At 46.4% G+C, this 144,179-nt stretch overlaps 3 protein-coding genes and 1 long non-coding RNA gene across 4 annotated transcripts; 1 reads left to right on the forward strand and 3 right to left on the reverse strand.

Annotated features, from left to right (window-relative positions):
• Positions 1-10,905: 10,905 nt before the first annotated feature.
• Positions 10,906-12,137, forward strand: HAND1 (heart and neural crest derivatives expressed 1; the record flags this gene model as incomplete). Its single annotated transcript, XM_082771420.1, has 2 exons — positions 10,906-11,592; positions 12,036-12,137. The coding sequence occupies exons 1-2, from the start codon at positions 11,089-11,091 to the stop codon at positions 12,135-12,137; spliced, it is 606 nt and encodes a 201-aa protein (XP_082627546.1). The 5' UTR covers positions 10,906-11,088.
• A 6,223-nt stretch (positions 12,138-18,360) lies between these two features.
• On the reverse strand, positions 18,361-21,295 carry LOC309883611. Its single transcript, XR_014318487.1, has 3 exons — positions 20,900-21,295; positions 20,646-20,740; positions 18,361-18,678 (listed from the first exon to the last, which is right to left on the reverse strand). It is a non-coding gene; the product is annotated as an uncharacterized lncRNA (long non-coding RNA).
• A 3,692-nt stretch (positions 21,296-24,987) lies between these two features.
• Positions 24,988-32,451, reverse strand: SAP30L (SAP30 like). Its single transcript, XM_082771667.1, has 4 exons — positions 31,969-32,451; positions 30,112-30,234; positions 28,596-28,694; positions 24,988-26,575 (listed from the first exon to the last, which is right to left on the reverse strand). The coding sequence occupies exons 1-4, from the start codon at positions 32,152-32,154 to the stop codon at positions 26,447-26,449; spliced, it is 537 nt and encodes a 178-aa protein (XP_082627793.1). The 5' UTR covers positions 32,155-32,451; the 3' UTR covers positions 24,988-26,446.
• A 3,252-nt stretch (positions 32,452-35,703) lies between these two features.
• GALNT10 (polypeptide N-acetylgalactosaminyltransferase 10) lies at positions 35,704-81,265 on the reverse strand. The gene is made up of 11 exons (XM_082771552.1): positions 81,076-81,265; positions 80,046-80,184; positions 76,452-76,618; positions 58,283-58,468; positions 56,192-56,375; positions 55,181-55,298; positions 47,797-47,904; positions 45,453-45,674; positions 44,676-44,792; positions 42,456-42,605; positions 35,704-41,729 (listed from the first exon to the last, which is right to left on the reverse strand). Exons 2-11 carry the CDS (start codon positions 80,153-80,155, stop codon positions 41,562-41,564), a joined length of 1,530 nt encoding a protein of 509 aa, XP_082627678.1. The 5' UTR covers positions 80,156-80,184; positions 81,076-81,265; the 3' UTR covers positions 35,704-41,561.
• Positions 81,266-144,179: the final 62,914 nt, after the last annotated feature.

The raw sequence follows: 144,179 nt of genomic DNA on the forward strand, positions 1-144,179 counted from the left end.
ATGTGCTTCTCCGGCCGAGGTCTCCATGCGCTCCGTGCACATCTGGCTACCGCCCGCCTCTTCCAGACCTTTCTTCTCTCCGCGGGTTATCTAAAGGGGAAGGAAGCCTGAAAGCTGACTCTGTCCTCCAGGGCCATGTTCATTCCTCGGTGTTCCCGAGGGAGGATTTGGCAGTAAGGAGCGTCGTGGAAAGGAATGTCCCCTGATGGACAGGGCTTAATGGGACACCTCGGCACGCACCGCCCGGCAGAGAGGCCAGGGGCACAAACCCCAACCCCGTCCCCGGTGGCATCCCCACACCCTGCCAGCCCCAGCAGCCTCCCTGGCCTGTTTTGGCCAGTGTGGAGAGGGGATGCTTGGGGTGGGAGGATGCAGGAGGATGTTTGAGGATGAGGGAGGATGCAGGAGGATGGGGGAGGACGCAGGAGGATGCCCGTGCTCACGCTCAGGGCAGACGCTCTCCTACCAGACACCTCTGCACAAGCATCGGTACCTCTGGATGCACGGGCTCTGCAGACTCCAAACGCGGAGAAATGTTTGACAGAGCAGCATACGTATTCCAAACATCGTTTGATTCATGTTTTAAAGTCCCACTTGCAAGCATACTTCCACAGCTTGGACATCAATCACTGCAAATATGTTCTTATAAACAAAGCAATACAGACTGACTGTCTCTTCCACCCCTACCATATGCAGGTCACCGGGCAGCACCCCGAGGAGAGGCTTTTTCCAGCGCATCTGAGCCTGCCCCTGGCAGCAGCCACCACAGGTAGCTTGGGAAAAAGCAACGGGAAACCTATTACTGGTGCCATGCTGTTACCTAAGGGCCTGGTAGTCCAAAACAAGGCAGCTGAGTCCTCCACTGCTGCCACGAGGATGACATGGTGCCGATGGGTGGCTGTCCTCCCAGTGCCCAGCTGTCCCTTCAGCTCCTCACCTCCATCACTCAGATCCCCCAAATACACACCAGGCAGGGATGGGAATGCTGTAGAAAGGACAGAGCATTTCCCAGCACCCAGGGTTTCCCCGTTCGGCTGCATGTTTGTATGCTTATTGAGGGCAGGAGCATCATTTCATTTCATTCTTCAGCCCTTGAGGTCTGATGGTTGCATCTAATGCCTGGTCACTAAGAAATTCCTCCTGCAGACCTGTGGATTTTGAAGCCTTTACAAACCAAACTCTGCTTAGGGCACTCTGTGAAGCGCAGAATCCCGCCGGTAGGCAACTCTCCCCCTCCTCAGCCTTCTGTTTAGGAAAAATAAATAGGAAAGAATCCAGCAGCGGCGCTTTCCTCCTGCTGCGCGAGATGGATCGGCGCTCACAACCGCAGAAAAAACCTTCCCAACGTGATCCAGCCCAGCACTTTGTCCTGAAATGCTCTGCTACGTATAAATAAATGGCTCCTCTGGAGCAGGGTGACACATTCCAGCTCCAGACAGTGACACTGACGGATGGAATCAGCCTGGAAGTTTAACGGGAACATGGCGCTGGTGGAGCCGGCAAAGGGAAATTTATGGGGGATTTGACAGAGGAAGAGGAAAAACACTGGCGTTTGCTGCTCAGGGCGAGGAGGACGGGCCAGGACCCAGCTCAGCGAGGTGTGGTTTGTCATGGCAGCTCGGGAGCGGGTCTGGCGGCTGTCCCTCTGTCCCCAGGGCAGCAAAGGGGTCCGGTGCTGATTGTTGGTCATGAAACAACATCCAGGAAACCAGCCGGTGCCCCAGCTCTCCATTTCTGACACATATATTTGGGATTTTCCTCCCCCGGCCTCACACCACAGCTCTGCAGGCCCTGCAGCATCTCTGGCTGCATCTCGCCTGAGTCAGCCCGCAGCGGCTGCGATGGCCCCAGATAGCAGCAAGGGGCTCGGCCAGAGGGCTGCAGGGGGGCGATTAGCGAGGAGACAGCTCCTGTCTGCTCCCACAGGGGGCCGGGGGAGGCTCGGCCAGCTGGGGGCTGATCTGCTCCGGGGCATTTCCCCATGGGGCGGCGGTGACAGAGGCGTGCGGCCAGCCCTGTCCTGCCAGGCGCCAGGGCAGGAGGGGGGGAAAAAATGTCATTGCTGCTCTAGGGAGACTGACTGGGCTCATTATCAGCACAGGAGGAACTTGGGCAGAGGGGCAAATAGAAGTTTCTTTGACTGGTGAGGTGTTTTTTCCTCAGCACGGCACGCTCAGCTGCACCGCTCATAAGCCTCCTGCTGCTCCAGGCCCAGAGCGACCGCTCTCCCCCAAATCCTAGTTGGATTTAACGCCAGTGACTGTGGGCCTGGTGCAGCCCATTGGGGCCTTATTCTGTGTCCAGCAGTTTTGCTCCCAGCCACTGCTCCGGCCTCCATTTCTGTGCCTATTTGTACCCCTACAAATACATCGGGGCAGCGCGAGCTCACCGGGAAGCTGTGGGGAAGTTACCTTCATTCGGTGGGGATGTGTGTGAGAGAGGGGGAGAAATGGCTTCCTCGTCCCACATGCTGAATAATAACATCCATATGAAGAAAGCCAAGGACCGAGCAGGGGAAAGGGACCGGCAGAGGCCTTTATCTGGCATAATCAGAGAAAGATCAGCTGCGGCACGCGAGGGAAACCCGCCGCACACAGGAGACCCAGCCCATCTAAGGTTTCGGCTCTGGTTAATGACACTGTAAATTAGGCCTGTCATCTTCAGAAATGATATTTCTTTCGGTTTCGGCTCGAGAAAACAACAACAACCCTCCAAAAGGGAGATGTGGCAGCAGCAAGGCCTGGCCCCCACCTCCTCCCGGGCGAGGGGACATGAGGAGCAGCACCCTTATAGCTGGACAGGTTCGCCCCCATCCGTGCTGATGGTGTTTGCCAGAGGGCAGGGCAGGGAGCTCAGCCATCAGGCTGGGTTTTGGGGAGCCAGCTGCATGACAAACATAGCCAAAGACCCCATAGAGAGGCATTTATGCCCAAATTGGGGTCTGATGGCACTCACTGGGAGGGCGGCCCTCCAGCTAACTGAGCTCTTGTCCCTCTGTATTTTAATATATATTAATATATATTAATATATTAAAATATATATTAAAATATATATTAATATATATTAATATATTAAAATATATTTTAATATATATTAATATAAATATATTCCTACAATATATATATATATATAATATATGTATATGATATTGTTGATGTTTTAATTGCAGCCTTAGGAATTACCGGGATTTTTTGGGAGTGGATCATCTAAAAACAAGGATTTTACGAAGGGGTCTTGACGGCACCTCCTTGGAAAAGGCTGCTTGTTCGCCCACGAATCAGGCCCCAAACGCAGCTGAACCCAGAGCCAGGCTTCTGCTGCCCTCTGCCAGCGCTGGCAGCAGCAAGGGAGAAGGCAAAACGCCGCCAGTGCCCCTCTCCTCGCCTGGATTCTGTAAAAACATCCCCGGCGAGACAGAGGGCGGGTTTCGGGGCATTTATAGCGTAAAACAAACCTCTTTCTTTCGCCCAAACAAGATGCTTCCTGCAGAAATGGCTTTTATTTATTTTATTTTTTCTTTTACTGGTTTCTCAAAGGGGAGGACTGGTTTGCATGAAGCTGCCCCAAATGTTTCCAAGCAAAGTTTAACAGAAAACTGGAGTTTCGATTAAAGACATTTTAATGGGGATGGCTTGTTTTCCCTTCACGTTCACTTTCTGGGAAACAAGGAGCCAGGAGCAGAAATATCTTCAGCTCAAAGCAAAGTATTTTGTTTCATTTTTGAGAAGTGTGGGGTGGGGAACATCAGCATTTTTACAGAAGTGTTTTCCTCCCAATAAGCTAGATTTTAAGCTTTTTTTTTTTTTTTTTTCCAGAGCACGTTAGGAGGGCTCAGACACCAACATACAATAAATGTACTCATTATTCTCCACAGCTCTGGATTTACTTTTCCATTCCCAGCACATCCCCAGCTGGGACACCCCAAAAGCCATGCATGGGGTGCTGGGGTGGCTGCCCACTGCAGATAACAGCATCACGTTCACCACCTCCTTGGGCACTGTGTGGGGCCAGCATGTCTGCAATGCTTCTCCCATGGGGTATTTTGGGAGCACATTCCGACGGGATGGGGATGAACCAGGCAGTTGGGACAGCCCCTCCTGCCACCCCCCTCCTTATCGTGCAGGTTTGCACCTATAAAAGCCGGGATGGCGAGGCAGAGGCTTGGGTACAACCAGTGATCAACACAAATTTTCTGTGCTGAAATGTTTTAACCAAAGATACGGTTGCTTTGCAGATCTCCAGATTTTTACTTCTCCCCATTTTATTTTATTTTTTTTTTAAATCATAAACCCAAACTCAAAGAAACAACAAAACTGACTGACCCCCAGCTCCTTCGCCATCTCCTCCCCCCAAGCTTTTCATCCTAAAAAGGAAAATATTTGCAGCCCTGGTCTGATCCCGGCTGCGCTCCTGCTTCTGCCATCTCCCGCTTATGAAATGGGAAAGGAGGGTGGAAAAAAGCACTAAAATTATTTAAAACCCCCAGCCCCCAAATAATTTTCAGTTGTGAAAAAGTCTTAGCAGATGCTTGTTAATTTTTAAAATCATCACAAATGGCAGAGAATGAACCTGGTCTTGAAAAACCAGCCTGCACCACTTGCTGCAGCCTTACAGCAGCCTGGTGGCTGTACAAATCTGGGGACAGCGGGGTCCCCGTGCTCCCCGACCCCCAGCTCCATCCCAGCCCCTCTTTACCCCTTTTCCCTAGATCTCGCCCCCCCAAACCTCGAGTTTCCTTCAGGTTTTCATCTTTGCTCAGCTTCATTTCCTGCCTCCGGCTTTGGAACCTCCTGACCACTTTAATAAATTTGTGGCATCTGCCTTTTCTCTGCTTAACGCAGGGTGCTTCGTCTGCATTTTTTCCCCCACCACATTTGAAGAGGCGCACGAGCCGCTCACACTCACGGGATAGCAGCAGGGGAACGGGTCCGTTTGGGCTGATAAAGCCAATTCTTGTTACACTTCTTGTGAACCTGCACCAGGAGCTGTAGGGATAAACCAGGCTCCAAGAAGGGTTTATATCAGGAGGCATAACACTAGTGCTGGTCTAATGTGGGGGCACTGGTTCCCATCCATCAGTATCCCCAGCAACTGGATCATTTGGGGCAGGCGGCTGCAGCTGAGCCGCACAGCCGTGGCAAATCTGCAGATTTTGGTAGGGAGCAGGGCTTGGGGTGTCTCGGAGAGGCTGGGCTGCCTGTAGGAAAGCAGCCCCTCTGCCCCCAGACAGCGGAGAAGCTATTCCTGCACCAGGGAGAGAGGAGCATCCACACTAATAATGCCCCCAAACAGAGATTGTTCTTATTGCTGTGTAGTGCTGGGAAGGCTTAGCCCAGATCATGGCACCAGGAGCTCTGCAAAGGGACCTGGAATTGCTCCAGACCACTTCTAGTCCAAATGTAGTAGAAAACCACGGTGGCTAGGCATGGAGAGGAGGGTGGGAAGCCCCAGTCCTCAGAAATGCTCTGAGCCTAGGGGACCGTGGGCAAGGCACCTGGCACCACCAGGAGGGCAGACGGAAGGGGAGAAGCTCCCCACACCGCAGCCCCTCGCCTTTTTCCACGCACATGCGGGCGAGGCAACCCAAACCTGCGCTCCCGTCAGGACGAAGGGAAAGTTGGAGGCACCGGCCCGGCTCTCACCCACCCGGATCCAGCAGCTTGTCTCCAGCCATGCCCCAAACCAGATGCTGGAGACGAAGACGCCAGGAGCTGCCTTAATAAGCGATTATGCAATCCTTCTCGCATGGAGGAAATGTCTTTCCCAATCCCCAGCCATTAGCAGTTGGCTTATGCCCTGGAGCATGACATTTTAGAGCCCTTGTAAATTTGCTTCAGGAGTGGAAAGAGTACGGAGGAGGGGCGGGCGCTGGTTTTTGTCAGGGACCTGCACCAGCCCGTGGCTCCTCGCCGCCTCTCCCTGCAGCCGGGGAGATGCCACCAAACCCACAGGCGGCCCCAAACCCACTGCAGGGCACCTCCTGCAGCTGCCCTGAGGGGCTCAGTGAGGTCTCAGCAGGGAATTTGGGTGGGAGGCTGAGGATTTAGGGCAGCAGCACGGCTCCTGCTTCATTGCTCAGGTTCCTTCTGGATGAGGATAGGCCACTTGGAGCTGACCAGAGTGGCTCTCCTTGCGCACAGGGTATCTGTACCACAACCTGGCGCTCACAGATCCTTTCTTCCATATTTTTCAACTGTGTGCCCATATCAGGTAATGGAAAATAAAGAGAAAATCCCCTCTGTGGCAGGTAGAGGCCCCTTCCACTGATTTCATTAGGCATCAGCTCAGGGAACGGCACTGGCTGAAGCGAGACTCGGGGCACCCTTGCCAGCTCAGAGCAGAGATTTGGGGATGGGTTATAGCAGGGAGAGCCGAGGCTGCCACGAAATCCCCCTCCCGCCTATTGTTTGCGTCCAAACGCAACTGCAAATTGACACGGGACGTCTTTGGGGATCGGCCCTGCTCCGTCAGCACAATGAGCCGTTGTTGATACGGCCGCAGCAATTTTCCAGGTTAATTTATGGCCGCCACACCCCATTAGCGGCAATAAATGTGGAGCCCGGTTTTGCCGAAATTGTGAGTTACGATTTTTCAAATAAATACATTTTCCTATAAACCAGCGCTCTGTTTAGCTTGACTGTTCCTCACAGACACATCCATCTACATAAAATACACAGGAGAGGAAGCTGAGCTGTGACTTTGCTCTGATGACATAAAAACTTCTGTAAACACGATGTCATTTGCAGTACGCACGAGGAGAGAGGAAAAAAATAAACACCGAGCGCCTGGCGCATCCCTTCAGGAGCACATGGAAAATTTAATAATCTTTTTTCCATAAAGCTTTGTTTTCCTTTTGATTTATCCAGACAAGGCAGGGGCTGCTTGGCCATAAATAGATTGTATTTCTCGAGAGGCAATGGTTGCAGTCATCCTTTATGTGGCGGGGAGGGCAGGCGCGGGAGACGTGTATACAGAGGAGATGCCAGGGATAGCTGCTGGGAACAGGGGGGCTCGGGCTCGGCACGCCACGGCCACCGCAACGGGATGTGCCTGGGGGTGAGGAGCCATGGGGTTTGTCCCCAGATTCCCCCCCCTTTCCTTTGGCAGGGCTTTGGCAAGCAGCAGCCTGTCCCCGCGCTCGCTTAATAGTTTGGGAAGGAAAGGAAAACCCTTTTGGAGTCCTCTCCAGAAGTCTAGGGAGGCCGAGAGCTCTGTGCTGCTGTCACCTTGCTGCAGCAAGCACTCAGGGACAGAATTTGGGGTTGGGAAGGCAGCGGGACGAGGAGGGGCTGTGGCTGTGCCTGTTCAGCTTTGGGAGAGCCGTGCTGTGCCCCAGGTCCTTCGCCCTGCGTTTCCAAAAGCCCAGCTGCGTGGGCACATCCCGGCGGCCTCACCGGTGCCGTGACAGCAGCAGCGGGGCCACAAGCAGCAGGTTTGGAGCCAGGGCAGGGACAGGCAGCAGCTCTGCAAGGGCTGTGCGGTGCTCTGCTGTGATGCTGCAGCACCTCGCCTGGGTGCAAGCAGCCCCCGTGCCTCCAGCACTCATCTGTGCACCCGGGCAGGGTTTCAAAGCTGCAGCGCTTGGAGCCAGCCCCGCTCCACCCCATAAACCCTCCCCAGAACCACGGCCCGCCCTGCCTCAGTTTCCCCAGGCCTTCTGCAGCCGTTCCCTGAGGCCCGGAGGAGCAGCCAGGCTGGGAGGTGCTGAGTGATTATTATTGCATTATTCCAGGCCGGTGCTATAAATACCCGGGGGCACCTTCAGACACAACCCAGCTGCCCCGGGCTCAGCCCCGCTCCTGCAGGGGGGGCTCGGAGGCACGGCTGGGTGCGGAGCTACCCGGGGGCACGGCCTGCCCGGGGTGGGGGGCACAACCCCATGGGGAGGGGGGCATTGGGGCCGGATCCTTCCCGGCGGCGCCCCTGCAGGGAGACGCTAGCGGGGAAGACAAGGGGAATATTTTACGGGGCCGCAATGTAAACAGAGCTGGAGCAGAGCCCCTTTTTATGGAGTCCCTGTCCTGCCAGGGCATCTGCCAAGGCCCTGATTTACGCTCCTATTTAGATAAGGGAGCAGGGGAGGGGGGAGCAGAGCTGGCGTCAAAGTCACAGGACACCCTGCGCTGCCGCGCGCCGGGCACTGATAAGGAGGTGGCCGAGGGTTTGGGGCCGAATCCGCAGCCCCGCACGGGGCAGGTGATGGGAGCTGAGCGGGGCGGCTCCCGGGGTGCCGGGGGCTGCAGAGACCCTCGATAACCTCCCCCCGTGGCCATGTGTGGCACCGGCCCCCTCGCCCCTGGCCGGCTGCGAGGGCAGGAAGCCTTTCCCCGGGAAGGATTTGAAGGAAAACAGGTGGAGAGAAACCCGGCTCCTCCGCGATGCGAGCCGTAAATCGCCCGATCCGAAACGCTCGGCGTTTCCCCCCAATCACGAGCGGGGAGACGTGAAATTAAAGAAACTCACCAAAAGCTTGAGACGTGCTAAATTTGGACGCCATGACAAAGGCAGTCTGGTTTGATTTAGAAGGTGTCGGAGTGAAAAGGGCTCCGGTTTTATTATTTTATTAAAACGCGAAAAGATTAGAACGATTTTCCAAAGGAAAAGCACCACGCTGGTCCCACTATTTGCTCAGCTGAGCCCCTCCAAAAAGCACAGGGTGCGGGGACCTCTTTTTTGAGGGGGGATAAAGCAAGATAACGCCCCGGCTGGGGCTGGGCTCACTTCCCTCTGGTGTTGCTGGGCCGAGGCGATGCTGTAACGCCTGGCTCCGGCAGGATGAGGTTGTCAGCAGGCTGTGCAGTGCCGGGCTCTGGTGATGGGAGGTTTTTGGGCAGCCCCCAGCCCGGTGGTTTGCTGAATCAGGGCTTTTTGGGGCTGGGGAGGGGCTCGGTGAGGAGGGTGGTGATTGCCAGGGGGACCCGGGCACCGTAGGCGATGCTGTGCCCGCACCCTGCAGCTCTCCCAGGCAGGCACCAGCACCCCACGGCCCCACGCAGGGCTCGGGGATCCCACCCAGACCCCGGTTTGGGAGGGAATGGGGCAGTGTGGGGGGGACACGATGACTTATCCAAGGCCCGACTCCAACGGTGGGGTAATCACTAGCAAATGTTTGCAGGGCGCTTGTATAAAGTGGGAGGAGAAGCGGGGGGGGCTTTGCATCATCTAAGAAAAAAGCAGGGGGGTGAAGCGGGGCTGAGCCAGTTTGCTCCCCCCCAGCCGCTGGGGCCCGGCAGCAGCAGAGACCCCCTCGCACCCTGCCCCGGCTGACCGGGGTGGGGGCTGGCCCCCGGCCTCCTGCCTTTGCAACTCGCCTTGTAAGAGCTAACGATGGAAAATCCGAGGCATTTAAGTGGCTCCCGAATCCGCCCGGGAACCGTGATTGAGAGAAGTCAAATAAAATTTGTCATCTTTAAAATGCAGGAGGACGTTAATGGTGTGTTAGCCCGGATGATTAATACAAGCGCCTGCAAACAACCCTCCAACGTTTCCACCCTCCGCTGCAAGATGAATCGCTGCAAAGCGCCGCTAATCGCTAACATACCTCGGGCCCAAAGCCCCTTCCTGCCCCGCCGTGCCGCGATCGCCACCGCAGTGCCCAGGCTGTCCTCACTGGGACAAACTGGGGAAGGAGCAGGGGTCAGTCCCAGCATCACCTGGCCGGGCTGGGACCTGGGTGCTGTCACCCCAGCAGCCGTCACCCGTGGGTGCAGGGGAGAGCGGGATAACGACCCCAGCAGGGCTCAGGTTTGGGGCTGCAGCGGTTCAGGTTCCCAGCCCCAGTGGGACCCCCTGGGACAGGGTAACGCAGGGCACATCCCCTGAACCCACTGCCCTGTTGTGTTGCATACGTTTGCATGCAGAGTATAATTTTTATGCATTTATATGTGTGCAGTGTCTGGATGGCTGCACACATGTGTGTACGTGCAAGGCCTGCACAGTGCACGTGCACAGATCATGTGTGTGCGTGCAGCCCGGGGGGGTTTGCAGCACCCTGAGCGTGGGTGCGTGCCCGTGAGCTGTGCCCGCAGCCCGTGCCCGTGCCGGTTGTGCTGTGCACAGCCCAGCGAGGCGTGCAGCACCTCCCGCTTGAGACGTGGGGGTCTTTGTGTGAGCAGCACGTGCGCGTCGGACCCGTGTGTGTGCGGCGTGCAGTCGTGCAACGCAGCGGTGTGCTGCACACGCGTGTGCAACGTGCCCCGAGCGATGGGAGCCCACCCCATGCGCCCAGCCTACGGACACCCAAAGGACACCCCGCGGTGCCTTCACCCCACTCCCCGACGTACTCCAAGCACCCTTGGCCCTCCGGGTGCTGCCGTGCCCTCGCCACACTGCATCACGCTCCCGTGGGGTCTCCCCCGTGTGGGTCTGGGTCCCTGTCCCGGGACTGCGGCCCCCAGGGGCTCTCCTGCTCCGGCCGTCGGGGATGCGGCACCCGCGGCTCCCCTGCTGCCACCCCTCGCCCCCCGACGGGCGCTGCGCTCCGGGAAAGGGGGCTCGGGCACCCCCGCAACCGGCAGCAAAAAAGCGAAGGGGATCGAGCGGCGACGGGGCAGGGGCTGGGGTCCCCCCTCGGGTCACTCCTCGTCCCCTTCTCCCCGCGGGCAGGGACCAAGCGGGAGGAGAAAGCGAGCGGCGGAGGTGCGAGCCCAAAGAAACCGAGCCGGGAGCGCGGCGCACGCCCCCCTCCGCCGCCCCGCTCCCCCCGGGGCCCCTGAGCATCCTCCCCTGCCCATTGGCTCCGCGGCGGGGGGGGGAGCCCCGGGGGCCCCCCGGCCCTATATAAAGGCAAAGCTGGGGAGGCTCCAGAAGGGGTTAAAAAAAAAAAAAAAAAAAAAAAAAAAAAGGAAAAAAAAAAAGGAGCCAACAACGAAACAACCCAAACCCCAAAGCCAGCCGCCGCCGCCGCAGCCCCACGGAGGAGCGTCCCGTCGTCGTCGTCGACCTCGTCCTCGTCCCCATCCTCGTCCCCATCCCTGTCCCTGTCCCCGTCCCCCTCCCCGCCGCCCCCAGCCGGGCAGCGCTCCCCGGGCGGCCCCCGCGGCCATGGTGCGGTGCTGAGCGCGGCCCCCGGGGCCAGCGGGGCGGACCATGAACCTGGTGGGGGGCTACCAGCACCACCACCACCACCACCACCACCACATGCTGCACGACCCCTTCCTCTTCGGGCCGGCGGCGCGGTGCCACCAGGAGCGCACCTATTTCCCCGGCTGGGTGCTCAGCCCGGCCGAGGTGGCCCCCGAGCTCCCCGGGCAGAGCCCTAATTACGGCCCCGCCGAGTACGGCCCGGCCGGCCAGGGGAGGCTGGAGGCTCTCAGCGGTCGCCTGGGTCGAAGGAAAGGGGTCGGGGGACCCAAAAAGGAGAGGAGGAGGACGGAGAGCATCAACAGCGCCTTCGCCGAGCTCCGCGAGTGCATCCCCAACGTGCCCGCCGACACCAAGCTCTCCAAAATCAAGACGCTGCGCCTGGCCACCAGCTACATCGCCTACCTGATGGAGGTGCTGGCCAAGGACAGCCAGCCCGGGGACCCCGAGGGCTTCAAAGCCGAGCTGAAGAAGGCCGACGGCCGGGACAACAAGAGGAAAAGGGAGACGGTAAGCGGGGGGCCCGGGCCCCTTCCCCTGCGCTGCCCGGCCCCGCTGCCCAGCGCCCCGCCGGGGCTGGGGGAACACCCAGCCGGAGATTTTGCTTTTTTTTTTTTTTTTTTTTTCCCCTTTTTTCCCCTAGGAAAAAAAAAAAAAAGAATAAAAAAGCGGGGGCTCTCGGCGGAGGAAAAGCCGCCCCGACGGCTCCGGGGCTGCGCTCCCGGCTCCCGGGCGCGTTCCCCGAGGGATTTGGGGCGGGCGGGCGGGGGGCGCTTCGTCCTGCCCCTGTCCCGGCTGCTGCCCGGGGGGAGCCGCGGGTGTCCCCGCTGCAGAAAAAAGCCAAAAAATCAAAAAAAAAGAAAAAAAAAGAAAAAAAAAAAAAGAGAGAAAACAAATCCCCGCTCCGCTCCTCACCGCTCTTTTCTCCCCGTCTCCCCTCCCTCCCGCAGCAGCCCGAGGTCTACTCCTCGCAGCCCTTGGGCCACGGCGAGAAGAAGCTGAAGGGCCGCACGGGGTGGCCCCAGCAGGTCTGGGCTCTGGAACTGAACCCCTGAGCCCCGCTCCATGACCGACCCCTGCCCGGCCCGGCCCGGAGCGCGGCGGCTCCCCCGGGGAACGGGCAGCGGGGCCCCGCCGGGACGCGAGCGAGGGCCGGATCCTGCCCGCCCCGTCGGCGGCCGGGTTTAATCCACCCTTCCTTCGCACCCGCCGCCTTCCTTCTTGCCTTCCTTCCTTCATTCTTCCCTTCCCGAGCCGGGCCGGGCCGGGCCGGTGTCACTCGGTCGCTGCTGTAAAGCCCCGAGCCGCGTGGCTGCGTTGAAACTACCTAGAGGTGCATTTGGGACCGCTCCTGGGCCGGGTTTTCTACCTCAGCTCCGCACGACCACTTCCCGAGGGACCGGGCGCGCCGCAGCACGTATTTAAAAAACTGACTGCTTCGAAACCAGCCGCAAAAGCGAACGAATAAAAACCTAAACTTCATGCAAAGGCCTCCTCTCCTTCCCCGCCGTGCGAAGAGCCGCGGCTCTGCGGCCGAGGTGGTGCTGGAAGGGGCAGGGGAAGGAAGGGGCAGGGGGCTGCAGGGCTCTGGGTACTGTGGGGGCTCCCAGCCGGGCCCCCCGCCTCCATCCCGTGTTGCTGAGGGGTTTTGTGGGGTTGAGGCTGGGTCTTCTGTCGGTGCGCTGCCGCGGGGTCGAGCCGTGCTAAGGGATTGTCTCCGCTACGGCTCAGCCGGGATCCTCCGCACGTCTCCTTCGGGGCTGTTTTTGTGCTGTTTGTGTGGGAACGCTTTGTGTCAAGGCTGCAATGTCCGCAGGGTGAGCGCAGCCATGGGGATGGAGCCGGACCCTGGGAGGGCTCGGCTCTCTGCCCATGTCCTGAAGGGCGGCCGGGGGCAGTGGGTCTCTCGCTGCCTCCTGCTCGCCCCAGGAGCTGGCCGGGTCCCCACCACGGACCCATCCCCGGCCTGCCCCTGCCCTGCAGCCCCTTCCCTGCTGAGCCAGCCCGACCCGCATTCATCCTGGGGAAGGACGGCAGGATGAGGCCTCCCTGCGGGCTGGACGGAGCCCGTTTCATTGCAGCACAGGCACCAACTCCCCGGCCCAATGCAGGACCCTGCTCCCACTGGAAAACCCAGACCCTGCTCCCCCTGCGTGGCTCCGGCACCAGCAGCGCTGTGGCAGCGTGACTGATCCCTGCAGGCGCTGCCTCGGATGTGTTTTGGAAGCTGCAGTGTCCCCTCCTCGCTGTCCCAGCGCGACGGACGCAGCCAGCCGCGGACACGCCGATGCTCACGCAGCCCCAAATCATCCCCGTGCAGCTCTTTTGCTTCTCAGGCATAAATCTTTAATAATCGTTAATAATTAAAGCTGAATCCTCGTTCCTTTATTCCGTGCGGCGGCTTTGTTACCGAGGACTTGCTGCCACGATGTGCGCACAGGGGCTCAGGGCCGGATCCTGCATCCCCAGCCTGGCCCCGCTGCCGTTCCTGGAGATGCCGGGATCAACCCGAACGCTCGTCAGGCTGCGCAGGGCAGAGAACACTAGGATGGGGAAGAGCCAGAAATTAATTGTATGGCTAATACGAGCTGGGAGCGTTCACTTTTCTATTTGAAAACACCTATTTTTTTTGTGACTAATGGCATATTAATAACGATGTGATGTCCATAAGCCAGGACCGTGCCCGTCGGGGTGTGTGCACATCCCCCAAACGGCACGGCTAAAGCTCACCGAGCACCCTGGCTGTGTGCAGCCTCCCCTTGCTCCCGAGCCTCCCCGGCCCCACTTTGTGGCTGTTTCCTCATCTCCTCCACCGAGGCGGAGAGGAAAGCTGCCTCTCGGAGCGGAGCAACCCGCCTGCGGGGGGATTTTTTTTCATTCGGGCCGTAAAAAGTTTAGCGCGGCTCTGACTCCACGAGCGAAGCTAGAACGGGGCCTTTCCAAAAACAAACACATCTGAGGGAGAACGAAAAAAAGAACATTTACAGCAGATCAGCCCCAAATATCCTATTTTATGGCTAAGTTTCACAATCCCTTAAAGGGCTGGCTTTCTACGGGAACGCTCCCAAACCATCTCCATAATGCTGCAATCCAGCGTGCCATAAACGCGCCCAGCCCAGCCCCTGTTTACACGTGCCAGCCCGCATCCCCCTGCCCACATGGCACCACTCGGGGCTGTCCCGTGGCACTGGGTGGGACAAAGGGTTAACGGGGTGCTGGGACTTGCTCTGCTGTGGAGGGTAGGGGACGTGCACAGGAGCCGTGTCCTCAGTCCCAGCCCCACGGGATCTGTTGGGAACATCACTTGCAGCCCGGGGACCCTGCGCTGCCCTACCAAAAGCCTCCGGTGTTTTTTCTTGTGTGGGTTTCCAGCTCTACTCCTGGGACGGGGACAGGCAGCAGAGCGGGCGGTGCTCTGCCCGCAGCGGGGGGATCGCTGCTGCTCTCACCCCGTCTCTGGTGAGCTGTACCTGCCGGCAGCACACTTCTGGGAAATGTCTTGCCCGTGCAAGCTTCCCTCGCTCCTTTGTGATTTTCCAAGCGCAAATGCTCCGTTTCCACTTCCGCAGAGGGTTTCCCTGCCCAGCAAGGGGATTTTCCTGTGAGGTTAGATCAAACGGTGTTTGACAGTGGGTGAAAACGAGCGCTAAACTTTTCCTGTCCCCTTGTGCCACGTTCCTGCCCCAAAGGCAGGCTTTGAATGGGGTGTATTTGCAAGCAGCCCAGTGCCTGGGGATCACCGAGCTGGGGAAAAGCAGACTGGGGGATGCCCCAGAGCAGCCTCGTTTGCTCCCACAGCAAACCCCACCAGCGGGGAGAGAAGCCCCGGCAGCCTCGGAGAGGCAGCAGCCGGTCACTCCCAGCCCCCTTTCCCTCAGCATCCCCTCTTTTTTCCCCCAGAAACATTTCCTGAGTGGCACAAGAACCTCTCACCCACTGGCTCCACGGTTTTGGCCACCTGACAGCAAAGCTCAGTGGCCAGGATCCGCACACCCACGGCTCGACCCTGCCGTGAACTTGATGCCGCGGGGAAGCGGCAGCCTCCCGGGTTGCCCGGGCAGAAGCACACGCTCGCACGGCCGCGGGGCAGCATCCTACGTGCTGCATCCCCTCCGCTGGAATCCAGCCACTGGGGATGGCGGAGGGGACCCCACTGCCCCCTGGCTCCCCACCCAGCCAAAGGGGCAGGAGCTGGGGGCAGCGGGGCCGCTGCACGCTTCCCACCCCACGCTCTGCACCGCCCGAGTTTGGTGCGTGGAGATTTGGCTCCTCGTGTTCTTTCGCATACTTCTGCCTTCCTGCCGAGCCGAGACCCTGCTTGTTGTTGTTGTAGGTATTTATGGGCCTGTTTATCTGATCTCCGGGGAGCCCGGCCTTATCTCAGAAGCAGCGAGGGAAGGGTTACGCTGGACAGCTCGGTAGACAGTATGGAGCCAAATAAAATACCAATCTGACAAAAAAAAAAAAAAAAAAAAAAAAAAAAGGGAAAGAAACACGCAGCCACTGCTCACCCAGGAGTGAGAGGGGAGCTGGAGCAAAACAGCAAGGGCTGGGGGTGTCGGTGCCCCTGCACGGCTGGGGGCAGGGAGGGAAGGGAAGGGAAGGGAAGGCAGAGGGAGAGGCACTGGGGCTGACTGGGCAGGGGCTGTGGGCTGGGACCCAGCTCGGCGCCTGCTGGCACCCGAAACAACGGCAGAGCCGGTCCCCAGCCCCAGCAGGGACTCGCTCAAGGTCGCCCCGAAGGTCACGGCCAGGGCCAGGGCGGCTGCAGTGTCACAGAGCCAGGCCCCGTGTGGTGACACAGGGCAGGGATGGGGGCAGCTGGGCTGGGGGTGTCCCCCAAACCTCTGCATCCCCTGGCTGGGGCCAGCGGGAGCCCCATTTCTGCTCTGCCTGATGTAAAAAGGGGCACAGCACGGCCAGCACAGGCAGGATGGGGCTGGGTGGATGTCCTCGTGCAGGAGGGGACCCCATGCCAAGGGGGGTGTCCCCGCTCCCCAGCCTGCACCCCACTAATTGCCAGCTCTTAAGGAAGCGCCCGACAGTTTTGGGCACTTAGGGTAGCCCCAGCCCCTCTTGGGAAGGGTAATTGGGCCATAATTTGTTTTCGGTGTCAAGATGGCGTCAAAGATAAGACAAAAATCTCCAGGTTTGGGGGCTAAAGAGACAGGAGAAATCCTGACCCGGGGCCGACCTCAGAGGAATGGCCACAAGCCCCAGTGAGTAACATGGCAGGTGAAAGATTTACAGCCAGGGGAGCTTTTTGATCCTCTCCTAACACTCGGAGCCTCTGAGCCCAGTTGCTGGCTCCCAAGTCAGACTGTCTCCTGCCAGTACCACTCAGGTGAAGGTTTGCTGTCCAGCGGAGGGCCCCTCAGTTGCAAAGTTCAGGGCGTTTTTCCTCAAATCTCCATGCCCGGTTCATCACGTGGTTCTGAGACCCACCCAAAGGGAAGATGCATTTCCAACCCGTAGCTGTAGAAAGAGCCTCCAGGCTTGGGAAGACTGCAGCCACGAGGGCAGATAAAGGCTCCCACATTTTTGTTTTTAATTATTTTTAAATAAATTTGGCTTTGTACACTTATGGCTGCCCCTACTTTGATCCACTAGCACTGCCATCTGCCCAGGCTGTATTTCTCCATGCAGCTGCTTGGGCTGGAAGAAAAGTGAGAACAACGTGCCCTTGGACACAAGGTTGTTCCCAAGAACAACGCTTACAAAATGGGCGCACTCACCCCCAGCACCTTGCCCCTACCTCTCCAACACCGACCTTAATTTCTCTGCTCCATGAAGGCCCCTTGTTCAGTGTGGGGTGTTGGGAGAAGCATTCACTCCTCTCACAAGACCTGTGCTTGGAGAGGATTTGGCACACGTGCTTACCATGGCTTTCTCTGCAGAAAGACCATTCCTTGTCCTGCTCAGTGGTGGAGCAACCCTGTCAGCAAGCACCTTCTCCTGCAGTGACCCTGCGTGGCCATTTTCCTGCTGCTCCTCTCCCAGAGCATCTCAGCACGGCCCTCAGGTGAAGCTGGATGACACGTGCCACACAGCAGCTCACTCGTGTCCCACGCAGCAGCTGGGTTTAGGCTCCAGGATGGAATCTGGTGGGAGCCGGGGCTGTCTCACGGAGGATCAGTGCTGGAGCCCCCGCAGGGAGTGTGGCTTGGTGGGAAGGTGTTCACTGGGTGGGTGGCAGGGCAGGTGGTTATCCAGGTGGCTAAAGCTGAGGGAGCACAAAGCAAGAGGGACCGACGAGGCGGGGAAAGTCCCTGCTTGCAGTGCTTCCTTTTTGCCTGCTTGTTCTTCCTTCCACATGAGGAATTCAGGTCCTGACCACCCTGAAAGACTTTACAGTAACCAGAGAACCAGGGGAATTTATGGCGTCACCAGTGGCTGAAAGCTGAGGAATTGAGAGGAAAAAGGATTTTTTTTTTTTTTTCTTAGACTACAGCTACCCTGACAAAAATCCTCATGGCCCATAACTGACTTGCAGGAGCAGCTAGGGGAACACAGGGGTCAGAGCAGCCTGGTTTAGGTGCCTCAGCTGGGAGCTCCTTCCCAAAACAAGAAGCTGGGAGGAGTTACGAACCTAAGCTAGTGCACAAGGTTTGTATTAACCTTAAAATTCCTTCACCTGCTCAACCTTTCCCATTCAGTTCCTACTACTTTGGTCCCAAGTCTGTTGGAGGGAGTGGAGGGCAGGCTTTGCTCTGAAGGATCACCAGCTTGACACACACCCATGCCTTGGCTGCTGCATTCAACAACCCACGCTGCAAAACAGCCAGGAACCAAGCCAGCTTTTTAGGGTTGAAAACAAGCAATTCCATGCACTTTTAGGCTCCTATTTGTAGGAAGATGGCGTAAAGAGGTGGGAAAGTCCTTGCAGAGACACCTTTACTGGCCTCCTTTGGGGAACGCCACTTGGATCAGATGAACAGCAGGGAGGAATGGGGAAAACAGGGTCATGGAAAAGAGAAAAGGGAGGATGAGAAGTGGCCGGGTGAAGGACAGTGGCTCCCCCAGCACTGTACTTTGTTCTAGCCTATAAGAAATGGTCAGTGAAGGGCCTTTAACATGTTTTTAATCCCTGGGGAAATGGAGACACAGAGAGCTGAGGTGACTCAAGGCCAGCAGCAGAACACCAAGCACTCCTAAATCCCAGCTTTTTACAGGAGGGTCAGGGCTCATGCTCAGTAAACCAATGGAAATTCCAAGAAAAACAAACTGGTTCTGTTGAGAAGGTGGGTTTGAAACAATGAAAACATCAACCTAGGGGGCACAGGGATCCTTCCAGGGCAAACCAGACAGGGAAGAGCTGAACGGCCCCGTTTCGGCACAGTGGGATCCTGGCTGCCCCCTGTGGCTGGGAAGGTGCTGGGCTGTTCCCCTCCACCTATGTGCGGAGGGGCTGGACGTGCTGCCTGCTGTTCTCAGGCTCCTTGGTGATCCCCACCTGTGGCAGGAGCAGCAGAGCCATCCACCTACCTGATGCTTCTCTCCTCCCCAGTCTCAGCCACTGCTTTTCTGTACACTGGCAGTTCTGCTTCCACCTCGGTGCTCTCTGCTGAGGATGCCGCAGCGATCACAGAGCACTTCCTGCAACACGCAAAGGAAGCAGATCTTGGAAAACGTTCCAAAAACAATTAAGTAAAAGCACATTAGGGGGCTTTGAGGTACTTAGGGAAGAAGCCAACAGTGCTTGCAAGGATAAGAGATGTGAAATTGGCTCCAACTCCTGGCAAAGTGAGATTGAGTGCTGGCAGAACTGTGCAGTCATCCCTTATTGGGTACAAGGGAAATAAATTAAAAGAAGGAAAAAAAATAAAAAAGCTCTGAGGTTCTCCTCTCCACACTCAGCCTGCTCAACCACATCTCTAAAACATAAAACCATTAAATCCACATTCACATTTTTCCCCAGTCCTCTGCGCTGCCCTTTTCTGCTGAGGAGCAGAGAACCGAAGCCTGGTTTCCATCAACATTGCGAGGAGGCCGTACGAAGGCTCACGCAGAGAATCGGACATGTTCAATTTCAATCTCCACCAGGGAGAAAAAAAAAAACAACACCAAACAAGCCATTTTTATGATCTCCACATCCCACTACAGCGTAATCCCTCTTCCGGTATCTGACAAGTACGGGCAGCTCCTCCACAGGAGACAACCTTGGGACAGGAAAATGTCCCTGGTCCCCCCAGGCAGTTGCACAGCCCCAGGCTGGGAGGTGCAGGCAGCGAGCACCCAGCACCCAGCTTGCTGAGCTAACACTGCCCTCGCACGGCAGCCGGGAGTGCAGAGGGGGGCGTGCGGGTTCGGATTTGATCAAATCAATCTGCTGCTGGTGCAGTTTCTCAGCGTAAATGCGTTAAAAAGAGACTGAGCGGATTCCTCTCCGGGCTCGAGCATGAAATCTTCTGTGGGTTGCTTGGCGGGGAGCCAGAATGAGATTAAGCGACATTATCTGTCTGTCTATACAAATCACAGATTCACCAGCCGTTTGTTTCTATCACTGCAGTTTCCAGTGTACTCTCTCTTGCTGAAGATGGCACCTGCGTAACTGCTGCTTGGTTGTTCTCCTTCAGCCCTTCTGCCTCTCCTCCCTGCACAAGACACCTCACGGTGCTGGCAGAAGAACCCACGCTCACCTGTTTGGGAATATAAATGACACAGCTTTTCCCTTTCCACTGGGGTATGCTGCCCTTGTCCTCACCTGAAGACCATTCCCTGCTACCTCCTAGAAAAGCCTGACAACATGCAAGTGATGCCCTGAGAAGCGACCTGCCCTTGCTCCTTGTGCTGTGGTGCCTGCCTGTGCCACCTCTGGTCTTCTTCAGCTGTGAGCTCCCTGGGACAGGGACAACACTTGCAGCACGCTGCCTCACACAAAAAAGCTCCCAGTTCTTTGCTAAGGCCTCCAGATATATCCAAAAAAAAAAAAAGACAGTGATGACACTGGGATGTTCCTGGTGTGCCAGCTCAGTCTCTCCCAGCTCTCCGATACATCGAGGTCTGTCTTTAACCAAGAGATTAGACTCGGGAATAATTACTGATCGCTGTTTCTCACAGCAGAGTGAGAAAGATCATCACAATATGACTCAGTTCTCTAAGGTCGCTTCCCAAGAATTCTCACTTCCTCCCTGCCAAAAGCTAACACCCTGGACGTAGGGCAGGGGGGGACCAAACGCCTGCCGCAGGCACCACTCCAGTACGACCAGACACGTTCCGCATGGCTGGAAGCCACCAGCAGCAAACAGAAGAGCAGCAGCACAAGCTGCCACCCTCCTCCCCGCGGGCATTTCGCTGAAAACAAACAATGAGGAGCACGCAGGTCAGCTGGCTGCAGGACAGCACCAAGGAATAGGGATACAGGAGGCGGTGTGCGATTGTTTCAGGGAGAATTATCTGTGCAAATCTTTACTGCACATGAACAGTGTGATTTAACTTGACAATGATATATTCAGGTCATGTATTTTGAACATAAAACTCTCAACATCCTCTGTGAGAGTCCAAGTGTCTGAAAAGCTACGCTACAACCTCTTTCCTGGCTAAAAATCAAGGCTAAAACATACCTCAGACACTGCCAGCAGAGACTTAGGAAATGCCATGACAGAGTTCAGGAGAACAAGTACCGAATCCCCAATTTCTGGCATCCCTCACTTCCTTGCTGCAGGAAAAAAAAAATTAGACATCTTTGGTGTACAAAAATGATGTTCGGGATGAAAAACTACAGGAAAATGAAACAAAGCACTACACAGAAAAGGATCTCTCAATGGATTTAACACTGGGATGCTGTGTGTCAGCATTGCTCAGGAGTAGCACCCACCTTATCAGCCGGGCACGCCGCTGTGACTGGATGACGGGAGCTGGAAGTCATGCATGAAACGCAGCCAAGGGTGTACTCGAGAAGGAAACAGAAGCTCAAGGCTGAACTTTGCATAAAGAAGATTCATTAGGAAACACAATCAAATGAGACATCGCACTTGACTGACTGTTCATGACAGGGAGGGGGAAAAAAAAAAAACCTGTCATGGAAAAGCCCCAAATTCCCTGCACTGTAAGGTCCCCCAACTCTCCAGCTAACTCCAGCTTGCTCCTGAGGCTTTTTGTTGCACTCCAGAGACTCTGTGATTTCTCCTGCAGCAACCCACACAGTTTTGTCACAAAATAGCCGATGACCTGAGTTTTCTACTTCAGGCTTGGCATATCCTAGTCAGCAGGTGCCATTCTTCCTTCCACGTCTGCAATATTTTCAGCCCTAGGAAGGTGGGTGGGAAATGATGGTGAATCAGACAAGCCCGGCACAAAACATCCATGCAAAGCAAAACTCCATTGGCTCTGGAGCCGAAAATGCTAAGGGCAGAAAGGCAAATGCAGCAGGGAACATAGGCCTTGTTGCTAGATAGATCATTTATTAAAGTGAAATTCAGCATTTGATCTTTGTCAGACAGTACAGAGTTAAAGTCTCATACACAGTGGAAGCAGGACATTTCCTACACCTCAGAGAAGTGAGTTCTACAGTCTCGCTATAAGTTACTAAGTCGCTTTAACAATACACAGCTATCTTACAGTTAAAAATACAAGGTGTCCAAAACATTTGGCATAAGATCAGCACAACACATGGAGGCCAGAAACAGAAGAGGGAACACAGTTTTTCTCTCCCAGTAAGCCCATTAAGAGACTCCAAGCCGTTCTGCGAGTTACCTGTGATTTACCTCCCCTGCACCGTGGCCGTGGAGCAGAGAGCTGTGCCTAGGACAGGAGCACACCCAGCCCCGTCGGGGTGCAGCGGGAGATCCCCGAGCCTGCTGAAGCACAGCCTCTGAGGGCCTGCGGAGCTGCTCGCGAGGGAAGTTCAAGTTTAAGGCAGGAGCCCCCCTTCTCTCCCCACTCTTTCTTCAACCACTAATTCATTTCAAACAGATGTGTTCGCAGGCAAGTCAAAAACGCAAGAGCGGGGATAGCTGTGAGAAGTGCGAGGAGTACCTCCCGTTGTAACAGTTCATTTGCACTTTGAGAGGGGAAAATGAGCCCTCCGCAGCTCGGTAAGCTAGAGATGGCTCACGGGCATCAGTGACAAGAGGAGTGAGGCATCAAAAACATTCCTTCACCTTTGGGACTCTCCAGTCAGCGCTGCGGGCAGTGCAAGGGCTCCTTTCGGAAGGGAGACCACCTCGTGTTACCCACTCTGTTAAAGTGTGGAGGCAAAGTGACGCTAGTGCTCTGGGGAAGCGGAACGATCTGCCAGCATAAACAAACAGTCCCCCAGCAGACCGCTCCTCTCCCCTCCAACTGCAGTTACTGCTGAAGATCTCCCATTGGTATTTACATTTGGCTCAACCAAAAGACGTAAAGTGCACAGCTCCCCCCTTCTTCCCCTCTCATAAAACATCCATTACGAGAGTCGACACAGAACAAGCCTTCCCCGTGTTGCTAGCAGTGGAAGGGTGTTTTGCTCAGTCTTTCTGTGGGCCGCACGTGTGTCCTGTTTCTTCGTCTCTTCGCCACTGTGACCCACTTCAAAAAATGCACTTATTGCAGATTATTTCTGCTCTTCATTCCAAAGCCTCTCCGAAGCCAGCTTGCACTTTAGACTAACTTTAAATGTCAGACTTAACGCATTTAGGTCAAGTTTTGCATGCCACAGTATCTACTGCTTTACAGCCAGATTTCTAAGGAAAACTGGGATACCACAGTACTGGGGACAAGCCGCACAAACCTGCCCCTTCTGCTTTTCTCAGTCTGAGCATCTAAAGTGCCTGTCAAAAGAAACGTTAGCTTTTGATGCAATTGTTTAGTTCAGGTTGATATATGATATTCATGATGCAGTTTTTTTTGTAAAAAATGCATTCTAACACAGCCTCCTTGGATATATTTGCATTTTTCAGCCATCAGATTGCTGCTTACTCCTGTCTTCACATGCTTTAAACTCCCTCGAGTTGAGCTCAAGCCAATAACTACCAACAATGATTTCTTCTTCTTCCCTTAAAGTGAGCAGAGGGTCAGCATAGAGGATGAAATTAACTCTCTGAGATGTTTCTGCATTATTTGGATTTCCTACTAATGGCTTTGGATCTGGTCAGAGGTCTAATGAAGTTGATACAACTCTTCAGTGAGAATTGAATTAGTCTATGTAATTGAGTTTGGCTATGTAATGGCTTGAGGGCTTCAAAGACGATTCTCTGCCCCGGGGTGAATGTCACCTATGCAGGCTTGGAAGATGGAAGCTTCCACTATTATAAACGGAAGATGACGTGGTCATCCCCCATGCCCCAAGGCTTGAGCTCCATGGTTCAAAGCTAGACAGAATTTAAGGCCCATCTGTGAAAAGCAAAATGCAAAAAGGAAAAAAAAAATCCAACAACTTGTCACACCAGCCAAAGCAATTTGGGTCTTCCACCTTTCCAACGAGTTCCATCTAAAAGTGCTGAGAAAATGTCCTACCTCATGGCTTCACAAGTGTGAGGTTCAAACACATTTACTTGAAGTTTTTTTTTTTTTTTTTAAAAAAAGTTGGAAAGTCTGTTTTTAATTGGCATGCAGCATAAGGAATCAAATACACAGAACGGTATTATACAGAATGACAATTGCATTGTTGCGTTTTCTGGTTATTAGACACTAAATGCTTTTCAAGAATCACAGGCACCCTGAACATGGATATTGCTACTGAATTGACATGTGATTTCAGTTTATAGCGTGGCAGCCAGAAAGTGGCTAACCCTTCCAGCGAGACATCAGCTTTCTTTTGCTCAAGGCGTTTTTGATCTGGCTAAGTTGAGAACAAGGTAATAAGGCATTTGCAAGGGTTTATAAGGCTATGGGGTCTGACAGCCAAAGACTCTTCTGTTTCTTTGGTATCCTGCCCCGAAGCTTTCCACCTTATAAACAACTGCTAATGGCTGGTAAACATCTCTTCATCATCACACTTTGCTAAGAATTTTTCCCCAAAAGTATAATTGCTTTAAGAGAGAAACCAAGAATCACAATTTACATCCATTGATTATTTCCAGAAAAAAAAAAAAGTTTCCTGGATACCACCTCTGCACAAAGCATTCCAGTGAATACACCTGAACAGATGGAACCTGCCACCGTATTTCCTTGAAAAGAATCATTTTGCTGCTGGCTGCTAAAACACCCCCAACAGATTTATTTACTTTTAGACATAAAATCAAATGACAACAACAACAAAAAATAAACAAATACAACAACAAAAAAGAAACCCCCAAACTACATTTTTTACAGTTTTGGTCTAGAAGTTACGATGAGGCACAACTCTCAACTCAGAAACTCGTTTTCCCTTGGTAATATCCCCTGATTACATGAGCACTTGGAATATTAACATGCAGTCAGAGAACGGACCACTTTACCTATCTGTCTTGAATGAGAGAAGCCAGATCATGTTGACTGATGTGGGAATTGCTCCACCCTTTCAGTAAGGAAAGGACCAGGATAATTGGGAAAATTTTAAACATTCATGAAATACCAATGCAAGACATCCTCTCCTCATTCCGCAAGCCTCTCTCATGTCCAATGTTCTTAAAATCCATATGGAAACAAACAAGGAAATGCTGAAACCATCACACTCTCCAAAACTTCACAAATGGGGCATGTACCATAACAGATTATTGTGCCTATGACACAGGACTTTAAACACATTGAAGTTCATTTAACTTGATAGAATATTAGCACACAATTCAAAGCTGACGTGAACAGCTTGCTTTAAATTGACGTGATTTTTAAAGAGACCCTGGGAGAGCTTCAGCAAGAGCTTCACTGCGTGAACCCTTCATGCCTTACAAAACACGTGATGCAGTACGAAGCTGGGATTGTGACCTGTGTGTTCTGTTCTTCAACAAAGCTTCATCCAGTTTGGGAATATTAAAACCGGCCACTGGCAAAATGCTAGCCAATGTGTTTTTTTTTTTTTTTTTTTTTTTTTTTTTACTGCAGTTCATTGCTTAAGGCTTGTTGAGAATACACTCTCTACGTGGAGTCTTGGCATCTTTTGACAGAGCAGAGACATTGGTTAGGACAGCATGGAAACAGAGCGGTGCTTTAAATCGTGAGATCCCCTTGAGTAGAATTTGAGGTCACAGGAGAACAGACAGTCACGAGCAACACTTTCATAAGCTCCCTTTGCCAAAATAACTACTGTGTTAGTTGTTAGGACACCTCGGCCTTAAATAACAGGATCAGAGATATTTCTTCCTACAGTGCCCTGTTAGCGAGCATCAGCATGCCACCCTCTGCTTCAGAGAACTCTCAGAAAGCACACATAATGCTCATAAAAGGCAAGTGCTTCGATACTCAGGATGTTTTGTTTGCTTGTAAAGGCAGATGAAATGCATCATGCTCCAGCCAGTTTGCTACCCTGCTTATGGCACTACACCCGTTAGCTTGTCTTTACACTGCCAAGCCTCTTAATCCACACAGCAGTTTTGTGACACCTGCTGAAGCCTAGCTTCAGTGTGAAATTCCCATCACCTGTGACTGATAGCTGACGTGGCACAGAGATTAAGAGACAGATGTTGAACCCATTCTTTCACCTATCATCACCCAGCCTTGAATACAAGGGAAACACATACAAGTGAATTAAATGAGCATTTCTACCAACGCAATCAAACCCAGCAAATAAGCTGTATTTGCCTTGATACCACATTCTGAGGAACTGCAAAAGTTCTTAAATGCTTACAGACAATTAAGTAGTGAGTTCTTAAATAAAAGAACTTAGAAAAACAGCGATTGTAGAAAGTTGTTTGGCTTCCATGTCGGGTGAAACAAGGTGAAAAAAATAAAATTTCAGACTCGTCAAGTCACTGGAGTACATTTGGTGAGCTGGAGCATTTGTATAAGTTTGAGACTTGAAGCACTGACTCAAGGCAAGACAGAGCACGTGTAGGTGGGGAGCAAGCTTCAGACAAACTTCTGACCCACGCACCTCGATAATGAATTTCATCTCTGCTGCTATTCCAGTCCTGTGCCAAGACAAACTGCATGGTGTTTTGTGATGCAGTCTAAATTCAGTGAAAAAAATCCATCTGTGATCTAAATTACATTGAGATGCAGATTTCCAGAAATGTTTTAAAACACTGAGTTGGCAGACTCTGCAGTCCTACAAGTTTACTTCGTTTCCTCATTATCCTCATTTCTTGATTCCAATGTGACTTTTAAACGAGGGGAAGAGAAGTCTTCAGAAACATGCTGTGCACATGTTTTCATATATTCCTGATAAGAATGTCTATACTTTCCTGTCATCCAGACTTACTGCGTTTTAAAAAAAATTTACAATATACTTCAACAGTTTTTATATACCTAAAATGCACAATACCATCTGTTCCTTCAAGATCCCTCTTATTCCGAGTCTTGTTAATCTTCATTCTAGTTGCTTGCTACTTTCTGATTTCTGGTCCAGCCTGCTCTTGTTGTTCTTTACCATATAGATGAAATACGCAAGCGTCTCTTTCTCATTCACAGGAATATTCCTGAAGTGACGACTGACAGTCTAGAAGGAGAACATGCAGAAAGACAAAAATTCGGAAATTAAAAAGTGGAAATATCCAGAACTATGGGTTTTCTGTGTTTTCCTAAAATTATTTTATGGCCACTGAGCATAATATGCTTTTAGGCAAACATGCACCAATTCAAAGTGTCAGTCCTCATTTACCTCTCTCTCTCTGTCTCTCTCTCTTTACAGCTGCAATACGCATATGAACAGAGCACAGTCTTGCTATGTCAGCACTATTTGCAGCCAACCTACAAGCAGAATTTGGAAGCCAGAATGTCCTCCTGCCAAAGCAGCATATTCTCTCCTCAGTGGCATTTTATGCCGAGATTATTTGGAAGAGTAAGCTTTCCCTGCATCATGGTATTTTAAGGAGAGTGTCAGAAATACTGAAACACTTTGCTTTGTGAACCAGATGTAGCAAAGATTTTGAGTCAAAAGAAAAATAAGCTTTTACTTAAGCTTTTACTGAAAGGTACACCAGAGGATTTGCAATGGGAAGATTAGAGTTCAGTTAAGGCTACTCCTCTCTAAACTGAGCATAAGCCCTGAACCATTAGCTGCTTTTTCCTCAGAAAGTGAATAAAAAAAAACACTGGAGCTGGATGAGGTCTGCCTCTAATAGGGAATAAGCTCTTATTGGTACCCAATACAGCTCCAAAGCTGAATTTTATTCCTCAGCCTGCATCAAGTCACTCCAAGAAGATTTATGGAAGTTTGAGTTTTCCTTACGGTGGGGTAGCAGCAGGAGTCTAAGAGCCTCAGGCAGCAGTGATTCAAGCATGGGAGCTGGACGAGGATCCAGCGTAGGGTCAAAGCTGCTCAGACTTCACAGGAAATCTGGGAAGTGTGTGACAACTTTAAGTTAGGCTCCCTTTAAGGTTATTTTCTGCTTGCACAGTAGTTTTATTTATTATTTTTTCCTCCTGAGCATATGAATGGTAAATTGCTCAAGTATGTAGCCTTTCATGGCAGGAGGTAACTGGCAGACAGTTAGTTGTAACATGATAAATCAGCTCTACTAATGTGGACACACAACCACCCTACTTCATTTACCTTGCTCCTACGTGCATTACACTACACATTCTCTATATTCTGTACACTCATTCCCTAGCTGACTTGGAAAGAACTAGAAAGTGTTTTACTGTCTTTTTTGGTCTGACAGTTGTTGTTCTTTAAAGCAGCAGCAAAACTATTCAGTTCTGGGCAGACAGTTGTGACAACCTCAGCTTACAAAAACAACCTCATCATTCTTAACTGCTACAGTTCCTCCAAGTTTAGAAAAGACTTTTCTTAGAGAAAACCTTCAGATCAAGTGAGGAGAGAGAGCGCAGAGCAGATGCACACCAAGCACAACTAGCCTGAATAACAGAGTTGCACAGTTATTTCTTAAGTATGGTGTGAAAAAAAAACAACAACAAAAAACAAAAAACAACAACACAGGAAAAGACCTTAAGAAAAAAAAAAAAAAAAAAAAAAAAACTTTTACATGTTGACTTACTAGAGAATCATAAGATAATCTGGACAAGGGAGGGAAATAAGCAATCTGAAGTCATGGTCAGATTTTGCCTTAAATAATAAGCAATTCCAACCAGTTCAAGTGGCTGTGAGGAAAGAGAAAATAATAGGGGCACTTCAGGTGACTATTAATGGGTATGCTTGAGTTCCAGCAGAACAGAGATTTTCAGATAACATCCAAGCCACTCAAAGCTAGGTTCTCTTTCTCTTTCCTAAAGGTATTAGAATGGGGACTATGAACAAGGAGGGAAAGGAAGCAGAGAAAAGCAAGTTACTAAAACATGCTTTCAATAGCCAGCTTCCATGTTTTCCATGACCATCTCCAGTGAAAGAAAGCACGCAGCTTTCTGTTGGCACCATCTCCTGAGAACTACTGCAGAGCACATGGGACGTGCTAACAATAGCCACCACAGGTATTGGTGTCCAGAAAGTGGGCACCTCAGTATAGGAGCGAAAAAGATTTTTAATGATGAAGATAATAGTACCACTTGCCATCACTTACTTCTGCTAGCTGAGCCTTGTTGAGTCCAGGCCTTGTCTGCAGCTTATAATGTCTCTTGTAACGTCGCAGAGTATTCACTTGGAGCTGGAACAAATCAACCTGGAAGTGATACAGAGAACAGGGGATAAGCACTACCTTTAGCATCTATTAAGCATAAATGCGGAATAATCTAAAAAGAGCTATTTCCTCTTCAGCAGAAAAAGTTCCTTGCTCACATTTAGAACCACATGACCTTGCCTTATGGACAAATCTAAATCTATTTTGTACTTGTTAATGTTAAAGGACCAAAATAGCCTCAGGGAAATACAAAATTTTGTTCTGGTTCACATGCTGTCAACAGAATTGCTGGCCAATTTCTGCTCTCAATTACACCTCTGCAACCTCTGAGCAAAGGGGAATCTTTTGTTCCCACAAGGTTTAAAAAACTCACATACAAAATATCAATTTAGCAGGCATCGAACAAAGGGCTTGTGACATAAAACAGAGTACAGAGAAGAAATGAAATTCAAGTATTTCAATGGGAAGTGCAGAGTTTAAAAGCAGGGGGCAGGGGGAGGCTACAGGAAGATGAAGATCATGTGGGAAATGCCACATTTCAAAGACAAAAGGAAGCTCTGCCAGAAACCAAGAAGAAAACATCATGAAGACTGACACACTGCAGAGATCCATATTTTGTTATGTGACGTGCATCCCTCCGTTTGTAACCACCAAACAGCTTGCACGCCCTGTAGCACTAACGTTCTTAGGTGCCAGCTGGGCCTCCACCAGCCCTTCTGGTTAACTGATGTAAACTCTGTATTGTAAAGTTTCAGCAGAGATCCATACGGAACGGAAGCACAAACAGCTACAACAAAGGGTCACATATCCTTGAAAACAAAACAAACATTACTACTTTTTCAAAACCTCCACGCAGGAGGTGCGGGGACACAGTTTTGCTGGCAAAACATTTCTTATTTTAATTCAGAAGAACGCCTTTTCCCAGCACGGGTGGCATTTCCAGCAGAGGGCTCTGCTGACATGGCCACAACTCAGCTGCTCTGTGAACATTACCTTTGCACAACTTTTTACGATGTCAACAGTACCAGAATCATCATCAAAACAAACACTGCACGCAACGGGACAGAGAAGAGACGATTCTAGCGTTTTGAAATCCAAAAAGGAATATGCCAGTTTCCTTAAAATAAAAAGCCTTACAAATGCGGTCTGTAATTTGAAGGTAATTTTAAATAGCGTTAAAAATAGTACATGCAAAGGCCTGCAGAAGCCTAGTAGCCCTGAGGATCACATTCCCAAACATAGAGAGACTGACTGGATCAAAGATTTCATACAGGGATGAAGAAGAAAATGAGGATACGACACAATCAATAAGAGTCTTCCTCAAAAATCAGAGCAACTCCACAGTAGTTTCAGTGGAGCTGCAAATTAAATTATTTTCTGATACACAAAAACATCCAAGTGAAACTTCACCATGCTCAAAACTGGTAAAGCATCCTACGACGACTCGGTGCCTACTAACCTCTGGGACATCGGTGTCATGCTCAGGAGAGTCACCTCCATCATCACTTGTCTTCCTTTTTCTTTTGTTTCGGACGCTTTGAATAAAATTCTTGTGAAAATCACATATATACAGATGTCTCACCTACGGATCAGAAGTGGCAAAAAAAAAAGCAATCAAAACAGGTAGTGTAAAAACAGTACTCAACAGCAGCCCTTAGACACCAGAACCACAGCGTGCGTTCTTACTACCTCATGACCGAGGGTAAGAGGCTGACATTAAGAAATTCCTAATCTGAAACCCCAGGCCTGGTATCATACGCTTGTGTTAAAGATAACTTACATTACAAATACCAAAGAGCTCCAGTTGAACCTGAATCTCAGAGATAACATATTTCTTTTTTATGGTTGTAGTCATATAACAGAAAGACACAGTGAATGGCCTGCAGGAAATGCATTTTCTTTAGGAGTAGCCAGGTAACTAACAAGTAAAATATTATTCTGCTCCACCCTGGTGAACTTTCTGGTTTGAATAGCACATCAGATTATTAACACAAGGGTTTCAAAACCTAGGCAAAACAAAACTTGGCTAATTACATCAATTAAAACAGACGAAGTAAGAGCAAAAGCATCTCCCTTCCACAGCTTATCTTACCCCTGAACTGACGTTTTAACAGATATTGTAACACTAAAATTAGTATACATACAAATGATCAAAATTATTTGAAGCCAATAAGGCAAGAATATCTCCAGGTAACACAAGCACCCTACATTCAGAATCCCTTTCTGCAGCATACTTGATACTTTCCCTTCATTTTGAGCTCATTAGGCTGATTTTCTCTTTTTATTTATAAAGCCTTTCATCTAACAACAAAGAGTTTTTTCCTAGAATGAAACAACTATGCCACTAAGCAATTCTGCTGGGGACTACGACCAGGAAAAACCTAATTCTATTCCTAAAAACCACGAGGTTTCAAATTTAGTCACCCTCTTCCCATGACATTTTGTATTTTGGCTGTATAAAAGTGACCTGACCACCTGGAGACGCTGCCACATGGCCGGCCTCAGAACTTCACCTTCTTTGTTTTTAATGCTTTTAACCTTTAAAGATCAGATAAGAAAGGCAAGCAGAGCAGACTTCCGGAAACAGAGTCGCTTCTGAGAAATTCCTCCTGCAGTCTTCACGAGCTGCTGTGCTATACCTGCTCTCTACCCGGCAAACAACCCGCTTCTATCTTGAGCTGTCAGCTGTCACTTCGTGGAATTAAGCGGCCAGCAGCAAACTGGGCTGCTCAGTGCCGAACAGCAAATAACCATGTGGGTGCTGTATTTGTAAGGCAGCACGCTGCACGTTGCTGCGCATTGTGGCCGTGATGCAGCGGTTTATATTTTAGTAATCTGCTCCGCTGTGACTTTAATTAGTAAGAAGGGATGTTAGCTACACTTATATAGAGATAGCGAGCCGTATCGCTGGTTTCGCCTAGCAGCACAAGCACGTTCCAGTACGAAACTGAAATTAAAGCAGCGCGGCAACCCCCGGAGCAAAGCCGGCTTGCTGCCTGGCTCCCTGAGAACAGCACCCACTGCGCAGAGCCTTCCCTCTCAGCCACGGCTTTCGGGGCTGCCGCAGTGAGCCTCAGGAGCCCCTCCGTGCCACCAGGCACCGCTGCCTCTGCACCCAGGCGTGAAACCCTGTGCCTTAGCGCATAAGCACCAGAGGCAGCAAGTTTGAGAAGCAAAGCACCGCAGTTCCTGCCACAAACCATCCCCACAGCTCCTGAGGCTCGCAGGACCGCGGGGAGGGGGGTTGGAGGGCAGAGCCCAACTCGCCGTGCGGAGAAGCAACTTTAGGGCCGGGCGCGGCCGGCGGCGCACTCACGCTTTTATCGATGTCCAGCTTGAGCTTCTTCTGCGAGATGCTCTTCTGGATCCTCTTGCTGAAGGACGCGTTGCCGGCGGGGCGCACGCAGCGGTCCCCGTCGTCGATGAGGCAGCAGCTCTGGCCGTAGAAAGGGGCTGCGGGAGGCCCATCCCGGCTGTCCTCCTCGGTGCTGAAACCATTCATCGCCCGCCCGCCCGACCCTCGCCCGGGCCGCCGGGGGGTGAGAACCGCCTCAGCCCCTCAAACCGCCGCCGCCTCAGCCGCCCCTCGGCCCCCGGGGGGGACCCCGCCGCCCGCCCGCCGCGCACCGCGGGGGCCCCCTCCCGGGGGGGAGCCCCCTCAGCAGCCCGCAGGAGGCCGCTCCGCCGCCCCTCGGCTCGGAGGAGGCCGGAGCCGGGCCCCGAAGCGCCGCCACCGCCGCCGACCCCGCGGGGGAGCCGGGACCCCGCGCGCGCCGCCCGCTCCTCTCCTCACACACAAAACCGCCTCCCCGGCGGCGGAAGTCCCGCCCTCGCCGCCCTCCAAGCCCGTCGCCGATTGGCCGCGCGAGGTTCGAGGGGCGGAACCCGCCGCCGCCGCTCCGCGAGGCGATTGGAGGAAGGAGCCGCCCGTCTGCCTGCACCGCCCGGCCCCGCGCTCGCACGGCTGCCGGAAGCTCGGGGCGGGAGGGGAGGGGAGGGGGGCGCGCGGCGTTGCCAGGGCAACGCGGTTCGCTCCCCCCCCCCCCTCCGCGGCCTCCCCTCAGGCGAGGCCCGGCCCCGCGCTGCCCCCCTCGGGGCGCTGCCCCCCGGTCCCGGCCCTTCCCCCGAGGAAACCGGGGGACCCCCGCGGCCCCCATCGCCCCCCGGCCCGGCCCCGCAGGCCCCGGGGCTTCCCCCGCCGACCGAAGCTGAGGCGGCGCCGCTGTAACGTTTAAAAAAATAAATGTGGTCAAAAATAAAAAAAAAAGTGGTCAAAATAAAAAGCAAGCATCCAAATGTGTGCGTTTCTTTCCCCTGTCTTCGTAAATAAGTCCCCGGGACACGCTCCTGCCTGGTCCTGCTGCCATCAGCACCTGAGGTGTAAAAAAAAATTATACTTATTTTTCTAATTAGGAGGCGGACAGTGAAAAGATTGAAACTGGAAAAGTGCTTCCCGATGCAAGGTAACTTGAAAGTTTGCATTTCTTTCCTCTCTGGACAAAATAAAAAATAAAAGGACTGCCCTGTGGAAACAAGGCATCACTTCTGGAGGTGCCGTCAGCTGTGGGACACCAGACAGCAGATACTGGCGAGGGGAAAAGCACTGCCTCTATCTGAATAAAAGGCTTTGTGCATAAACAGAAGGTGCTAGAGAATAAAATATTTCTGTAAAGTTTGAAATCATAAGCTCAGTGTGCTTTAGTACCGAAGGAACCGTGCTGCACGTACCCCCATGAAATACCTCTGAAGGGAAGAGGCCGCTCGCAGCCCTGTGGGAGCAGAGGGCCCCAGCAGCACCCACAGGGGTGTCCTACACCTAAATAGCCGTGTTCCAGGCAGCTCCTGCAATACCATGTGTGTCAATAAATCTTGAGGGCAGGGCCCAGTCTCCAGACACTTCCTCAACAGTTCTGACTCGTCTTAGTTTTTATTGCTGGTGTGCTCAGGCGATGAATAATTTGTTTGTGCTGCAGAACTACAGCGTGATCTTACAGGGACAACGCTCCCAGAAGCTGGCCACACCAAGGGGAAGGTGGTGGAAACACACAACTCACCTGCAGACCAACAAGCAGATAGTGAGGGGCAAAGAGATCACTGAAATAGTCTTGGATTGTCAGGCAGGACTGCCTTGACATTTGGGAAGCTCAAAGCACAAACCGCAGGGGCAGATGATAACAGAAGCAAGCAACTAGATAAAAGGGAGCGTGTTTGTGTCAGGCAGGGCTTCCTCCTGTCCCCGTGACAAGGAGATGCTGCAGGTGCTCCCCTGACTGCTCCACGGGAAGCTGGGAGCAACTGGAGGAACAAGCACCAACAGTGCCTGAACAGGTCGGTACTTACCATCAGGCTGTATTTCTGCCTGCAATCTTATCCCATGCAAATGAAACCATTCTTTTAAAATTGTTTTGCAACACCTACTGAGAGGAGAAAAAAACAAAACAACCAGAAAAATAAAAACAAACTTGCTCTTGTCACTCTCTGTTTGCTGTTTCAATGCTAACTACCTCCAGCTCAGGCTAACACAATGACATGTTTTTTTTTAGTCTTCCAAAAAAAAAAAAAAAAAAAAAAAAAGTAAATGGAGGTCTTCGTATAATTGCAGTTTATTTCAGCATATTAATCCTCATGGGAACCTCAAGATTTCACAGTCTGGTAGTCCTGAAGTAGCTTGCTGTAAAATAAACTGCTTCACAGAGACATTCTTTATTAGGTATCTATCACTAACCTGATCTAATAATTCTTTGTGGGAACTGCAATGAAGTGAGAAACAATGTTTCATAAACCCATCAGCACTGAGGCAGTTTTAGTGCCTTTGAAGCAGTAATAGCCTGCCCATCCAAGTCAGCCCCCTAATCAAATTAGGGAAACCTGCGCAGGCTTTTAAATCTTAGTTGGAGCAGCACTACCTCCTACAGATAAGTCTGCAATGTAGCTGTCATCTGGAACCTACTGTTTTAACAGCATCCATTCAAGGTTCTTGAGACAGAAATGCTACTCTCCAAAAGGTATGTGCTGCAGAAGATGCCCTGGAAAGAAGCTTTTTTTTTCTTTTTTTCTTACACCCCCTCCAGTCTTGGACTAAAAGACTGCTCCCACTGCCCAAAGAACAGAGCACAAAAAGGGCAGTGAGCTGTTGAAAGACCTCCCCTGAAAACCAAGGTGTAGGATGGATCTACCAGCAGTTGTACACAAGTTAGGCACACTGAAAAAGGAAACTGAGGGCTCCATCTTCCCCTAGGCTAGGCAATTGATGTGCAGCACTGTGCTCCCACAAGCTGCAGGAAAAGGTCTTCAGAAAAGATGCGCGTACAGGCTTGGGTGTTTTTAAAATTCCATTCTCATGGCCATTTATCATGGCAACAAACACACAAGCTGCCTTTCAGGAAAGCTTTCTGTCACTTTGAACATGTGGCTGATGACAGGCTGGGAAGGAAGTGTCCCAGGTATGGTAGCTGCTGCCCAGGTGTCAGCCCCCAGTGACTCCAGGATGGCACAGAGCACCCCCTTACACAAACTTAGCTCTTTCCACAGTTCCTCCAGCACAGTCCACATCTCCCTAGATTTCTCCTCAGGTATCCTCCTTCCCTTGTGGCTGCTGCTTTGTGTTAAACTTGGCTGAGGTGAGGTGCTGCTCCTTGGATGAGCTGCTGTTTTGGGGTGCAGTGGGGTGTTCCCCTTGGCTTCAGAGCTGCCTGGAAGCAGCTGAGGGGCAGACGGGAACTCACAGCTTCTGCCCCAAAGGCACCCCAGCTGCCTGAATCTGGTAAGTATGCCCAGCAGTGTTCAGGCATGAAAGCAGTAAACCCTGCAAATTTATAACCCAATACAAAGGGCAGCTGGGAGGGATGTTTCCCAGTGGGGCTGGAGGAAAGCAGTGCGTAACGTGGCCGGAATCCTACAGCAGAGAAATGTCAGACCAGGGTAACTAAGCTTCTTCTCATAAGAAGCAGAGAGAAGGGAAATCAATCACCAGAGCAAAACAGGCAGGAACAGTCATTTCTGCATACACAGTTTCAGAAAACACATTAAAAATTTATTTTAAATATATTATAAAAGGAAGTCCATTCAACTTTAAAAACACTAGGCATTCTATCAATGATTCCCAGTTTATGAAAGCTACTACATTAAAGTGCTACAAGTCCTTTACCACCCCCAGATATTAGGCTGTTGGTCCTAATATGCACAGAAATAAATATACACTGATTCAAGAGGCACCATCCAGTTTTACAGATAAAATGCATGCAATACAAGAAATAGACAAACTTAGACCTTATCACCAAGATTGTGGAGAATGCATTTTAAAACAAATTCCCTTCACCACCCTACAGGCTAAAGCTATTTGTTACTGTTATAACAAGGGCTAATGTTTTAGACTAATTAGCTTGATCATTTTTTTAGCAGGATTTTATTGTGGTTGAAGTTCACATTTGCTTGCTCACTAATTGGGATTAGAACTTTTTTTTTTTTTTTCCTAGAGTTGAACTAGTAGCTGTGAGACCACACAGATCCAGTATCTTTAAATAAAACTCCCAAATCCCTCACATCTGCTGGAATCATTGAAGCCTTTTGGGTAATACAGAAGCATCAAGAAAGCTCAAATGCAGTGATTAAAGCTGAGGCAGAGTTAAAAAACAGACAGGAATTTTTATTAGGATTTCCATAATCTATTGTTGCCTAGTTTCATACACATATCTCCAAGTTAAAGTGTGGCACTATAAAGGAGCAATCGAAGCAGAAGGTGAGTTTATTTCAGTCACACCTCAAACTTATTAAGGAAGTCAATCTGACTGGTTAATGAAGAATGTGAAATGAATTGACAACTGAGCACTGAACGCTGATGGAAATTTTGGATCTCAGCTTTCCCGTTCTCCACCCATCGCATCTCTCCCCTCCATTTGAACCAGGTAAAGACTTGAAACTTCTTTTAAAAATATGGACTCAATAATAAGGTGGCAAGTAAAGCACTTAAAGCTAAATCTTACACAGGTTGGGAAATTGCAGCACACAGACTCGCCTTGCTCAGGATCAAGCAATAAGCCACTGGGAAATGGAAAAGGACCTCCTGTTCCTGCCCCCCAATCCGCCTCCCCTGTTACTACATATCCTGTGAAAGGCCTTTAAACCCTACCTCCACAGACTCTGATAATAACCTAAAGCTATTCACCATTTTGTCAACAACTTGCCAATGATTTAAGAAGCTTGCCATGCTAAATAACTGTTAAATGGAAAGCCAGCTTGCTGCTTCTCAGGTAAGGACTGACTTAGGCACCATCAGGCTTTATCACAAGTAGATACACGGTAGGTGAGTGGGAACATGAACTGCAGCAGGTGGGAATGGATGGCACACTTGAATCCCCAGCTAGCAAAGCCAGACTGTTTCAGACATAACTACCAGCACTCTTTTGACTGCAAGCAAGCACGACGGGCTGACTGCTAGGGGCTGTTCTCTCCAGTCAAAACCATTCAAGTGTCTGTCCATATCCTGAAAGACAATTTAAGATATAGGCTTCTCCCTTTTAACCCAGCAGTTATGCAATTGCCCAGTATGACTTTTAGGATATATCCCTCATCTCCCCTCAGCGATGTGAGCCAGCAGAACTACTCTAATGATCCGCACCGTGTTCCTGCAGCACTGCTGGCTGGTGCTGCCATTGTGCCTTTCAGCACATTGATGTCTGAGGGCAGCAGGGAAGAGCAAAGTTTGCTGACTGGAACTTTCCACTAAAGGAAAGCAAAGCCCCGAGCACACACATTACAATAAAACAAACCAGGAAGAAAGATAAGGGGAGAAATTGCTTTCTTGCTACTTCTGTATTAAAGATTTGAACACACCCTTTAAAGGTTTCTCAGTGACGGAAGGTGTCGACCGTCTGTAAGACGCTTCTGCCAGAGATTTGATGTGTCCTTGGGACTATTTGTGATTTCTGATTTGGCTACTTAGAACACAAAAAGCAGGACCTTGCATGCCAGTGAAATGTGTCAGCCTTCGCCATGAGGTGAAACATCCAGCAGCTAACTGAAACATGCTCTGGTCTAGCTTTAGTCATCACAGCGTACCAAAAGGAAGCTGCCACTCTTTCCAACTCTTCCTATGAGGAGAGACACCATCTGTCCTACCGCCCCCAAGTCATTAATGACATCAGTTTAACAGAGGAAACTCAGGAGCTTCTGAATTACTGTCATCCACACAAATTTTGCACTTGGAGTTAAACATTTTAAAAAAAGCACACACACACAAACACTGCACGAGTCAAGCTTTCTCATACATCCTTAACCCCCCCAACCCTTTCCCCTCTTCTCTCTTGTCCAGCAAGGCACTAGGAAATGGTTCAAGTTTAAGCATTTGCTGTACATTTACATTTTAAAAGGCACATCTTTATTTTAATGATGCTGTATTCCCCCATTCGGTAAGGGTCACACTTTCTTCTATTATGCTGTGGAAAGGAAAGTTAAATGCCCAGGCATGAAAAAGGGCACCTTGCACATATGAGGTCCCCAAACCTATTACTGTCTGTAGACCTTAGAGATTAGCACCTGTATAAACCAAGAAATTCAAGAGCAAATCAAAGTATTATTATGCGACATAACACACATCCAGGGATCCCACTCTCGTCTGGGACTCTGATATTTAAAAGCAGCAGAATTTATGCAGCCATGGAGTGAGGGTTTGTTTGAATATTTCTGGGGGAAAATGGAAAGCATTTATTTTGCATTAGATAATCACTGGTATTTAATCTCCAGTCTTGACTTGCATGCAGATATGAATATTTGCTTACGTATTCATGCTTTAGCAATTTTGCTTACAAATAACCAAAGGTAATTGGAATAATTAACCAGTTTGCCCAGCAAAGGCTCGATTAAAAGATGTAGACTGTGAAATACAGCTTCTATTTCTCAATCAGCGAATGGTTGGCTATATTAAGTCTTCTCATTAGTCAGCAAAGCCTCTAGGGTATTGAAACTTTTAATTGATGTAAATAAATTAACAGCTCAAAGCACAGTGAGCCAGTCAGAAGTGTACAGAATTTGTGGGGTACTTACAAATTCAGATGGCAAGCCTTGAGAAAACAGATGAGATCAACCACACTGTGAAGGACCCAGTGGGACCAGTCACCCCACAGCTCCAGTTTCCTCGTACTGGTGGTTGGTTGTCAAGCAGGAAACGCCTCAACAATCCCTAACCTTTTGGTGCATACTACTAAGAGCTGTCCTTTCTCACCAAATTAAGATCACTCTGTGGTAAAAGACCTGCTTGTTACTATAGTTCTCTCTGAAGCAAGCATCCAGCAAGCTAACCAGCTAGGACTCGAAGCTCTCTTTGCAAGGTGAGCCCAAGTACAAAGCAAGCCATGCATTTTAGAAACAGAAACTAATCCTCTTGTTAGAAAACTAAGCCACAGAAAGCTGCAAGCTGCAATCAGAATGCCCTATGTCCATGTATATCACTTGCTGATTGTGTTCCAATTATATATATATAAAAAAATTGCACTGCTCATGGACAAACAGCTTCTTGTTCCACAGGTACTAAAACATTCATAAAGACACCTAGTCAGGCCATGTAGCGATCCACAGTCAACATTACTAGGCTAACGAGAGCATTAATAACTTAAGGAGAGCAAGTTGGACACAAAGCACTGGGAAGTGGTGCTCTCTCCCATAGAAATGAAAAGGGATCCTAATGACAGACAGATCGTAGGTACTGAGAACAAACAACACTGACACTGGTCTCAATTCCATTGCAATACTGCTGCAGAACTGTCACAGGGAAAGCCTAGAGCCTTTTCCCTTTCTTCACTCCCAAAACGTTAGACACTAATACATTTGGCAACCCCAGTCCCAGCTGCAATGCAATGCCCATTTCCCCCTGCTCTGTAACAGCATGAACCAGGTGAATTGGCAGCACAGGTCAGATACAGCTTCATCTGGGAGGATACAAAGGTGGAAATGATTTTGACCTCACAGTCAATACATCAGACTCGAGCACTAGAGATGCAGGTAGCCGTGCCCTAGCCTGCTCCCAGTTTACAGACAGCACTGCGAGGCCTCAAAGACATCTAAAACACAGGTAGTGGCCCTACAGCTGGCAACAGGAGAAAGGGCTTCTTGTGGAGCTCTGCAAAGGTGGGAGCCAGCCTGACCAATTCTTGACACTAGGCAAAAATCCTGATTTCACAGAAAAGAAATGTCAGAGCAGAGCTTCCCTGCCCCAACGAGGAGGGCAGGTCCATTAACCGTGTTTATCTAGAGTCCCAACGGGGTACACTGCTCTTGCCCTGAGCGATTCAGCCTTTCACTCCTGGAGGCGACTGTACACAACCTCTTGCTGCAACATTACTGAAAGGACGATTGGACAAACTGTGGAGCTGGATGATTATTGGAAAAGGCCTAGTTGCATTGATTTAGGAAGCATCTTTACAAAAGGTTAACTGCACCATCATTCACAGCTTTTGCTAGAAAATGTCACTGCTGCCTTCAATATAAGTTAACTGAATTATTAAATGTTTTCACAACAACTTCGTTTTAAACCAGTGTTTTGTTCCATTTTTTTAAACACTCACTTTTAGATAGACTTGAAACCGATGGTCCTCTGTTCATCCTTCAGTGTCAGCACCTTCTTTTTCCAGCTTCTGGGATGAGATAATTCTCTTTCAGTGTCTGGTCGATCCCACAGCCCAACCACAAGGGTAATACCTTGTGCTGCAACCTGACTACACAAGGACAGGGTACCAGTGAAACCAGCCCCTTGATCCCACACCTCTGCTTAAGCACACAGATCTCCTGTCACAGTGAGCTGTACAGAAAGGGAGAGAGAGATTAAGAGCATGCTCCCCCAAACCTACACCACCACTGACCACAGGACTCATCACTGGAATAAATTACATACAGACTGATGAATAAGTGGATACAAAACAATGGCTAATCCCAGCCTTGACTCAATTATCCTGAATTAATCCGCTCACACCACCTAATTAAGTTAGCCTCTAAAGGAAAAAATAAAGTTGCCTTCGTGTTTAATTCTGAGAAACTCTGGAGGTGTCCATGCTAAAAAGATGTGGTATAAGAGGTGAATTTGATATCCAAAGGCTCCTAATAAAACCCTTAACCTGTAAGAACTGTGCTCACTTAAAAACTCTCTACTAATCTTTCACCTTGAGGATTCAACAGTGAATGACAAACTGACTGTAAAGTGAATGGAGCAGAAACCCAGATTCCTCATCGCTAATAACCATGGTGATAACCCCAACACTTGGCTGCATTTCCTCTAGAGCTCATTCCTTTATCACAGCTATCATTGGGAAAGTAATAACAGCCAACCTGTTTGAAATATATTTTGGTTTAAGGCAAAAAAAAAAAATCATTTCGTTTTACATTTTGATGTCTTTTTTTTTTTTTTTTTAATGTCTATGACATCAGAGGATTAAATTTTGTGTTCAAGATTTTACTTAGATGGATTTTGGAAGATAAAGCACCTAAGCGGGAATGCTTCAGCAGGTTGCATAGCAGCTACATAAAGTACGGTACTTTGAGGGTCCTGAAGAAAAAAAAATCATTTAATGCCAGACCTAGATGGGAAATAAAACAAAAACAAAAACAAAAAAAAAAAAAAAAAAAAAAAAGCAGTTGGAATCAACATTCAGACTCCTCTAAAAACAGAGTTTCTATTCCAGTCTCAGCACAGAAATGGCTCCGGCAAAGCCTTGAGAATTCCACCATGCCCAGAAGAGAAGGATGCAGCATCTTCACAATAAAGACTGGCCTGCTAGTTTACCTTCTCCTGAGATTCTCCCTTTTACCTTCATTAACTGTTAAAAAAAAGTATCCTTAAAAAAATTTTTCGTAACCCTCCCCAGTAAAAACTATAATTGTAAAATATATATATATATGTATATATATATACAGTCAGTCTTTTTAAAGATCAAGGTTTCTGTTAAATTTTTCCAAGACGGTTGAGTTTGTATGTTCAAATATCCACTGCTGTGTTGGAGACGAGGGGTTGCAGCTGTTCATAAAGATCTTTCGATCACTCTCACTGCAGTCCATACAGCTGCTGCTTACTGGGTGGTACAGGGTCTTGTCCTGGAGAAGAGAAATTTCAGGTGAGGGCACTAAGCAGAGAAGCAGAGCTGTTTTAAAACTGACTGAAAGAAGTCTTAAAAACTAAGGCAAGCCGTTTTGTCACTTGAATGTATCTGAAGAAGTTCCAAGCTTAACTGGTGGGTAGGTAGCACTCCCATTTCCACCCCCTCCCTTGCTGCAGTACTGAACCCAATCCTCCCACCTGCACTAGGAAGGTCCAAAGCTATTGCTGAGAGCAGGTGCTCCAGCACCAGGCTCTCTTCCTGCTGCAGCACTGTGCGTGCAGATTGCAAGGGCTAGGACAGGGCATTTCATCAAGAATGTGCTTACCTGTTTGCAACAAAAGCATTGCTTAGCAGGAGGATGAATAAACCCTTATCTACTTTTGGCGTGACCTCCTAGTGCTCAGAAGAAGCCAGTAAACGCAGCACACTCCTTTGCAAACTGGTTTTGCAAGGGTGTTGCATCACCTCCCCGCCAGCCCTGGACAGGACTGCACGGACAATGCCCTTTTGCTTAGCAAGCCCTGGAGAAGCTGCGCTCACCGTTCCTAACCCATGAAGCAGGGCAGTCAGCTCTTTCTGATCAAGGGTAATTAATGGCACAGTGACTGAGAGATGAATAAAACACGGGTGGTGACATCTGAAGGAAACTCAGGTGCCTACAGGCAACTTGCCACCTTAATGAACGCACACGCGTGTGCACGCGCGCACAGCACACACTCACTCTTCTGTATCTCCAGAGCTGGTTCCCCTTCATCCCATGGCAGTCGTAGAGGGTCACAGGGCTGCTGTGGGAAATGGCATCAAAACAAAATTTCTTGGTATGCTGAGGGTCCCCGGGACGGATGTCTTCTCTCCAGCTGAAGGTGAATACCTGCTAGGACAAAACAGACCCTCAGGACGGCAGGTACTGGGCACAGCGCTTCCACCAGCACTACGACATCGCCTTCTTTGCCCACAGAGCGGGGACTGCTTCAAGGAAAGGACAAAACTATCCTGGAGAAAAACTGCTTCCCCCTCTGGGGACAGGGACTGCTGACTAGGGGGATCCGTAAGAGCTGCCCCGCGGCCTGCCGCGCAGCATGCTCAATGAGGCTGTGCTGCTGCACACAGCCATGCTAGTTAGCTTGGGTACTAATAGCAGCCTTGAATGTCTCTGCAATGCAGACATACATCATGGATTAAGTGAGCAGCTGACCAATTACAGCACTTCGCAGCTAGCAAAAAAAAAAAAAAAAAAAAAAAAAAGGGAGAGCTACAGGAGCTCTGAGTTAACACCAGCAGTAAATATCCAAGTCTGCACAGGCAGCCTGCAGTCACCTTGAGAACAGTTTGCCCCGTGCCTTCTGGTACCAGACATCAGGAGGTCCACAGCCTCCCACCCCAGCTCACAGGAGCTTTGGAAGGGTAAATGCTAGGGCAGTGCTTCCTGGTGCTCTCTTCTACTGACCCTGCACTGACTCAGTCCTTCCAGACCTCTTTTTGCTGGGGTGAAGTGAAAGGAGGGATACCAAGGAAAAGAAAAGGTTTTAGCTCTAGTGACTAAGCATAACCTATCAAATGCCTGGCAAAATCATGGCTTTAATGAAAGCTGCTGGATGCCAGCACATCTTTAATCTATAGTGTTGGAACATGGGGGAACTGTCGGTGGATGTACCATGCTCGGCTCCCCTGGCACTTGCTTTCAGCCACAGCTTGAAATAGGAGCACGGTCTAGCTGCATCTTACGATGATCACGGCTTTGCTTATCACATATGCTTTAAGCATTGTAAAGCTGAATCTCACAAGAGATAACAGACATGTTTAAATGCAGGTGCTGCTGTGAAGCTTCTGCTTCCTACTCTGACAGAACAGTGTCTCTGGCAAGGGTGCAAGCAACCCCTGTGACTGGCACCAGCCAAGGTGGAGCTGCAGGGCTGCTGGGCAGCATGTCCTCCCTCAGTCCCCATGGGGAAGGGGCTCTTCTGGGGGCTCCTTTTGGACCCAGGTGAGGGAATGGCTCTCTCTTCAGAGAGAGGATTTTGTGGGACAGTAAGAAAGACCAGTAATGCGCAGTGCTACTACTTGAAGCAGTGTGGCCAAAACCTTTGGCACAAAGAAGCTGCTTTGCTCCTGTCTCCCTTTAAGCCTCTCTTGTGAGAGAAATTACCATAATCGTTTAGGTTCAAGGCAACACAAAAACCCCAAACGCATTCTCCTCCTCAATGTAAGCCAACACTAATTGTTTAAGATCCTCTTGACACAACAGAGGCTTAGTTTTGGATCGTGCCCGAGTAAATTGGTTTCTAGTTTTCATGCATCAAAATTGATATGCAGCAACACGTTATCTCCTAGTACTGAAGCCATTCCCACGAAGAGTTACGCATGGCTCTGTAATAGAGGCATTGTTTTCTTGATCTTTTCTCAGCTCAGCTACTACACTTTAGACAAACTAATATTTCCCTCCCTTCTGCTACAATAAAGCTGTCGTTTCTGGCACCTTATATGTCGAGAGGGTGAATCTATAGCCCGACTGGTTTCATCTCTCTCCAGCAACGGCTGGGTGTTTATAATGTATTTGCCTCCTGTCAGGAGGATGATAGTGAGTGGTTATTGAATGCTCCTGCAGCTTTATTAATATGCATGATGCTCCTCTATCACTTCTTTCAGCACAACCTTTGAAGTTAATATTCACTTTGTTACATATTACAGCTGCCTTGTTACCGGTTTCTTTTATTATTTTGGCATATTGTTTTCTTGTGCTTTCTTTTGTTTACTCCGAGAACTTCAAAGCGGAGGTAAAAGCCCTGCACAGTCTGCCAGGCTCCAGACCCTGCCACAAGCAAAAATGCCACATCGGGCTACCAAGCCCATCAAGTGAAATCAGCATTTGAGTCTTGGGGTGCACAGCACCCTCTGCTCACCTGACAGAGTTCTGCAAACGCCTTGCTTCTCAAACCGTTACCTGCACGTTGTTCCATGCTGCCTCTCCTCTGTCCTTCACGCAGCTTTCCAGCCTCAGTGGGGATCCCAGGGCTCCATGCTTGGTATCCACACACAGCCCAGTTCCTACATTGCGAATCTGAAACAGCAAATTAGTCGCTGAATCTCCTGCTCTTATCAAGTGACAGCCAAAAGAAAAGAAGACTTAAACTGCCTCAAATAGTGGCAGTATTTGTATGGAAACAGTTTTACGATTCCTCGTTTAACTATATATCTGAGCTGGCAGATAGCAGCTAGAAGAAAGCACAGGAGCTCAAAATGGGACCCACTGCCAGCTGTAAAATAACCTGCAGGACACAGCAAAAACCATTTGCTATACAACTGCAGAGCCTGCTGTGCTGTGTACAACAATCCAATACTTCACTCCTGAGATGCCTCTTCCCCCAGAACACAGCGGACTTTCAAACCAGGGATGACTTTCCTGGCTTTCAGATGGGAAAACCAACGAGCAGAGCAGCTCAGAACAGTTGTGTAGCCCTTTGGAAATACAAGATTTCTACTATTGCTCAGCTGCCTCCTATTCCTAGTTCTCCCCGTTGGCGTGTTTTGCCTTTTACTAAATACATAACATGCAGACCGAGCCAAGACTCCTTTTCTATTTATTTTTCTATTTCTGCACTAATAGAAACTGTTGTCTCACTGCTTTCATTGAGCAGGCCAACACAACGTTATGGGAATGCTGGTCTTTGAAATGCTTTGAGCCTGTTTGCCCACTGCCGACTTCAGACCCCAAACTTGCCTCTCCCCAGGCAGCTGCTGGAGGCTCCACCGGTGGGTAAAACTTGGGCAAGTCCCACGCCACCTCGCTCATGAACCATTTGAAGCTCTTGCAGTTCAGGTTGTTGCGGAGCTCCTTCTGAGCCGTGACGTCCCCTGCAGAAAGGTGCCGGTACTCGGGCCTGCGCTGGTAGATGTACTCTGCGTACTCATCCATCCACACCTCGGCCACCCGCTTCAGGTTCTGTGGGGGCAACAGCCATGTGGGAAAACCAAGGGGAAAAAAAAAACAGATGAGAGATCTCTGTACAAACCATCAACATTAGCATTCAGAACAGCTCCCCTGTTTTTGCTCAGGAAGGATTTTCATTCACATCCACTCTTTCTCTCCAGCTTTAGGAGAGAGATTATTTTTATTATTCTCTAGTTCCAGGGGACTTTTAGAAAGATATTTTCAGCTGAGGTCAAAACAGAATCCTGGCACTTGGCCATTATATCTAGTTCCTTGTGGCTAAGAAAAACAACATTAATCAAAAGTTGGTTTTCTATTTTATTTTTCAGAATAAAAAAAAAAAAGCAACTCAGAGAATGATGCTGGTAAATACCACTGGCCATTCAAAGGTCCCTGACAAAAAGCTTCTTTCTTATATCTTTCCTATTGTATTTTATATTCACCTAGGAATGGGATTTGTACTACTCCCTTCTGGAAAGCTTCAGTTCACAATATTCTTACCACTCTTTTTTGGTTTCCTTGTGTAAAAAGCTGTTTAAGAGAAACTCTGAGATACGGTAGGAATACACAACTTTCAGGGTATGACCACTGAGAACAGAAGCAAAGGGTTTACTCCCTGGCAGCAGAATACTTCACATTGATCTGCACAGCAGTCTCACAAAACCAAATATCCCCCCCAGATCATGCCTGTCACATCAGTGTTAACTCCAGCTTTGTACTGGCTCTGCAGTGAGACTTCTTTTCTTCTGGGAAAAATACAGATAACTGCACATGCTGAATTCGTGTATCACTGTAATGCTACACCCTAAAACACCACCCTAATCGACTGAGCAAATCCATCCCAGCAATGAACACACACTACCCTCCAGAGTCAGCCCTGCTGCTTGCCATCAGGCACCCAGCAGACTGTCGGACCTTGTAGTGCTCTCTGGCAGCACCAGGGATGCTCCTGGTGCCACACAGAAACGTGACGTGTTCAGTCACGACTTCAGCGACCCAACAGCACTGATCACCTCGCTTGGAGGCAGTCAGTCCAGCAGTGGTCACCCACTGCCAAAATAAATTCGGGTGTTAAGAACGAGCAGCGTGCCGACCCTGCCCCAAGCGCGGCCTACACAAAACAAGAGCACGCATTCACCTCAAGGTGACTTTTATAATCTTAGATGACAAGAAACAGCCTTCCCTGCACCTGTCCACCATTTCCTTCCAGCACTGTGGGGGTACGCAAGAGACAAATACTGAATCAGAAGAAATATAGCTCCTTCCTGAAGAGATGGCACAGACAGGAGAGCGCTCTGTCCCTCTGACAGGTCATTGCTGGGCTGGGTAATAAAGTCAAATCTGTAACTAGGACAATGCTATTACACTGAGAAACATTTTAACACCGTGCAAGCTGTAAGACTGCACGACAGCAGGGTACCTTCTTGTGGTTTATAGTTTTGCAGCCTTCCTGCTCCTATGATTTTTCTTCTCCCCACCAGAGGGCAATGCAATCCCTTCTCAATTTGAGAAATTAATTGGACAAAGCTACTGCACAATAAGCAAAGGCTCTTTCCTCTTTGGGGTACATTAGATTAAAAAATAAGATGGCACAGAACTTCCATTGCAGAGAATTACAGCTTGCTCATTCAGTGGTCTGTGATGCTTGAAACCGAGAGGTCTTTCAATCACCGAAACACAATCAGCACGCTGAAGCCTGCTGCTCTTGGAGAGCACAACTAAAATGACTGAATTATTATACAAATAAAACTGTACCTTGTTTTTTTATTGGTGATTCCATACCAAGTGCCTGATTGCAAAGCTCCTTCTCAACACCTAGCAATAGCTGGTATTTTGAGCACGGAGCTGTCTGTACGTGTCTGTAGCTCCCCTAGACTCTCTTCCCTTTGTGCTAGACATCCTCCTCTGCAACAACTGCTCCGTTTGACCCCCGTATGAGTACAATTTGTGTACTACAAGCCTCAATTTTCCTCCCATTGTGGGGTAACAGAAGACAATAGCACAGCCACATTGCGAATGGACATCTTTTGTAGCTTGAGATGGAGAAAGTAGAAGAGCTTTTGCTTTGCAAAACCTTCCAAGAGGCTGCTGTCTGATCACATGCAGGGTGAGGGGGAACATCGCTGCCACTTACTCTTGCCAGGCTGACTCCTGTTGGAACCTTGTAAGGAACATATTTCCTGTAGATATGGCCAACTCTAGAGCAAGGGATGTCCTCCATACGACCCCCACACATCCATACCTGTGAAACAGCAGAGATGGATTCACTCTTGGTTATATGGAGAAAAAGAGAAGAAAGACTTTCAAGTTATGAAAAAGCTTAACCCAGATTTTTTTTTTTAACTTTAAAGTACACACTCTCTGAAATATCCTCCCTCCTTGCTTTAGTCTCAAATCCTATAACTACGTGATTAGAACCATGCAAGCCCTGATTTAGTGCAAGTACTATCAAGCCCAATGGCTAAACAGTTTAATTTTGCATTTCTTAGAGGAAAGAACAGAAAATAATCCAGAGAACAGCACACTTTCAATTGACATATGTTATTACAGCAATAGCGATCATAATAATTAAACTGGACTGCCATATAAGATCCTGGGTTTAGACTGTTTATAAAGGAGGCCATATATATAGTACAGGTCAGGTCTTATGCAAAATGCTCCGGGGAATTCATGAGCCCGCTCCAGTGCCAGAAAGCAGTAAAGACCTGCTACTTTTCCTGGTGGTTATCACTGCAAAGTCTGGGATATCACTCTTATGGTTTTATTGCTGACAGGCACTCATTGCTCTTGCAACCTTACAATTAAGCATAAATCCCTTCCTGGTAAAAACATAGTTTGCCTTAAAAAAAAAGTCTTCAGAAAGTCAGTGAAACACACCGCTAGTTAAAGATGACTACCTTGAGGCTTGATTAATGTCTGGATTACACCCAGATGTTTCCTTCCCCATCTGGGAAGACTTCACTTTCTGCAACAACTTTCTGTTATTCCTTATTTATAGCCTGGGTGTAGTCATTTTGCCCAAACAAGTGAAACCAAAGGAGACATTTCTGCAGCAGCTCATCTGCTCCATTAGGTTTAAGAAATATATCGATACGTGCTTCCCAGAGATACCTAATCAATAGTGAAAAGTACTCTTCGCTATTCAAGCTAAATGCTTTTCTAAATTCTTGAAGCATGACATTGAATGGCCTTCGTTTTGTCCCTAGATCTTGTGTTAATGCCCCCAAGGCAGCAGTATTAAAGAAGGCCTGCTGGTGCTGCAAGCTGATGCAGAGCTCTTGAGCTCTCCATTCACTGTGGCTAATTTGAGCCACCACAGTTCACCGTACGATGAGCTTAGTCAACAGCTTCACACATAGCAGGCAATTCTATTAATATTCCACGGTGACAATATTAAATACTTAGCTCGGCAGAGAAATATTTGGCCAAGGCTGCTGCATAATTATTAGCTCTGACACTAAAGTCCTCTGGAGTTTCAGCTCTGTCTACTGGCCCTAATAATTACAGTCATTTGCTGACTGTGTATAACTTAATGGAGGTTGGTTGCTCTCAGTTAGTGGAATATTTTTCACAGACAACTTCTAAAGTTCAAGGTACTTAATTACATGCCGTTACGGCGAGAGAGAGACAAGAAGAAAGTTGACAAACACTCCTACAGAATTTCATTCCTTTTGTCCCTGCTGTGTCTTAAGAGTCTGGTGCAGAAGAGATGAATATAAAAAAAGGAACTTGCACTCGGCTTCTGTGAAGTTTCTTGTTGAATTAGAAATGTTTCCTATTCTCTGTCTGCTGTGCTTTTTTACTACAGAGAGCCACGATGTGATTTCACCACTAGGAAATTAACAGGTAGACCGAGAAAAGAATAGTTTGAGATGTTTTTTTTTGTTTGTTTGTTTGTTTCTACGATAGAGGGTTTGTACAAAGCTGTAAGAGCTGCAACAGATCTGTCCAGAACCTGGGAACTATAAAAAAAAAAACCTGCAGGAACAGCTGAAAAGCCTAGAGCTCAGATGCACAGGCAGAAACACCCCTCACCAACCTGTATATCACATCGTACGCTGCACTAGCACCAAGTAAGCCCTGTTGGTTCACAACCAGCTGTGTTTTAGGGTAAAGCAATCCTGAACGAAAACACCAGCTTGTTAGCCCTGCTGCCTGCCCAAACGTTGTATGGCACACTGGGATGAAGGGGTACGGGAGGCTAGACAGAGCGATGAGATGTGGGGCCAAGAGCTCCTTGCTGGTACAAAAAGACTCCAGGCACACAGGAAGACACTACATAAACCCATGTAATGACATGATAAGAAAAGCCACTCGACTGACTTACTGCATAAGTAAAATCTACGATCAGTTTTACATGCTCCTTTCCTAATCATGCCTTACAATATTTACTCCCCAGTGATGCTGCAACACCGCTGTGTGGAGCCAGCAGAAGGCTTCTTAATTCCTGCTAGCAGACCTCCGCGACCCTTTCCAGGTACTTTGCCAACTCAGTGCTTTTTTAATATTGTCTCATGCTGCAAGTGACAGTGTGGCACTTGCAGTACAAATCTAATTTTAAAAGCACGCTTTCCATTCATTCATTGCTGCTTTGATTTATTTTATTAGCGAGCTTCTTTGTGCGGTGACAGAACTCATTACAACCTCCATAAAGACAATTACCAGCCCTTATCTATAAAACTGGAAGAAAGGAGAGAGGGGAAGAGTGTGACGTGTATCAGTAAAACACAGCTAACAAAAGCATTAGAAAGTTAAAGGTCAGGGGAATCACATTCGAGGGCCTGTCAAGGAATAACTGCTAGCGAAGCAAACCCGAAATAGCTGCGCGTTAGCTGAGAGAACACTTCCACTCGGCTGGCAATATTTGGTTGTTTTTAAACAAGGCCACAGTTCACAGGCATGACACATCAGAACTTACACTGCTAAAAATACAGCGCTGCCAAACAGCTGAAACGGCGCTGCTCTGGGGGGAGCTCCTGGTGCCTCTGCTCTAACACTGCCTGCCACTTACTGCATCCTCCTTAAGCCAGGGAGCCAGTTGCTTTTCTTTTTTCCTTTCTTTTTTTTTTTTTTTTTTTTTTTTTGGTTGCTGTTTTATAGAAGGGTGAGCTGGTGCCTAACCTCACTAGCTGACATGACAGCAAACATCAGAGCCTGAACTTGATGCACTTAATTCCAAACAACAATTTACTGGAACGCTGCAAGAACAAGAATTAAAGCTGGTCCGGCAGGCTGGGCTTTACAAAATGATCTAATCAGATCTCATTAGGAGAGAGCAGGAAATCTCTCTTCCTCCCCAGGCACAATTTCACCAATCTACATTTTGAGATAGGAACCTAGCAGCTGACAGATCTGCTGGAATTAACCGAAAACCCGGCTATAGTGAGGTCAGTGGAAATACTGCAGCAGATTTCTCTATGGCTACAATCTCTCCCTGATCATTAAAGCATATACAGGAAAAGTGAATAACACAGGTGGTATTATTTCAGTCTTCTCAGTGGCCTGGAGAGCCATAACTCCATATTCATAAAGTGACTCAAGAGCCTTTGACTTAGCTATGAAAGCAGAAGATAACACGGCACCTATTCTCTACATGGGAATGTTATTCTGATCCAATTCCCGTTCTGCCATTTCAGAAAACAATAACACGTAAGACAGCTAAACCTCTCCTCTCAAACACACAATACAATACCACGATTGGTGTGTGAACACAAATTATCCGGGTGTACAAGGTTTATGGTTTCCAGAGACTGCAGCACGGTGAGCCAATGCTTCCCAAGACAGGAAGAAAAAAAACACAAAAGCACACACACACAAAAGAGTGAGTCAAGCCTTGAAAAGAAAGCTGCTTCTGCGAGGCACAACAAATATAAAGCGCATGGGGTGGATCAATGGAGAGAAGCTGGCTGGGTGTCTGAGCATACACTGAAAGGTGGGAAGAAAAGGACACAGAGCAGAAGCCAAGGGGGTTCTCTGCGTAACGAAGTAAGTGAGAGGATGAAAGCAAGGGCAAACAGTAATTCAGGAAAATTGTAATTCTTTGCATTGTAAGCATCAGCTGCCATTACAGCTGGGACTCACGGCTCTATAAAAGATTGAGGTGACTAAAGAGGCGTTGGGATCTGTGTGTTTGCACAATACACACCAGCACGGCTCCTCCTTATTGTCTGGAGCATTTTCCAATAATTGCATTTCACAGGGGGACAGGGGTGTGTGCATGCCCATTTTCCTGCTGGTGCTTGGTGGAAGGCTACTCTGAAATCTGACCTAAGCAGTTAGGGTGAACAGAGAGCAAAAATTCTAGTTGACAGTCTGAAACTGATCTCTGCATCAATGGGATAGGAAGGGAAAAAGAAGCCACCCTTCACTGCAGCTGAGTGCCTTAGAGTTAAGCAGGATGTGCTGCTCAAAAAAAGAAAAAGCAAAATGCCAGGCCTGTTTCAGTGTGGGCAAACGTGAGCTGCTGGGAAGCAGCACCAGTATGTGCCTGGAATAAGCAGCAAAGGCCCCAGTCAGCACTAACTTCAGTGACACAACCAGAAATGTTGTCAGAAGTGACCACTGAACAGAGAAACTAGAGCTGTAGAGTTAGGGGCAGCAGAAAGGAAATGTAGCCAGTGCTGCACAGAAACACTTGTGCATGCTTTTTTATCTTTTCTTCAAAATCCAAGAGTGCACTCAAAGGTTAGTATTTGTTAATCCACTGAGATGAAGGAAAATGGTTCTCATACCACACAGACCTGCAGAGCACTTTGCCTGGAGCATCCTGCATGTAAGGCTTACAAGAGGATGCGGCTCATTTGAATAGGTGTAATGCCAGCAACTAAAATTCAAGACTGAAATCTTCCGTTTCACCTGAACATGACCTGACACAGGAAGACCTTTAGAAGAATTGGTTTAATACACCGAGCTATTCTGCATATACACAAGTCAAAAGAGCACACACTTTTGTCCTAAATGGATAGACTGACTGTCATTTCTAATCTACAAATTCCTGTTTTAAGGGATTGAGATTGCTAGCCAGTATTTAGGGTTAGGACCCAAGTTAGGAAGTTTGTTTCTAATTTAACATTTGCCTAAATTATTTTTGTCCCCACTGTATGCTGTGTTTTCTAGTGAAGCTTTGTGTACACGTTTCATCCAAGAAACAAGGCTTTTATTAATGGAATTTGATCCATCCCCTGGTTAAATGTTTCCTGAGGTGCTAAAGACTGATGGTTTCTCTGCTGGCTTGCTCTCAGCCTGAACGTTCTTTCAATGCATGCAGCAGAGCTAGCTGATGGCAGAAATACATAGGATCTCAGAACAGAAAGGCATGAGACTCCTAAATAAGCTTGTTTATTTGCAGTCTCTCAGGCACAGAGTTCTGGATTTTAAAATAAAGGGAAAAAACTGTAAAGTACAGTCCATACATGGCCGAAAAAAAAGAATGTGTTTGAGGGGAAAAAAAATATCTCCTCCTGGTGAGGCTTGAGAAAGCCAGAGCTGATGCAGTGGTTGAAAGACCATCAGTATAAACCAGTACCTGCACCCACAACTCTCAGCCATAGGAATGAACTCTTTGTTAAAGCTGAGCTGTAAATTTGGCACGCTTAGAATCTGCATCTGCATTAAATAATAAATAATGTGAAAGTAGGTACCCCATGTCTATACCCAGTGCTTTAAATTATTTGACAGTGCCCCTTTAATTACAAAATCTCAGTCTGCTTCCAAAGGTAAGAACATAGCTCTAAGCTCTCCAGGAAACGTCATAGCTTCATAAATTCTATGAACAAACCTTCTATTCTTGCAATTCCAGCAGAATTATTAAATCTATCAGCCACAGATGAATGTATCAAATTTATCTCAATTTCTGAAAATATACCAAGCCTCCTTCAGTTAAAACTTCATTTTTTTCTGTTGCACAATGAAAGAAAAAAAGGGGTTCTTTGCAGAGATTAATTAAAGCAAACTTATCCCTCCATAAATTACCATCTCTGGCCTGAAATAAAACACTGCGTGCTTCAGAGAGGATAAGCAAACAGATGAATGAAGCAGTCTTATTTCCTGCAGATCAAGCAGTGTGACTGTCTGCTGGGGCACTAGAGACAAAGGGCTTGCCCAGCCACTGTCATCACTCTTGGAAACCAGCACTTTCGAAAAGGGCCAAGGAAAAGAGGCTGAATGCTGCCACTACCCCTCCTGCAGAGAATGACACCGTTACACAATTTTGTTACATGCAACACAAAGAACAAATGGCTCTACCTGTAATGGCATCCCCAAAGAGCGAGTCCCTCCCTCCCTCCCTGCTGCTGTTACAGAGGAGAAGGGATCTCCACCATGGCTTTATTATTTTTTTTGTGATTTTTTTGTGACTGAAAAAAAAAAATGTTTGCTGTATGGTGGTACGTTGTACATATGCATGGTAACACGGCTTGCTGAATATAGTTTGATATGCCTTGAATTGCCCAGAGGCATTGAGATCTCAGAATCTGTTTTGTTAGACATCATCTGTGACTTTGTCAGGGGAGACAGATGAGAAATTTCGGTTGCTGAAGCTAAACTGTGCACTATACGAGCATTGCTGCTGACTTCTGGGCCTGTGCTGAGGCCAAGTGCTTAGTTCAGTGGCACCGAGACACCTATGAGATATATTCATATACCCATATATTCCATATCCACCATATATTCAATCTCTGAAAGAGAAACCATGCTGTGGCCCAGAGTTAAATGTTGAAATCTTTACTTAATCCTCCACAGGTTATGGGAAGGATTCCCACCACTGAAGAGAAGCAATGTGGGGCAACTCAGTGGGTTTCCTAGAGTATATTTCAGAGTGCCATATTCTGTGATAACACAGCTACCTGTGTTACCTGTGATAACACAGGTCTTTATGGGTCGCAGTGACTTGTTACTATTAGTATGCGCTTTTGGCTAACTCTTACTTTAAAGCCCTCGAACTGAGCAGCTTGATCACGCAGTAAGTAACAGAGCTGTCCCCATGCCAGGTAGATAATGATGTGAAGTCACTGCCAGCAGCAGCGCTATTATTCCGATTGTTGATGATTTCTTTCAGGGTAATTAATAGGCTTGGTTCCTCGCAGCCAGGACTCAGATGGATTGAGCACAGACAGTAAGTTACTCTCATCGCTGGGAAACTCAAGTTCAGGCCCAAGGTACTCAACCAGGCGAGCAATGAGATGCCTGGATTCCTTTCACTGAAGGAGAATATTTCATCTTCTTGCTAGGGTGAGTGCAAAAAGCCTAACAGTTACAGATAGCTCCACGCAAGCTGACTTACCCTTGCTGGGAAGAGCACATGCATCTGCAGCTGTGAGCACAGAACGGGGGCACCCCAGCTAACGCTCCAAAACTGACCCTCATCATCGCTGATTCTTCTGCACACTATCTTACTACTCCCAGCTCTTTCACCTTTAGTCACACGCAAAAGCAAGGACAAGATAGATCATTCACATTCTGTGTCTCAGAACAATTCTTACTTTTAAAAACAAAAGTAATTTCCAGAGAAAATAGCTCACCTTAAAGGATATTTCATATTGCTCTCCTCCCCATATCTCCAGACCTGCATCATACCCTCCCAGCTCCCAGAACCACTTTCTATCGACTGCAAACAGTCCTCCAGCCATTACAGGAGACCTTAAGGAAAAACCAGACTCCATATTACAAACATATTCAAGGATACAGATCTCTAGCTAAACATTTAAAAAACAAAAGCAAGATTTCACAAACATTCTTTTCACCACACAGAGTTCACAGTGCATTTGCTGCCCTGCAGGAACAAGCAATTGTTTTTGCATTATCTAGTAATTTCCCACTTGCAAATGAGGAGGACCAGACCAGGCTCATTTCAGAAGCAATAAATGCCTCTCCTCCAAAGAGGCAAGAGAGTTCACCATTAAGTGACAGAACATAACCTCTTCCAGAGGGACCCATATCCTGCACATTAGTGCTCTTTGTCTCAGTAGTATGATCAAGTCATTGAGCTTGACCTCCAAGGGTGTTTTTTTGTCGTTGTTTTTTATGCTGCAGAAGTAGAAAGGACAGCAGAACTGTCTCAATGTTGGCAAGCACAGCAACAGCAGAACATAACTTGATCACAGATTTACTTCTGCAATGCACTGCAATCATCAAAATTGCTGTAATTATTCTGCTAGGTTTTCTTCTCCCCCCACCTGGGAATGACATATAAGCTGCCACTGGCTTGTTGTTTTTGGCAGAGCATTAGGGATACTAAGTTATGTTTGAAAGATCTCAGTAATAAATGACCACATTAAATGTTACACATTACAGTTTTAAATGAAATGTTAACTTCTGCGGGAATTAAGGTGGCAAAAAATAGCAATGAAAAGGAGAGCGTTCACAGCTACTACACAATACAGTTCTTTTAAATCAACAAAGCAAACAGCTGCCAAAAACCAAGTAGCTTACAATCAGCTTCTGGCTTCTAATACACGGAGGTGTAAACTAACCCCGTAGCAGGGTTTTATTTTGTTAGCCAGCTCTTAGCACGCTGCGTTTCAGTAACTTACTCAAAGGGATCACTGGGATCGAGTTTCTGTAACTCAGGAGGAATAGGGATCCTCTTGTAATACATCTCCCAGTCAAATGCACCTCGCATTGCGTCTCCAGCCTGAGTTTCATATCCAAAGTGGTCATGATCAATAACATCGATCATTGGACAAACGATAGTCTTGCGGTTTCGGGCAATGCGATCTGAAGATTGGAGAAACACATTAGAAGACCTGCACCAGTTGGTTCTTTTGACCATCAAATTACTGAAAAGAGCACCAAAATACCAAGTCATCCGAGAGCAATATAGCTTTCTCCCCTTTCATTCTCTTTTGAGCAGATGCTCCAATTTTATCAATTTATCTGGTGTTTCTGAGATAGCTGGGATATCAGAGCTAAAACTATTGACATCAAATCACCAGGCACTCTTGCTCTGAGGCAGAATAGAAAAAGACAGTCATGCCACCACAGATACCCAAACCACCAGGTTTAAAAAAAAATGACAATCTTGTACGTACTTAGTTAGCAGCCTTGTTTTAATGAGTGACCGGGATGTGAACCCTTTCTGCACGGATTCAAAACAAGGGCAATAACCCATTGTACCACCTCGCTTTAATTGCTATGCCAGGATCTGGCAGGAAGCGATCCAGACTAATGGCATAACTACTCTCAGCAGGCTCAAGAAACGCAAGTTCACCTCCTCCTCTCAGCTTTTTCTTCCAATCAAATAATACAAAACAGGATTAATTCCTGAATAAACATCTGGAACTTCTTAAATACTTTATTACTGAGAAGGTCTCTTGTTGGAAGTTAACTTTCAGAGCTGAGGCGACAAACGATGTCTCAGCTTCCAATGCACGTCTAACAGAAATCCTTTCTATGCTTCAAAATTAAAGCTCGCTGTACATGTTCTCATTTAAATGGCATTTGAGCTAATTCTGCCCTCCCTCCCTAGAGCTCAAGAAGCAGCAAATGTTTTACGTTATTACCAGATACAAACTGTTGTGAAAGCAACAGCATTACCATCCAGCAATTCTGCTGACAAATCTGACTTCTTTCTCAAACCTCCACTTGATTGCTGCTGCCAGCGTATTCCACAAAGCCACACCTCAGAGAGCACTTGGACACATCACTTGCAATGAGGTTGTAAAGGAGTTTGGTTTTCTTTAGGAGGAAGTTTCTACTTTCATACAGCATCATATCTGGCAGCCAAAGCAAACTGGATACTGCAAGATGCCCACTCTAAATAACGTGGGAAGAGCAGTACGTACAACTGGAAAACCTACCAAATCTACAGCAGGGCACAGATCACAGAGAACACACCCCTCCAAAACAAGCACAAAATCCAGATAGCATCATTCCACTCAGCTGAGCACTGCAAAAACAAACAAAAAAGGCAGCTCGCTACTTAAAACAGAAATTTCCTCAAGAAGCACCTGGGTAGAGGTGTGGCTGGCCAGAGGCACGGAGACACCAGGAACAGAAGGCACTGTCCTTTCAATTTGTCATCCTTGAAACAAACTAACATAAAACTGATGCCTCCTTAAGGATGGAGCACTGCCTTGGAAAGGACTACACATTTCCACAAATACATACCAGCAGCTGTTATTCACAAGAAGTGTTTTCCACAGGCTAGCAGACTACGAAGCTGAATATAGTTATACAGGAGAAAAAAACCTGGAAGCTACTTAAAATCTGTACATAAAGGTCTTTTCTGAATCATAAAGCAATTCCTCTCTGCAAGCTGCAGAATGACCATGCTATTGTTTACTCTTCTAGCAAGCTGTAAATTATTTAAGATTTTGTTTAGTGAGGAAATAGAAAAATATGATCTTTACTCTTTAATTAAACTAAGCATATGATAGGATTTTTGAACAGTCTAGCGCAGAAAAAAAATCTTGTAATACAGGCAACAAGTTGCCAACAATTCGCTCATCTTTCTTTTTTTTTTTCCTCTTCCTTTTTAAGATATTTTGTGTTTTTGTCCATTTACTCACAGTGTGAGGAGACAGCAGCAGGTAGAAATAAAAACATCAACATAGATAGGCGTTGCCAGCTCTTTACCAGTTCAGTCTGCAGCCAGGTACAACACCCAGCACCACCATGCTTACCTAACAGGGGTGGCAGCCAGTTGACGTTGGCCTCACAGTGGGAATCCAAGAAGGTGATGACATCCCCTATTGCCATGGAGGCCCCCAGCATCCGAGTTCTTATCAGCCCTTCTCTTTTTTTGGTTCGGAGGATTCTCACGTTTGGGAACTGGGCCATATAATCTTCCAGGCGTTTCTTCAGGTGTTCTGTATGAAAACGAGGAAGTAAAACACTTGAACAGGTAATTTCGTCAAAATGTAGTTCCTTCTTTACCAGAAAATGATGCCTCTGGTAGGTAGGTCCAGAACATTTAACTAATGCAGTAACAAGAAAAAAGAAATAATAATAATTCTGTTTGAACCCAAAGTTTAAATGTAACTTTTTAAACAAGACTTCTGAAGATGTTCTCAAACTTCAGGAGTAATTTAAAAAAAAAAAAAAAAAAAGGAAGGACCAGGAGAAGATGGAGGAGTACAAGACAAAAAAGGAAAAAAAAAACAGAGAAAAGGGAAAAGAAGAAAGTCAACTAGCAGACCTCTGGGAGAACTTCATATGAACAGGCTGCAGGGATTTCTGCATTTTACAGAAAAAATAACATAGCTTTGAAGAGACATGGAAGAATTTACTTTTGGAATTAAACTGCACTCGGTGCATTTAAGTTGTGTTTGGTTTCTTCTAAACACAAAACAGGACCATCCGCTCATGCTTAGATAAAAAAAGAGCAAAAAGCCAGATGTCCCTCCAAGCCAGCAAGGCAGGCATAGCCTCTGTATATATTTGGATGGCTACATAAAATGCTTATCAGAGGAGATATTTGCATTTAAATACGGGAATATTCATGCTACTGAATATGGACTGAAGCCACATTTGAAATAGCACAAACATTTGCAGTCACTATGATTAACAAGAATTCAGATAGAAACGCCACAGAAAAAGATTACTGAGAGATCAAAACAATGGATAGCTTGTTTAGATGTGGAAATAAAAGCTTGGTCTACACAGAGAGTGAGGGGCATACAGCTGTCTTTACATCAAAGAGCAAAGCACCAAAGAAAATCCCAAAAATGGGCTAAGAGCTGATGCTAGCCTAATCACTAATGGGTGGATCTTCGGCATCTGAAGTTCTGACTTGACAGCAAACCCCATTCACAGTGTGACAGGGACTGTTCATTAATGCTTCGTACTATGTGCTGCCATCAGCCAAAGATCAAGGAGACAAGCCTCTCTAAGCAAAAGCCAGCCAGTCAAATCTAAGCAATTAGCTAATCTTAAAATCTCATACACTAAAAACTGCAATGGAAGCGATCATTCAAAGCCAAATAACCTTGCAGTTTATATGCCTTGACCTCAGGGAACCAAGCAGGAGCTTGCATAGGTGCAGTGAGTGGTCCTATAACACACACCACCCCTGCACCAACAGGCTGTGTAGTGGAGTCCTCCTCGACTCCAAAACAGGCACAAAAGGTAGGGGCTGAAAAGGCAGACACTGTAAAAGCACCCCTGAATAGGGTACTAGGGAAGTCCAGCACTGGAATAGCTTTGTGAAAAGAGGAGCAGGGTAAATAAATAAGTTATGAGCTCTCCTGCATGGTGCTGACCCAGCAATTATGCTTTAGCGTTTTAGCTGCTGGAAGAAAAAGCAGGTGAAATCCTAAGTTCTGCACCTCCCCTTTCAAGCAATTATACCTACCTTCATTGAAAGATAACCCAAATTGACTTCTTTTCTTTGGAGGTATTACTAGCAAGCTCTTTACCTTTTTCAAAGCTTTATTTAACATTCCCCAGGATTTTATTCTCACAAATGCATTTTACTCTTTGGCCTAACAAGTCTAATTGTCCCACAATATCCACAGAGGTTTGCCTGCTCAATAAAGCCTTTAGTACTTTTTGCTGTCTAGCACGCTTTTTCGTCATCCTTTTCAAGTCCTTTACGAATAGATCTTCACAAGCAACCAGAAATTTGGTCCACTCAATTACAGATTTTTCAAATAAGAGGCTTCTGTAGAGACTAGGTTCATTATTAGTACATCTGCCTTCCTCATGAGGTAGCGTATACACTTAAAAAGAAGAAAAAAATAAAGAAAAAAGAGAGGGGAGAAAAAAAAAGGCGACCGCCACCGTTGTCTAACATCACAGATCATCCTTTGCCATTGTTAGGTTATCACAGAAAAGAAAAATAGTCCTCACTTCAAGCAAAAACTATAAGGTATGGCCTAATAATTCTACCAAAGACAAGTTAAGTAAAAGAGTAGCTGCCAGTGCTCATTATAATAAAAGGAGGGAACTGTCACACAAAAGATTTGTGTCTGATCTGATTCCCCTACCAGTAACTCCAGATACGGTAGCATTTGCAAGATTAGATCCTGCAATATTTATTTAAACCAGAGATATAAAACATGGGAAAGTCCAAAAAAATCCATGGCTCCAAAACAATAGAAAATATTCATGTCTCCTGTGACTCTGTTTCAACAGAAATGAGAATATGAGACTGTGAAAAATCCCAGAGGTTTGTCTTCCACCTGTGTGTGGCTAATTTTATATTTTGGCATCATCTACCTTTCTGAGCTGCCCTGGTTTGTTTTGCAATTTCTTCTGCGATGACACCTCCAGGCAGCCTAGCAGTTTGTTGTTCCATAGGAAAAAAACACTGTACCAAAGCATTTCATGTTTGTAGCAAGAGGCCTGCTCTACACTGCATTGACAAGAAATGCGTCACAGACTAGAAGTCGTCTTATATCTCTGACGGATGGAAGAGGCAAGGACAAGCTGCAGGTACTTCATCTGCACATGCCTATTCTCACTGATGCAGTGCCCACACGTATCTAGTGCAGTCCTCATTGCTAGGAGAGATGATGCTCAGACAAGCTGCTCCCAATAGCTGTAGAAAAATCCATGCATGATCATTGCATTTTATAAGTTTAAGACTCACATATTATGAACGGCAAGCTAAAAGACTTTATTAACATATTTACTTCCTTTTACTGAAGAGTCACAGACTTTGAAGCAACCTCACTAAAAAAAATACAAAACGCAGGGAAATGCACGTTTCAAAGAGAAGTTTTTCTTCTTTCCTTAACCCTGCTCTATTCCTGCTCCAGCCTGGCCTTCAGGAGCCCAGATGGAAGATGTCTGATGTTTGTAAAAGAATGAAACAAATATTGTCACAATTAAGTCAATTTTTACTTTTAAAAGAAAATTTCCAAAAACAAACAAGAGGCATTAACTGCTACAAAATTTTATGAGGCTTTAAAAAATATATTATAGCGTCTTGTCACACTGAGTAATTTTTATTACAAGGACAATTTTCTTTAATGAAAGTTGTTAGGTGAGCTGGATGGATTCCAATGGCTGTGCTTACTCTGGGCAAAGTAATATAGCCCAAACATATAAACGAGAGTAAGATTATCTCTAGATTAAAAACTAGGCTGGTAGCTTGCTAACAGACTTTGCTATAAACTTGATATACAGTGTATACATTAACAGTGCCAGCCAAGAATTTCTAAAAACTACCACCAGTCAGGAAATAGTTTTCTTTATTTTGAACTGTACATAAAAATCTGTGCAAAGGAAGAATAGAAGCTTCAGCAGGCCTGCTTAAGGTAAGCAGTCCCAAAGCCTTTTTCCCTGGGACACGTTCCTGTGGTCTTCCTACTGCACTTCTTCCTTCTGGCCTCACCACCCGAGCAGAGCGACCCCCAGACACCATTAGGCTGGTGACCACCTGCAGCATGGCAAGGACTTTCCAAGGCTGGGAATTTTTACATCCAGCTGAGCTTTCACCCCAGCTACTGCACATTTCCCTACTGAACAGGCACGTAGGAAACATTACCACTTCAAAACCAAACATACGTAGAAGCTGGATGCAGACAGAGGAGCCCAAGGATTATCTTCTTTAAAGCTTAGAGAGGCAAATAAATGAGAAACGGGGCAACTTAGACATGGATCCACAGCACAGACCAGCTTAAATGGTACTGCAGTCCCAGGATCCATAAGACACAACTGCTCAGGCAAAGCAGAAGTTACCTGAGCCCATCCTCTCCCTGCCAGTCTCCATGCAGCTGTGGCTGGATCTTCCCCAGTGGAAGGTTCCCTCCCCATCTCTTCTGCCTCCCAGTGGCTCACCAACGTTTTCAGAGAGGCAGGTGCAAAGCCACCGGCAGCTTTATAGCTTATTTTGAATTGATTTGGCTTGGACCAAAGGTATTTTCCCTCAGCTATCAGTGAATAAGATTCAGCAGTTGTCAAGTTTTTAACGTGTCCTTAAACACTGTTTTCCCTGTATACTTTAACTTAAACAGCTATTCCGCTCAAGAGCTGCCATGGGACACAAAGGAACCGTATTCCCCTGAGCTTACACAGTGTGGTTTTGCAGACAGCAGCAAGCTACTGTATTGCCACAGCTAACAGATGAAGCCTCGTCTGTTTTGTGCCCTTTCCCCTCCCACAAATCACACACCAAGAGCTGCAGCACCTGCTTAGAAGCAATCGCATATGGGGACACAGCTACAAAACCCACTGCTACGTGCGGCTCTGCATCCATCCCTCCCCAGGCAAGCTGGGCGCACACAGCAGGCTGCTGCCAGCAGACCGAGAGCTCTGACAAGAAGTGCTCACATCAGGCCTTCTGAGCAGCCCAGAGCTTGGTTTTGCTTTGGTTTTGCTTTTAAGTAGGGGCCCTGCAGGAAGCAGAGCTGATCGGTCTGGTCATTCTCATCCTGAGACACAAACGTAGGTGTTGCTTTGAGGAAGACACTGGGCTGTTATAGGGCAGACCCATGGTCAGCAGCAGTTTGGGACTCTCCAGAGCCTGACTGATCGAAAGGCCTTCACCTCCAGCTGCAGGGATTGACAGGCAACTGCGAAGTGCTCATCTGCTTTCTGTGCTTGGAAGGGTTTGAGTCAACCATTCTGAATCACACGGCCATTGCTCGGGTTTTTGAGTTGTGAAGGTTATTAACTGGTCACAGGGCTGAAAAGACAGCAGAGTGTTTTGGTCCCATTCCACGAAACCTTTATTTTCACAGATGCCTGAACTCACAGTAGCTGCAGAAAAAAAATAACACTTCATTTTCACTCAGGAAGAGGTGTCCTCTGCAGAGGAGGGCAGGATAAAGCTTCTAGGCCTCAACACAGAGCTTGTATGACAATGGCATGGCTGGCATAAAGACTTTTTGCACATGTCCCTGTAAGATCTCTGCGATATTTGGAAGGGAATGGGGTACCAACATTTGTGATCTGGGCACAGAAACAAATTCATTCATTGTAAGTACCAGTCAGGGCTTGAAAATACGACAAAGATTTATGCCCAGAGAAAGGACAGGGGAAGTGCTTCCCTCCTTAATTCTGCTAGTGCAGTGCTTCATGGTTCATGTGTTACTTCAGACCTATCAGTTCAGCTTCTGCATTTTACACTGTACAGCACATCTGCGACACCAGTGCCCTTGCTCTTATGAGCACTATCGACCTCATCAGACTGAGCAGCGCTGCAGAAACCAGGAACCTTCCCAGACACCTTCCTGCATTATTCAGATGCCACAGAAGTTCCCTCTGCCCTACCTCCTGCTGAGATACTTCAATTATGAAGAAAGGAAAGCTGCTACACTCTGAAAATCCAGAGAACTTTCTCCTTCCTGCTATAGGGCACATGGCACAGGAGAATTGAAGGACCTGCAGGATCTCCTTGCAGCCACACAGGGCTAGTTTTTCTTTCCCCCAGGTTATTTTGGCTACTCTCTAAGCACCAAAAGCAACTGTTTGCCCAGCCTTTGTTTACTGGTTATCCCAGCCTCCCACATGCAGACACGCTCATTTAAGATTACAAACGAGCCCATTCATCTTTACTTAGATACTTGGGCCTAACGTGCTGTTTAACAATTTAAGAATGAATTATACTTCTTTCTGAATCTATCACAATGTGCAAGCCAGGCCTCCCTGAAATAGAAAGCTCTACATCATTGAAATTAACTTCTCCCCCTGTTTTGGTACAGATGAGTAATCCTTTTAAACAGCAAAACGTGCTGTTACGCAAACAGGCAGCACTTACACTAGTTTTAATTTTCCTTCAGTGTTTTCACCCTCTGATCAGTGAAGTTTCAGAGGATAATAAACTGATTTAATAAATTACTGAGAACACCAGTCCCTATAATAGCAACTGATTAAGCTGATCACAGCCTTCCAAGCAGAATCTTCTTACAAAGGAAGAAGAAAAGGCCTGGGAAGGGAGAATATCAATAGCTGTTGCTTCCCTGATTATAATTCTGTGGTAGACTGTCTAAAAATGACATTTAACTTTGCAGACCTGTGCTCTGCCAGCTCTCTGTCCTGCTTAACTGGCAGTAGGGACAGGGCCCAGTTTCCACAGCACACCCTGCATCAGTGTTGGGTCTCAGCCCTGGGGAAGCTGAACTACCCCATTTGAGAATACATATAATAATCAGAGACAATAAATTAGGTTTCTGGAAATCTTTGAGTCAAACTGGCTTTGTTCTCTTCCTAGATGTCCACTGACAGAAATGTTAACTGCACGTTCAATAAAACGCACAAAAATAGAAGACCTAAGAAATATGGCAGACTGCAAGTTGCTGGGGGCAAAGGCCACATGTGCAAACCTGTGCTGCGTGCTTTCAGAAGCCCAAGTTGTTTAGACTTCAGCTGTCTTACACGTATCAATAACTTCCTGAATTTGCAAAGGGAACTTTCTAATAGTTTCCTCCACCCTAGAGCTGACATCCAAACCCTGCTCAGCTATGTTTTCAGGAGATAATGGGAGTGAACAGAGATAAAGGATTAACCATGAAATGAGAAAATTCACTTACTGGCATAACATATAAATACACCTAGACCCCAGGGAAAGTTTAGTATAGGCTGCATTTCCCAACGAGGGAAATACATAAGGAATGATTATCTTAGCTATGGCATAACCTTTTATTCTTTCAGGAAAGTTTAATTTGTAAAGGAGTCTGCTCCAACTGTTTCTTCCTGAGGGAATCCAGAAAAAAAAAATCATTTACTCATCCTTCCTTCATGCTGTAAGGTTTAAACACCTTTTGTTTGTTAAGAGCATCGGTTCTTACATCTTCCATACTGACTCCCTGGTTCATCTACAATATTAGTTTCTCTTTCTGCGCCTGTCTTTCCTAGGATGAAACAGTCATTCTCATTAGTTTACTCTTCTCCCTTCCAATTTCATTAAATATGTATCAAGATTAAAGCACCCACTTCGTTTTTTTCCTCCTCTGTTGACTGTATTTGATCTAAAGAGGTGATTTTGTGACTCAGTTATTTCCCTGTTAATTGCTTTTGATACCAGAGAATATTTTGCTGGCATACTACATAGCTACAGTTTTTCAGCTACATAGCCTTCGCAGCAGCTGAAACAGAAGCAAACTCCTTGCAGCACACTTAATATTCAGCACAAGTTAGATGTAGCCATGGTGACTAGCAGGAAGGGCATTACTGTCCCAAATACTGCCTTTAAAGTGGGGAATCTGTGCCCTCATCTTAAGGCCAAATCGGTGTTTTTGATTATCTAGCTGCTTAACCATGGGGATGTCTGTACTCCTGCTCAATGCTAATATATTTTAACTAAATTGAAAAATACTGCATGGGCAGATGAAAACACTGAAAATTGTTAAGACAAGCCATTGCACCAATGGCATCACCACTGACAGCAATCAGAGGCTCATGTGTGCACCACACACTGGTTCAGGATCCTGAAAGTTTATGCTTCATTTTCCCTACTGGAATTAAAAATCACAAGACCAGATTGATCTTTAACTGCATTTAATCTACATTATCAATTGCTTTTTGAGCACTACAGAGACAAGTGAGGGTGTAAAAGTGTTTCAGAAGTTTACTCACAGGACATAACCAACTCAACACAATTCCTCTGCAATCAGCAGCCTTCAAAACAGAACAAATGCACAGGGAATGAATGAGTCAGAGGAAGCTGCTGTGCTAGAGGGATGAGCTGCTTCTACTTCTGGTTAGTGTATCAGTATACTTGCACTGCAGATAGTGATGTATTAGGTAAGATATCATGACTAAAACCTATGACTGAGACCCAACAACCCCCAAATTGCCATCAATTGGAGAGATGCAGGCAGATAAAGCGTTAAGACATTTCATGCTGAAACATTTTGGAACATATCAAAGCTGGGAGATTAAAGCCTTAAAAGTTACTGATTTTTGCTGGGGAAAAGCACAAAAAAAAAAAAAAGAAAAAGAAAAAGAAAAACAACCACAAACAAGCCAGTCCACAGAGGTTCGGCTTTACATGAATACTGCTGATAAAGGCAAAGAGAATTTCTTGGCCTGAAAGTATTTGGTCTGTGCAAAACAACAACAAAGGATTCCAGAAAGTGCAAGAATTAACAGAAAAATCTATTCTGGACTTTTCTGTTAGAGAATATGCCATTAGGTCCAAGATGACCCATTTGAAAGTTGCTTTGATTTGGTAGGAACACAACCCTTTGGAGTCCAAAAGCTTTGATCTCAAGTGTCTAAGGTGAGGAAGAATAATTATGAAGGCTAAAATTAATAGCACAGACCTACAAAAATTTTGCTTTGGGGTTGCAGCCAAACAGAGTATTAGAAAACTGACAATCCGTCATTCTTACAATGATACTCATATATTAGCAACCATGAATGATGAAACATTTGCATTATAGTAAGTTAGAACAAAAAATAAAATATTTGTCAAACAAAAAGTTACCAATACAGCTGCAGGAAAAAAAAAAAAAGACTTATAGTAACAAACTCCGTAAAATAAACTTCCTAAATGCCAAACTTAACACTTCACTCATTTCTTCCAGACCTCTTTGCCATCAGTTCCCAATGCTCTTGTTTATTTTATTGGCAAGAGATGCAACTATTAAAGTAAGTTGCTGACATCTGCCAGAAAGGTCAGTAAATCTATTAAGTCCCGAAGCACAAATCCAGGACTGTTCACAGCTGTGCTGATACCACAACTAAAAGATCTAACGGAAAACAATATTGTTCTCACCTCACACATTCATTTTAGCTCGATTACACAGAGGAGAGGGTAGTGCTGATACCTGAAGATGTGCTGCTTTGACATCTTCAGCCTTGGCTTCCACTGTCCAACACAGCAAACTACCATGTTTGGACATGGACACTACTGGAGACGTCACACACTTAGCTTATTGCTAACAGGCAACATCAGTTTTCATGATATTTATGAATAGATGCTATCTTGAAAGAATGAGTGTCCCACTTCTTTATTGAGAAAATATCACTGCAATTAAATCTGTGCAGAAAATGTTTTAGATTATCACTTGTATTTCTAAATTGCATTATCTTTCAATTTTCTGAAACTGAAGAAGTGTTCACCTATATCAAAATCCCTATGTTAGAACAGCTACTTGGTCAATACCACTGAAAACTTTCACTTAAATAGCAGAAAGTGTGATTACCAATAGCAGACATCACATACGAGCTCTAGCAAAGGGTGTTCAAATCACATTTCTAATTAGCTTCTATGGAGAAGCAGCTGTAAAGCATTAAAATGCTGATTTGCACTGCAGCTGACAGGTATCTAGATATTTTTGACTTTTAGTAGGTGAGGACACATACTTCAAGGTGAGGAGAAGAAAATTAAATCTGTTTTCCTGCAGCTTGCACTAATAGCTAGCTACATGCATTGGGTATCATAATAGCAAGCGATGCAGTTAGATTTATTTAATGAGCTGTAATGGAAAGCCTGCTCCTCAATTATTTTCTCTAAACTTTAGTTTGCCAGACATCCTTCACTACAAAATAATTAGCTCAGAAAGAGGTCAGAGTAAACTGGACCCTTTTAATCTACCTCATCTCCTTTCCAGAAGGATCCTTCAGCAGTAGCAACTGATCTTAAAGTAATAAATACAGAAGATGAAAAGTAAACCAGCGAGTTAATTTAGGCTGTCACAAAAAAAAAGCTCAAGTAAACAACTAAAATGGGCTCTCAGGTCCTTTAAAACACTAGAGAATATACTTTTAATACTCTCCAGGCATTGCTTAATGAACAATGCAGTTTTTAGATATCCCTTTATGAAGGTACACTCAGGTACAGAAACAGTGTTTGAAGACATTAAAAAATGAATACTCAAAAAGGAAAAAATTAGAAAATTGAATCCCAGCCACATTTCGCTGTGCATCCAAAGCGAATTTTATCACTTGCTTGTCTGAAATATCTCACATCCACAAGACATGGCCAGAGGTAGAGAACAAATTACTTGTTTTCATTAACTGAAATTGGACAACTGCACCCGGCTTTATGCTCCTCTCTCCTTGGTGCTCACTATAGAATAGAATATTGCGTAGTCCACCAATTCACTACAACAATACAAACGCTCTGCTGTAATCCCTAATCCACACAGGAGTTTTGGTAGTAAACATCACATCTAGACTGTAGGTCACAACCATATAAGTGACTTTGGAGCCTGAACCGTATTTCACTTGTAATTTCATGCCACTACTTGAGTGAGTGATATTCACCAAAGTCAAGTCATCATGGAAAAATTGCAAAAGTATTGGCTTCCATCAGAAGCATTTTAACATTGGAAGTCTTACACCTTGATTGCAGTCTGAGAATTACTTAACTCCTTACACTGTGACTTCATGCACCTGGTAGCATTAAACCACACGGCAGAGGACCATGTTGAAACCAGACATCATCCAGAAGCTGAATTTTAATGAAATACAAATATCAGAGTACGTTTTGTGATAATTTTATTCTAATGAGAGTGAAAAGTATGTTTTTCTCAGACTTGCAAATGTGTACGCCTAGCAGGACCAACCTGCTGCCGCTTACCCAAGGGGAGATGTCACTGATAGTTATTTCAAAGCTGTTATGAAAATCTAAATAAACCTGAGATGATTTTCAATGAATGTTAAGGGCAAAAAGAACCACCTCTTCATCCTGTAACTTAATTTACAAAAATAATCCTTTTATAAGTTGTTTGAGACAGTTTTCACGGCTTCTAAACCAGAATTTGAAAGAAACATTTAAGAAAAGGTTGTAGAAAAACAGTTGCCTAAGAAAAGCTTGTTGTTCCCTCCCTCCCCTCAAATACTTCAAGGTTAAAAGCTTTAAAATAATCATATTCAAAATTCAGTACGAAAAACTGTCACCACTTTGTCCTAAGCACAGTCACTCTATTCAGAGATGTACTAACCAGATGCACTTTAGTGCATTTAAGAAGAAAAAAATGACTTTTACAGTGCTTGTGCCTAAAGATGAAAAGATAATCTCTTTAGCTGCATAAATCCTTTACTGTTCCATTTAAAGATCAAAACGAATTCAGGTTTTAAACCCTTTTCTATTTCAGATACTAAAAGCAAGATTTCTTTCAATTAAAGCCTGGCAGATGTGGTTAATGGAACAGAGTTGTATTTGCTACATACCTGATGCTGCACCAAATTACACATTAATCATCCCTTGCCTTTTCTTTTCAATATGCTGTGCTTTGTGGCATGCCCTTCAGACCAAATTATGCTACATGTGGTTAAGCCGAGTAGCCTTACCTACATTTGTTTTTCCATTCAGATTATCCCATATGGTTACCTTCCGAATTACTTGTACTGCAATATAAATATTAAAAAGTCATGGGGACTTATCTTTAAAAGGGAAGAAGGGGATTTGGCTGCAGCTACCTTTGACACTAACTGAAGAGATAAGCTCCAAGACTCCCACCAGGAAACTTTCAAACAAGCTACAGAATGGTGGAGACAGCACGAACAGGGAAAAGTGACCAACCCTACAGGATGAGAGGATGAATGAAATGGAAAAAAAGTTGGTCAAAGGCAACTTTATCAGAGGTGAAGACAGATGACATTACTCAGGGAAAACATTTCTTGGACTCCTTTATTAAAAGGTCTAAAAGACTATTGCTGTCTTTCAAAGATAAGTGGTGGCTGCAGGTTGCATTCTAGGCTCCCAACATTTAGGTGTCTTCCAACCATAAAACAGCCGCTCTAATTCTTATTGCACAAAGTCCTGCTGAAAAAAACAGCTAAGCAAAGAGCCTGTAAAAACAGCAAAAGACATTAAAAATGAATGAACAAAAACATTTTCAGAACTGCTACATTTTCACAAAATACAGCTCAGGGGAACAGAGTAGTGGTGGAAGAAAGACAAAAGTTTTAACCTGGAACCACCCTAATGATCCCCCAAGGAAAAATAAAATCCCATGCACCCTGCTTATAACATTTTTCTCCTCAAAATCAAATATATTTGAGTGTGCATGTCACAATATGAAAGACTTTTTTTTTTTTTAATCTCTGAGCCAGAAGGTTGATTTTGCAATTGCATTGTCATATTGTATTAAATATATTAAATTCATTCAAAATTGTTACTGCCTTTCAGTCACAGGTGTGGATTTTGACCGGCTACTGTAAAGAGGACGTTAAGTCTTTATGTATTGCCTCTGTACATACATACCACGCCATGAGGCTGACAGCCCAGCTGAGCTAACACTTCCAGAACAACCCTGATTCTCCGAGACTGCAGCATTTTCAGTGCTGCCACGTTCAGCTTCAGCACTGTATCACCACAGAGCTTTGCACGTAACATATGTTTCAGAGATGACTGATGCTGCGGTTCTCATTCTTCAACAAGGGACAACACTTGTACTAAAACACTGTCATTTACACAAAAGGAGTCTTAAAACTGAGTAAGAACGGGCTGTCAGGCAATATGCAAATAACCGAATGGTAAAACGTGATGCATATGAAATTCAAGCACTTAGCCACAGTCACTGATTTCTGTCAAGCTAGACCATAGAATAAGAAATACCTACCCAAAGTACTTCTGAACCGCCTGTGTGAAGGTTTTCTTCTGCACGTAGCTAACCCCAAGTACATGGCAAGATGTTTCTTTCAAATGACATTCAACAATAAGTACAGCCTTCTAGTACAAGGTTTACAATGCCTTGAATAATTTAAAATTTTCAATTACTGCTAAGGGTGAAAAGGTAAAAATATGACTTTTTCATTTAAAGGAAGGTCAGAAAATACATGATATCAGTTTGTTCCAGATAATCATACTAACACAAACAATTTCTTCAATTTTTTTGAGCTATGTCTTGCCTAGACTGTTGCCTTTTGGTGACTCAACAAGGCAACTAGGGCATTGGAGCATACAATGTGCTTGTGCAGCCCATTTTATTAGGTCTATGCTTCCAGTACGTTTGGATTCTCTCATTTTGGAGTTTTTCTTACCTATATAAGGCTTTCAATGCTGCCTCTCGTAACATCCTTATGGACAAACCAATTGAAATATTTGCTAGGTAAGTGGACAGTGGATTGAAAGCTGGCTGAGCTTTCAGGCCCTAAGGGTTGTAATCAGCAGCTAGGGGGCTGGACAGTCACTAGTTGTGTACCCTAGGGGTTGATATCAGGGCTAATACCATTGAACATCTTTATCTGAGACCTTGATGATGGAACTCTGCCCTGTTCTTTTAACTCAAGGCTGAACATTGATGTAGCAAGAGACAAGGGCAGCTTTACACTTGCTCATGCAAGCTACAAGAATTAGATGGAGACCAGCAATCCATTTTGCACAACACACGCTTGAGATGAACAGCTTGACTTCTCCCAACCATAGATTCAGATTGTTCACCTAGAAACAGAAGCAGCCCCCGAAGCGCCACAAACTGCCTGTCTGCTATTCACTGCCTGCTGGCAATAATAAAACACCAGAGTCGATACGAAAACCTGCAGTGTTACAGACTGACCTGCATTTCAACTTCTCTTCCCCTCCTCATTTCTATGATATAATGGAACTCGCTTACCGCTCAACAGCATTGTAATTAAATAATCAAAAAGCAAACAAGTTTCACATCTGACAGTCCCCAGGAGAAACTTGATATACATGAAAAAAGCATTTTAGTTTACTTAGGGCCATTCTGGTAACAACAAGCTCTGAGGGATATAATTAGTACCCTGCAAGTCAGCATATGAAAAGGCTTAATTTAACTGAGATCAGAAGTAAAGAATAGCCATATAAATGAAAAGCGAAGCCACAAATCCACGTAGGACTGCCACAACTAAGCATTTTTATGATCAGGAATTCTGAAGTTATAATTTACACGTATAGCATTCTGATTTCTGCTTATCCAGAGGGTGTTATTTTGGACCACCATGATATAGCTGAGAGTCTTTAGCACGGGTCTTCAGCAGTTCTCCCTGGGATGCAGGAAAAGACAATGTCAGGCAGCTCATTTTTACTCTCCAAAAATAGCTACTGAATTGGTTTCTCCCTCTAATATAACCTATACTCTTCTGCATATTAAAACGTTCCTATTGCTTTTAAATACTCACGGTCAGAAAAAGAGAATCCTTGTATCACCAACATCCCCACAAACTTTGGGGGGAAAAAAAGCATAAGTTATCATAGCAGCCCTATTGGGAATGCTGGAAAGCAGCTTCTTTCCATTGGAACATGCTGGAAAGCAGCTTCTTTTAAACCAAACTAGATTATGAAGACTGCCTAACAAGGGTATCCCCACAGACAAAGAAAGCCCAGTGTTAGGAAAGGCAGCTGTTGGAGGCAACAGCATGCCCTGCAGCTCAGGCAAACTGGATGCTACTGCTGTACGGCATTAGACCGGTCCCACAGTTAGCTGGGCTTTCCCAGAGCAATGTGGTTGATATGGAATCCAGCACTAACTTTGAAATAGGGCTTGATTTTGATCATTTGCTTTATATTCCAGACATCCAATAAAATTCCAGACAGCAAGTTGTTCCAGCACATTCAGATTTTTCACATACAAAGCAAAGGAAACATTTTAAAAGCACGACTTGTAAAGCTTTTGCTCCTTGCTGTTACGATTTGTTGTCATTGGGACAGCCTTTTTTGGCTGAAAAATATTTATTGTTAAAGGTCACAGAATTGTGTCTCAAACAAATTAAGAAATAAATGGCTGTTGACACTTCCAGAAGATGATTCATCTGTCCAAGAGTTCCAATAATGAAAGCAACCCAGCTGCCTCTCAGGTATGCTGGAGAGCACAGCAGCCGCCAGCTAACCCAGAAATCTGTCTTCACTCTCCTGTCACTTTGTTAGCTGACTTCTCAACTTCTTCATAACCACAGCAAGAATTTCTTACTCTCAAGCTTGAAAACAGATGAAAAACTCAGGAAAGTCAGAAAACCACTGATGTGTGCAGCATACTTACTATGTGATGTGTCTCCACATACTTACTGGTGTGTCTCCATACTCACTATTTCTATTATTAAGCCCTCTTTATGTGAAGTAGAGATTCTCCGTGTATGAGAATTGACCAGGGAGACAAAAAAGGCTGATGGATTGACACTAATCACCACCTACAGAAACTAGTGCAATAGCAGAACAATTTAGCAACACTAACAAGAGAACCCCAAGGGCAGCTGGGCAAATTCCAGTGCCTTTAACCCTAAACGCAGGTCAGTTCACAAGACGTGCTAGCAAGAGGAATACAGCCTCCTTGCTGGAGATAGCCCGGTTTCTGAAGGTTAGTCTATTTTAATGAGCTATTAAAGTGCTAGAGGTCTGTTTAGACAACCCTCAAGTGAAAGGCCACCAGGAGGCACAGCAGAGTGTATCTGATATTTTATCTTGTCTGGGTAATCTCTCGATAAAAAAAATAATAGGGTTTTATTGAGCGATTATTCTTCTCATCTTTTGCTATTCACAGGAGTTTACGATGACTGTTTACTGATCTCTTTGGGAAAGAAGCTGACATTTACTGTTCTTACTCTGCTTCTCTGATCTCAAACAGGCCCTCCAGCTATCACCATGTTCAGCAATGGTTCTATAATTTCAGAAGAAAGATTGTTACAAATCTGTGGGACTAGTGTTTGAAACAGAAGCATAGCATTGCACTTGGCAGACAACACAGAAGACTAATCATTTATGATTTTCAAAGAAAATCTCTCCTCACTATTAACTGCTCACCAGTTCTGTGGAACAGAGGTGGTGATGATCATCAGCTCAGGACAGGAGATAAATAACCAGAGCAGTGATCTAAGAGCCCATATCCAAGAATGTGGACTTCTCAAGTGTACATGTGAAGTAAAAGTTTCCCTCCTTCACACAACTCAGTTTGAGGTGTTACATGATCAGTTTTCAGATCTTGGTTTAAAGCAAGACTTTTTTTTTTTTTTAAATGCAACAAATTAGAACCAGAAATTTCTAACCAACAGTGTTTTGAGTCAAGATTATGTATTTAGGACTTAGTGCTCCTGCCTCCTGAAGACTAAGGATCTATTTAAACTCCAGGAGGCATGTGGAAGCCAGCTCCAGCGTGGTTAGGGAAGAACACTGACTGCTGGAGGAGAAGCAGCCAGCAGGAAACGCCACGGTGCAGACACAGAACTGACAGCAGGGAAGGAAATATGCTTCATCCTAACCAGTAATTGTCTCAACACGCATAGATCAACTGAGCTAGCAGGAAAACATTGATTTCAAAAAAAAGGTTTTCATTAGCACACTGTGCCTGTGTCTCGTTCTCTTCCCTTGGCAATTCAGCTCCCTGTCCAACACCAGCAGTCTTCTGTGTCCATCTGTAAATGGTTGCTGCACGCAAATCGATCTCAGCTACTTCCTGCAACCTTAGTATGGAAGGTGGATGACTGACTAGAAGAGCTTGCATCTCGTCAGATGCAGGTGGAACAGAGCACGAGGGACAGAAGACATGTGCATGGACTGAGGAGGAGTAGAGATGGGAGAGCCACAGAAGTGCTGTCACCTGGTCAGAAGGACACATCTAGAGAACAAGGAAAACGATCCATGGAAGACCAGATTTCATTACTTCTACTTCTCCCATAAGAAACTCGTTTGTACAATCCAGCTGTGGTTACTGCATGTCTAATTTGCTTCTAGACTGCGTAGCAATAAGGAGACCTTGTTGGGAGGGTATTTTATCTCCCAGCTTAGTCTGAAAATCCTCTAAAGAAATACTTCATAAAAGTGATTGATTTGTTCCAACCAGCATGCCTTGCTTGCAAACTAATTAGAGACATACCTTAGAACAAATACCATAGCTACTGGATAGTGCTTATTTTAAAGTCAATAAAGGTCAGAACACTAAATACTCACAAGCTCATTTTAGGAGTTTCCTATGTGCCAGAATTTTGAAGATGCCTCCTTTAGTATCCATACAGAGAGCTTTATCCTCAGTTGTATAATCTCAGTGGCAGGACTCAAACTCTGCAGCTCGTAAAAAAGCTAAATAATCTTAGTAATTTTAATGGAGAAAACAGTTGCTAGATCTGACCATAATCCCTTAAAGTCACTGTACCCTCTTCAACACTGGAGAGCCAGCTATTTCACAGGGCTTTCAAATTCCACCTGATCTCATTAACTCTGTAATGTCTACAGGACAGACATTCATTCCTCCTTCACTTGAGTGCCTTTTTCACCATAGCAACAGTGAAAACTACACGTTTTACCTCAAGATATAAATTAAATTCTATCTTAATTTAAATCACACAGTGTGTAAATAGTTCAGAGAAAAAGATCTCATCTTTCTGCTACAGAACACATACATTCAGCAGCTACACATATACATTGCTGCAACAACTAAAAATGGTTCCTCCTTCTATGGTGATGTCTTATGACAGCAGTTTTTTATCTTCAAATGTAACGCTTAACCCCAATCCCAAATGATTGCTCTTTGCTCAAGATGCCTCTCCCTGTTTTGCACTACAGTGTAAGTCAGCAAGGGAAAGCAGTCAAAGCTTTGGATGCTGCAGATTTACTTTCCAGGGGCACAACACTCAGGAGAAAAGCCGAATCATTGCAAGTCCAAGGTAGAAACCTTTCTATCACGGTTTCTTTTCTGTATCTAGAAGAAAATATGAGATGGAGGAGTGAGCTATTTCCCCCTCCCCCCTTTTTTTTTTTTTTTGAATTCTGAATGCCAAACACCTAATCCTGCTCAGCTGGCTCCCTTTTTGTGGTGTCCAAAACACAGGACAGTCTATGCCATCAGTAGCTAAATATCACAAACTGAATATGGAACATAATTTTTGCTAGACTTTTGGCCTTTAAAACACCCTGGAACAAGATTTACCTGAACTCTGTTGCTGGCCAGAAAGAAGTTCTTTAGTCACCTTCCTTATACACCTGTTTGCAGGTTCATCGATCTCTTAGGTAGATAAGCAGAGATGAAGATAGGATAAAATGTTACACGTGTATTATCATACCTCTGTCACTGAAGTCATCCACCAGCACTATCTCTGCTATCAGCTCAGGAGGGGAGCGGTTCAGGACGCTGTGCACTGTGCGGAGGAGAGAGGACCATCCTTCGTTGTGGAACGGTATGATCACACTGGTGTTCGGAAGCTTCTCCAGGTATAGTTTATTCTTGCAGCTAGACATAGAAGAATAAGGTCAAAGGTGGTGCCAAGAAACTCTAGCACATATTAATTGCCATTAAGCAACTCAGTTCATCCCATTTATTCAACTGCCTGAAAAAAACTTACTCAAGACAACACTGACCTGGTCTAGCCTACCTTGTTTTGAACACAAAGCACAGGAGAACTGGAATGAGGCTGGAAACTCAGGTTTGCAGAGTCACCATATGGACCCCTCAAATTTGTGGGCATTCCCCCATGCCATTAGTCTCCCTTAACCTTGAAATGGGGGTAATGCTCCCTCGTCTTGCAGGTGTGTTTTCAAGATAGCCTCATGAAGAACATTCAGACTACAGCAGTGAGTGCAGTGTTTATTTTCCTGGGAGTGGAGTTTGAACTTTTTTAAACAGGTAAGATCTAAGGCCACACAAAGCACAGCTGCAGTTAAAATTACCTAACAGCTGTTCACTAGCAGGTAAATCTATTACTTTCCTGGAACCCCAGTCTAGTTGAAAACAGACAGAGTTAACTACATGAGTACAGATTTTTGGAACATATTAATGATAGAGCTAGCAGGGTGGGCTGTCTTCTTTCCACTATCACAGGAGGGAGGCCATCCTCCACTCGCTGCCCTGCCACAACACTGTGCTTATCACACAGCACGCACAAGAGCTCATTTGCAGGGTAGGATTTTAGCACATGCACAGCAGAGTGCATGCACACAGGTAGTTCTCTCCCTGTTCTCAGAAGGGCAGATGGGAACAAAATAGCTCTGGCACTGGCAGCTTTTTCCTGGTGCCTTTCCCAGGGAATGGAGAAGGATACACCTATGTGATACAAGCCCAATAAATCTGTGATTACAGGAAGTGACTGTGGTGCCTGCGTGAAAGGACAGTGGCTTATTCTGGGTCTAATGAATTGTCTTGGGGTACTGCCAAGAGTTTGCAGGCTATGGCTGCTTTCATCCAGTCCTTGGCATTGCAATCAACCTTCTTCTGAGGTAGCTGCTAGCTGTAATTCTGTAACAGGATGAAACGAGATCCCCCAAATCTCTTCTAACCCTTCTTAAACTGCAATTCTCATCTTCTGACTTGAACAAGTAGAAACTTTAGCTATTAAGTTTAACCATTAAACATGGAAAGAAACAGTTTCCCTCCAGCTATCACATCCGCAATTGCTTTACAAGACCTGTAAAATTAATATTTTAAAAAAACAGACACTTAAAAGAACTATTAGCTGGGGAAGACATGACTGCTGGAACAAAGGGCTGTATCATCTGGATGCACAAGGTAGATCCAGCATGCTCCCTTCCCCAGGGCCCTGCAGTTTCCACATTTAAAAGCAGAGGTGAGGCACTGGTTCACACACATCCACACAGAACATCTCAGAAGTGAGCTGGTTCAGTGTCAGCATGAGTGTTTGGAAATCCATGGGATTTCCAGACCCTGACAGGCGATGCAAGACAGCTGGCAGCTCTGCCCAGGCAGGGGAACGTCGGCCAGAGCTTGTGGAGATAACAGGGCTCTCCCCTCTCCTGGGGCTGCAGAGCTGCACAGCAGCTCCAGCACCTCACTGCTGCAAACAGTGGCTTCTTCTGTCCCTCCTCAGGCCAGCTGTTGGGAAGAACCTCAACCATGGTCCCAAAGCATAGTAAAAAGGCAGGGCAGATCTCTCTTTTTCACCAGTTCACCTTGTGCTTACATTCCCTTCTACCTCTGGGCATACTTCTGAACCTCCGAATTCCCATACTCTTACCAAAGATAAAAGGCTAGGTAAAACAAGTGCTTTAAAACACAGCTTGCTTCCTTCTGCAGCGCTCTTTATGGGCTTTACCTCAGCCAAACTTCATTATAAATTGCCCCCATCCAGCTCCCAAATAACATGAAACACAGCACCTCAAGTGTATCTTTTCTTTTAATGGGCAGGGAATGCACAACAAACCTTTCCAGTTGTGAATTCCTTTACTGAAGATCTCCATTAAATGCAGCTCCATTCCCTGCCCACCTAATCCTTGCATCCATTATATACATGCTGTTTATCCTCATCTTGAGACCTCCGCAATTATAACTCACTACTTTGGGGGAAAGGATGTGTCAAACGTCAAGCAAAACCAGCTGCAGCAGGATCATTAATCCCAGCTTAAGGTGTTGGTGACTTAGACACTTCACTTATTAATTTTAACTGGGGACTAGAGTCAGAAGTTTCACGTTTTTAAAAAGTTTAAATTGCAGAATTAGCAATGAGGAATCAGCAACTTTGTGAAGCACTGGGGAATATAAGGTGATATATTAACACCTCAGGTGAGGAAATACTTGTATTGTCTAAAGCTTAAATTCTCAAAGCCCATGGCAGCCCCAAAAGGAAACTATTTAAGTTAACAATCTCAAACTATTTCCTAGAATTTCAGTATTAGCTGACCAAACATCTTTAGTTACCTGAACAACCTCTATACTTAAACATTTCAGCTGCATGCTGAAAGCATTTATAGAGCTATACTCACTACGCTGGTTTATGGGTATACATTGAGAAAGGATGTCAAGATAGAGTATATGGTTAGGTGGCTGTGACAGCTAAAGAGGCGCTCTCAAATGCCCAAATTATAAAAACCAATTTCTGCAAATTATATCTCATGCATAAAGTAAATGCTGGATTCAGATTCACTAAGTTGTGATAAAAATGGCTTTACACAAAACAAGCTTTCACTCAAATGTCTAACAAGGCTTCCAAATTAAAATCTGCAGTTGAAAAACCTCTCAGCTTAGTATCAACAAGAGTTAAACAGGTGAATCAAAATCCAAAATTCAATTGGAACTAGTCTCTACTTAAAAGCCCTGGAAAGGTTTTTATGAGGAAGATGTTATTGCTGACAAAACTCTTCTTCACACATAGAGTGGAGCTACCCAAGTCTTGTTCTGCTCCTAAAAATTTCATGGTCATTTCCAGCTACAGGCATACCTAAGAACCAAACAGTGTTTAGTGACAAAGTCATTACCCAACTGTGCTTAGTGCACTTGTGAAGCAAGTCAGACGTTTACACCAGCTTGTACTATAGAGAGAAACAGCTCTATCTTGTTAGCTGCTGAAAGTTGTTGGCTATGTCTGTGGGCTCAGGAACTGAACTGCCTACTTTCTTCATCTCTTGCAACATGTGACTCCTCCCGTTTAAGTTCAAGATTCCTTTTGTGCAGGGCTGCAAGTTTTAAGTAATTTTAACTATTTTGGAATTGAAAGTTATTTTTTTCCTGGTTTGTCTCCTGCATTTCCCATTGCAGTTATTACACACTGTCCTTTATGAATAAGATAGCAGTGCCAACAGGAACCCAGTTGTGATAGGCTTGTATTTGACAAAGATACAAAAGACCATAATAAAGAGCACAGTCCTGCAGATGTGGTAATTTAGAGCTTGTAAACTTTCACTTGTTGAAAAGCAAACGATGTACTCACTTTGGATGTCTGATGTCTGGAAGGGAACGATTCAGAGAAATTTTATCACTCACAAAGATATTAAAGCCATTTTCCCTGTATGCCTGGTCCACCCGCTCTGCATCAGTCATTGGGTAAGGTTTTCCCTGTTCTCCATTTCCTACAGACAGAAAGTAAACATGCATCATTACTACTAATTGGTGCTTAACTGGCCAGAAACTAATCCATATATCAAAAGGACGGCAGTTACCTTACAGCCCTTTCAAAAACCCCTTCATTAGTTCTGTGCTGTATGTCATACTTAGCACTAGGTCAACCATATCAGCCTAACAATTTTATTTGATACGAGATTTTGCTACAAACTACTCAGCTGTGCAAATCCTACAAGTTAGTCTTCCTTCTAACATCAGAAATAGATGAAGGGGCTATGGCAATGCTGGGGAGGATCTATAGAGTATTTTTTTTTGTTTCACAGCAGGAAGAATACATATGGTTTAAATACCTCGATGTTGCTTTTTTCAGCACAGATGGATATGTATATTTAACAACCTGAGTTCTGGTACAGAGGAGGAAGAGCCCTTGCAGACACACCAGCGTAAAGCTGTGATGCTCAAAATCGAGCCTTCTATATAATGCAAGACAAAATCCAGAACAATGGAATAAAAATTGAATGAATGTTATGATCAACAAAATTTTTCTTACACTTCTTTTCTTTCTGGATCCCTTACCACTTTTGGGAAAAGCGTAGTGTTTTGTGTGTGTTTTTTTTTTGTTTGTTTGTTTGTTTTTGTTTTTAGTAAGCTTCTAAAAATCAATACTGTACCTATCCTAAAAATACCAGAATGTTATCAACATCCTTTCATCTCATAATGGTTATTTTAGAGTTGGTGGAGGCAGCTTTAACTGGGATTACCATGCAATAACTGTTGCATCATGCCAACAGCATCTTGACCCTCAAGTTCAACAATACATTCTGTGCTCAGACTACTAAATAGAATCAAACTGATGTACAAACTGTATTAGAACATGCACCGTAATCTTACATACATACCCACACGCTCTGAGTCCCTCCTTATGGCTTCTTTGTTATGCCAGTCCTTTTTCCTTTGTCCATCACCAAAGTAAGGGTCTTTCTTTTGCCTCACGTATGATGCCTTTTAAACAAAAGATTGGATATATAGAAAACAAGAAAAAAAAAAAAAAAAGCTTGTGAAACATTTTTTGATAGCCTCCTACTTCCTGTAAGAGAAGACAATACATCTTCCTCAAGGTCAGACTCTCACAAGCAAGCAGTTTTTAACCCCAAAAGGGATGAGGAAGAAAGCAAGTTTTGCTTGCCTCAAAACAGTACTTTATCTATAGCTAAGTGATTTTTTCCAAGTGCAACATCATGTATGCAGACCAGTATTCTTAATCAGAGAATCTATTAAAAGCTCCCATTTTCATTTTGAAAACATCTAATACATCTTACTTCCTATTTAATTAACAATAAAGCTTTAATGGGTGACCTATTGCAGGATCATTATTAATGAGCACACTACTATACCTGAATAAAATAAAAATAAGATTTAAAAGGTCATTTATTAAGACTCTTGCTGCTCAACTTAAAAGCAAGTTTCACATGAGGCATGAGCCTGCACCGAATGCAATTAGAGCTGCTCTTTTCATGATGTTTTTTCTGAAATTCAAAAGCAATGAGTGCTTTGGGAACAAGTTAGCAAATGAAAGATGGGGTGAATTCTGGTTCAAAGAGACTATGGTGTGTGGAAATAAAACCGCGATACATCTCTAAAAACACTGACATCCCCAGAAAACAAGGGAGATACATATGTATATATATTTTAAATAGGCTTTAGGATCAAGAAGAGAACATCTCTAAGAATGAGAATTTTTCTTTTTAATGCCTCCAACTTGCAGAGCAAGCTCCACAGAATACAAATTTCTATAAAGAAAAAAAGCTAAAGCAGGGAAGTGCTCAGAGGGCGAGAGGCTTCAAGTCTCACTCTAATGGGTCAATCAAACTAAACCACCACCAATAAAAAGCAACAGCTGGCATAGTAACCTTGCATGGTTACCAGATATCTCTGGCATTAAAAGCACAGATGCCATTTGCTTTAATAAACTACAAACTCGTTATTTTCATGCCTAGATTTGTCTTGCACAAGTAGGGCATCTGGGCATTTTACTTGCTATTTCACTCCCTTCTGTCTGCTGAAGCACATCTCACTGCAGTCTGGCAGACAAGCTCTGCTGAGCCTTGCCGTGAAGGTTTTGCAGGTTTATCCCCATCAGAGCAACCCTTTTCTACAGCCAGTAGGAAAGGCACACTGCTAGTGTTTTCTCCACTCAAGCTCAGCACCCTCAGTGCATCAAAGTTGGACTTAAGCTAAGATGTCCAAATGCAGTAGGGAAGCTGAAGGTGCATACCCTGTTTGCCTGGTTTTGGGTGGTAACCCTTAGCAAAGGAACTGCACAAACAGCACGAGTTGTGCTGGCTGTATTACCAGGCCAGAGGGTAATAAACAAGTGGTCCACAAGAAAGAGAGTTCAACCCGATTAAGAGCTGCCCTATGAACTATTAGAACTTGCTTGGGATTTTCTTTTCCATGCAAGAGATTTAAAATCATTCTAGATCCTTTCAAATCAAGGATCACAGAGTGATTTACACTCAGCTGCTTGACTTATCTGGCAAGACATTTTACAGACCTGGCAGAAGTTGAGTTTCATCCAAGAAACCAGACACTCGGTTACACATATCAACGAGTATCAATATCAGAGCATTTCCCTCCCTGCAATTCAGATGTACTTTCACTGCAGGAACACTGATGGGCACTCGAAATGGACAAGGAGTCACACAGCTACTTCTCAGCATGAAGAACTATTACTGAACTTCCACCTCTGTCACCTGGAGCTAACAAGGGTATTCTCTGAAAAATATTCATGACACAAAGATGGAGGAAAAGGAATTTCTCAGGGCTTCACGGGGAGAGTGAGACCACACTATGCGATAGGAATAACAGTGGTGAAAAACAGAGCTGCCAGTAAAGGCTGGTTATCAGGAAAGGGCAGTTATATCCAGAAGAAGTGACCACTTCAAAGAAAAAGCCCAGTGGAGTTGTATTTAGATGGTATATCTGATTTCTTTCATCCTGCCCATCGTTATTCATCTTTATCATCTGTTCCTTTATTTTCCACCTGATGAAGTTACCTGAATCAAAACTGATAGCTCATTTTACATTAATAATCACTGCCCCTTTAGCCTATTAATTCTAGTCTTCTAAATCTTTATTTCTGTTCAAATGCTGAAATGTGTGGTGTACCTTCCCAAATTCCAATCTGCACCTATTAGGACACAAAATTAAGATTGTCACCAGCAATCTAATATCTTCAATTCACCTGTTGGCATTTGCTGAGGGAAACAGGCTTTATAAGAGGCACTCTTATAGGGAATAGGCCTCACCTATTCCCAAATCACAGGTACTAGGGCAGTGCAGCTCCAGAGCAGCAGAGCTGTGGTGAAGAAGCACACTGTTGTCCCTTTTCCCTTTCTGGAAGGGTTTCTGACCATCACTGAACTCTGATATAAACATCAAACTGAATTGGATAACTGTCCCATTAAACACCACTGTTCTTACGCAGATTTCTAGACATATCACCTGTTGATATGAAAGGTATGTTTAAGTGTGAAAATCAACACGTGCACCAGGAACCAAACGTGAAAGAAAAAAGTTTCAGTAGTAGTGCAAACTGAACACAGTGGACAGCAGCACACCTGGGGGAAAAGAGCAAGCATAAAGCTTGTCCTCAGGTCAATCTGAAGCTGGTGTCAACAACACAATCAGAGCACCTTGAAAACCAGGGGGTGCATGCCCAGACCAGCCATAAAGCTGTCTGTTCCCCAGGTCTCCCCATCAACCCCACTAAATATTCCACAGCACACGCTACCGTTTCTTTGAGATTTGTGCCTCTGTTTTACAAGATCTCCTCTTTGCCAGGCCTGTTCATGGGCCCCTCTCCTCCCTGGGATGCTCCTGTGCTAGCAGGAGCCATGGAAGGCCTCACACACCACACACCTTCCCTGCCAGCAGCTTTTTGCCAACCTCCCTCGCACTCGGCATGTGCAGAAGTGTCATACTGGGCACGGGAACAGCTGGCCAGTTTGAGAACTCAGTATTTTAAAGTCTTTTGTCTGCTCTTTATAGCTCTCTGGACTGGATGAGCAGTACAAGGAGAATGGCTTACAACGCCACTGCCTGTTCCACCATTTGTTGTGATCCAACACTTGTAAAACCCGCTACCTGCAGTTACTCCGGAAATCCCACCCACCACAAGGCATTATAAGGCTGTTTAGGGGCTAGATCTAACCAGCAATATAGAGTGCAGCTCAGAGCCTTGTAACACCATTGTGCCACCCTATGCCAGATGTCCAAATCTCTATGAACTGACCAGGGGACATCAGGCACAATGAAGAAAATTGAAAAACAAAACAAACAAACAAACAAAACAAACAAACAAACAAACAAAAAATCAGCAAAAAGACATCCAAGTTGACAAGAAGCTAGGAAGAATGTTTTACATCCCACCTCTTCAGCAGCTTGAGCCAGAATTGCAGAAGCATCTCGCTCCCTTCGACTTCTAGCCTGTACATGTCCCTTTGGAAAAGCATCCCAGGGGGATTGCTCTATCTGAAATACACTAAGAAGGAAAGGTGGATCTTGAGCTCCTGCACACAACAGCTCAGGAGATGGGAGACCAGCTCAAATTATACCTTAAAGGACTCAGACCAACATCTGCACGAAGCCTACAGAAAGCACCTAACTCTCACGAGGACAAGGAGCAATCTGAAAGCCATTAAAAAGCAGTTTCAGCCTCCATGCTCAGGGTGAGCATCTTCAAGTACTGGGCTGGAACTGACCTTGTGCTTCTGTTTTCAATATGAGATACTAGGAATACAGAAATAAATTTTCTGCACAGCTTCAAGCCATTGTTCATAGAGGTCAGCAATGTGCATGTAAATACCTGCAGAGCAAGCAAACAAACCTGACACGACAGCATGCCATCCTCCAGTTCTATTAAAAAGAAGAAATCACAGAGACTGCCACTGCATTATGTGGAGTCCAAATGAGGCATACAGACAGCAGGAAGTCTAGTAGAGACATCACGTCTTGCTCTCAAATTTATGCGTAAAAATCTTTGAATTTGGCTAAGCTAAGCTGGGTCAAAGCCACATGTCAAGAGAAAGACTTCAGGAATTTGCAAGTTTCATATTAAGGATGAGGGGAAAACGACAGAGCACAGACATCAGCCATTCAGACCCTTCCAAACTACAGCACTGGGCTTTGGAGAGATAGAATATGAGTTATTTATCCTTAAGTCTTGTACAGAGCCTTTTCGTAAGCTCTCACTCCTGGAAACTCGAAAGGCCTGACTTTTCTCTACATTAGCACTGGCGAAGGAAAAAGAGGTCTGCACAGCGTGACTCATCTGTTCCTCTGCCTTCCATTCTTACAACATTACTGCCCTGTACAAACGAAGCCAGACAAAAGATTCACACAAGATAAACATGGTATTAATCTCCTTTGGATCAACATACCTTTCTAGAAGCACCTTTTCAATCTTTAAGGCTAGACGTAGCTGCAGATGGCCATGACAGACGTGCTGCATTGTGGAGCTGTTTTAGCCTTGGGCAGGTAAGTCACACGAGTCAATACAATTCAGAAATGCTCCACTAAATTTAATTCAACTTGGGTAAGTGTTAAGAGTTTAAAATATTTCTCTTAACGGTATCACTTGCAAGCAAGCTTACAACACTTACATTGCTTTCACAGGTCACTATTAAAGCATCGTATCTGAAAAGCCTGCTGTGAGTCACTGACAAGTTCTGTCAACAATGTCTGAACATTAATTTTAAAGTGACTTTCAGTGCTAGAAAACGAACGTCAGTGTCTTTGCTTCAGTGAACTTGCCAGCACCCACGATCAGCGTAGCCCTGCAGGGAAGGTGCAGTCGCAGCAGTCTGGTAGCAGAGCATTTTGTGCTAGAAATCACACTTTGAAAACCAACTTAAGCAGACTACTGAAAAAAAGTCAATGCAAGTGATAAACATTTACCTTCCCCCCCGAACGCAATTTTTATGCTCATGTCATCACTATTAGCGGAGCAGTGTGTAAAGGTACAGGCAGCATGCCACCACTGTCACAGGGAATATGTGCATAAACGCCCAGTCTCCCTCATTGTCAAAATAAGCAGGTTCCTGACACTGACATTATTTTGGAAGCTTTCTTTCTTTTTTTTTTTTTAATTTTATGTCTGAGCTCTAGAAATCCAGACAGCACACATGGACCAGAATGTTACTTTTTTTAGTGGTTTTCTTCAAGGATGCTGCATGGGATTTGACTCATTTATGCAAATTAAGTAACTCGATGATACTCCTTCAACAGAAGCTCTAGACGGATATCTAAGCAGTCTGCAAAACACAGAAAGTTTTCTAGGACCGACTTTGCCTTCACTATTAAACAAGCATCTCATTTGTGGGGAGCTAAGTCTTACCTGGAATACTGCATTTCATGTAAATTTTCACTTTCATCCTTTTTCCCCATGAATTCTAATTGCATAGTCGAAGGTCTAACATTTTTGTCCAAAACCCACAAGCACAACCCCCTCCTTATCTGTATTTGAACTGTGAAATACAGAATCACAGAATCATCTAGGTTGGAAGAGACCTCCAAGATCACCTAGTCCAACCTCTGACCTAACACTAACAAGCCCTCCACTAAACCATATCATTAAGCTCTACATCTAAACATCTTTTAAAGACCTCCAGGGATGGTGATTCCACCACTTCCCTGGGCCATTGCAATGCCTGACAACCCTTTCAGTAAAGAAGTTCTTCCTAACATCCAACCTAAACCTCCCCTGGCACAACTTCAGCCAATTCTAATGGCCACTGTTTGAACATTGAAGTTACCTACTCCGCACAGTTAGGGTAAATTGGCATTAAGGATCTGGATTTCTGTCCCTGTAAAACAGGTCAGCAAACAGAAGTACCAGGCTATAGACTTTGTAGTTCTGTTTTTCTCTACCTTAGCTTCTCATTTTGCAAAAATCTGTTCATTTTTTGAAATGGTCAGTTGTAAACAGCAAAACAAAGGGGAGATTTCAAAGCCCAAAAGGTTTATTGCAATCATCTAGTCAAGTTATGTAAGTGCATGGGCCATTGAATTTTATCCATTAACTCCTAGAGCAAGCCCATAACTTCTGTTTCAGCTCAAGCACATTAACTTTTCCTTAAAAACTGGAAGCTGTTTACCACTAAGTGATTACTTCTCCAGCAATACCTTAAACTAATCTCCTGCCTGCTTCCATTTTTTTTTTTTTAAAGTAAAAATGAATTGAAGTAGAAAGGCTTATTAAACAATATATTGAAAATGGATTTAGACAGATTGCTGTAAATAAGCCCCTTCTGTTGTCTACCATGCTGTTACTTAACATGCCACCAAAGGAATCGATCAGCATTTAAACGCCAAACACAAAAATGGAATTTTAATCTTTTCTGTAATCACTATTTAGTGTGCCTGGCTCCAGCCAGAATACAAGAAGAGTGGATGGAGATGTAAGCCAAGAGCTTTATATACAAGAAGAAAAAAGATTTGTTCAAGTGCATACAGCTAATCATAATGCTGTATGGATTTCAAACCCTGTTCAAACATTTACTCTGTTGAGTTTTCCTTTAATTTTTTTTTGTAAACCAAGTAGCTATAATGAGACCCAAGGAACTATGATCTTCAGATGTTATTAAAAGAATGGCAGATTCACCCTAGGTCTCTCCATTTATCCTAGCAACTCAGCAAGTATATCTTGCATTTATACCTTACAAAATGCTGAAGATGACAAAATGATCCAGAAAAACAAGAGAAATGGAGAGCAAATAGAAAGCATTCATTTATTTATTAAAGGAAGTTTTTGCCTGAGGCAGATGTAGGTAATGTACCTGTGTGCTAACTTGAGCTAGGTCAAAAATATTGAGCAGAAATTCACTGCAAGAGTTCAGTTTTGATTATAACTCCATTAGCACTCCAGGCAGCCACTAGATATTTTAAACCAGCAATTGACAGCACACACACACACACAAAAAAGGCAGGATTTCCTCCTCTGTTGTTAATAGAAATTGAGCTTTGAAAGGCCAGAAGGAAGAGCATTTCACTTCCCAGACAGCTGTGCCTAAACTACACGAGGAAAGACAGGGACATGGTTCAGAGGTTCCTCTCTTTGCTGCTGACACCACCAGCCAAAAAATTCTCTGCAGCACTCCGAACATTTGACAGAGCTAAGACACTATCATTTCAAAATCTATTCACTGGCACAAGCTGCAGTGCTGGTAAGTTGCAATTAATAAGGGCAGAGCGTGCAGACTGCTCCATCATTCCGGAGGACACAGTGCAAGACTCAAGAGCACGCACTTTGTGTGCAGCCTGTCATGAGCCGTGCCCCAGCAAAGCAGAAATAAGAAACGTGTAACCTCACCACCGTGCAGCACCAGCTTCGCTCCAGTCTTCCAAATCCTGGAAGACAAACAGCTTTGGAAGGAAGGAAAGCCTACATTTTAATTATTGTGGGACCATCAACACTAAATGGTGGTAACCTTCTCGTAAATAAAGTTTTATTGCACCATGGGGAATTTTTATTTTATTTTTTATAATGAAATGTGTTAGGTTATCAGCATGCGTTGAACAACTATGTACAGAACCCATGCAGTGCAACCAGACTCCATCCCTGGTACTAGTGTGAAAATAGCTGAGATTTTCAGATCTAAAAAATAAATAAATAAAAATCTGCAACGTCAGTTGGAGGCACTCTTCCTGGGCCTGGAAGCTGAGCATAACCTCAGTCAGTTGCAGCTCCTCATTTACTGGAACGGGAAATAGCGTACTAGCAGAAAAAGGAAGCTGCTAAAAGCTTGTCCTGCATCCTACCCAAGTGTTTTAAAAAGGTTAGTTTTTGAAGCTATTTCAGCCCATCAAAAATTTAAAAGCTACATTAATATAATCCATATCTACGGCATTTCAGGAACTGTTAAAAGGCAAGGCAGAACTAAATGGCAGCACATCATGCGGAAAGATTAAGTGCTTTCAAAGACAAAAAAGTCAAGTACATCTTCACAGCTGTGTTGTGACTCAGATCCAAGCAACAAGTTTGAATCAGATCTAGAGGTTCCCTGCACAATGCCAAGATCCTACGATTTGGCCATTGTGCTCTTCTCTCCCACCAGAAACACCACGAAAATGAAAATCCATATGTTCGGATTTGTGCTGTTCTTTGAGACAGTCACACTTCAGGGTATGGAGATAACTTGCCTGGCTCCTTCAGGAATTAAAGGCAGAACTGCTGCCCGTACTCCTGAGCAGTCCTTATCCTGTGTCAGCTAATTAAACCACAGCTGAACCCAAACCAGCTGAAGAAATCAGTGCTCCAGGACAGAGCAGAGCCTTTTCTGCAGAATACCCAGGGACAGTTGGTAACTGTTTGCAGAGCTATTAAAGAAATAATTTCAGGATTCTTTCAAGAGGCCGTGCATGCTGTAACTTGGTGGACAAGACGGCCTACTGCTTAAGCATTACCCAATTTTAGCTGACACAATACTTTTTAATGCAGAAAGCTTTTTGGATCAAGTGCTAGGGCAGTACTTTGTTGAACCAAAACTTTCCCCCTTTTATATTCCCTCATTTAAGTTTTATTCGACCTCAATTGCTGAAAAGCCCTTACCACAAAGAAATGTTTATCTGCAAAAACATCCTGGTTTATCAGCTGATTAAAATCTAAAGACATCAGCTGAGGACAGTGATCTGACATCCAGCTTAGTCATCTCTCTCTACCAAATACTTTACTCTTTGTTCTTCACTTACCTTTAGAAATAATATTACGGTTTTGCAGTGTTTGCTGTTCTAAACCTAGTGTTTGATTAATTCAATCCAAGCCTCCAAATGCACAATGCCATCTCAAAGTCAGTGCAAACAGTGAATTCTTCCCCAGGTTTTAGAGCGTACCTGATAGCACAGCACAGTTTGAGGCTCAAGATTTCTTTCAGCTGTCAAAAACCCAGCTGAAACATTTTTAGACTTCGGAACAGGACTCATAGCTGTTGTGGGCAAATTAAAGCACTCGTCTTTTCCGTTCACTTAAATGTTTAAAGCCCTTGATATCAGCAGAAATGCTGGATTTCCCACATACTAGCATGTCTAAGGGTTCTGCTCAAAGTCATGGAGTAAGCTCCTGCGGGCATTTAGTTGCATCAGAAACCTCCTCATTTTCCCCCTCGAGCGACAGGCACAGGCTCAGTGACCTTGCTTTAACATACAGCAACATGCTGTAAGTTTCCCAAACAAGAGTTTGCTCCCTGGGCTATCCTCGTGTTGAGATTGGAAACATGTTAGTCACACTGCCCGAGGTACTTCTACCATGATGTGCTTTGACAGCGAATATGGAAGGTATGAGGACTTATCTAAGTCATCTCCCAACTGCCATTCAAAACAAGATTAAAGCTTTCCCATCTCTCTTCTCCTTCCCTTTCTGCTATACACGCTTTCTGGAATCTCCGACTTACAGACTATGCTGCATAAGCAGAAACACTTGACTAATCTGAATTATGCTTTAAAAAAAATGCTGGATGTAAAACCTGTTAATTCCATCATCTCCATGAATTCCCTGTACTCAAACTATAAACGCCCGATCAGATTAGAGGAACATCAGGCCAGTCAAAGATTGCTCAGATGAACACAACTTCCAAGGATTTCGAAAATTAGCAGAGAACCACACTACACATGTATATCATACCAGCAGAAATTCAGAAACCTCATGGCTGATACCACAAAGAACGTAGTGTACCATCCTCAGCATCAATACTACACAGGTGAGATTTACAGTACGCGGACAGCAAATACAAACTTACACATACGCTAGGTACTGCAAGTAGTTGGACCTGGTAAGTACGTGATTGAAAATTTTACTTTGTTTAGTTTATAAAAAAATACATTTGTGACTGGAAAGGTGGAAGAGCTACCACTATTTTTGCAAATAGCATTCAATTTCATAAAATGGAATGGACAGACCTTGGGAAATCCTAGTTTTAGTGCTGAGAAAATTGAGATGGCTGCTAAATGTCCAACAAACTGAAGTGAGAACAGGACAAAAATCTATCCATATTGACAAATCTATCCATCAGAGAAATCTATCTAGATGTCCAGAGAGAGGTCTAAGTATTTTCCTTCAGACTGATAAACCAAGATGAAACCATGCTGCACAGATCTCAATTTTGAGACTTTCCAATGTGCAAACTATGCTACTAGGATGCCTCGCATTTTGTGATAAAGACAGCCACTAGTAAGACAAGAGACTGTATTATAAACATGTTTTCTTAGTAGGAGGAACTAGGCAGTTTGAAAGCTTGCTGACAGTGATAGTTTAAAAAAAAAAAAAAACAACCAAAAAAAACCACACAAAACAGAAGTGATCTGGATTTTACGTGGAAAAATAGACGGAGCATTGCTGCTTCCCTAGCAAGCAGGGTATGAAGCTTAGAAATTGCCTTTTCCCTAAAATATTTTCAAAGACACTAGAAAGAAGTCTGTATTTTAGCTTTTTTTTTTTTTTTATTTTATTTTTTTTTTTTTGTTAATAGAGGCTTTATCCATCACTTGGAATCCCATAGAACGATAGAAGTGTCTCCTACCAGGAATGCGTGGGGAAGCATGATGTGACCAGGAGCGACAACAACATCTGCCAGCAAGTCAGACTCAGCACTGGGGGATGTCAAGCAGCCACCAACCGCACTCACCTGCTAGCAGAGGAGAGGATCCCCAGACACTGCCAGCTCACCCTCCTCAGCAGGTCACAGCTGCAGTCTAACAACAAACTGTCACTGGAAATGCAGAAGGATGACACAGGACTTCCTGTGCTTTCCCTGCTACAGACACCTGCTGAATAAAGACCCAGGCCCAAAGGAATCTAAGAAGAACCTAAGAGATCCAAAGGCTTGCAGGTATTTTCAGAGATTGTTTTTTCACGTTGCCATCTGCTACAGGAACAGTAACTTGCTAATGTAATACTTACACACCACTTGAACAAAGTAATTCTAACCAACGCCAATAAAGCAAGGGGAACCGCACACATTTGTTTTATTTTCCACACTCCTCAGTCAGTAACTTCAGTGCTGACTTTGCTTTCCAGCCTTCCAGTTACTGCTCAACCAACAGGACCTGTCACAACCGCTGTGACAGCTGTGGTTTAGAAAAAGCCTCAATTTTAATTGAACGTGTTTATCACTATTACTTCAGGTGGTGCTCCAGGTTTTGCTCCCTAGTTCATGCGTCTAGCATCAGGCTCCTAGTGACATTTTATTAGTAGCAACACAGTAAAATCTCTTTTTTGCTGTTGTTTAGAACAGAATAGCACTATTTTCCTTTTAGATATTTCAAGAATTTTAAAGGACAATTTTCTACCAACTTCCTGGCAGACTTGATGCTTCTTGACAGTGTTATGCTAAACTGAAAACATCAGCACTAAAAGGCAACATTTTACACGCCTCGTCTTCCCAACAAGTTATTTAACTGCTGGTTCAAACACCAAGCACACTGCATTTAGCAATAGCAAACGCTCAGATCGATGCCAAAATTAATCACGCTCCTCTCACCATCAGACTTCCTGCTATTACCTCTGGTACTCAAAAAATGTTTGAGCCATCCTCAAGCCTCCAGTTTCCCCGTTTGTGCTGTCAGTTCCTCTGATATACTTGTGTTTTGTTTGCATTGCCAAGTTCTCCTTGAGCAGAAGGCAGTAAATAGAGTCGCTGCCCTTGATGGCAAGGAGTCCTGCTGGGCGCTGCAGAGCGGAGAGGCTGTAGGAGATTCGTAGTCGGAGCATTCCTGTAAACAGCTTTCTCTGTCAAAAAGCATGAGCCACTCCTGGAGACCAGGCAAAAGCTGCATGATCCCACTTGGAACAAAAGGTAGAGCTAACTTAGCTAAAATTAGCTAATTTCAGTCTTCAAACACCTTCTAGAAATCCAAACCATCACTGGTGGGTTACAAAGATTTGCAGGAGACATCACAGAGTTAAGGACCAAAATCTCACCGTGAACTGGCTGCTGAAGTTATCCCACAAAAGCTCTGGGCACGCTCACAGGAGGTTGTGTTTACGATAAATGGGTGGTGACTTCTCCCCCGTTAGACACTGAGGTGCCAGGCACGCGTACCCAGCAAGGCAGTGTCTACCACAAGGGAGGGATGGCAAAAGGGAATTGGCAGAATTCCCCCAAATCCTGTCTTATGTGCCATCTGGTCATGCTTCCCAAGTTTAATACCTCTCCCCTATGCCTCTCCCCCTTTTGAACATGTTTAACTGTGAACATCACACATCTTTACATTGTCCCAAGGCTTTTACCCTCCATACCTCTACCCTTGTCCCAAGGCTTTTACCCTCCATACCTCTACCCTGAAGCTGGGATGAGGCTGGCCCAAGGCCAGGAAAGAATCAAGCAATTTATGCTGAAATAAAGAATCTAGAGGCCAGATTTGTGCCTCCTGGAGATGCTCTCTAGCAGTGATCACCACTTGACCCAGGTAGCTGCAAGTTGTAACGCAGCAAGGAATTACCTGGCTGCTCAAAGTGTCAAGAGGGGTAGCAAGAGCAGCACGCTGAGCCTGGTTAGGGTACAATAGGAAAAAAGAAATTGAATCTGGTGACATAAATTGGTTGGGTCTGGGAAGAAGGCTGTTGACGGTCTGAGGTCAACTCAGAGTTGTATCCAACTGCCAGTGTAAGACAGGTACGATTCCCAATAACTGGAAAAGCACGAACACAGCTGGGTAATTATGGAAAAGAGGGGCTGGGAATGCAGATACAAATACTATGTACATGTACAAATGTGACAAATCATTTTTGGATGTCACCTAGAGAGTGACAAACATAGCAGTGTCAGGACAAAAACTAAGAGCCATGCAGCTTCTTCTGGGACAGGTAACAACTCTGCGAGAGAAGGCATCGCTCCACTGAGCAATGCAAACATGAGTAGGCAACAGCCTTGTTACTCTTGATATCCAGATTGTAATTTACTGAAATTTAATCAAGACCTACATGTTTTGATGCAAACATCCACGTCGTGTCAAAATTAGATTTTGCAGAACCTTTCTAGACCCTTTGAGGTTACCTATCGATTTCAGTATGGGGATAAAAAGCATGTTTAAGTCTGCTGATGTTGCCAGCTAAGTGGAGAACAGGATTAAAATCCTGAAGTGGTCCTAACATAACTGAAAACCACGTCAAAAAAATAGGATATCATTCAAAGGGTAAAGAAGACAGCATTAACTAAACAAATGCAGGATATGAATCACTTATTATGCTGCTCAGCAGCTGTTTGGTCATTTTGTCATGGGTGATGACAGATCACTGACTTTATGATTCTTTCCTACTGCTCAAAAAAAATTTCATCCTGAGATATTTACAGAAACATCACATACAAAAGCATGTAAAGTTATGGGTGCTGACTAGGGCAGAGATGACTGGGTGGACAGGAAGGATAAGCATTGCAGAAAGTCCCCTTGCTTTTTCAGACTGCTGCAAGAAGAAAATTGAGAAACATGAGATTAAAAGCTGGAACTGTGGCAGAGGCTTTTCAACCACAAGAGAAATTAATGTGTCCCATCTTAAGCCAAAAGCCAGGCTTTGAGGAGTCTCATTTTACCAGAAGGGTCTTTAGGGAGATCTCTCCCTTGAGCATACATGTACAGTGAGAACACCCAGCTCTGGTAACCTTCACTGACTAGCTTCTAGAAACTTAAAATAAGCAAGGGCTACAGCAGCTTGACAATCTCACGAGCATCCAGCAGGAATCACACTAAAACATCCTACAATGCTTTCCTTTTTCCTAGGTCTGCTCCATGTCCTACAGCACAGAACTGTATTCCAAAGAAACTGAATTATTTGAAGCCTTTACTGTCCTCCAGTATCATTACAACAGCACAAAGTTAGGCCTATAATAAAATCTAAATTCTCTTCTCTACAGCACATCGCCTGACCTCGCTATAATGAAGCTCCATGGGACTGAGAAAAATTGTTGTATAGGATGACATTCTCTGCAATGGAGATTTTGTAGCTTGTTGTGCTAGAATAAAGTAACCAATCTGACTGGAACATGTTATACTTAGTTTTTTTTATGAGTCTCACTTCATACTGAAAGAATACTGTTTAAGTGGGGACAAAAAAAAATCAATAAAGAAATAAAACACGGTTGTACATAAGGTACAGAAGAGAATGGCCTACATAAACTCCTCACATTTGCTTACGTGTTTGTTCTACCAAGTCTTATTAAACAGACAAAGAAGTTTGTTCCGCTGGGACTATTTTAAATAGGGAAGGCTATTAGCAGGTCTTGTTGAGGTGCATCTAAGCAATGCATTGCATGCACCATCTCGTGTCTTCCTAAGATTTATGGTGTAACACCTCAAAGCAAAAATGGTGCTGGTAAAACAGTGCTACTGCACAGCTTACATGAAGTGTACAGAGACATGGCACTCTTTTATCTGTCTGGAGGAATTTTAAAGGTAAACTTTGTTTTTGTTTTATTTTGTTTTAAGCCTTCTTTCAATGAGAGCAAGAAGTGAGGCGTATCCTTTATCCTGGATTTTGGGTGTTTCCAGAACAGTTGTTCCAGGTAGTATTCAGGTGATGCTTGGTGTGGTAACCTTGCTGAATGTGTATTGTTTAGTTTTTATTTCTCCTCCCTAAGATCAGTCAGAAATCAGAATGAAAGCTTGTGCTGTTTGCTCTGCTGCAAGCAAACAAACACACAGAACAAACACCCTCAGTCTTGCAGCAGGCAGAGGACAGGAACCTTGATCACCGTACAGCAACGTTACCTTCCTCCTCCTCCTCCTTAGTGCAGGAGGGCACAAGGAACCCCAGCACACACAAGACAAACCTGCCAGGTGTTTGGAGATGCAGAGCTGTTCCTTACACCACACGGACAGATACGCCCAGTTCAAAGACCCTGGGATATATAAACAAGTACTAGTTCTTCAATCACTGCTACTGGTGACCAGATGTTTCGTTTAAATGGTCCTGTCACTGGCTTTTAGTACAGATGGAGATAACTCTACAGAAAGCTGTTATCATTAGAGCCATTCAGAATGATAAGGATGATGCAAGGAGTTCCAGTGCCTCTGAAGAATAACGTCCTGCAGAAAAGCGACAGAAAAATCATGGATGTAACACGAACCATGTAAAAAATAGGTTTTCAGACCAGTGTTTGCAATGTTGGCCACATTTTTATTTTCCTCTCCCTGTAAAAGCAGAGGTATTTTGAAAACAGAGTGCTCCAAGTCTTCAGAACCATTTGCAATGGAGATACGCAGAGAGCCTCCTCCACTGTGAAGTCTGACTGGACACTTGCATCTAGCATTAGGCAGACTTCCTAAATTCTGTGCCACAGTTGATTGCAACAGAACAAAATTATTTTAGAAATTGTTTTTCTATTTTAAGCTGAGTGGTTTTCAAATGTTTTGTAAGATGTGTATCAGCTGAGTGGGGAGTAAAGCAGGCTGAGCAAACCGGGACTGACGAGACGCAGTCAGTGATAATGAACTGCTCTTATTACCATAAGAGACCAAAGTTCAAAACTCGATCTGTGTCATAAGTGAAGAATCAATCTGATTAATTTTGCCAATAACCGCTCTTCGGAAACGTTTTTCATCACTACTCAAGGAAAAGCCCTGACCCGATGAATAAGTGCATTCACCGGAGCAGCTCCGGGCAGCCGACTCTCTCCAAGACCTACTGGCCCTTCAGACCGATCTCCTGACCACAAAAAGCTTTTACAGAGCTTCCTTTTGTTCACGACAAAGGCCTACTTCACAGACACTTTCTGCAAAGTCTCTTAAAAAAGAACAACAACAAAAATATCGACAGCACTAGAGCACTACTATATAATAACTCTAGACTAATATGGGAATGCTGGTTCCCTCCCTGCAAATCAAAAAAGCTTTCTGTTCAAGAACAATTTTGAAGGAAGCATACCACATATACAGACACAACACAACTCATTACAAGTTCTTTTCAAGTGACAATCAAGGCATGAACACTGCAACATTTTCAAACCTTTTGGCATAAGTGAATCGGCTAAAAAGTTCGGAGTGACTTTGCTCGGGAGGTGGACATCTCTCCGTGCTCCACCTGACCTCACTCATAATCATTCAAGCTTCAAATCTGCTACTAAAGCCTCCGTTGTAAGCAATTATTTGCCTCTGTGCAAAAATGTTAATTTCATGCTCTGTAAACACATCTCCTTGCGAAAGACCAGCCTGCCTATAAAGATTGCTTTTGACAGCCTGATGACCATCTTCTGCAGCAAGTGACTGAAACACCTTTCGGTGAGCTGGAACATCTGTTCTCTCCTCCAGAAAGGAGAGGACACGCCAACATGACATGTTTACAGGTGAGCCACATATAATGACCTTTATAGAAGGAAGTGGGAGAGTTTAGGCACTTACTTAGAGCAGAGCAACTTGACATCATAAAATTAAAGACAACAGCAACTGCTTTCAAGTGGCTATAGCATGTCATAACGTTTCATCAACTATCATGGAAAACATTTGTCTCTGCAGTGCTTCTCTTAGGGAATGGATGCAGGGAAGAAACGGGCTGGGGGTAAGAAAGGTGACTTTTTAAGTAGCAGTGGAACTGCAAGGGAAAGGCTGGTTGTCATTCTTCAGGGAAAAAAAAAAAAGCACCACGCTTTACCAAAACCAGTAACACGATGTAGGCAGTTTATTTGGACCATAGCACCAAAAATCAGCCACACCTACACATGCAAGCAAGAAACAGACACTGCCCATGAGATCAGGGAACATTATGCTGTATTGCAAACCTTTTCCCCCCCTCAGTGTTGATCTGAATCCCAAACTAAACCCACTAAATACATACAATTTTAATTTTGGATGTCAGCACGCATAAGATTGCTGGGAGACAAGATAAATATTTTAAGGCAATATAAAAAAGCAACTGTCTTCTGAAAATGCTACATGTAAAAGTTACCACCTTTGCTAGAAAGGCGAGAATCATAAATATGCCAGGCATCTAATGCTAGGGAACAACTCAACTTTGAATAATTTTATGCTATTAAGAGATACACACTGAATACAGACTCAGATCGCTTCATAATTCATATCTAACATTAAAAGTCAGCCTCAGTACGGCAAAGCAAGTTGCCAGAGTGGTCTTTCAAATGCATCTGAATTCCCTTCGACATGCATACAGAGCAAGGAAACACTTTCACCTCTCTCAAAGCTTTCACTTCTCTCAGTGTTGCTTCGCAGATGCTCTCAACTAGACCCATTTTCTCATGCCTCATTTTATAAAACACTCCAGGGGCCACACATAAAGTGATCCAGTTCTTTTTACTTCTAAGAACATTTCTTGAAACTTGAAGTAACAAGCAAAGAGACTTCAAAATTTAAAGTCTCAAGATGACATTTCCAGATTAGGAAATATTTATGTGTTCCCACGAGTTTACCACTGTGCAAAAAGGCAAGAAAGGTTCACCATCCCAAAAAGCATAAACCAGAGCAGTTGCCTAATATGAACCCTAAAAAGCTCGGATAGATGGCAACGTTTCAATAATCTCATTTGGGACAGCAGCTCTGAAGCAGCCTCCGTAGGACCAGATTCTCACAAATGACATTAGGAGGAGGAAGGACCATAACACATGCTATAAGAGATGAGACGTCAATCTTACAAAAAAATAATAAGATTCTTAATACTCAGTCTGGCGAAATTACTTTCCAATTCACAAAACAAACACAAATCAAGGCAGCTGTGTACTTTCAAATAAAACTAGCCTTAGACTGATAAATCCTAACACCTTTTTTTCCATGGCCTGAGGTAAACCCTTGCAGCTTCTTTGAGCAGGTGAAAGCAGACTCGTTGCTTTACACAGCACCACAAGAGTGTTTTTGCTGAATTTCATTGCTATTTTATACTCATCTTTTTCAGGAGCAAGCTCATTTAAAAAGCCTTTTCCCTGTTTTGACTCCAGCTCATCTCCCCGATCTAATTTACAGTAAGTCCCCGTACAGATCTGTACCAGCACAACAGAGTGGGAAGTGAGGCAAGGCGAGGGCAGACCATGGGATCGCCTCCATCACTGCGACAATGTGCATCAAAACCCCACGTAACACATGCTCTTGGGTTACTGGATTGCTGGTAGTCTGGAGGAGACTATATTAAGGTAACTCATTTGCCATTCTTGATATCACTACCACGAGCAACCTCGAATTCACACTTTCATACTCCCTCATGTAGGAACTTGTATCAGTCTCCAGCTTCCCCTAACTTGCAGACCCCTTTGGTTCACTAAGCCTGAAATCTTGCAAAGCAGAAAACCGCTTGTGTGAAAAAGGGAAACCTCAGTGCCAGCCTTAAAGGAATCCATAAATGCTTACTGGGAGGTGGGAAATTCAGCACATTTTTGGCTGCTCAGTACACCTAGTTTCAACACGCCTAGGCAACTTTAACTGGTTGCAGCAATTTGAACCACCCTCCCTATATAAAACTTTAAACAGATACTTGCTTTAGTTCTCAGAACTGCATCGAGCCCATGCTAACATTTTAGTCTCAGTAACAAAGATCCCAATTAACCGTGACTCCATAACATTATTCTATTTAAACAATCTTTACAAGCTTCAGAAAAATCATTGCCCCCCAAAAACTAAACCAAACCCCACAAACCAAAATGGAAAATGCTTATAGTGAAAGGCCTTCATCAGCAAGGCGCGCTCTGACTGTCTGGAATAACTTATGCAGCAGCTCTCATTAGAGTTGGCTAAACATTTCATCCAAGAAGGAAAGTATGAAGAAACTATAGTACACGGTGGTGGTGATGTGGGAAAAATCAAATACTTCTACTTCCACAGTTCTCTTAAATGCATTTTCAAAAAGCAGCATTGGTTTCAGACAAGCCAAGATATTCCAGTTAGACCACGGGGACAAGAAACCATGCCAAATTCCTTAAAATCAAACAGAAGCCAACTTTCTGCTAGTTTCCATTAAAGGTGGGATCATATTATTTTCCTTAAGATGCAAGCCAGAACTCATAGCTACTACAGATTTCAAAGTATTGATATGTTCTGAGCGCTGCCTGAAAATGCTTTGTGTTTAATTGAATATTCCGTTTTAAATTGATGCTTCTGAAAATGAACTGTGACTTGTCTTTCAATCAGAAATGCAGACCTTTAGAAAATGCAGGCCCTTCAAATGATGGCCCACATGTCAATGGGGTAACGAAGTTACCTGCCAGCAGAGCCACCTTTGCTTTGGGCCAAACACAGTATCCCTTATTTGATAATCACAGCTACTCGAAGAGGCAAATCACATAAGCTTGCAGTACATGACAGCAAGAAAACCTTAATTACCTCAACAGAGAAGTGACAGTCCCCCTACCGTGTGGTGGCACCTCCTTATGCAAGGGAGGGAGAAAGTCTTGGTGAAGAGGAGCCTGGCTGAAGGACAGCCAAGTGAAGTAAGGGTGAAGAAAAACACCACGATACACACACAATAACAGAGGGGACCTCTGAGTACATGTCAGAGCAGCTCTGCAGCTGAGGGGCACACGAACCTATCTGAGATTTTCCTGATGAAGTCAGAGCAAGAAACCAGAGCGAGTGCTGCAGACAGTGGAAACATCCTGCGTGATTGGGGGAAAAACTTCTCTGTGGTTCAGATGAGCAACCACTAATAAAGATATGTGGTATGAATGGTAATCGTTAGTTTAAACTTTCCCAATTATACTTTGTTAGACAGGAAAATATGCCCAGCTAAGCACATGCAGCCAGCACCTCTACAGCAAGCCATAGTCAGCAGAATTCCCCCCTCGCTCCCATACCGACCAAGCACTTGGTATATATCATTTTCCAGAGTTGCTACATGACTGGGAAGCATCAAACCCTGAACGTTTGGCTGTTTCATTTATTATAGCCCACCAATACAAAGAACCATTTTATGCTCCTATACAAACAGAGTCAAAACAAGAAATCTTCTCTTTGCCAGGCACCAGTGAGAGCCTTTGTTCAGCTGCACAAGAATTCAGTGTAACCAGTTCATACCTAAAAACCAGTGTGTGGCAGTGAATGTTCACCATCTCAAAGTATGGAGAGATTTGCTGTGAGGATTATATCTAAGCAGTTTTAAACACTAATGTGAAGTAACAAAATCCAAATCATTAGACTTGCATTTGCTCAATGTGGCTCCCCAGTGCAGGGCAGCGTGCCATGTTCCTGCAGCAAGCAGCCAGGTCCCTGCTCAAGTAGTTACCTACTGACGCCTGCCACCTCTAATCTTCTCTTGGAATTGTTCCCCAGTGCCAGGCAGACTCTAGGGATTTCAGTGAGCACAAGCTGGCTTATACTTAAACTGGTCCAAAGCCGGAGGAATGATCTTTAGGGGTAACAGACGGGCACAGCCACTGCCTCTGGCTACCCTGAAGGGTATAAATCAGATGTATCATTAATCTTTAAATGTAAAGGTATGTATCTTGTTCTGAAACATCTTTTATCCATAAAGACCTTGCACAAGAAGTTAGTGATAACATTTAAACAATTCCTATTTCCCTTTCAAATCCTCTAGGAACATTTCAAAGAATTAGGACCACCGTTACTTAAAGAACTGCTAGTATATAAGCAATTAAATCCATGTCAAATGTATTGCTTGTCTGGGACTTCACTGCCTAGAGGGATATTTCTGCTACCTAGTTTTGAGCAATTAACCTTAGGCACTCAGCCTATCCCCTAACATTGCCTCTTTTCTCAATTTCTGCATCAACCAGACTAAGAACTCAGGGTGATGAATGCTGCATCACTTTTTAATGAGGTGTCCGTAGCAAAGCATAGGTATTTCTCCAACCTCTCTCAGGCTATGCAGAAATGAATGGTTTATGTAGCAGTAAGTCAAGCTGTCTGAATTTTGGAAACCGAGGACACCTGATGTAATTCCCCAGTGTCATTAATCAAGTAGCTCCTCTCCACCACAAAGCCATATACATGAACATGCAACATCTCATATTGTGCATACACACACACAGTGCAACGAATGAAGATTCCTTTCTGAGCAAGTGGTCACTCCAAAGATATGCAAAGACAAAAAAAAAAGCACCAAAATATCTTTATTTGAAATCCTTTATCTCAATCCCAAACAGAACAATTGAAATATTACAAAAGCTTCTGTAGTAGAGGGTCATGCCATTGCCACTGGTACGCAGAACTCAGCGATTCCATAGGTTCAAACACATACGTCAGAATTTTGTTGACTTTATGCTTAAGAGTTTCATACCAGTTATAAAACTCAGTCCAACCTTTAGATATATGTTGAAGTACTATCTCAAGCAAATGTCCACCTTCAAGTGTTAGTTATTGAAGGCCAATGAATAACACTGTGTAAGACCATCCACAGCAATATTTGTTCTGGTCTCTATGCATGCCCCCCTAACATCTGTGCATGTCTTATAAAAGAGTTTGCAGCCAATAAAACCCCTGACAAGGGCAGAAAGTAAATTTTCTTGATTCAGCCACTGAACATTTAATTCCTAAAACTTTATTTTCAACATTTCCTTTGAATACGCTGCATGTAATATTTAGAACGCCTGGCTTCCAGGAGACATTTGTCAAAGCACATTTAGAAGCCTGCAACGTCTAAAACATCTGCAGCTGGTTATAATGCATCAGGAAAATAAAGTTGTCTGGCTTCAGTACTGTGCCAGTGTTTGAAGGAAAAGATAAAATCAAAACCATATGCCTGCTCTTAGGTTATTCTCAAGTGGTCTATATTTTATAAGGGAACTTACCATTAATTTTTAAAGTCCTATGAATTGAATTCTACTAATTGGGCTTCTTGGACTTCTTTAGAAAGATGTTTTTTTAAAAAACTTGAAATTCCCATAATCCAGCTGGCTTTGATACTACAGGTCAAACATCCAAAATCTTACCAGTAAGAGGCATAAGCTCCAAAAGTTCTCACAAAAGTGCCATACCCAGAGTGTCTCCCTTCACTTCTCCCCTAGAAAGGAGTTCCCTTTGATAATTGTTTTAGCCAGGATATCAACATTATGGGTGCACAAAATGATATCCCCTCCTGAGGAACTTCCATTGTGGTTTTAAAATTTGAACCACCTCAAATAGTGGTTTCCAAAACGAAACAATAGCAGGGATTTTAATCCAGTGAGGAACTCAGTTCTAACCCAGGTCCTCCATTCCCTCTGAAAACCACTCAAAGGCAGCAGTAAGGTTGTTTGCCTGCTCCAAAGAGTCCTGAGTTGTGCAAATCACCGTGGCCACACAGGCTGCCCAGAGAAGCTGTGGATATCTGCAAGTAATATGTGCATGTAATACCGCAAGTGGAAATCTTCGGAATAAACACCTAACTTGTCACCTAACTTGTGCTTCAGATTGCAGTGAAGCGGTCCCAAGCCTATATAAACCTTCCCACTTCCTCACCTTCCCAGTGTCCGTTCTTCTGTTGGTCAGAGGGAGGCAACTCTTCTGCGTCTAAAATCAGTGCCTTTTTAATGTGAGCAGCCCTAAGCCTCGTCACTCATGCTGCTCTGGAGGAAGCATCTCTCACACCAAGCAAATCTGCAAAAATGCTTTCAAGAGCAGAGCAACAATAGGGGAGCAAAGCTGGTGCTAGAAAACCAGCTTCTCTCGGTAAGATGCTTTACAAAGAAATTATGAAGTATGGTGATAGAAGGGGCTGAACACAACACGTTAGGTTCATATCTCCTGGGAAACTTAAGATATAATTAAATAGTCCCGTCATACTTTTTCCTTCCAGGAGATAAATGTTCTTAGCTCCACAGATTAATGGTCTCACTCTGCCTTCACTGCATAGCCTCTGCCCTCAGTGTGAAGCTCAGAAAGTACCACCCTCCATTCTTCTTTCAGAGCAAGACACTTCAGAATTTGCCTTTGGCTTAAGCACTCAGTAACCACACAGTTTCCCAGCGATGCTTTTACTGATTTACCACCTAGCAGGCTTCTCTGTTACTTAACAGTAATAGCACAGCAAACACAGAGACAGTCATCCATTCCCCCACAGAACCTTTAATAAGGATAGATAATTACATGGCTGTTGATACACCAGAAGATTGCAAAGGAAATATAAAGAACCAGCTTTTCATTTATTGGGAAAGGAAATATAAAGAACACAATTAGCTTTTTGTTTATTGGGAAAAAAAATATCCAGACGATGCACACGACAGAGCTCTTTACAACCACACATTGGTTTTCAGGCTGGGTTTGTTTGATGTGCTCTTGCAGTTGCCAGTCAAAAGCCGAGCATCAGCTTGAAGAGCAGTTTCACGGCTGCTCACAGGTCCCAAAAGCAGCAACACAAGTTGTCAAGGTTCTGCTTTTGTTTCTTACACCTTTGGCAACTTGATAAAATTGAGCAGCCAGAAGTCAAAGGTGAACTGCAGGCTTGGGAAGACCTTCGAAGCACCAAGCACTCCTAGCGCTGGCTGAGTAAGGGGAGGTTGAATGTCAGCTTCTAGAGCAGTTACCTGCTCTTACCTGGAAAATATAACTCTGAGGCCACTAGTTCTATCAAGCTATCTCTAAAATGCAAAGAGCATCAAAATCTATGCAGAACATGAAATGGGAAGATAGCAGACCTAGAGCTCTCTTACAAAGAGAGCTTATAAGCAGAGAACTCCGCATTGCTGTTACAGAAATTCACTGCCCTCCAGTACGCAGCCTTTTCTGTAGCAGCCTATGAAGCCTGAATTTCTGCTGCTGATCTGTCAGCACCTTCCCTTCAGCACTAAGGGCTGCTTTCAGCCTGTAATTGCTTCTCTCGCAGCAGCCTGGCACAAAGTTCAGCACCGCACAGCGTACGAGGGCTCTGAGCCCGCTCAGCATGACACAGCCAAGTGTTGCTCGGATCTTGCTTCTGTACTGGGGTTTCTTGATACAGCTGCTGTGACTACTGTCCTGGGAAGGGCATGAATAGTTTTACCCTTCAAAATGCAGAAGTGGTTTGTGGCTTTAGGACAAGGAACTTCATACACAGCTCATGGGGCCAAGAAAGTTAAAATACAGCTACTTGGGATGTCCCCTTAAGATTCAAAGACCCTAATTAAAACCCCAAACCAACAGCACAGTCCAACAGAAGCACCCAATCCATGCATGTACACATGCCTAGAAGTCACTGCATCGTTTAGATTCAGGGCTTTAATCACCGTTTATAACAGCAGAGACACGCTTCTCAGCTCCCAGCAGGGACAGACCCAGGGCAGCACAACTTGTGTACGGGCAAGTCTCTCAAGCCCTCGTTACCTTCCCATCACCCAAACAGTGCATTAAACACTTGTTGGCATCCCACAAAGCTGTCATGCTGCAGCTCCACACAATGCAATTTTTCTGTAAGGTACTAAATCTATCATGTATGATCACCCAGTGTTTTATAAGCAGCCACAGGCTGTGGGGAAAAGAAGGAAAACATTTTAAATGGCTGTTAGTCTGTATGTTGTGCTGCCTTATGCTGACATGCCCAGGGATTTTGGAAATGCCCTCCAAAGAACACCATTTTTTTTTTTCCATTACTGCTGAATGTCCACAGCTACGAGATTAGAAAATCCTAAAGAGCTACTCAATGGCAGCATTAGTTCAAGAAAAGGCAAAAATTGCTTTAAGAAAAAAATCATTTATTTGAACTTATCTGTAACCCACCAGCAGCACAATATCACTTTGTAGCCCAGAACAAGGAGTAGATCAGCTTGGAAAGGAATGTGCAGTCAGCTTTCAGAGACTTCTAGAAAATGCCTGGAACATTTTAATAACTTAATTCTGACTTAGAGAAATCTTTAATTAAGACAGCATTTAGAAAGCATTTTCAGAACAATCTGGAATCCCGTGGAATGCCTTAAGGCCTCCATGGAAGCCGCTCTCGCTCGGAGCTGAGATCAGCCACGACTGAGAGGAAGAAAGCAGCAGCCAGAAGTCGCCAGCACAATCCGAGCCTCACCGTGCAATTTGCCTGTCTGTCATGTCACTGCTTGGCACAAGGATCACTCCGTCTACCCTTTATCACAGTCATTCGATGTTTGCCGCATTTTCTCCTACAAGGATGTTACCCAAATCACAGTCATTCGGGACTTGACTTACAAGAATTAACTGCCACTTACTTTTCCTGGCAAGCCGCTGCTAATCCACGCTTCTCTAAAAAGAGAGAGAATTAGGTCAAGGCAGCTTAAGTGCTGCTAAAATACGTCGCATAGCACCTTATATCCACAGCTCAGACAGCACCTTGTCGCCCACAAGCAAGCAGCAAACAACATCGGCAGACAAGTCCGGATGGCCAAAGGGTCTTTGTCTGGATGCAAATGAACTTTCCCTTACTCTTTAGGAATGCTTATGCCTCCTTTAAATGTCTGCTTATCAAGCAGGCACAGTTCCCAAGAGATTACTTTTGAGGAGATTACACTCCGCTGGGGTCCTGTTCTGCAACTTCTTTTAACTATGACCTTCTGAAGTACAGCAGCTGTCCTCCTCACAACAGGAGCAAAGTTGGGGCAGCAAGAGCTGCAGCAGAGGGATCCTTTCCTTCCTGCCTGGTCCTCAATTGACAACCAGTGCTTCATCAGCTATTCTTTAAGAGAAAGCTGCCCATCCAACTGACACTCCTGCACACTGAACTGCAATGCATCAACACTAACATTTCCAGTTTCTGTGATATATACAAAAGAAAAGAGCTATTCTGTTAACGAAAGCAAGAGGACACGCAATCCATCACATCCAAGACTGCTGCTTTAGCACAAGCACTTTCCCATCAGCTGGGCACCATCATCCTGCTGGCTGCACCCAGGGGATGCCAGCTGTCCAGTACTACAAAACCACCAGCTTTGCTAGAATTGGTGCCAAGAATTTTGCCCAACACAGCCCATTCTGCCAGCTGGGTTTGGGAGGATAGGATGCTGTCTGATGGCAAGATGAGGAAAGGGGCACTTGCACCCTCTCCACCTCAAAACCCAGTGCTCCAAAGATGCATGCAGTTGCATTCCCACATTAGCCTGTGCAGCCCCAATAGAAGTGGAAAACAGTCAGTGACCCTCCTGTGGTCAGCAAATACATGACTGGCAAGAACTACACCAGTTCTCTTATTGGACTATTCTGGGCTCGAATGTAAACCACCACGAAGAGCAAGAATCACTATAGCAACATCTCACTTCAGACTGGGACACAGCTATACAACAAAAGTGTAAGAATAACCAGAACAGTTTGACAATCCAGGGAATAACATAACCTTCCTGCCCACCTTTTCACACCCAAACAGATGAATTATGAAGAACTTGTGTGCAGAGGTCAAAGTATAAAAGGCTCAGCAGCATTCCCTATAGTCTTATTGTCACCCTTCAGAAAGGGCTGGTAAGCAGAAATCAACAGCAAGGAAGCCAGGGTGACCAAAGCAATAATATGGCATTACATGGCAGAGATCCACCTAAACTAACTCTTCACCAACTCCTCCTGAGAACTGTGCCATTTATCAAATATTTCAGGGACACCAGCCAGCATTTGTAGCTACTTGTTGAATTACAAAAAAATCCTTTGGAAAGCTGCTCCACAGTTCCTTTGTGGAAGAGCATTGTTTAATGCTTCTACTATTTTGGCTGCAGACCACAGTAATCTCTTGCATACATCTTCGAAGTTGTTCAAGCCATTCTGCAGACTAATAAGGAGGTAGTTTTCATAAACTAAAGGCAAGATTGCTTTGAACCACAAAAGAAACTTAAAACCTGAGGAGCTCCAAGAAATCAGTGGATATCTTTGCAACTGCTGCTTCTCCCTCCCTGTTTTTTTCCCAAGTATTATGTGTTAAGATTAAGATCTCTTGGTGAGAGATTTCTTGTTACACAGGGAGTTTCAATGCATTAGGTACTAAGCGGAGTTGCTAGAAGTCACCATCAAATTCATAAGCCCAGACATGCAATTAGGATGCTGGATTACATTTCATTAAATTTTAAGAGTACTCTATAACCAAGCAGCTTTCAGGGTCCTCACCACCAGCCAGCTTCCTCTGAGGATCCGCTGGGAGTTTTTATAGGCTTTAGAAGCTTTGCACAGTGTGATTTCAAACAAGACGCAGGTGCACAAACTCATCTCCTCTAATTCCTAACCCTTCTTGCTGACTACACAGCACAGAATCGAGGACAGCTTACAGGTACAACAAATGGTGATGTGGTACACATTGCTTTCATTTAGGAAACAAGAAGAGAAGCCTGGCTGCATAATCCAGGAGCACCAGACATGCCCAAACCCACATGTTAAGCTAACGGTTTATAAATAGGATGGAAGAAACCCTTCTTTGGTAATGCTTCCCTCATCCAAAATGGAAGAGACTGCTAGAGTCTGTGCACAAATTTACTTTAGCAGTATATCAAGACAATTCTTGAGCAAGATACAGATACCTTCTTTTCAACAAGCTTCCACCAGAAAAGGAAGGGCGTCTCACTGCTGATCTTCTGATCAGAGTCATCGCCTTTCCAAAAGATGCTATTTCTGGGAGGAATAGCCACACATTTGTAGAGTTCTGCAGAAATAGGCTGTACCTGCACATAGAATAAACAGCCCACATGAACTCACTACTGATAAACACAACTTCAATGAGCTTGAAAACATTTTGTTAAATACATGCTGCTAATGTGAAGATGAGGCCCATTTATGAGGTAAGCTAGTGCTCCTCTTAAACATTTAAACCTCTAACAGTTATAAGGAATTAAAAAAGGGATTAAAAACAACAAGGTTTCAAAGTCAGATTCTGTCACAGCTCTGACAAGCTAAGGAAGAAACCAGATCCAGAAATCTCATGTCTGTGATGGGAGATTGAAAGCATAAAGCAATTGCGCCAGTCAGAAGGCTGGAAATGCCAAAGACCTTTAAATACTGGATTCAGTAACCAGTGAAAGCCCAGCCAGCCCCTTCAGGAAGCTGTGGTGTACTTGTGATACAATATAAAGTCAAATTACTGAAGCTGCTTTTCTTGTACCAGTACCAGCAAACAATCTGACTTGTAAGGCATTTTCTATAGAAAAACTTTAGGGAAGGAAAATAAATGTACTTTCAGTTGATGTGACTTTACGAGAAGCATTTTTTTCCTCTGAGCGTTTTACTTTTTTCCTTACAGATTTCTGACCAGGTCTCCTGTGCACTGCAGAAACACAAATCAATTCTCATGAAGCCATCACTTTTCCCTAATGGACCCAGAGAATTTAATGGTTTTTCTAATCAGCTCAACAGTTACTCAGAAGCAAGAACTTTGCAGGAAAGTAAAAAAAAAAATAGACCTAAAACACATGTAAGAGCCTTGGGAGCATGGGCTTAAGGTTTGGGGAGGATCAACTGGTTTCTGAGGATCGCTGTCAGCCTAAGCCCTTAAACCCACTTAGGCCGAAATCCACAGGAGTTAGGTACCAAAGGCTCTCACTTTCTAGGGTTTTCAGTTCACTCTGGCATAAACAAAGTGTGCAAGTATCTGTGTTATATAAACCATGGGAGATAAAAGGGCACACACTTATCTAAATGAAGAAATTAAAGGAAACATGCAGAGAAGGGAACAAGCTGTCCACCTCCTTAAATGTGAACTGATTTACAAGAAGGCACATTAGTTACAAGCAGATAACCCTAAAATAACTATTTTCCTTTCCTATGTTACAACTAATACATACACCACTATATCTCTCATGTTCAGCCCATTCAGTGTTTCCTACACACAATATTCTCCCATTTTATCCTGCAGCACCGGTCCCTCTAATCACTGACATATGCTCCAGCACAAAGCATTTCCTCTGGCATGCTTTAAAAAGAAGCACTGTCACCAGAGCAATGTAAGTGCTGGCAAATATGGTCTGTCAGGTTTTGTTTTCAAGGACTATAAAAATAGACTTCACTGCATAAGGCTTGAAGATTCATACCCTCTAGAAATAATTTTAAAAGAACAAGTTTTCAGATGACTTATTGTTTTCAAATATCCAGAGAGAAAACCCATAGTTTATTTCATTTAACATTTTTGGGTTAGGCCAATATTTTAACTTTTCTTACATGACTGACAATTCCCAGCTAATTTACCTGCAAACACCAGTGCTCTCCTCATGTGCATCAATTTACAGAATGCTTCTCAGCAGCTTTTCCACTACGAGCAGCTTCTTTTTATGAAAATATCAGCGCCCTGAATGGCACAACCATGCTACTTGTTTCCAGAGCTTAAGCCTTTCACCCTTGAAAAGCAGTGTTATTTTGAACTGATAACAGCTTTGGCCAAAATGCAAGGAAAAGGATCCTGGCACAGACTGAAGTTTGAGACACTTTGTTAGTTTGCAATTGGCTTTGCCAAGGACTCTTGTTCTGTAATCAGTTGGCCCAAGTTTGTATTTGCAGAACATATGCAACTATGGTAGAAGGAGACCTATTATCTTTTATACACACTCTGCAGCAATTGAAATCAAGGACAACTCAAGTAGCACCTTCATGTGTTTCAGATAAGACTTTTCCAATCTTCCACATCCCCACTCACAGAGCGTACAATCTGCATCTGAAGATCAGAAAATTTGAGGCAGAACAGGGAAATTTCTCCTCAGAGAGATCTACGAGACCGCAGTTGGAAGAGAACCATTATAGATAGCAAATTTAAATTCAGAAGTCCAGCTCTAACATAAGAATTAGTTTAGGTGATGGTGCCCGTGACATCCTGCTTCGGAGGATGCAGAGGAAGAAGAGAACCGACTTCCCCTACAAGTGATTATTGAGGCTTTAACTGAAGTTTGTGTGTGCAAAAGCCATGCTACGTTGCATGTAGCAGCAGCACCATTTCTTCTTAGATTGAGACAGCACAAGGCAGCAGCAAACTGCACACATCTGGCAGGATGACCAAGGGAGTTCTTAAACTCCATCTTACAGTCCAGCAACAACGCCCTCCCCAACACATACCTGCTGAGGGAGACTATGAGAAAATATAAGAGAAACTTTGGCTTACGTGGGTCAGCAAAATACTGATGTTCAAAAAAGACAACAGTCCTGTCAAGAGACAATAAGGGAAGAGCTCCTCTGGATCTATTACCGAGGACAGAAAAAAAATCAAGAGACCAATGCCTATCCTGTCAAAACAGTGACAGACATCTGTGAACTGACATAGAAGATAGATTTCGTAGTAGAACTGTGTTTGCTGTTTTTAAAGTCAATTACAGAAACGGGAAATATTTGATATTCTTCCTCACAATGTTTTTAAACATCTGTTTTATAAGCAACAATGATAGAAGACATCACAAAAAAATGGTTCCTCTAGCAGTATTTGAGCAACAATGCCTTTAATTCTTATATGAAATTCAGTCTGGGACATTTTGATAAATCTTGACTAATTGGAAGAGTGGAGATGCAGCTTTTGCACATTCTAACTGCACTACAGGAAGAATTGGCCAAATTTCAATACAAAGATGTCAAAGATGTATTTTTAACTACAATGTATCTGCTCCATGAAGCACAGCACACAATTCTCCTCTCCAGCTCCTCTCCAAAGGAGAGCTCCAGCACCCGTAATTTAACAGATCCTTCTGCAAAGTGCAACAGACAAACGCAATTGATGCAAATTCTGTAAACACTGGAGTTCAGATAAACTGCTAGTGTCTTGGTAAAGAACCGAGCCCTATGCACCTACGCTTTCAGTGCAGCATCACACGCTTCCAGCTTCACTAGCACCTTTTTCTTTAGCTGGAACTGCCTGTACTGGAAGTCAGCTGTTTATTGAAAGTTCTTTTTATTCCTCAGTGCATCCTAAATTAAAAAAACATGTTCGGTTTGAATGATTAAAGGAAGAGGAAAGAGATATACACATGGCAATTACTGGAACAATTTACTCCTTAAAGGCTGACCTCCCTTCCACTTTTCTACAGTAGCAGCAGCAACAGCAGGAAAATGGTAGCAAAGACAATGATTTTGGTAGTCTTTTGGTCTCTCTCTATACAAATAGATTTCTGCATCGAAAACAGAGGTCTACCAATACTTTGCAGATGTTTTTACAGCTTAATTCCATGCCCTCAGTCCCAGGCAAACAAAACAAATTTAAGAAGTCTCATTCTAAACAATTTAATTGTGCCAAGATTACTTCTTTGCCACTGTGAAGGAGACCTGTGAACAGATGCTGCTTTTTTGAAGTGAGATTTTTTTTTTTGCAGACTAAATCAATTCCTTGAAACAGATTCCAAAACATCACAAAAAAAGTTAGTATCTAAAACTAATTTTTTGTTGTTGCTGTTTCCATCATAGCAAGCTGCAGCCTAAGAATACGAGAGAAGCAGCACAGAGTGTATTGGTGGCTAAGCCAAACTACCATATGCATGAGTGAGAAAAGGGTTAGTCCTTATTACTTGGCTATCACACACTAAACCCTGCCAACTGATCACGTGCTAGATAAATGAGAAGACAAAAAGATAATCAGCGTTCACTTCTTTTTGAGATACTGAATAATCTTAAGTAGTAGTTAATATGAACTGACAGTCTGGCTAAATTTAAGTGACCTTCTGTAACGTTACAGCTAGAAACTTACTTGCCTAATTGAGGCCCTTGCCAGAGTTATGCTTGTATTTACCTACCTTTGGGGGTTCTGATTTTCTTCAGTGAAGGAATATATTTTTGCTTTTACTTATCCAAGTTGAAAGTACAGTTTCTAAAGAGTGCCACTATCAAGGAAGCAGAGTTGAGATTAAAGTCAGCCTGAGCAGAAGTGAAGGAACTGCTCTTTCTTTAAAAAAACAACAAATAATCTTATACATAACCAGGTCTGGCATCCCGTATTTTTGTATCATACCCTAGATCAAAGTCACTAAGACTCTTATTTTTCAAAGGAGCATCACACCCTAAGACACCTTTGAAAACTTTAGTCTAAACATTAAGAACACTCGCACACTGTTTCACTTGTTTTATTCATTAAGCAATAGCTCGTGCTTACTAGTCTCTGAAATTTCTTCTTAGGACTTCATCTAAAGGCTAAGAAATGTTAGGTATGCGCAAGAAAGAACAAATTACCTCTTCTCCATCATGGAGAAAAATTGTTTTGTTGCTAGCGTCATGAACTGGATAAAAGTAACCTCCCAAATGACTTTGAACACAAGTAACCTACGCAAAGACAAGGCTATACAATCTTCTACTTTGGAAAAACAAGACAGGCTATTAGAGATTTTAAACGTTAGATCTTCTTACGTAAACATAAGCAAAGATGGAGGAGATGACTTACCCTTGAAAAGTCACCTTAGTTTGCACATACAATTGCAAGCAAAGGATTGCAGACGTTGGAGATAAAGCAGAGCAGAACCCTTTCTAACAACCCAACCCTGTAAAAATAATTGCTCAACAGGGCGGAAGCAAAGCAGCTCTACCCATGAGAGAGACAGCTAACAGTGCTTCCAGATAAGATCCCAAGTCTGAAATCAGGGTGAGGCTTTGACCAAAGAAAATACTCCATTCTCCTTCCAAGAACTTGGGTAAAGAGTAGTGATATACCGATGCAGATTTTATTTATCCAGAAAGTTCTTGCAGGAGACAGACTAATTAGTCATTAGTCTGCGATTCCTTTCTTTCTATTACTGAATAGAAGTTCTACAGCAGAAAGAGTTCATGCAAGGTTAAGATGGAAGTTCTAATGTTTGTACCTGAAAAAAAAAAAAAACAAAAAAACAAAAAAACAACTCTTCAACACTTCTTTGAAATTTAACACCCTGGCTGGTCATTATTTCAGTAAACAACTGGAATCCCTATGCATTTTAAAAAATGCACTGCAATGCTTTTGGGGATTTTGGCTTGAGCGGTCACTTTGCGAACCCTCAGGCACACAGGATAGACAGTTTTGAATTCAAAAGCTACATCAGGGAAACGTGTCAAGTCACTGCTACATCAGCTGAGCATGACATACATGCAAGAAATACACATTAGTGCTGAGGGGAGCAGCTCTGAGCACAAATCAGTGACCTCACTGCAGAAGCAGCGCTCAGCGTAACGGGAGAGGATGCCAGCATCCACTGCCTTGAGACGATTTTTTTAGAAGTTACTTTCTGCCACTTCTTGTGCTAATTGGAGAGAAAAAAAGCATTGCAGCTGAAAGATTAATAAGAGGTTGAGACTGGAAGACACAGTCACTGAATAAACACTGAGCAAACTTAAAGGGTGGGTGCTGCTCTGCATTCAAGTCTCGGCTGACTCCATTTTCCTTCCCTTTATTTTGTATTTCTTGCCAAGGGAAGAGTCACAATATCCACACTTGTTACACCAGCTCTCTTGCAACGGGTTTTCCATTTGAGACCCTCACTAAGTTTAACTGTTTGTCATTTTAATTTGACTCAACAATAAAAGAAATCAAAAGCTACAGAAATACAAGCCACGTTTTGCAGGGAACAAATTTCAAGCCCACCAGACAGCATTTAGTAGCTGCCTGTAAATATGCTCTTGCTCACAGTAGTTGTAGGACATTTGAGAGCACCTAGACAATATGAGAGACTTCATCCCAGCAACATGCTCGTGTGCTCGTATCATGATTTCCAAGAGACAAAAATGAAGAACTCAGTTTTCTTTAAGATGCCTGCACAGAGTTGTAGCAAAACCCAAAGAAGTCAGACCTTAAAAATGAATTCAGTGACGTTTCAAGCTCTCTGAATACACCAGTGATGGACGTTAATTGCTGTAGCTGGTAGTTTGTGCTTCCAAGAAAGCGACAGGAAGAATAAACTTTTCTCTTGTGAGCTACAGAAAACATCATCGACCTGAAAAAGGTAACTTCGTGAAGTGGGAAGGCACAAAACAGCATCAGAGGGAACTCCACGAGTGGGATAGCTGAAAGAGTTCAGTTTCAATAAAATCAGCAGCTTTTCCACTAAAATGAGTTTCTTCCAAGAGTATTGGCGAGACTGGAGCGCTGCTTTACTCTGCTGTAGCTGTGGTTGAGAAGCCTTAATTATAGATATATGCTCTGGAGAGCTCTCTTTTAACCCTGAAGCTAAGATTAGAGAAAATGAAGCAACTGCAAAAGGGCAGGGAGAAGAGCTAATTATTTAGAAAGAAAAGCAGATTTAAGGACCAAGATGTGGTAGATCTCCCTTCTTTGAAGCTGCAATTTAAAGCTTTATCAAATTTATGAACAATAAGCAGAAGTGTCAAGTGACATATTTCTGATATTTTCGGGGGCACGCAGGACTTGGATGCAGAGCTGCCAGCAGATCTCAGGCTCAGCAGGTTACTCCTCTACCCAAGCATTTGGGAAGGAGGGGCAGCCTGCTAACTGCACTACACATCGATTTACTTATCTGTAGCTTTCTGCAATCGTGGCCAGACCCTTTAAATCTACTCACAGAAGAGGCACAGTCTGACACGTCAGCCATAATTTGATATCCAGTACTACTTATGTTAGTAACAAAGCCGTGTAGATAAACACTCCCATCCTTGTTACCTATCCATTATCCAGGCAAGGTAACACAAAATGCAGCAAATAACACCACGGTGTCAGTTACCCTGACAGAAGAGATACCATTACCACCCAGGGGTTATGCTTCAAGTTGAATAAAGCAGGACTAGTAACACTTCTGGCTCCCTGGATTGTTAGAAGGCATGAGCAGCATGCCAGATCTGAAAGTAAAACCACAAGGAAACTCTAAAGGAGATAATGAAAAGCTCGAAAGATTTTTTTTTTTCATGGCAAACAAAAGAAAAAAAAACATAAAAACAAAGGAGGGGGAGGCACCTGCTATGGATTAGGGAATAGAGTATCACTGTTATACTCTTGAAAGTGACTTGAGCCTCAGGAATTGTTCAGAAGTCTGAAATCAGATAACAGATTCATGCTTTCTGTTCACTGCTAAAAAACATTGAGAGTTATCAGTTTTGCAAGCAAACTGGGACCTGAAGTCACAGTTTCTCTTATAGTTCTCTCTAGAAGCAGAGGAATCCCAGGCCAAGCTGCACACTACCATCCCTGTATATCCCACCAGATTTTTCCAGTTTTTAATTCATTCAGCTCTGGAAAAATTCCTTTCCAATTTTCCACTAAAGGTGATTCAGAAGAAAATGTGCACATGCATTCCAGTCACTTAACTTGAGAGTGCCTCTCTGCTACTCTTCAAGGATTTCACATGCACAAAGTTACTGCAGCCACCTCTGTCCCCGTGTCTGCACGGTATCGTGCAATATTTATGTTATCAAGCTATTTAAAGCTGCACAACTTATCGAGGTCGCTCTACAGAGATAACATGGAAAACATGAAGCATGACGGACCCTGGAGAGAGGCAAAGTCCTCTGATGGTAAATACCCCAGCAGCTTTGTTCATGCACATTTCTGCCACCCTGAAGCATGCTGTGCCATAAAACTGGGCACGCTGCATGCTGGTTGGGGTGCACTGCGTAAAAGCCTACAAATGACAGCTCTGCTGTACTCAGCACGATGCCAAGCTGGCACGTAGGAACACCTGCTTCCACAGGAGCTCCAAATACATTTATGCAGTACAAGGTCTTTTTTTTTCCTAGTGATATTTCAAGCACAGGGAGCAGCAATACCTCCTACCAACTCCTAACTCTCCCCAGCAGCTCCGTACTTTTCAGGGGGAGCCTGAGGGCTTCCTGCCCGTGCCAGGACAGGGCTACACAGACACAACCAGTGCACAGGGTGCTCTAACACCAGGATAACAGCTTCCTCTGTGTTAAGTTAACCCAGACCCGCTCCTATGTGACGCAAATGGGGTTACAGGTGGCTCCCAAGGGAAGCAAACAAGAGAGACAGCAAGGTTAACAGCTGCTCCTTATCTTTTTATAGCGATGACTGCAATTGTATTTAAATAGGGAGTGGAAGGTAGCACTGTGTAACTAAAGGTCTGCTAGAAAGCATTTTTGCCTGACTTCAACACGTCGATGGTAGTAAGAAGCTTCCCATTATTTTCTCAGCCCACTTGGTCAAATGCCTGACAGGGTATTTGTAAGTGCAGTTGCTCACAAATCTCGCTGTCTCACCATCTGATCCCCATTCATATGGGAAAAATGAACGGCTCCGCAGATGCCTGTATGATTACAGTTTTTACTGGTGACCTAACAAAGCAGTCAGGGTGTCAGGAGCCAGAAAGTTTTCCTGCTGAAGTCCTCATTCAAGGACAGGAATTATGCATCACAGCTTTTAAGAGCTTCGGACAGAGCACGTTTGAACAGCTAGCCATGGCATGGCTGGGCTGGTAACAGGAGCATCTGCTCCACAAGAGGAGAACCCCAGCAGAACAGCAGATACAACACACCTTTCATCTTCATGCAGCATAGGAGCTAGAGCACAGCCTGGTTGTGCTCTCAGCTCCGTGTTACCATCACAGTTAAGACCACCAGAAGGAATAAGAAGACCAGGGAAAGCCCTAATTTATCAGCCAACGTCCCTTCCCAGTTGGGCTTTGAAACTTCACAGATGCAAGATGGTTTAGCCACTTCACATGCTCCAAACCCTTGTCTTCTGTCCTTTGGAGAAGGAAACAGGGCTTTCATTTCAGCTCACTTTGCAGTACCACATGTAACTAGTCCAGGAGAAAATGCTCATTTTGCAGCTGCACTAAAATAATGAACTTTAGAGTAGCCTATACTAGAAATCAGGCATAAAAAAAAATGCTTTTTATCTTGAGCACTTGTGCTTTAGCTCTCAGTTGTCAATTGTTTTACGCTGTGCTTATCAAAATAAGCTTTACAAAGTTTGCCTTTGTATCAGTGGACAAGCAATGAGCAAACAGGAGGGATAACACTGCCGTCCCGCAGAGTGCAGAAAGCCACCAGGCAGGGAGGTCTATGGCACCACCAGTTTAGCTGTCAAAGACATGGGCACGGGAAGCACAATGAGTTGGCTTTCCATTCACCCGTGGCTGGCAGAGAGCAGGAAGGTTTTCCTCTCCCTCTCCCCAAGCCCTCGGGAAGCCTTGGCAGCAGGGGAAGCCTGCTAAGCCACCCCCTTCCCGGCCAGCGCTTGCCAGCCGCGAGGTGAAGCTGACAATTGGTGACAGTTTCATCGCTGCCCTGAGGCCGGGATGGCAAAGCCGATCATCTTCCCCTGCTGACGAGGATGAGAGCAGCAGAAGCAGCTGGGCAGGCAGCACCGTGCTGCTCCCAGCCCCTAACCAGGCCTCCTTTCTCAGCAATACAGCCTGGACGCTTTAAGCTTAATTACACGAAAGCCAAAGTTTACAACTCCAAATTGTCCAAGGGCTGCATTCTCGAAAAGGCTTTTTCCATCCCATTTGCAGCTCGTGTCTCGCTGCCGAGCCACAAGCAGCCAGGTACAGCTGGCAGCAGAGGGCACCACACAATCAGCTATGTGATTTATACACTTCCATCATGCTCGCGAGTGAATTTGTAGAACACAAATTACTATTACAACAAGCTACAGGGTGACTTTATAAAGCATGCATCATACCAAATGAAATGCGTAAAATGAAAGGCTGCTAATTTGCTCCAATGCTTTTATCCAGCAATTCAGAGAAGGAGACGTTCAAGCTTAATCTCTCCTGGAGTTCAAATGCCCCATTCCCCTAACAGGGCGCATCACACAGATCTCCTGCCCGACCTGGCAGGTATGGAGCAGCATCTCTGCAGAGGATTAAAAACCACGTAAATAATTGCATTAGCCCAAGCATAAACCACCAGCCCACAGCCCACCTCATCTGTGGTTTTGCACGCTGCAGGACCACACATCAAACGCTTCAGCTGACGGTGCCCAGCAGCCTCTGAGGCGGACAGCGGGGATTCGACAGAGAAGGAACAAGCTGAAATTTCTCTTGCAATCCCCCACACCTACAGATCATATGTTTTTACCTATCGAATACTTGTTAAAAAAAGATGAAGCTACACCGGAGTCAATCTGCACTATGTGAGCATGCCAATATACACATCCTGCCATTTTTTCTCACCAGCACAAGAAGCTAAGCTAATACCTTTGCTGTCAGCAGAAACATTTTAGCACCTTGAGCCCATCGTCCCTGCTGAAAGCCACCACACCAGCCAAAGCTGTTACACACCCCAAGAAAAAAGGACTTGCTAGTTCATATCATCCGAGGAGCAACTGTAAATACATAATGATAAAGGAAATTTCCTCACATGCAGGTGTACTAGAAAGAAACTCGATGAATCTACTTTCCTAATGACATCTCTAGTAGGACTTCAACGACTCGAGGCCATGCCCTCTCCCCAGGGATGGAGAGCCAGCCAGCAGAGCTCCAGAAGAAGAAACCCAACAGCAGAAGGAAGGAAGAACGCCGACCTAACCCCGGTATTAAGGCAATGAATTATTTTCAGCCACTGTGTTTTCCCCTCAACACGTAAATACAGAAGCAATTAGCTGCCTAGGCACTTCTGCAGAAACAATTTAGCATAATCTTTTCTAGAATATATTTACATGGCTCCTGATTGCTTAATTTCTGACACGTCTGTTTCAGCCACTAGAAAGATTAAATAAAGTGAAATGGCGTGCACTGATACCTTGCCATTTTGAAGGTAAGAAGCTGCACAAGGCACACTGCTACACAAATTCTTGGCACAATTTGAACTTTAAAATTTTAGTATTGAAACTTTGCAACTGTATATTCTAAGAATTGCCTTTTTACGATTTTAATCCAACTGTTTCTTAGAACTTCTCTGCCCTTTTGCTGTTACTCTGAAAGATAAAATTACCGAAAAGCAGACACTATTTAAGCAAAAGAATGAGTATGGGCAGAGATTTCATGGAAAAGCTCATTTCTCTATCACATCTGAAACATCTTCAATTCACAGATTAGCCTGTGCAAGTAGGCAAATTAAAGCCAGAAAGAAAAAAATATTTCCTGAGTGCTATGCATATCATTCTTTTAATGATATAGCCTCCTGTGGTCTTAAACTAGAGTACTGGTGTTAAGAAGTCGGCTGTTCCATACAGATCCGTGAATGAGCAGACAAACAGCAAATTAATTTACAGGCTGGAAGTTGATCAGTGAGTACCAAAACCATGAGTATTTGTCAAGACCATAGGAGAAGAGACAGGAACCACCAGAACTGAAGACACCCAACAGACAAACTCTCTGCAGTCAGCTGGCAGATAACTCTATGACAACAGTAAGAAAAATGTTTTTATCTTTATTCTGCATCATCTGAAATTATTTTTACCAAGACAGCCAGCTGTCCTTCAGGGTATGTTTTGCCTTGCTCAGTGTAACACAAGCTATCATTTCAGGGCGCAGTCCTTAAAAAAATATCTGTGATAGATGTGTATCTTTACTGTCAGCCCCACTGCAACCCATAGTTCCCCAATAATTAGGCAGGAAGGTTGAACCTTCAGCTTAAGACCCAGCAACCCCGATTTACACAAGAGCAGAGAGCTTTTATTTCAAATTCTCCTGTAATCGGCACAGACATTTGCTGCCCAGCTCACCACACACCCAAACCAGTAGCAGATCTCAGTTTATTGACAGCCGTCATGCTTCAAACAGACATAGCATAAAGAAAAATAGGATGAGCGCTCTGTATAACAAGTGATATGACATTTTTTAATTCTGAGAAGACAACACACCGAAACCAGCAGTGACGCACTGCACAAACTGCCTGGCCTACAGCTGCTCCAACCCAAGGCCCGCAGCACAGGGATGACTTTGGAAGACGAAAAATAAAAAGTCAGCTTTTTATTGTATTTTCAGCCCTGGTAGATTTAACCAATGTTAACTGCTACCTCTAGCAAGGAGCTTTGAAGCCTGAGAATTACCAACTTCCTCCTTCGCAACCTCTAGAAGAGGCATGATTTTACACTGGTCTTCATGTACTATATGGAGCTGTGCAGCAGTAGCCTACAGGGCTTAATTTTGTCAGTCATGCAAAATAGATCGCCTGCATGCAACAGAAATACAAGCATAAGGCAATAGCATCAGGAACTGTGGGCACACAACGATCACTGTGCATTAAAAGGATCTCTGGGCAGGTCTGGGGTCTGCTATGTAACCCCATGTTACGGCAGGTACCGACTGACTTTTTCTTTTCTTCCCCTATCAGCATGGCATATGACCAGGACACAATCATGGTTATGCCTGGGTTTACCCAAATAAATTGAATTTGAACAATGTTTCTGCTGGGAAGGAAGAGCTCAACCTCAGCACCTCATTCCTGGAGCCTCCTTGCTCTCTGAGCAGAAATTGCCACGCTAAGTTTCTCCACCTTTACGGTGCAGTCGTAATGGCAAGTCTCTGAGGAGGGGAAGATTGAGACAACTAAGAGTTTTAAGTGGTTTTGAACAAGGAGCCGAACCGATAGTTACACACTGACATTTCAGGCTTTCAAGCCCCAATCATTCGTAGTGGTATGAAGCCAAACCGAGGATGGGATAAAGCAATTACAGAGCCAAAAGTAAATGCAGCTAAACCGAGCTTACAAACGTCTAATCCGGGTGATCTGGCATTCGTGTCCCTCACATTAAGAAGGGGGGTTTGCCTGTTTCTACCCCAGAGGGACAAGCAAGGAATGCATTTTGCTGCAACACCACCAAGCAGCAGGTACCCAGCAGGTATTCCCCACCCCGATGGGAACAGCTCTGTGCTCTTCTTTCCCCAGAGGAGGATCAGGGCACAGGCATCGCCCTCACGCTCCACCCGGTGCTTTCTGCTAGCCCTTGCCACAAGGTCCGTGGGGACCCCGAAGTAACTGGTGATGCGCGTTCCCTGTACCTTCCTGAGACAGGTGAAGAGAAATGGAGCAGAAGGGATGCCCTCAGGAGACACATTTACTATTCTTTCCATTGCAAGGAGGGGGCAAACTTCCCTTCCTTACTCCTTAGAGTGAAGATCCTGCTTTATTCCCTTACCAAGCCTGGCCAGAAAGGCAAGCAGACCTCTGGTCTCTGGATCCGTAAGCTGCCAAGAAAGTACTTGCCTTCCACCTCCAACCCATCCCCTACTCGAGCCCCTTCTCTCCTCAGCTTACGTCAATTCAGCTGCTCCCATTTCTCACGGGAGCCGCGCTCGGCTCCCTCCCTGCAGGCAGCCTCCCTCCTGCCACTGCCTCCTGGGGGGCTGCCTCCCCCTGGGCTCAAACCACCAGATCCCTGCTGCTGTGGGGCAGCTGCTCCCCGTCCCTGTGTACAGAGGGGCCAGATGAGACCCCCCCAGACACCGAGACACGGGCGGGGGTCCTCAAGAGCTCAGCTCCATCCCCCAGGCATGCACGAACACAACACACCGCAGCTGAGCTCTGGCCCCCACCCACTGCAGCCCCACACTGCTGGGCACTCCCTACACACACAGCACCCCATATTTACCCAGGACCCCCCCCAGCATCCTCCACACATCCAAAATCACCCCCAAGACCCCCCCAGCACCCCCTACGCATCCACAATCACCCCCAGGACCCCCCCAGCAGCCCCATACACACTCCAGGACCCCCCCAGCACCCCCTCCAAGCCCCTCACACCCTCCCAGTACCCTCCCATCTCCCCCATACACTCCCAGCATCCCCTAACACCCCCTAAACTCCCAGTACTCCTCCAGAAGCCCCCCTCCAGTACCCCCCACAGCCCCTGCCACTCTCCAAGGACCCCCCCAGAACCCTTTACACTCCCAGTAACCCCCCAGCAGCCCTCCCCTCCACTCCCAGTCCCCTCCCAGTCCCCCCCCCCACTCCCACTACCCCTCCATTACCCCCCCCACACACCCTCCCAGTACCCCCCCCCCCACTCACCGTCTCTTCTCCAGCCCCCACCTCCACCACCACCGCCGCCCCTTGCCCTGCAGCCCCCCCCCCGCCACCACCGCCGCCGCCGCCGTCCGGCTGCCGCTCCCGGTACAGGGACCAGAGCCCCACGTTGGGCAAGAAGACGAGGGCGGCCAGCGCCAGCCCCACCGCCTGCAGCAGCCGCTTCTGCTTCCGCCGCATGGGAGCCGCGGGGAGAAGGAGAGCGACGGCGGCGAGGAGGAGGAGGAGGAGGAGGAGGAGGAAGAGGAGGGGATGAAGGCGAGCAGGGGGCGCGGAGCCGCCCCCGCCCCGCCGGAGCCCAACTTGCCCCGCGCGCGAGCAGCGCCAACTCCGGCACTTCCGCTCCGCTCCGCGCTGGGGGGGCGTGGCTTGCGCTAAACCCCGCCCATAAAACGCCGAGAAGTGGGCGGGGTTTAGAGCAAGCCACGCCCCCCCCTTCCCCTGTGCCACCCCCCCTCCCTGCAGGCGGCGCGCTAATTGCGGGAGGTGCCCCCAGGCAATTAGCGCCCTGCGGGGGGGGTTGCGGGGTTAATTAAGCTGCCCATGAACTGGATGGGTTGGCTCAGCATGTGTTGTTTTTTTTTTAACTTTTTTTTTTTTTTAATTTTAATTCTTTTTTTTTTAATAATTATTTTTTTATTGTAAATACGCCAGCGGCAGCAAAATTGGGGGGATTTGGGGAATATCCCCTAAAAACGGGGGGGTGGATCCGCTCCTTATTTACGAGCCAACTTGCCCCTTTAGCTAGGAAGGTGCCCGGCTCGGCTGGTGCCAGCAGCAAGGCTGTGACACCGCTGGGACTTCCGATAAAAAAAAATAATAATAATAAAAAATAATAATAATAAAAAAATATATTTGGTCTTTTCCAACATAAAGAAGTTGTTATTTCGCAGAAGGGCAGCAAAGGGCTTTGAACTTCCCCAAAGTTCCCCGGGCCGCCAGGGGGCAGCTGCTGGCGGGGGGAGCAGCTGGGGGGTGCAGGCTGCTGCTCCTGAGTTGCGGCACGTTCAGGCAGCTCCTGCTCCCCTTTTAATTATAAATGAGGATTTGTCGCCAGCTGATTTCCCTTCCATTGTTCCTTCGTGGGTGGAGAAGACGGCGACTCGTGAAACGCCTCTGCTACTGTCTGGGAGGGGTCTTCCAGCATCACCAAACCACCCCTGGGCAGCGCAGAGGCTTTGGCCACTGCTGAATAATGCTTGGCCACCAAAATCCTACAAAAAAAAACTACGGCTATGTTATCCCTGCTTTCTCTGTGAGCACCTAGGCTGGAAAGCTCTGCTGCTTCTGCTTTAATCCTGCAGCCATATGGACCCCTACAGCATCATCCCCAGCCCCTTCCTTGCCTCTGCCCCCTTTGAGAAGAGCTCGTGCCCCAGCAGAGGTCTGTGGGTAGGCACGCGGGACCGCGTTCTGCCCTTGGCAGAACATCCTCGTTTATATAAAGAAATGACAGCCACAAAGTTGGAGAGTTAATTAAAACAAAGCTACTGGCTGGCTTGACACATGCTTAAATGTGGGATTCTGAGCCTGCTTGCTAAATGAAATGTTTGCCTGGTATATTGACTTCAGCGGAGTCGCACGAGCTCAAACTGGGGCAGGAATTGGCCGGTGCTGCAGGTAGATCAGTTTTGTACCTGGGAGCATCCCAAACAATCAAAGTGTCTGAAGAGCCTCGTAGCAAGGGCACCGTGGCTGCTCCTTGGTGATCACACTGGAAATGGATGCTCTGGGTTTCTCCTACCTGCTTCGTGATGGATTGAATCCCCTTGGGGTTACCAAGTAAAACCATTTATACCCGTGCAGCCGCCTGTACAATAAATGGGTGGGCTTCCCCGCATGGCAGCAGAAACCTGGGGGGGTTTCTAGAAGGACCCCCGAGAAGTGTTTGCAAGCCTGGCTTCAAGCAAAGCCACGGGCAGATCTCCAGGAGCCCCAGGAAAGCTGCTGGCACCTGAGGGGCTCCTCGCTGTGCTCCATGGCACCAGGGGAACGCACTGCCGAAACACTGCCACACTGAGGCCAGTCTCTTTGACTAAAAGCCCAATGTTTCTCCCTCTCCTCTTTCTCCTGAAGTGTTTTAGCAGAGGCAGAGCTCTCGTTTTGGCCCGCTAGGTGTAATGCCTTGGGGATTAATCGGGTACATGCAAAATAAATGGGGATTTGCTTCTGAGACAGGAGAAAGACTGCGGATGTTAAGCCTCTAGTTGGAAAGGGAAATGGTGTACCTTGCCGAGGTGCTTTTCAAAACAAATATAGGATGAATTAATAGCAGCTCAGTCCCTGTGTGGAAGCTCTCTACTAGCGAGCTGGGTTGCCTGGCTTGCAGCTCCTGTGCTGAGACGCTGCAGGGGAGGGCGCAGCACAGGGGCAGCGGTGCCAGGAAAGCTCAGACGGAGGACGAGGAGCTGGGTGCAGGAGGAGCTGGGCCAGCAGGGGCTGGTGGAGGGCTAGAGAAGAACACAAAGTGCTAAGGGGGGTGTACAGAGCAGGAGCTGTGGGATAAAGCCCCCGGATGGCACGGCAGCATGGGGACGAGATGGCAGAGCCCTGGGTCTGTGCTCTCCTTCTGGTCTCCTCTGGCCACAGCTCCTCAGGGCAAGGACTGATGCTGGAGAAGGGCCAGATTCTGACCTGGGGATGCCTGCAGGGGTGGCCAAAGGAAAGCAGAAGGCCCTTTACCTGCTGCAGAGAGCTGCCAGCTGTGCCAGCCCCTCTCTCCAGCCTGGGAGCGAGATGAGTGCTGGCTTTCTGTGCCCTCTGCTGCTGTGCCAGCCTCACCACAGCGGCTCTGGAAGAAAATCCTGCTGGAGGCATGGCACAGCTTCCTCTGACAGCAAGAGGGAAGCGATGATCAAAATACCACTCAGGAGCCTGCTAGGTTTTTGGCTCAGGTTCAGCTCCATGTTGCCACGGCAGGGGTTGGAGAGCAAAAATCCAGCCCAGACCTTCGTTTCCACGCTGGGCCAGTGGCAGATGACATCCAGAAAGCCAGCTCTGCCACAGCGGCTGGGACTGGGGATAAATGTCTGTATGCTGGTGATGCTTCCTCTTTGCTGTACATGTTGTTTTTAACCAGAAGAAAAGGAACTCCTTAAAAAATAAATGAACCTCAGACATGGCTGTGTCACAAGACCTTTTATTCATGGCACTGTTTTATCCTTCAGTATTTACCGGTTGAAGTTCAGCTCAAATCTCATGTGAACTGAATTAATTTATTGGATTTTTTTTTTCCTTTTTTTTTTTTTTTTTTTTTTTTTTCCCTCAAAAAGGCAATGTGCTGTGTGCAGCAACCAGCTCACCTGTGGGCAGGAGCAGAGCCTCGCTCTGCGGCACTGCTGGCTGCCCCCGAAACTTGGAGCTGCTTCCAGCCAGCACCTGTGGTGCTGTAAAACTTGAATTGTAAAGGCTTGAATAGCTCAGGGAGCTTTTTATAAGAAATTTAAAGCCCTGGCCCTGTGTGAGGGCATCCCGCCCTCCTGCCAGCCCTCCCAGGGAAGGGGCACCAACACCGTGAGCCCTGGTCCCTGGGGAGTGAGGCGGGGAGCTGGCTGTGGTGTGACCGACCTGCAGGTTAATCCATATAGGACAGACCCACGCGCAGCTTCTAGCAGAAAAATAAATAAAACAAACATGTCGATATTCCCCCTGGATCCACCTGAATGAACAAAATCCCTGCAGTCAACAGGGAGATCTGCCTGCGTTTGCTCTGGACAAGCAGAGCCCGGCGAAGGGGGTGGCTGGAAGCTGCGTGGCCGCGGGCTGCTGCTCCGCCTGCCTGCTGCGAAGGGGAAGGAGCAGCCCGGAGAGGTGCAAAAGCAGCCGAGCTGTTGGAAGAGTTTCCCGGAGCGAAACACTCTTTTAACTCCCCTGGCCTTAAATCAGCTAGGTAATTTCGCCGATCTCCCGTGGCAGGGGAAATTGCTGATGTCTAAGTGGAAGCACAGCCCTGGAGGGTGAGGTGGCAGTGGCTTGCTGGGAGGATAAATGCTGGAGCAGAGCACAAAGCAAGGAGGGATGTGGGCCGCATTCATCTCACATGCTGCCAACAGTTGCATGAACATACCCAGAGATTAGCTTTGCATGGGGACACGTTTTTTTCCCAGGAGTTACCTGAATCCATCGCCCACTGCAGGGCCAGGCTGCACAACAGGCACATCAGTGGTTCAGGAGGAAAAGGCTTTGCTGTGCTTTTCAGGCACAGGAGGATGCCAACAAACACGGGAGTTTTGAGGGAATTCCTCAGCTGTGGGACCAGGAGCCTTGCACAAGGATGAAGACGTGCCAGGCATGGCCTTGGTGGCAGAGCCTGGAATAGAAATGTGGGACGAAGCCATCCCTGCTCTCCTCTGGGTCTTTATGATGGGTGAGGAGCTCGCTTCTCCAGGCAAAGCCACTCCTTGCACAGCACCACATCAGCCTGGTTTCATCCTGCTGCTGCTTTCCCCAAGCAGCCCTGACAGCCCGTGCACATCCATCAGCAGGGCTTGGCGATGAGGAGCAAGAGGGCCTCCTCCAGGCTCTCTCTCAAGTAACCTTATTAAAAAAAATAATGCAAACCACAACTGTTGCTGGAGACTTTCTGCCTGGAATAGGCAATGAGCCTTGTCTGCTCGCTCTGCTCCGAGCTCCGAGACGCTGCGATGAATCGGACCAGCTCCAAGTCCGGTGGAGCCAGCGAGGCTGGCTGCAGCAGGGATGTCCCCAAAACTCCCTGGCTCCAGCTTCCCTGAGCGCACCGTGATTTTTTTAGCTCAGTATTTTCCGTGCTTCTCGAGGGACGTGGAGGCTCACGCTCTAATAATTAAGACAGCTATGAACGCGGAGCCCTCAGCCTCGCTTTGCTTCGTAGTCTGTTTCCCGTCACAGTCGCTTGTGCATGGAGCAGCCGGCTGCTTTCCCACTGTGCTCACGGGGTTTTAGCACGGAGGATCTTACAGCAAGTTCTCCAGTGCACACGTGAGATAGTGAGAGAAGTTTGCTGCTTTCCTCTGAGCAGCTGTGCAGGAGCACTTTGCGCAGCACTGAGCTGGACCCGGGGGAGAAGTTGGCTCCTCTCTGGCTCACTGGATGCCCGCTGGGATGAGAGGAGCACTGCTTGGTCCGAGGTCTTTTGCAGGGTGGATCGGGAACACGTCAGTGCTCGAGCCCTCCTCTAGGAGGTTGTTTGCAAAGTGTGCTAAACTCTGCTTGCACTGTTAAAAAATAACCTTATGGAAAGGGGAGAGAAGGATGAAGGCACTTAAACCAGCACTAAAATATCTAATGCTGAAGACACCCAGGAGAAAGGAAAAAATAAAGCTGGCTATGAGAAAATCTAAGTGAACTGCATAAAAACTTAAACGAGGTGGATAATATCACCCCAAGTGACTGCACTCAGCCCCACTGAGGGGAGAGGAGCCCAGGCTGCAAAATGGAAATAGGGGAGAGGCAAACCCAGAACAAGAGCCAAGAGTTACCTGCCTGAGGGGAGAAGCATCGGTGCAGGGCTGAAGCTGGTGCCCCCCCGGACACGAGTCCCCCTTCCCATGGGCTCTGCTACTCAGGGCTGCTGGCGTTTGTCCCCTGCTGGGGTGAAGTGGCTGCGGGCAGGTGGCTCGAGTGCCCGAGCGGAGGGCACGGCACTGAGCCTGCTGCTGCCGAGCCGCTTTTCCAGCTGGGGGTTGCTCTCTGCTCTTAAAATAGGTCCTCTCCAAGGGCTCTTGTGTTTGAGAGCTAGAAGAAAGCCAGGCTTTTTGCCCTTTATTTTCCCTCTCTGAAGGGAAAGGCAGGAAACCCAGCACATGAGGACAAGGGCGGTGCAGGGTGGGATGCAGGGTGGCAGCAGAGCCCTCGAGATGCTGGTGCACCCCAGCCCATGACCTTCTCTGCCCCCTGAGATGCGTTGGTGGCTTTTGTTTCCAGACCTGAAGGAAATGTCCTCATAGCTTTCTCTTCTTTTTCTCTTTCACTCCTTTTTGAGAACTTTCAAAGAGCTTTGTCAAAGGGAAGTGCTCTTATCTTGGGTTTGACAAGGTGTCAAGGGGCTCGCTGTACCCTGAGCGGTGCTGGACAGGGCTGAGGAGCCGGGGGACCTGGTGCCTGTCCCCATCCCACACACGCAGAGCATCCCCTGGCTGGTACCCAGCTGGTTCCCCTGTGTGCACCGGAGCTTGCCAAGTCCCCGACAGGCTAAGGAGAGACTTAAAGAGGGATGCAGAGAGGAGACAGCAAAAGCTAGGCAGGAGGAAATAAATTAAAACAATAAACAAAGCAGCTGATGGCGTTCTGTTGAGCTTTCCCAGACATAAACCCTCTGCTCTGCGGACACTTGGGTGTCTCTCATCAGTTGGCATTGTTTTGTTCTTCTGTGCATTTCCAGTTGTTTGGATGAGAGAAAAGAAATGTTATGGCAGGGAAGAAGAAAGATAGGGGAAGGCTACAAAAAGCTGCGAGCTGCCAGTGTGTTTTGAGTTGCTTTATTCTGAATCAATATTGAACTGAAGAGGAATTATAAATCTAGCAGATTACAGCTGAAGCAATGCCAGGGCATCTGTTTCCAGATATTCTTTTTTTTTTCTTTCTTTTTTTTTTCTTTTTTTTTTTTTTTTACTTGCTAGAGCAGCTGTTTTTACAAGAATCTGCAGTAAAAGAGTTATTAAAACAAAGGGGGAAAAAAAATAACAATAAACGGGAGATATATAGCAGGCGAGGAGCAGCAGAGACATGGGGCTGGGAAATAAATGGAAGAGAGGAAGAAGAACCTGGCAACTGACAGTTTGTCACCAGCATCGGGCGCTACAGAATCTGGAAGATATTTGTTTTACAAGACAGCCAGCCCGAGCTCCAGGATTTTGCTCGGTGATTTACGACGTCTGGCAGCTGTTGCAGAGGTTGAGCTCAGCGCAGCAAAGAGAAAAAAAAAAAAAAAGAAGTGGAAATCACCCTTAGCACTCGCGTGTTGTTCCCTGACGGGAGGAGATTTACGGGGGCAGGCAGGCGGGGGGGCTGGGGGTGCTCGCAGACAGGTCCCGGCCTCGTCACTCCCCTGTCTGCCATCGGATTTACCTTTGATGATATTCAGGGGGCTGCGGGAGTGTAACCGAGGGCATTCACGTGGCTTAAAGCCTGGCTGCACATCGGCCGGGGTGATGTAACCACACAGGCGTGCTCACAGCCCAAGGATGAAATAATGCACGGGAGAGGGAAGCACTGTGAGGTCGTGACGCCGTCACCGCCACGGGTCACTGCGAGGCGTGACCCTGCTCAGCGCTGGGAGCTGTGTGCCCAGGCTGTTCCCCCGCCTGCAGCCAGCCACGTGGCCATCGTATTCCCAAATTTCCCTAATTCCACCACCAAGCAGCTGGGGTACATGGGCTGCTCTTCTCTGCAGTCCTGCATTTTTCCCCCTTGCACACCAGCCCTGCACGCCCAGCGGTACTGCTCGTGGGAGGGCTGGGGTCTCACTCAGCTGCTGGAGAGGTGCATTGGGAAAGGGCTGGGGGATGACCTGGCACAGACAGGACCTGTGGAATTCTTTCGTGTTAAACCTTTTATGTCACGTAGCTGATTTTTATAGGAACTAATCTAATCAACCAAAAAATGACATTCCTCCTATATTTTGATTGTTCTCTAACTTCACCCTTTGGCAGTCTCAGACTCCCCGAAGGCTGGCTCCCACACCTTGATAACCTCCAGTTGTTACAGGGACAGTTTGCAGGTTTTCCCCCCCTGCCCTCCGAGTTGAATGATGCTCGGGATCTCGGTCCTCACAGGCGGTGAAGTGCTTCACCCTACATAAAGGTGCCCCGTGCTGCCTTGAAATCAGGCTGATGGCTGGCAGCAGCACAAACAAAAAGGGTTTTGGCTCCCATCTGAAGTTGCCCCAAAATCCAGCTGTCCCCTGTCCTGCTTCGCTACTGGTGTCTGGAGCAACTCCTGCGTTTCCAACTGGCTCTCACCAGATGCCTGCTGGGGAACGTGGGCTCCCCTGCAGCTACCACAGAGCTGGGGATTTGGCCTTGGTTTTGCTCTGGGTTTATTGATTCATTTTGCAACCGTGCTCTATAAATAGACTCATTCTTGCAGTTATAACAGAGTCGATGAGAGCTTGGGAAGTGGAGATGGTAAGAAAGCCGAATAGAAATCAAGCCCCAAACAAGACACAGAATGAATGCATCCCCTAGATGTGAGAAAAGGCCAGAAATGGTTTTCTCACTCGGGCTATAGCTATGCAGGCTGTGCTGCTGGTGTTACCTGGGCTAGGGGGTGATGCCCGATGTGCTGGCCGCAGGATGGGTGTCTTCATGCCCTAGGCTGTGGGCAGGCTGCGATTCCCCATGGCAAAGCCATCCTGGAGGGTGTGGGATCCCAGCCTTGGTGCCGTGGATGGTGCACCAACAAATGCTCTACACCAATCCCACCTGCCCAGTGACTGTGCCTGCGCCACCTCTGGGGTGATTTACTGCAGAGCCCTGGGGGTTTACAGAGCTGCCCAAATCACATCACAGATCATCCCAGGCACTGATGTGCCCAACCTGCTGAAACACCGGTGACAAACCATGCCTAAAAAGCTAATTTTTAACCTCTTTTTCCCTTAGCCATCTCCATTAAATGAGCAGAGTCAAAATTCTTTCCTTTCCCCTTTTTTTTCTGGCTTGTGTTTCTGGCTTTAATTGCTAAATCTTCTGGACAGGGATCGTCTCTTCTAAAGCACCCGAGGAGCGCTGAGCACAATGGCCCTCCAGTCGCTGCTGGAGCTCCAGGATGCAATCCAAAGAGAAATTATTCACTGAAATCTGCAGTCAGCTCACAGCGAGCTGCCGAGCAGGAAGGAAGCAATCTTCACCTAATCCACAGTTTGATGCAGATTATTCATACGGTTCTGCTGAAGAGTAATACACTCGGCCGGGACAGAATCAAAATGATGCCTCCTTAATATGATGGAAAATAAATAGAATCTGCTTTCGAAGGATGCATTGACTGAGCTGTCGTGTCTGATGCTGGGGAGACAAGTGTCTACAAGCTTCAGCTTAATGTAGCGTGGAAATGTATTGGGTTGTATTTATGCCCATATACAATACTTAACCGGCTATTGTGCTGATTAAATATTTAATTAGCTGTCTGTGAGGGGAAATGCACCATTAGTCTATAGGGAATTACACTGTTCCTTGCGTCTGCTCTTAAATAAAATGTGTAATTCGTTGTCACTTAAGCATGATGTTAAGTGCCCATTAAGGAGGTGTTTCCAAGGGGAAAAAATACAAAATGTAACTGCTGGTGGTGTGTCAGGTGGACTCACAAGTGCCCAGAGCACAGCCTTTGTGGGTGTCCTGGGGAGAAAGGAGCCGTGGTAGGGATGCTCAGCCTGTCCTCTGTGTACCAGTGCTGGTCAGGGCATGCTGCTGAGCCAGAGAAAGGCCTCGGGGGTCCCAGCTTTCATCCCAGATCCAGCTGGGATTTACCCTTGGGAAAACAAGTCACAGGGTGCAAGGAGTCAGGGAGCAGCAGGAGGTGTATCATGGCTCAATGCCATGGTCACCGGGCTGGTGAGCTCGTTTTTCATGTGGTGATGGAGAGAAAGAGGCAAAGAAGGCGGCTGCTGGCTGGTGGAGCAGGGGGAAGGAGGGCTCCAAGTCCCCGAGCTGTTCCTCTCGTCCCCAAACACAGCCTGGCTTCTCAGACGTCTGCTGGGTGCAAAAGGAAGGGGAGAGCAGTGAGAAATATCCAGGAGAGCCAGTGGCTCCAAATGCACTTTTTACTTCCATACATATCAAAGACACTGACCAGGTATTGGGATTCAATGGCAAACTCCAATAATTCTGAATAACCCAGCTTCATCTGTGTACTTCCAGCTAGCTTCTGCCTAAGTGCAGGGAAGCTCTCCCACTCTCCCTGTGCTCAGGTGGGATTTACTCTGCAATAAACATTCCCATGCTCCAAAGGCTGCCTTAGCAGGGCTGGCGTGCAGACACAGCCACCCTGGGTGTGGTGACAATGAGGGGCATGGTGTCACTTGCATTCATGTGGTTGGATGTGGAGCTGCTGGGAGCCCTGATTTCCCCAAGCAGGGGTGAGGGGCCGTGATGCTCGGCCGTGCTGCGGTGGCGTACAGGGCTCCTGTCATATGGAGAGGGATGGGACACTCTGCAAGGGCACAGGGAGGACAGCTCCAGTCCTTCCTGGCACATCTGCTTGGGGGAGTGAATGATTTATCGCTCCTGACTTCTGTGCTCCTGGCACCAGGCTCAGGAGAGCACCAGCCGAGAGAGCTGCTCTGCCACGAAATGTGATGCTGAGGTGCTGGCAGCCTGGGCGAAGACAGTGTGAGACCTCCATCTCAGCAGGGTGAAGCAAGGAGCAGGTCAGACCTGTTTTGGGGTACAGAGGGAGGAAATGATAGTTTTTAGTCCCCTTGGGTGGCTGAGCCGGGGCTAGCTGTGCTGGGAAGCGATGTGCAGAGCTGGCACTGGGTCATGCTGTGAATTCACAGATTCACCAGGTGACTTCCCTGGCAAACGAGGTGTCACTCAGCCACCCCTTGGCTCCCCTCCGTGTGCTGTGAGAGGTGCAGCAGTGTCAGAGCTGCCCCCAGCCCCAGCAGCAGAGCCGGGGCCCTGGGGAGGTGTTGGTGCTGCCCTGCATGGCCCAGCCCTGAGATCTCAGGTTTGGGAATCCTGGGGGTGGTGGAGGAGGCTGCAGATTGCCTTAGTCAGGTTGCTTGGGTTTGCTTTCTTCTTCTCTCTCTCTTTTTTTTTTTTTTTTTTTTCTCCTGGCTTTCACACCTCCCCTCACTCTCTATTTTTGATGAGCTGAGTCAAGCCTGGCTTTGGCGCCAGGACGAGCGGAAAGGTGACGGGAGAGCCGCGACGTGGGAGGGCAGCGGTGAGGCGGAGCGCCTGAACCCCCAGCACAGAGCTGCACCCCACTCGGAGCGATGCAGAAGTGTGTGGGGTGGCATCCCACACACTCTACAGACCCCAACCCCAAAACCAGGACAGCAGCAGGGCACAGACATCAACTGCTGAGGGCAGGGAAAAGGGCAAAGCGAGCCCGGGGTCTGGGGAGGGTTTCGGGGGCAGACAACACGGGGTGAGCGGGGGGCTAAAGCTCCTTCTCGGTCCAGGGATGCATCTCGTGCAGCTCCCAGGGGCTTTGTGCCCTTCTGCAGCGTGTCCTTCACAGTGCTGGAGGCACATCTGGCTGCTGTGCCCTGGATCCAGGCGTGACGGCCTGAGCCACGTGGGGTGCGCACGGGGAATGCTCCGGGCCCCGCTCGGCTGCAGGCAGCTGGCTGGGGGAGATGGGCTGAGGAGAGGCAGAGGTTTTTAGCTTTCCTTTAGAAAATTAATCACACTTTAATTACAGTGAAACCTGGAGACATGGCAAAGGATTAAGTGGATTATCTTCAAAGTAATTTGTTATCAAATATTTATCCTTCTGGGAAGGGAGATGCAGCCTGAGAAAGGCTGTGTTATTAGTGCCGCAGGCCAAGGACGTGCCGCGTCCTTCCCACCCGCCTGCCCCCAGCCCCATGAGGCATCCCTAAAAGCAGAGCAGGGTCCTTCATCCCCCAGGGCTGGTGGCTTCGGAGCAGGAGCTGCATCAGGGTTTTGCCCCCGTGAGCTCATTGTGCGGCTGGGAGTGGTGATGCCAGTGCCTTCGTGGGGCTGCCTGGTCCCTGGGGTGACAATGGGGACAGCCAGCACTGCTTGTGGCTCAGAGGGGATGGATGATCCAGCCAGGCTGCCTCGGCCCCACTTCCCATGCAAGGAGCCAGTGCTGTGTGGCAATTTGGGCTCAGCCTGAGCTCTTCATCCACTCGCAGACTGTGCGTTTAGTGCTTGGATGCTTCGTTAGCTGATAATAATGAGTCCTTGTAGTTGCCTCCCGGGCATTGTAAATGATCCAGCATCAGGAGATGCTGCGGGGCTGTGGAGAGCAGTGAGGCTGGAAGGGGCTGCGCCCTGAAGCAAGGATAACCACGATGCAGATTTAGCTTTGTGTGCCCAGGCTGGGGATGTCCCCATGGGAAGGGTGGTTGTGGGGATGGGGACAGGGACAGGACCACATGGGGGCTCATGGGTGGCTGGGTAGGACCTCTCCCCACTGCTCACATGCACTGAGCAGAAGCTTTCCTTCTCCTTCCCTTTGATAAAGGACTTTTTGTTGCTCATGCTGCCCTGCAAACATCTCTTGCTGTCCTCCTCCAGTGCTGGTTTTGGCTGCAACGGGACCCACTGATGTAGCACATATTTATCTTGTAAGGACAATTCATCCTCCTGAGTGAAAGCAGAGTGCTGGACAATGTGTGACAAACTTCTGCCCTCCAGGTGGGCTGTGGTGGATGGGATGGAAACACTGAAAGCACAGCAGGATGCAGCCTCCCTTCAGGGGACGTTAGCTCAAGGTGATGTTTTGGGACTCCCTGGCACCAGCAGTCCAGTCCCAGCAGCCTGAAAACTGCCAGGTAGTGCTGGGGCTGTTCACACCCCACATTTCATCCTGCTGCTGTGCACTATGCTAGCAGGCATCACAGAGGATCTGGGGGCCAGGACACCCTCAGTTTTGAGCTGGGCCCAGCGAAGCGCGGTTCCTGCAGTGTGCAGCCGCCTCTGCTAGCCAAGCAGCACAGACGGGCGCCAGGTTTGTTTGACAAGGCATTGTTTTCCATAAAGCCATGTGTGCTGGCATTAATTAGAGTTCTATCCTTTAATTCTTTATTAATTGAATCTCCCATCAGCTTCTCTTTCATTTTACCGTGGATTAACGCTGGGATGAGCAGCCGGGATTTACCAGGGCCATCCTTTCCCTGGCTGAGAGCCTCTTGCCTTTGCCACCCTGCTCTCACCCCACAGCACCCCATGGCCCCGGGCTCTGCCCAGGACCCCCATTACACCCCACGGTGCACAGGGTGCCCGACCTGCCACGGTGCCAGTGTTTATTGCTGGCAGATGCTATTTAGTATGCCTACATCTTTAATGAAGGAGAAAGCACTTCAGCAGCCTGACACGAGACAGATCTAGTTGCCTGCTCATTTCTGAACAGCAACAGAAATATTTGCTGCGTGTCTCTGCCTGCTATGTATCATCATTAGCACTTCTGCAGTCTCTATTAAGCATTTGTCTGAAATAATATAAATATAATTTTTAAAACGCCTTTCTTATTGCTCTTAGCCCTTCCAGTCGTGGATTTTCCTCGGCATTTTTACCCTGCTTTGTGCATCCTTAACACTTCACATCTCCCATCGAGTACCAATCACCATCTAGTTTTCCTTTGCTCTGTATACATTTTCCAGTGTAATTGCTGCTTTCATTTCACCGCTGAACCACAAGGCCTCTAATTGCTTCCTTTCCTAACCATGCAGCTGGGCTTGGTGGTCTGCAGGCTCCCCCAGATATTTCTCTGCCTGGTCTCCCCTTTGCAGCCATCCACAGCCCCCTGGCTTCCCAAGACAGCTCCTCCATCCTCCCTCCCTCTCTCCAGGCAGGTTTATTCCCCACCATGACAACTGGATCTGCAAAAGGGGATCGTGGCCCCAGCCTCTGTCTGCAGAGCCCCCTGCAGCCACAGCACTGTGTGCCCCAGGCTCTGCTCCCGCCAGGATGTCCCACCAAGTGCAAGAAATCCCCCTCTCTGTGAGCTGGGGACACGTTTCTTTCTCCTCCTGGGCACTGCAGCCAGCAGAAGGATACCTATTCAGTGCCACTTCACCAGCTTGGCACGGCTGGGTGCAGACGCTGGAGGTGGATCAGGATGCTCTGGGTCAGACAGGAGCCTGCAGGAGGTCCTGGGCTAAGGGCAGGGGGAGCAGGATGGAGAGGAGGACTGGGAGACGCTCACCATAGTTTGGTTTCCACAGCACCACGGTCACGGTGGGTGCCCACACCAGGGACATGCTCCATCTGCGTTCACCTCTGCTCTTCGGCTCAGCAGCCAGACCCTATTTACATCCTCCGTGCCCCATGCTGTGGCGTCATCCCCCAAATCCCCGCTGCATCTGTCAGCCACCACTGCCACTCCTGCTTCCCCTGAGCCTCCAGCTAAAGCAGGAAAAATGAGCAGCAAAAGGCAGCACAGCACCAGCACACTTGTTACCTGGACCCATCTCCCAGCCCGGCGTCCCATGGCACAGGGATGAGTGTGCTCATTAAGCCACGCTGACCCAAAGCTGGGCTTTCTGGGGCCCAGAGGAGGTATTTATCACACAGCCCTGCAGCCGCTGGCTCCGTTCGTCCCCATGGCAGCAACTCCAGGTCCACAGGGCTGCATCGGTGGGGCACTGATGGGACCAATTTATCGAGTGAGAAGAAAGCAAATTTTGAGTCATGGTGACACGGTGAAGGAGGGATCCTGCTGGGCGTGCCGGGGGTAATTGCTCATGCAGCTCTCACTGTCCCCAGCACGGCCACGGGTCTGGCACAGGGAGGTCTTTTTGGAGCTCCCATCCTTCAAATGTCTAGGCTGGCCCTGAGGGCTGAGCAGGGGCTTTCGTCCGCCTCCCCTCATGATGAGAGGGGAGGAAATGTCCAGGCAGGGAGCTAGTGCCATTGTTAGCCTCCCTCTCTGACATGCTTAGCGCCCTCACAGCTTGCCAGCCCCTCGCTCTCCCTCCCCTTGCCCTTTGTGGCAGGATTCAGAGCAGGGAGCAGCCTCTCCTCATTAGCTGGGCTGTGGACGTGCTCTGAGTGCCCTGTGCTGGGTAATTGGCCTTAAACGGGGCTGTGCCAGGAGAATCGTGGGAGTTAGCTCAGGGATAAGAGCTGAGACTCAAAAAGTGGTCCCAGCAGATCTGGTCCTGCCTCCAGGATCTGCCTTTATACCTGGACAGAGAGAAAAAATGGGTTGAGGTCCAACAGTGTGGCAGTGTGGGTATTTTGGGAACAGAGCAGCTGCCGGGGCTGACCCTGGGTGCAGTCCTGGTCACCAGGAGATGGAGCTGGGTCCAGATGCATCCTCTGGCTGCCTCCGGCCCCAAAGCTCTTCAATACCAAAGATTCCCCAGCAAAGAGCAAAACCAAGACAGAAGGGGAAGAAAGAAGAGCCTGGAAGCTTTGCTGACACCCTTGGGAAGCTGGGAGAGGAGAGGTGGCACCATGTCCCCATGTCCTGGTGGTGACACGAGCTCTTAACCCCTGTGGCCCTGGGGATGCAGCAGCTTCACTGCTTCACACAAGCCAGAGCCTGGGCAGATGCCAGCGATGCTGAGCAGACTCTGACCTGCCTGCTTGCCCTGGGGGTGGCTGCTTTCTGAGCTTTTGGGTTGGTTCATGTTGTGACTTCAAGGCTCTGTCCATGAGCACGAGCTCCATCAAGCTGCTCCAGCTCAGGAGGAAAGCTGAGGGATGGGGATAGCCGGCACTCGAGAAGCGCAGCGAACCCCATGAGTCTGGTGTGAATTGGCTGTTTGCGAAATGAGACTTGTGAGCAAACTCACTGCTGGAAGCCGGCTGCAGGTAGCCCCGAGGCAGCTGCCTGCACTGCAAGTACACGCACACACGCACACAGGGCTTGGGTTTTGAGTCTCTTTTTTTTTTTGCATTTGCTGAAATCCTGCAAAGCCAAGCTGGTGAGGAACCCCTCTCCAGCCAAACCGCAGCAGAGAAGTGGCCTTGCCCTCCTGCAGCTTCCCTCCACCCTGATGCTGGGGGGAATTTTGCCAGCAAAACCCCTCTGTTAAGCTCCTGCCCCACACAGAGCATTGCAGGTTTTGGTCAATGAATCTCCCCCCCGTTGAGCCCATGGAGCATCTCCAGCAGTGAGACAGAGGGGGAACTCGGGGGACTGGGAGGGGGGAATGGGGCAGATTTGGGAAACGGGGCTCTAAAATGAAACAGAAATGCACAGAGAAATTTTTCTTCCCTCAATTTAACTGGCAGAAGGTGACGCTGGGCCTGTCACCCCCTTTCATTACATCTCCAAGGCTTTTCATGCAAATTCAGGCAAACAATTTCTCGGTTCCATTTTAGCGCTCCGGGAGGGCCGATTTCATTTCAGGAGCAGTGGGGAACAATAATCATCTTGAAGTGTCTTCCATCCTGAGAGACGCAGATAAGAGCCGCGCAGTGGACTAACAGCACTAATTTGACGTTTTCAGCTGATAGCTTTGCAGATGACAAAAATCAGGCAACATAAAAGGACGGTAAACCCCCAAGTGGCAGCGTTACCCCCTCCTGTGCCCACCGCCTGCTCCTCTCCTGTACCCCAAGAGCAAAATCAAGCCCAATCCCTTTGAGCATCGCTGCTCTTGCTGTGTTTTCAGCACGGACGAGGGCAGGTTTGGCTGGGGAAAGCAGGGGAAAGGAGCAGGACCCCATTTCAGAGCCCAGGGAAATGGGGGGCAGCCTGGTGCTCGGTCCTGCCCGCTGGCACTGCCCCAGTTCTTGGGTGAAAACATGCCTCCTGTCTTCTGCTGTCTTTCTATCAAAGTCCCTGAGCACATATCCAAAGGGAAGGTGATTGCTTTCAGCCCATCCCATCTTGTCCTAGCCAGCAGAGGATGAACAACAGATGCTTTCTTCCTTGCACTCACTTTTCCCATCATCACTTTGTTACTTTTAGGCTCTTTTAGAGCCTAAAACATCATTTTTTTCTCATCCCATCTTTTTTGTTTTTCACCCCTACGTGGTAGAAAATTCCCAGATGTTTTTCTACCCCCATGTTTCTTGCTGGTGCATGCGGGAGCCCAGCACAGCCAGAGCAGCCTGGGCTGTTCACATGAGGTCCAGCTGGGTTGCAGGCATCCAGGATGGCAGATAATTAAACTGGCCATGCTGGGGGCAGGACACGCTGGAGAGAGCACGGGTTTTGCTGATGCAAGTTCACTGCTGCCAGCTGGAAAATGAAATCCCATCCCATGCTTGAGAATGTGATTTCAGAGCAATTTTTTTGACCTGAATTGGGGCAAAATGCAATATCAGATTTTTTTATTTTTTTATTTTTTCCATGGGAGGAGATGCTCAGAGCGGGTGGAAAAACAGCTTTAGGAGAGCTGCAGTGGGGTTTCACAGCGACGTGTGACTGCTCAACCGGTGCCCATTAATTCTGTTTTCTCCCTGAAGGCAGAAATGGGACTAGACGAGTGTCTCCAGTTCTCCCATCCCTTCTCCCAGAGGAAACTCATAATTTTTCATCCATCTTGAAATTTTCCCAAAGGAAAAATTTTCATTTTTATGAGAGTGGCATTTTCAGCCAGCAAACTGTTCTCACGGGAAACTCCTACCTGGATTGAAATTCACCTCACTCTCCTGGGCTTCGATTTCTTCCTCTCTCCTTTTTCTTTTTTAATTTTGACCACAGGCTGCTGGGGACAGGCGCTGTTCTCCTGGAGCTGCTCTCAGCCTCCTGTGGGATGAAAGACAGATGCCCAGGACAGCCCACCAGCAATCTGGGAGAGCTGAATTCTCAGCTGAACATTGACCAAGCATTTCTTTTAGCAGTGTCCACAGCTCTGTTTTTATTGTATGTGTTTGCCCATGATTTTTTTTTTTTTCTGATTGCTGATTACACTCCTTCAAGCATCCCTTCTCTCTGTTAACTCCCCCTGCCAAGCACGCTGCCTCTTCTAAAGCCTTGAAATGTCATTTTGCTGATATTTCCCCCTGCTTAGCAGACTGGATTTCGGTTGCATTGCACTTGCTGGGCCAGGCTCTGGTCATCCCTCACATCCTCAGCATCCCTCGCCTGGTGCTGGCAGTGCCCTGCCCTCTCCTCTCACCCTCTCTGATGTTTATTGTGGCTCTGCCAAAGCTGGAAGAGAAATCAGGCCTATTTGTCCCTTACAGGGAAACCACACAAGATTTTTTTGTCTCGTTTCCAAACAGAATGGGATAATGTCTTGCTGGCCTGGCTGGTGGTGGCTGTGGGGAGGGAGGCTTTGCTGGTGGGGCACAGATGCCCCACTGTGGTAGGCTATGTGTCACTGGGGAATCTGGGATCACTATTATTATTATTATTATTATTATTATTATTATTATTATTATTATTATTATTATTTGCATAGGCAGATTTGAAAGGAAGGGATCACTAGACATTACCAATTTCTGACTAATTGGTACTTGTCCACCCTGCCCTTAATCCTCCTTCCTTCCCCCCTTGGGGTTGGGCTGCACATCCCAATGTCTCCCTCCTGCCCTTCAGCTCCAGACCAAGCCCTAGCATTTTCTCCTCACCCAGAGGCTGGGGAAGGCACCTCCAGCCTGTGAAGGCTGCTGGCATCCCTGAAGCAATTTCTTACGGCCCCTGGCTCCTGGGATGCCCCTGAGGCTTCCCGTGATGGCTGGCACCCACCAAGAGCCTGCAGTGGCTGTCCCAGGGCCCTGGCTCCATCATGTCCCCAAAGCTCTCCAACGAGGCAGAGATCATCCAGCTCTGCTGGTCACTTCATCCTGGCTTTGGTTCATTCAGCATCACCCTGATCGTGGTGTGGGGCCAAGCGATCTGCAGGGCTTTAGGAACACAAAAAGCATGAGGAAAAACCAACTTCCCATTTTCTTTCTTTCTTTTTTTTTTCTTCTTTTCCTTGAAGTCTGCTGGCACCTTGATGGAATTCCCTTCAGGGTGGGGGCCTGGTTTTGCTTGCACACAGCAGCCCAGTCTCTGGGAGTGGACAGGGCGCTTAGACCTGTGAGATGCCGTCCTGAATTATTCACGCTGCCCAACGAGCAATTTCGCATTTTGCCGGAGGGGAGGACTTAATGACTCAGCCCTGCCATACCCCAGCTGCTGCAGGGAGTGCTCCTGCTGGGGGAAAGGCTTTTTGTGCCAAGGCAGTCTCATCCTCCAGAAATCCCCCCAACCCAGTTTTTTTTCTTCTTTTTTTTTTTTTTTTTTCTTTTTTTTTTTTTTTTTCTATTTGGAGTGGCCAGAAGGAGCTGTAAGTGCTAGAAGTGGATCTGGAGATGAGCAGAGCCCATCCGAGGCGGGCAGCCCACTTGGACTGAGGGTGGGCCAGCCAAAATATTGTTTTTCCAAATCATCACCGTGATTGCGACTGAAGGAAGCTCTATGCTCTCCCTTCCCCACCAAACCTCGGGGTCCTGTTAAGCAATAGCAGCCGGGTCCTCGTTATCCCCGTGCCAGCTTGTAGCCCCTGGCTTAGCTGCAGCTTTTGGCTGCTTTTTCAGTCCCTGTCCGGCCATTCGAGGTGGCTGTGTTCATCCTTATCCATCCAACAGAGGATGCTTTTTGTTCTTGCCTCCTGTAAGCAGGGCTTCATCCAAGCTGATTTTAATGGGTGACAGCAAAAATACCTCAAGATACTTTTAAAACCCTGCTGTTCCTGGAACTTTTGTTTAGCTAGAACAGCTCCTGCTCAGGTTGCTCTAACAACAGCTGGAGACTAATGTGTGCTGCGTCTCTTGGGGGCCACCAAAGCCAGAGAGAAAGGCCAGCAAGTGCAGTGACAGAAGTGATGATCTTGCTAAGAAAAGCTGTAATGGAAAACACAGAGCTGCCCATAAATCCCATTGTCTTGTTACGCTGCTGAGCGAAACCCCAAAACAAGAGAAAAACCCATCACAGAGCATGCCCTGCTGTAAAACCAGCATACTGTAAGACTCGGGATGTAAAAGTAATAATAAAACTGCAGGAAAATGTGGAGGCATGGGCTCAGTCCATGTGATGGTGGAGCATTGAGTCCTGTTGTTGTGGGGCAGGCAGTCCTTTGGGTCTCCTCTGCTGGGCTGCAGGTCCCACCTGCGAAACCTGCTCTCCTCCATCTCCATCTAATTAAAATCCCTTGGACTACAGAACAACCACGTGCATTTGGAAACGTTCCCCACCCCTGCTAATAGTCTAATTGCCAGCCACTCCCTGCTCCAGATGGGGAAAGGTGAGGGAAAGTTGGGAAGTTGAAGGGAATTTGGGGGAGCAGCAGCCGGGGGCACGGGGCAGGGATTAGCACTCGGCACACGCCTGCACGCACGCAGGCACAGCAGGGCTGCTCGCTGCGTGCCGAGGAGAAACCAGTTCAAACAACAGGTCTGGCATTAATATCTCCTTCTCTATAAATAAATCAATACAAGGAGAGCTGTTCGGCTGCTCCTTCTCCGAGTTGCTTGCATTCCCCTGGACGCTTTGTGTCCTGCTTCATGCCTGGAGTTTCCCTGCCCAGTCTGGGGTTAGAGGGATGGGGACATCGCTGTCCCCCTCTAGCATGGGTGGCAGTGGCTGTGGGCAGGATGCAGCCCCCTGTGAGCCCCATGCACCTCTGGGGGATCAGCCTGGCTCAGGAGAGGGCCACCCCAAAAAGAGGAGCCTGCAGGTGTAGGGCTGTGCAGTCTGTTCCTATTATCAGTGCTTTAAAGAGATGGAGCCAAAAAGGAGTCATCTGAGCTTGTTTCTGAGTTACGGAGAAATAAGTGACTCGGTGAAATTATTGGGGGGAAAGGAATTTAGAGGATGGTGGAGGGGCCAATGAAGAGCCTCAGAAGACAAAAACATTGCTTGACAAACTGCCGTGCAGGGCCAGGAGCAATTCCTGCTGCAGGTTGGGAAGCAGCTGCGCTTCACATCCTTCTGCCTCCAGTTGGTTTGCAAATTTAATAGGACACTCAAGAGAGCATAGATGGGAAACCCAAAACTTGCTTTTCATTTTCTCCATATGTGCTCGCAGGCTCCCTGACATTTTTAATTTTTTTTTTTCTGTGTGTTTGCTCTTTTTTTTTTTTTTTTTTCTCAGCAGCTTCTGTCTTAGTGAGGAAATCCGACCTAAAACTGAGGCTCTGACGGATGGAGGCTCCTCTCAGAGCAATGTCACGTAACGCCTCCCATGGTGGGAGCTGGCAGATAATGTACTGAAACAGGGAGTTCAGGTGGTTTGAGATAAATAACATGAGCTGGGTTTTAATGTATTTACAGAGCTGATCTGGTTTTTGACGAAAGCGAGGAACTGGCCTTCCTCGGTCTGCAGCTCACCACCACCCTACAACAAAATTATTGATATGCGCCATCAGCATGCAGCCTGTGATCCCTGGTGCTCCTGGGGGCTTGAGCATCTCTTGTATCCTAGCCTGACCCTACAGCAATGAGGCAGTGTGCACAGGGGGAGGGCAGAGCTGAACTATTTATACCTGTGGAAAAAAATGGACCCTTCCCTTGACCTCCAGCGGGCGATAAACAGCCTCCAGCCCAAGCTGGAGCTGCATCCTAGGACCTGCTCGTCAGCCTTAGGATGAGTCAGGAGCTTACCAGTGCCAGCTCCATCACCAGAAAGTCGTAAAAAAGATGGGACTGCCCCCTGGGGAACCCCATTTGGGAGCTGCTGGAGGTGGCAGCAGCGTATTCCTGTGCCGGGGGAGCTCTGCAGGAGGAGCAGTGCTGTGCTCGCTCACCCAAGCCACGCCAGCTGCAGCTTTGTGACAATTTTAGGTGAAATAAAGAAGTCCTTGGAAGAGGT

This window comes from Aythya marila, assembly GCF_965140915.1.
Source record: "Aythya marila genome assembly, chromosome: 14".
Classification (NCBI taxonomy): domain Eukaryota; kingdom Metazoa; phylum Chordata; class Aves; order Anseriformes; family Anatidae; genus Aythya; species Aythya marila.

Coding starts and splice junctions, on each gene's coding strand:
- SAP30L (XM_082771667.1), bottom strand. CDS start 32,154: ATGAATGGTTTCAGCACCGAGGAGGACAGCCGGGATGGGCCTCCCGCA. Junction 30,235..31,968: donor AGCTGGACATCGATAAAAGC/GTGAGTGCGCCG, acceptor TCTGATCCGTAG/GTGAGACATCTGTATATATG. Junction 26,576..28,595: donor ACAAGGCTCAGCTAGCAGAA/GTAAGTGATGGC, acceptor TTCTCCTTCTAG/ACTGTCAGTCGTCACTTCAG.
- GALNT10 (XM_082771552.1), bottom strand. CDS start 80,155: ATGACTGATGCAGAGCGGGTGGACCAGGCATACAGGGAAAATGGCTTT. Junction 76,619..80,045: donor CCAGACATCAGACATCCAAA/GTGAGTACATCG, acceptor TTCTATGTCTAG/CTGCAAGAATAAACTATACC. Junction 41,730..42,455: donor AGCTCTGGAGATACAGAAGA/GTGAGTGTGTGC, acceptor TCTCTTCTCCAG/GACAAGACCCTGTACCACCC.